This window comes from Crocodylus siamensis, chromosome 1 (assembly GCF_052110815.1).
Source record: "Crocodylus siamensis isolate JL-2025a chromosome 1, ASM5211081v1, whole genome shotgun sequence".
NCBI classification, from domain to species: Eukaryota; Metazoa; Chordata; order Crocodylia; family Crocodylidae; genus Crocodylus; species Crocodylus siamensis.
Genome location: NC_143395.1, coordinates 258,333,999 through 258,478,177, shown reverse-complemented (window position 1 = coordinate 258,478,177; position 144,179 = coordinate 258,333,999). Strand labels below are relative to the sequence as shown.

General features: G+C 44.3%; 1 protein-coding gene across 1 annotated transcript; it reads right to left on the bottom strand.

Annotated features, from left to right (window-relative positions):
- Positions 1-57,281: 57,281 nt before the first annotated feature.
- UMODL1 (uromodulin like 1) lies at positions 57,282-129,764 on the bottom strand. Its single transcript, XM_090061219.1, has 22 exons — positions 129,524-129,764; positions 121,073-121,234; positions 120,497-120,618; positions 114,949-115,141; positions 113,489-113,629; positions 112,722-112,844; positions 110,706-110,960; positions 109,487-109,599; positions 101,113-101,332; positions 96,963-97,100; positions 93,272-94,015; positions 90,789-91,046; positions 89,740-89,852; positions 81,229-81,442; positions 79,322-79,459; positions 75,488-75,945; positions 74,615-74,757; positions 73,451-73,687; positions 72,557-72,716; positions 66,164-66,248; positions 61,686-61,893; positions 57,282-58,538 (listed from the first exon to the last, which is right to left on the bottom strand). Exons 1-21 carry the CDS (start codon positions 129,699-129,701, stop codon positions 61,706-61,708), a joined length of 4,383 nt encoding a protein of 1,460 aa, XP_089917345.1. The 5' UTR covers positions 129,702-129,764; the 3' UTR covers positions 57,282-58,538; positions 61,686-61,705.
- Positions 129,765-144,179: the final 14,415 nt, after the last annotated feature.

Sequence of the window (144,179 nt, the reverse complement as noted above, 5' to 3'; positions counted from 1 at the left end):
TTGTAGTTGCTGAAGCCTCAGATTCGGAGAAGTCTTTCAGGCTGGACGGGGAAGCTGCCATATTCGTGGGGCTGGCAATAGGTGCTGTACTGGGGCTTAGGACTGCACGTGCCGTGTTGGTGCGGGACCCCTCTGTAGTTGCACCAAGAGAGGAAGGGACTGATTCTGTAGCATGCGCTATACTCAGGGTGGTCGGGGCAGTGGGGGAGGTAACATCTGCTGGTGTGCTCCGTCCAGACGCTTCTGTGCTGGTGGACTTCAGGACTCCAGTGGTGTCTCTGAGGGCAGTGGATGTCCCAGAGGATGCGTCCTCCCTTGCTGAAGGGGAGCTGTCCATGGCCATGCTGGTAGTCCCACTTTTCTCAGTCCCCGGGTGAGCGCCGGTGGCGGAGGTGGGGTCCCTCACACTGGAGACCGTAGTTTCAGCACTGGTGAAAGAGGTACCAGGACCTGTAGAAGAGTGGCCCTGCGTCCTGGCAGGTGTCGTGTGGGATTCGTCACCAGCAGTAGCAGTGCTGGGGCTGCGTCCGGTGGCGATGCCAGCGCTTTGGAGGGTTTGTCCCGGGCTCGTAGTTGCTGAAGCCTCATTATTGGAGAAGTCTTTCTGGCTGGACGAGGAGGGTGCCATACTCGAAGCGCTGGCCACCGGGCCTGTACTGGATTTTAGGGCTGCACTTCCCGTGTTGGTGCGGGACCCCTCCGTAACTGCACCGAGAGAGGTAGGAGCTGATTCTGTAGCATGTGCTATACTCAGGGTGGTTGGAGTGGCGGGGGAGGAAACATCTGCTGGTGTGTTCCGTCCAGTGGGACGAGTGGACCCATTCGTGCCAGTGGACTTCAGGACCGCAGTGGTGTCTCTGAGGGCAGCGGATGTCCCAGAGGATGCGGCCTCCCTTGCTGACGGGGAGCTGTCCTGGCCCATGCTGGGAGTCCCACTTTTCCCGGTCCCTGGGTGAGAGCTGGTGGAGGACATGAAGCCGGTCCCGCTGGAGACAGTAGTTTCAGCACTGGTTAAATCAGTGTCAGGACCTGGGGAAGAGTGGCCCTGCATATTGGCAGGTGACAGAAGGGATGCGGCACCAGCAGTTGCAGTGCTGGGGCTGCGTCCGGTGGCAATGCCAGTGCTTTGGAGGGTTTGTCCCGGGCTCGTAGTTGCAGAAGCGTCAGTTTCGGAGAAGTCTCTGAGGCTGGACGGGGAAGCTGCCATACTCGTAGGGCTGGCAACCGGTGCTGTACTGCGGCTTAGGGCTGCGCTTCCTGTGTTGGTGCGGGACCCCTCTGTAGCTGCACCAAGAGAGGAAGGGGCTGATTCTGTAGCATGCGCTATACTCAGGGTGGTCGGGGCCGTGGGGGAGGGAACGTCTGCTGGTGTGCTCTGTCCAGACCATTCTGTACTGGTGGACTTCAGGACCGCAGTGGTGTGTCTGAGGGCAGCGGATGTCTCAGAGGATGCGGCCGCCCTTGCTGACGGGGAGCTGTCCATGGCCATCCTGGTAGTCGCACTTTTTTCAGTCCCCGGGTGAGCACCGGTGGCGGAGGTGGGGCCCCTCACACTGGAGACCGTAGTTTCAGCACTGGTGAAATAGGTACCAGGACGTGTAGAAGAGTGGCCCTGCGTCGGGGCAGGTGGCGTGTGGGATTTGGCACCAGCAGTAGCAGTGCTGGGACTGCTTCCGGTGGCGATGCCAGTGCTTTGGAGGGTCTGTCCCACGCTCGTAGTTGCTGAAGCCTCAGATTCGGAGAAGTCTTTCAGGCTGGACGTGGAAGCTGCCATATTCGTGGGGCTGGCAACCGGTGCTGTACTGGGGCTTAGGGCTGCACTTCCGGTGTTGGTGTGGGACCCCTTTGTAGCTGCAGCAAGAGAGGTAGGGGCTGATTCTGTAGCACGCGCTATACGCAGGGTGGTCGGGGTGGCGGGGGAGGTGACATCTCCTCTTGAGCTTCGTCCAATGGGAAGGGTGGAGCCTTCTGTGCTGGTGGTCTTCAGGACCGGAGTGATGTCTCTGAGGGCAGCGGATGTCCCAGAGGATGCGGCCTCCCTTGCTGACGGGGAGCTGTCCTGGCCCATGCTGGTAGTCCCACTTTTCTCAGTCCCCGGGTGAGCGCCGGTGGTGGAGGTGGGGTCCCTCACACTGGAGACCGTAGTTTCAGCACTGGTGAAAGAGGTACCAGGAGTGGACCTGTAGAAGAGTGGCCCTGCGTCCTGGCAGGTGGCGTGTGGGATTCGGCACCAGCAGTAGCAGTGCTGGGGCTGCGTCCGGTGGCGATGCCAGCGCTTTGGAGGGTTTGTCCCGGGCTCGTAGTTGCTGAAGCCTCATTTTTGGAGAAGTCTTTCTGGCTGGACGAGGAGGGTGCCATACTCGAAGCGCTGGCCACCGGGGCTGTACTGGATTTTAGGGATGCACTTCCCGTGTTGGTGCGGGACCCCTCCGTAGCTGCACCGAGAGAGGTAGGAGCTGATTCTGTAGCATGTGCTATACTCAGGGTGGTTGGAGTGGCGGGGGAGGAAACATCTGCTGGTGTGTTCCGTCCAGTGGGACGAGTGGACCCGTTCGTGCCAGTGGACTTCAGGACCGCAGTGGTGTCTCTGAGGGCAGCGGATGTCCCAGAGGATGCGGCCTCCCTTGCTGACGGGGAGCTGTCCTGGCCCATGCTGGGAGTCCCACTTTTCCCGGTCCCTGGGTGAGAGCTGGTGGAGGACATGAAGCCGGTCCCGCTGGAGACAGTAGTTTCAGCACTGGTTAAATCAGTGTCAGGACCTGGGGAAGAGTGGCCCTGCATCATGGCAGGTGACAGAAGGGATGCGGCACCAGCAGTTGCAGTGCTGGGGCTGCGTCCGGTGGCAATGCCAGTGCTTTGGAGGGTTTGTCCCGGGCTCGTAGTTGCAGAAGCGTCAGTTTCGGAGAAGTCTTTGAGGCTGGACGGGGAAGCTGCCAAACTCGTAGGGCTGGCAACCGGTGCTGTACTGCGGCTTAGGGCTGCACTTCCCGTGTTGGGGTGGGACCCCTCTGTAGCTGCACCAAGAGAGGAAGGGGCTGATTCTGTAGCATGCGCTATACTCAGGGTGGTCGGGGGACCGGGCGAGGTAACATCTGCTGGTGTGTTCTGTCCAGTGGGAAGAGTGGACCCTTTTGTGCCGGTGGACTTCAGGACCGCAGTGGTGTCTCTGAGGGCAGCGGATGTCCCAGAGGATGCGGCCTCCCTTGCTGACGGGGAGCTGTCCTGGCCCATGTTGGTAGTCCCACTTTTCTCAGGGCCCATGGCAGCGCTGGTGGCGGAGGTGGGGCCGGTCACGCTGGAGACCGTAGTTTCAGCACTGGTGAAAGAGGTACCAGGACCTGTAGAAGAGTGGCCCTGCGTCGGGGCAGGTGGCGTGTGGGATTCAGCACCAGCAGTAGCAGTGCTGGGGCTGCGTCCGGTGGCGATGCCAGCGCTTTGGAGGGTCTCTCCCAGGCTCGTAGATGCTGAGGCCTCAGAATCAGAGAAGTCTTTCAGGCTGGACGGGGAAGCTGCCATACTCGTAGGGCTGGCAACCGGTGCTGTACTGCGGCTTAGGGCTGCGCTTCCTGTGTTGGTGTGGGACCCCTCTGTAGCTGCACCAAGAGAGGAAGGGACTGATTCTGTAGCATGCGCTATACTCAGGGTGGTCGGGGGAGTGGGGGAGGTAACATCTGCTGGTGTGCTCCGTCCAGACCCTTCTGTGCTGGTGGACTTCAGGACCGCAGTGGTGTCTCTGAGGGCAGCGGATGTCCCAGAGGATGCGTCCTCCCTTGCTGAAGGGGAGCTGTCCATGGCCATGCTGGTAGTCCCACTTTTCTCAGTCCCCGGGTGAGCGCCTGTGGCGGAGGTGGGGTCCCTCACACTGGAGACCGTAGTTTCAGCACTGGTTCGGCAAAGAGGTACCAGGACCTGTAGAAGAGTGGCCCTGCGTCGGGGCAGGTGGCGTGTGGGATTCGGCACCAGCAGTAGCAGTGCTGGGGCTGTGTCCGGTGGCAATGCCAGTGCTTTGGAGGGTTTGTCCCGGGCTCGTAGTTGCAGAAGCGTCAGATTCGGAGAAGTCTTTGAGGGTGGAAGGGGAAGCTGCCAAACTCGTAGGGCTGGCAACCGGTGCTGTACTGCGGCTTAGGGCTGCACTTCCCGTGTTGGGGTGGGACCCCTTTGTAGCTGCAGCAAGAGAGGTAGGGGCTGATTCTGTAGCACGCGCTATACGCAGGGTGGTCGGGGTGGCGGGGGAGGTGACATCTCCTCTTGAGCTTCGTCCAATGGGAAGGGTGGAGCCTTCTGTGCTGGTGGTCTTCAGGACCGGAGTGATGTCTCTGAGGGCAGCGGATGTCCCAGAGGATGCGGCCTCCCTTGCTGACGGGGAGCTGTCCTGGCCCATGCTGGTAGTCCCACTTTTCTCAGTCCCCGGGTGAGCGCCGGTGGTGGAGGTGGGGTCCCTCACACTGGAGACCGTAGTTTCAGCACTGGTGAAAGAGGTACCAGGACCTGTAGAAGAGTGGCCCTGCGTCCTGGCAGGTGGCGTGTGGGATTCGGCACCAGCAGTAGCAGTGCTGGGGCTGCGTCCGGTGGCGATGCCAGCGCTTTGGAGGGTTTGTCCCGGGCTCGTAGTTGCTGAAGCCTCATTTTTGGAGAAGTCTTTCTGGCTGGACGAGGAGGGTGCCATACTCGAAGCGCTGGCCACCGGGGCTGTACTGGATTTTAGGGATGCACTTCCCGTGTTGGTGCGGGACCCCTCCGTAGCTGCACCGAGAGAGGTAGGAGCTGATTCTGTAGCATGTGCTATACTCAGGGTGGTTGGAGTGGCGGGGGAGGAAACATCTGCTGGTGTGTTCCGTCCAGTGGGACGAGTGGACCCGTTCGTGCCAGTGGACTTCAGGACCGCAGTGGTGTCTCTGAGGGCAGCGGATGTCCCAGAGGATGCGGCCTCCCTTGCTGACGGGGAGCTGTCCTGGCCCATGCTGGGAGTCCCACTTTTCCCGGTCCCTGGGTGAGAGCTGGTGGAGGACATGAAGCCGGTCCCGCTGGAGACAGTAGTTTCAGCACTGGTTAAATCAGTGTCAGGACCTGGGGAAGAGTGGCCCTGCATCATGGCAGGTGACAGAAGGGATGCGGCACCAGCAGTTGCAGTGCTGGGGCTGCGTCCGGTGGCAATGCCAGTGCTTTGGAGGGTTTGTCCCGGGCTCGTAGTTGCAGAAGCGTCAGTTTCGGAGAAGTCTTTGAGGCTGGACGGGGAAGCTGCCAAACTCGTAGGGCTGGCAACCGGTGCTGTACTGCGGCTTAGGGCTGCACTTCCCGTGTTGGGGTGGGACCCCTCTGTAGCTGCACCAAGAGAGGAAGGGGCTGATTCTGTAGCATGCGCTATACTCAGGGTGGTCGGGGGACCGGGCGAGGTAACATCTGCTGGTGTGTTCTGTCCAGTGGGAAGAGTGGACCCTTTTGTGCCGGTGGACTTCAGGACCGCAGTGGTGTCTCTGAGGGCAGCGGATGTGCCAGAGGATGCGTCCTCCCTTGCTGACGGGGAGCTGTCCTGGCCCATGTTGGTAGTCCCACTTTTCTCAGGTCCCAGGGCAGCGCTGGTGGCGGAGGTGGGGCCGGTCACGCTGGAGACCGTAGTTTCAGCACTGGTGAAAGAGGTACCAGGACCTGTAGAAGAGTGGCCCTGCGTCGGGGCAGGTGGCGTGTGGGATTCGGCACCAGCAGTAGCAGTGCTGAGGCTGCGTCCGGTGGCGATGCCAGCGCTTTGGAGGGTCTCTCCCAGGCTCGTAGATGCTGAGGCCTCAGAATCAGAGAAGTCTTTCAGGCTGGACGGGGAAGCTGCCATACTCGTAGGGCTGGCAACCGGTGCTGTACTACGGCTTAGGGCTGCGCTTCCCGTGTTGGGGTGGGACCCCTCTGTAGCTGCACCAAGAGAGGAAGGGGCTGATTCTGTAGCATGCGCTATACTCAGGGTGGTCGGGGGAGTGGGGGAGGTAACATCTGCTGGTGTGCTCCGTCCAGACCCTTCTGTGCTGGTGGACTTCAGGACTCCAGTGGTGTCTCTGAGGGCAGCGGATGTCCCAGAGGATGCGTCCTCCCTTGCTGAATGGGAGCTGTCCATGGCCATGCTGGTAGTCTCATTTTTCTCAGTCCCCGGGTGAGCGCCGGTGGCGGAGGTGGGGTCCCTCACACTGGAGACCGTAGTTTCAGCACTGGTGAAAGAGGTACCAGGACCTGTAGAAGAGTGGCCCTGCGTCCTGGCAGGTGGCTGATGGGATTCGGCACCAGCAGTAGCAGTGCTGGGGCTGTGTCCGGTGGCAATGCCAGTGCTTTGGAGGGTTTGTCCCGGGCTCGTAGTTGCAGAAGCGGCAGATTCGGAGAAGTCTTTGAGGGTGGAAGGGGAAGCTGCCAAACTCGTAGGGCTGGCAACCGGTGCTGTACTGCGGCTTAGGGCTGCACTTCCCGTGTTGTGGTGGGACCCCTCTGTAGCTGCACTAAGAGAGGAAGGGGCTGATTCTGTAGCATGCGCTATACTCAGGGTGGTCGGGGCCGTGGGGGAGGTAACATCTGGTGGTGTGCTCTGTCCAGACCGTTCTGTGACGGTGGACTTCAGGACCGCAGTGGTGTCTCTGAGGGCAGCGGATGTCCCAGAGGATGCGGCCTCCCTTGCTGACGGGGAGCTGTCCTGGCCCATGCTGGGAGTCCCACTTTTCCCGGTCCCTGGGTGAGAGCTGGTGGAGGACATAATACCATATCCGTAATTTCATATTAGCAAGGACTGAGTATCAGCAAAAGCTATCACCAATGTTTCATTGAGTTGTATTATATTTAAAAAGACTCTTTCATGTAATAAAATCACTTTAATAATTCCCCCCAAATTTGTAACTACTGCTTCAAACAACTGTTGCTATACTGCGACAGTGTAGAATAGTCAAAGTAACATCGTGCATTTTTGGTTATTAACCTCATCTCAAAACTCTTTTGAAGAGAAAACAAGATAGCAAGGTTGGTCTGAGATTCAGATGTTTCACTGATGGCAGAATAAAATCTAGAGCTAAAATAACTCTCATAATCCAGAATCAGACACTGTGTGTTTTGCTCTTGAAAGGAGAGCTTTTCAGCTACTATGCTTTGATCTACTGGTATTTATAATTTTCTAAATCTACTCCAGTACCTTTCATGGCATGCTTTTAATGTAGAACGCTGCATAAAAACATATAACAAAAGTGTAAATCAAATATATTTTTAACTTACCCAGGAAAACACAGAGAATGAAATGCTGTAAATATTTCCAAGTCCCCATGATTACTTTAGAACTCCTTTCAGCACTCGCTCCATTTGTGAAACTGACATTTTGGGTTGAAGGCTTTGGTAGTATAAACAGGGTGAGGCTGCACGGTTACGTTTCAGCCAAAGGTAATTCCCCATGCTATCGGGATCACAGACTTGTTTTCCCTTTCAGCCAATCTAATAAAACTTACTCACTTGTACTGAACTATTATAAATTCTTAATCTTCCATTCAATGTCCTCATTTGTTGGCTTCTTTCTTTAATATTAGGAAGTTAAGTCCTGATCAAAAGCCCATTAAACTGAATAGAAAGACTTCCACTGAATTCAGTGGGCTTTGAATCAAGCCCAAAATTTGCTCAAAGTAGCTTGCATTTGTGTCGTCTGCATAACAGTTTGGTCATTGGAGGATCAGCTCCTAAATGGAGCTGCACCACCTGAAGTGACCCTATATATATATAGGGATTCCTAAGTTATATATATATAAAATCATTGGGCAATGTTAATTTTTTTTCTGTTAATTAAAATCTCATTATTCCCAGGAAATGTATTTGTATTCATTCTACTCATTTTACAGATACATGGAAGGATGCACTTTTAGCTGTTAAATTATTTCTCCTGAATCACAGCAAGTCAGCAGCAGAAGACCAAGAACTAGAACTTAGGAAACCAGAGTCCTAGACACTTCCTCTTACCACTAGGCAAATTCTCTGCTCTACACTTTCCATGATTGAAATGTTGAGCTGTTGAAAAATAAGTGATACAGACCTCACACCAGATTCTGTCAGGCACCTTGTACAAAGTGGATGTGCACTGATGCACAATGCTTCCCATTTAGTTTTCTGTTCCATCATGCCCACATGGGTGCTTTCTTTGAACAAGATGTAAGGCAGGAGAGAATCAGGCCCCCTGTTCTTGGCTGAACTTGTCTGTATCTTCCTTGGCCACCAAGCCATCCCTGTCTTCAGAGAAGACTAATGTTTATGGCCACTACCTGTGGCTCACTTTGGGTCAAATCCTCATGCCAGCCCCCAACCCAGGTAGCCAGGCATGAGGACTATTACAGGGAGAGAACATTCCCATCCTACAATGGCTGTGAAGCTTGCTGGTCTGGTGGCCTTTATGAAGCTAGGGCAGTGGCTGTCAGCCGTTTGAGACACTAGCTCACCCTTGGAAAATGCCAGTTTTTAGTTTTCAATCAGTTTTTTACTACAGAGAAATAATACAGCAATTCTTCTGTTGCAAAGAACTCAGAAAGACCACAGCAGGTCCTAATGTTTTTAACACTGTAGATATTCCTGTTTACAATCTCTGGGTTTATCTTATGAATTACGTTTGAACACCTAACAGTGCTAACATTGCATGACACATGGAACCTCTGAAAGTATGTGAAAGCATCCCAGGGTGCTATGGCACCCTGGTTGATAGTCACTGGGCTAGGGACTCTGCACTGCTTGTGAAACATCCAGCCCTACGTCTGAAATGCTTTCCTGCCTCTGGGATTATGTTAAGAGCCTGACAAGACGTTTCAAATGTGACATATTTCAACCAAGTGCATGGACCCAATGATCTGTACGGTCCTTTCCAGCCCCCAACAACTATGAAACTATGAAACCACACAATGCTTACCAGGGTTTCTCTACTGTTCAGGGAGCACTGTTGTCCCCTAACCACTTAGTGGGTGTAGCTTGTGTTCCCCTCCACTTTCCAGCACCGAGAGGGTCAAGAACTGGGTGCTGCCTCCCTCTCTCCCTCCCTAGGAGATACTAGCAGTGCTGACCCAGTGCAGGGGCTGCATTTAGGGTTTAACCTTGTGCAGGAGAGGTAAATGCAATAGGGAGCATACTGTGTACAGGAGCCCAAGTCAGTTACCATCTGACCCTTACTATCCTTTAGGAATACCATTGCACATCATCTTTTCTATTCCCTTTCCTCTCAGTGCACCTCTACCTTATCATTCTAACCCCTCACAAGGGGAGTATATAATGGATACTCTTGTAGCTTTAGTCACAGAGGGCACCTATACGGGTACATTGAGGCTGCTCTGATGAGCTGTAGTACAACGCATCAGAGCAGACTCGATTAATTGAGTCTTGATGGAGTGGGGCAATTACCAGCAGACTCCAGCATCACATGTATCGGCATCCCTGCACTGAAAAATGGCAGCGGGGGCACTTTAACTAAAGCTTGTTCAACAAGCTTTAGTTAAAAGTGCCTTCGCTGCCATTTTTCAGCACAGGGATGCTAATACTTGTGATACTCCAGCTGCTTTAATTAGAGCAGCTCTTGGAGCCGCTCCAATTAAATCACGCCCCCACCTTCCTGGCCTCCCAGAGCACATGTATAAAAGCCCCGAGTTTGTGTCTTAGTCCCAATCATTCCAGTGAGAGTATTTGATATAGAATCTGGTTCAGTGGTATTCAGCACACCAGGTACTTCTCCACTTCTCCTGGGACCCTACAGCTGGATTTTGGTAGGGATGCTGATTACAAGACTAAGTGCCATATCTTATGCTCCACTTAGAACATGCTAACTGCACTTCAAATGTGAACATTCACATGTTCAATCAATCAAACACGTGTTCAGTGTGATCCTACTGCAGCAAAGTTAGACTTTTTCATAAGAGAAGTATCTCCAGATAGTATTAAGTAACACATGTTCTGCTGTTGTCTGACCGTTCCACAAAGATAATATGTGCAATTTACATTCCCGGGGCTGGGACCCTCTTATCAGCTGATTGTGGGTCCCAGCTGCAGGATCACACCAGAATCTCAGCCACCCCTGGTGCATTGCCCGTTGGTCCCAGTCCTGGCACAGCACCAGAGTCTTGAACTGGCTCTGGTGTGGTGCAAATATGTTTTTTAGCAGCTTCAAACATGGGGGTACAGGGTCTTGACCCAGCTCTGGTGCAGTCCCCATGAGGTTCCAGGCTTGCCCCCTGCCTCACCAGAGCTGGTTCAAAATTCCAGTGCAGTGCCAGGTTGGGATGGACAATCAGCAAGCTGTGCCTAAGAGATCATACTAAACATTCCTATGTGACTGCTCAAAACACATTCTAATTTCTGGGACTGGCTAAAGGGGACAATCTAGTCAGCAACTTAAAGACTGAAGGAAAGCTGGGAGACAGTGACCACGAGCTGATCACTTTTACTATCCATCACAAAGCTGGCAAGTCAGTCAGCAATGCAGAAGTCCTCAACTTTAGGAAAGCTGACTTTGTTAAGCTCAGGAGGTTTGTTCTCGAGGCACTAAGGGACCATAATTCAACAGGGAGAGGAGTCCAAGAGGATTGCTCTTTAAGGGAGCAATCCTGAAAGCACAAGGGATGTCCATTCCATCTCAGAGGAAAGGTAGGAAAAGGGCACAGCAACCCCCTTTGCTCAGCAGGGTACTCATGGACCTCCTAGGCTAAAAAAGAGAGGCTTAAAAAGGATGGACGATAGGAATCACCACAAAGAAGGGTTACTCTGCACTGGTCTAGTACCTGTAAGGAGCGAACCAGAAAAGCCAAGGCTACAACCAAACTCCACCTGGCTACGCATATCAAGGACAGTAAAAAGTCCTTTTTTAGATATGTGGGGAGTCAAAAGAAAAGCAAGGGTAACAATGGACCTCTGTATTGGACAACTGACACCCAGGAAAAAGCTAACCTGCTTAATGGGTACTTTGCGTTGGGTTTTCATCAACCTAAAGAGTCTGCCCTGCCCAGCAAGACGCAGGACGGCCAGGGTGAGGGTGAATTTATACCCAGCATTTGTGTGGAACTTGTAAAGGAATACCTTGAGGGGCTGGACACCTTCAAGTCAGCAGGTCCTGACATTGCACCCCAGGATCTGGCAGGAGTCATAGCCCAACCACTGGCAAGTATTTTTGAAAACTCCTGGTGCTCAGGTAAAGTAACTGAAGATTTGAAGAAGGACAATGTGGTGCCCATCTTCAAGAATGGGAAGAAAGTAGATCCAGAAAATGACAGGCCAATCTGCTTGACCTCAATCCCTGGTAAGATTCTAGAAAAAAATCAAAGAGTCTGTTCTTGACAAACTGGCTGATGGCAACATCCTGAAGGATAGCCAGCACGGGCTTGTTGTGGGTAGGTCTTGCCTGACCAATCTCATCTCCTTCTATGACCAGGTGACATATCACCTGGACAAGGGGAAAGAGATTGACATCATATATCTGGACTTTAAAAAAGCCTTTGATTTGGTGTCCCACTATCTCCTCTTGGAAAAATTGGCCAACTGTGGCCTCAGCTACATCACATTGGGAATCGGCTCTGAGGCCGGATTCAGAGAATGGTGGTCAATGGAAGTGACAAATGTAATGTATTCCACCTTGGGGAAAAAAACCGGTAACATGCTTATAAGCTCGGCAATGCTACACTCGCTAGCACGAAGGCTGAAAGAGACTTGGGGGTCCTGATTGACCAGAAGATGAACATGAGCCACCAATAAGATGTTGCAGCTGGTAAAGCAAACCAAACTTTGGCTTGCATCCATAGATGCTTCTCAAGTAAATCTCAGGATGTCATCCTGCTGTACTCAGCCTTGGTGAGACTACAACTGGAGTACTGCATCCAATTCTGGGCTTCACAATTCAAGAAGGATGTGGAGAAGCTTGAGAGAGTCCAGAGGGGAGCCACGCGCATGATCAGATCAGAGGACAGGAGAACAGGCCTTATGAAGAGAGGCTGAGAAGCTTGGGATTCTTCAGCTTGGAAAATTGCAGGCTCAGAGGTGACCTGGCAGCAGCCTGTAAGTACATCAGAGGTGTACATCAGGATCTGGGGGAATGTCTGTTCACCAGAGTGCCCCAAGGGTAACAAGGACCCATGGTCACAAACTTCTCCAAGACTGGTTTAGTCTGGACATAAGGAAAAACTTCTTTACTGTCCGAGTCCCCAAGGCGTGAAATAGACTCCCTCCAGAGGTGGTGCAAGCACGTCCTCTGGACTCCTTTAAGAAGCATTGGAACATTTACCTTGCTAGGATGCTTTGACCCTAGCTGACTTCCTGCCCTTGGGGTAGGGGGCTGGACTCAATGATGTCTCGAGGTCCCTTCCAGCCCAAATGTCTATGAAATCTATGAATACAGCACAGTAATGCTCATTACCATCTAAATCAAACATGTGGTAAATTTCCCATGTGGCAAGGCCCCAAAAACAGTTGTCACTGAATTAAGAATGGTGCAGCCTGAAAATAATGGGCTTCAGCGGTGTTTGATGATGGGACCTTGGCTGCAGGTACTCTTTTGCTGCCACAAAGGGGACAAGAGGTGGCAACAGAAAAGTCCTACCTTTCACCTACCCTTCTGCTTGCCCACCTTTGACCTGAGGTGGGTCATGCCAACCCGCAGCCAGAAAAAGTTCCCTACCTCTGCTCTAGAAACATTCAAAATTTAGAGAAAAAATCAGTTATCTTGACATAGCAATGGAGCAGGGGGTTTTTTTGTAAAATTAGTTACAACTCCTCCCACTCCTGTTAGTTTCATTTTGGCAGGTGACTGTAGGTGAGAACAAGCATATTGAGAACAACTACAATAAACTTGATTGTTATCCCTCCATGGAGTGGAAGCAGATTTCATCTCAGCTTCTCATTTGATGCAGAAAGTGATGACGCAGATGCAGAGTGTTTTCTTAGAGATAAGCTGTTTATATATGAAAGGTACACAGACCTCCTTTCTTTCAACAGAAATGATCACAGGCTGCAGGCAGGTAGCTTCAACATCCAGAAGCCTCAGGGAACCACCACTACCTTTTGCCCAAGAGGCAGATTCCTTAGGTCTTGTCTCTCTTGGTCTCCAGCTGCAGTCTGACACTGGATTTTTCTTCACTGCACAATTAGCCTGGGTTCTCACTAGGTTTTAGTCCAAACCTCTTTACTAACCACAGAGCAAATCCTCTGACCAGTATTTGGAGCTGCTTTAGGATGAGGCTAAATTACTTGATTAAAGTAAGGAATAGGAACTGATCTCCACACTAATCCTTGGTGGAACCCTCCCACTTGGCTATGAGGACCACATTAAATCACTTGAGTGCTAAGATTCCTCCAATATCCTCCCTATAATTCCCCTTGAAGGACAGACTTGTTCTCTTGCAAATTACAATTGACTGGGAAAGAATACTGGCGGGCCTCAGCAAAAGGTGTCTAGATATGTACAGGTGAGTGCTAACGTAGCGAAGCACATAACAGATGGAGGGCTTTGTTGTATGTGGGCTAATCTAACCCAGGAGCCATTTACTCTGCTAAGTGTTCAATGAAGACATACCCTCAAATACAACCGCTAACTACTCAGTTCCCTCCTCCTGCCCCAGCATGTAAGGTTTATATGGGGAAAACACTCTTAACCCAAAGTTTTTCACCTGGGTCAAAACATGGCCTTGAAGGGTGAATCTGGGCATCAGTTGCTTCCCCCCACAAGTTAATGCAGCTTCTCTGCAATATGACACAGAAAGAACTGAACCTACACCACCTGTTTTTTATAGTTACTTCTAATGTGCTCATTACTCACAGCTTTTGCCTTAACACTATTTCTGACACCTTTAATCAGGTGTCACACCTACTTTTATGAACAGTCCCCACTTCACCAGAACTGGTACTATGTGCATTTTACTACTTTGTCTGCTTTACAATTATTTGCATTACAGCTACACTTGCCTAAGAGGCAAACTGTGCATTTCTTAGTACAGTATATTTTTAGAAACAAAAACCCATTAGATTTGGGTGAAAGAATTTACAAGTTATTTAATCCTTGGACAAGATCTTCTTTCAAATGTAAGATTTCCTCGGGAATTGTCCTTGTTTTTTCCTCAGTCTTGAAGTTGCTTTTCAAGCTTTTTAATCTACTCCTTGTTACTTATAATAGATGAAAATGTCCAGGAAATGCACGCTGAATTCTGCCTTCCTTGCCATAGGCAGATCCCAGAACCTAGACTAAAAAGTCAAGCTGTTTTGGGCAGGGAGTGAGGCAAATCCCCATCAGTCTGGGAGGTAGTATCTGCAACATGAAAAGCATGAAGTAGCCCTGGAACATCCCTGGAGGAAGTAGCTACAAAATGTATTGCTACGTAATTTATTTGTAGTCTTGCCAAAAAAAATACATCAAGATTTTCAAGCAGAGTGGAGAATGCTTCTCTGCAGCCTTCCCATCACTAGGGAATCTTAGGCAGAGGAGTAAAATAATGATTAGGCCTTATCCACATGAGCAATTTCACCCTCTCAAGTACTTCTGACAAATATAGCTGAACTGAATTTTGCTTATCCACTCAAGTGAATGCATGTGAACGGTCTTGGCCTAATGCTTATTATTGCAAGTTTGATGACTAAGGACATGTCTATACATGTACATTTAATGCACATTAATGAGCCTTAAGTTGAGCTAAGGACGTGTGTCTACACATGCACACCCTTAATATGCCTTAAAATGGCAATTTAAGGCTATTTGAGCCTAAATTTGATATGAAATTAAACACAATATCAAATTTATGCACAAATAGTTAAATTGCATTGGCAAATGTGTAGACATGCTAATGCGCATTAACACGAGGTGTGTCCATTGACTTGGGACTTATACAGACTTATATAGGCCCAAGTTGGTCCACACACCTACATTAATGTGCATTGGTGCGTGCACATGTGAACACGCACCTAAATTGCCTTAATGTGCATTAGGCTAGTGCATATCAAGTTTAGGCATAATCTTAGGTGTAAAAGCACATGTAGACACACCCTAAATGTCTCTTTATAGTGCCTGCATCCCCCAACCTGTGCAGGTCAGGAACATCTGACTAAAGGGAGATCAGTCTGTCTCTCGTCACTAATCCTTGCTGCAATCTCCCACACCCATGCAACAACAAGACAATAGGAAAGGAGCAGGACATACCCCTGATTGTTTAAACACCCCGTTATGTTTCCCTAAATACTATCTTCCTCTGTAACTGTGAAAGTCATAACAGGCTGGCTGTAAAGTATACCTATAACCTCAGCGCATGACGAGTTTTAATTTGATAGAAAGAGTCTCTCTCTCCCTTTTTTGTTAAGTCTACTGTGAAATGTAAGTTTTATGAGGACAAGCTGTTCAGTTAACAAAGGGGAGTGCCAAGCACAGATCTTTAAATAAGTTTTTTATAGAATGTAAACCAAATGTTCCCCATGCATTTTGTATCAAAGTGAAATCGAAATCTGGCTTTTCTCTTTGGTGAATATTCGCAACTGACTTTTTGTCTCATTACGGAGCATCTTTTAAGCTAAAGTTGAAGATAGCTTCCCACTACTACAAAGCCTTGTGTCCACTTCTCTTTTTCTTTACACAGGTCAATTTATATCACCAACCTCAACTTAATCAACCTGAAATGCAGCATGCCACATTTACCCCGTAAAGCCTGAAAGAAGTCACACAAGATGTTTTTGAGATATACGGGTTTCCATAGTTGACCTGGTGTTGACTTTTCAAAAACATTCTAATGAATTTTGTCCCATCGCACCCACCTATAACTGCCTGCGTTTATCTGTGCCTTTCACAATCTGTGAGAAAAGTCATATTGTAGTTACCAAGATATAAAAGCTAAAAATACAAGGGAAAATGTAATGAGAATGGAATTGCATATCATTAACTCCTTGACAAGGAATCTGCATCATCTTGGGATGCCCGAGAGCTATGGATATTACGTTTCAAGAAAAAATTACTCAGAACTCATAGCCATTTTGAGTGCATGCAGTTAAAGGGTACGTGCTTCCCAAGACCTCAGATTCTCAACAATACTGAGGTAAGAAGTTGAAATTATATATGCTGGGGAGTGATACTAGTGTCTCAATAGTCAAGATATACACTTGGTTTTGATTAGTCCAGTTATCTCTCACACATATACTTCCTTCTGTTTATTCCACTGCTGTCTGTAGCCAACCCACTTGATTTGAGTCTCACCTGCCTATAGTAAGTCAGGGATAGAATTTATTGGCATATGTTGGGAAAAGAGCACATTTGGAGTACGCTGGGCAGACAGGTTTTGAAGATGTAAATTGTCATCGTAGCAGAATTCCAAAAGAAGTGTCAAATATCTGGTGGTGCTTTCAGTGAGGGCTTTGTTGTTGTTCTTCCTGCTTTGTCATGCATTGGGTGGGGATGGGGGTTAGGGTAGAGGAAGGGAAACTGCACTTTCTACTTCCATAAAGGCTGCTTGACCTGTGTATGTGCTTTATTCTGGTGCAACAGATCAAAATTTGGCCCATGCTGCCTACCAATAACCCAAAAGGACTTCAAACGTTCTCATACAAATGCAACTGGCAAATGGAGAGCAGTTCTAGGCAGAATCTGAGACGCCTAAGTTTTTAGTCAATGCAACCTCAACTTGGATTTCTCAGGTTTTCTCACCCCTCCTCTCCAGTCTCTCAAGAGTTTTATTGGCTATTATGATGGATTTTTTTAACGTTAGCTCCAGGGTGACATTTTCTAGGCAGGCTGGTTGCATAATTTCCAACTGCACTTACATGAGAATTGCCCAACTGTTGAACTCTTCTTGTATTTCATTATTTAATGTGCTAACCACATTTTGATGGTACACCCAGATTAACAATGCAAACTGAAATTAAGTCTTAAGGAAGGCATTGGTCTTCCTTAAGTCCATATTATAAAACCATGTTTTTATAAGAATCTGAATCTGGTCCTACAGATTTATTTTAGGCTTAAAATACTGTTAATATTGAGCTACCAAAATTGTTCCTTATCCTATGGTATGTCCTTCTAATTTGTTATCCCTGCCAGGGAAATAATGCACTCGTTCTAACTCAACTCTTTCATGTTTTCCTGTCCCCAATAAATTCCATGCATTTCTAGACATTTTGTATGATGTCCCAACAACTCAGATAACAGATTTACACGTATTCTCTGACTAAAAATCTGGGATTCAGGCCTGCCAAAAGAATGAAATTGGCATAAAAAATAATGATTTTTTAAATATTAAACGGATTTTTTTTCCTTGCCTTATGGATGCTAAGACTAACACGGTTCAAGCTCAGCAGCTTGTTACTGAAAACTTTAGACCGACAAGAAACCTGAGCTACTCACAAAATACCATGATTCCAGGAGCTGGAGATTTGTCAACAAATAACAAGAGTTGCTAATGATTTTTTACCTTCCCTTTCAACTCCTTCCCTGCCTCTGTGTTGGCGACAGGGTTGCTCACACTACCAGGGGAATCCAATTATGTTGTCTGCTTTCCTTCAGAGGTCACTTCTGTGCCCATTACAATATCAGATAAGGAAGGACTGAAGAGAGTCATTCCCAGTACCAGTATATACAGATTGTTTGCAAGGTCACAAAGCCACCAACCTAATTATTTTACAATCCTTAAATTTCATGATTTAGTACAATGACAAGTATAACATTGTTTTCAGGTAAAGCTCGGTGAGTACTGAGTAAATTAGTGTGCTTCTGCAGGCTTATGGAAAAGAAACCCACTCATTGCATTTGAAAATGAAAAACGATGCTAAGTGGCAATTCGCCAAGTTTCACACATTTCTCACAAATCAACTTAACTTTTAACTGCTCTCTTTTTAACTTACCTTTTAACTACTTGAAAGTGGAAATATTTAACTTTTAACTTAACTCAAGTTAATTTTAAAGACTGTTAACTTTTAACTTTAGTTACATTTTTCAGAAACTTTTCCCATGACTGCAATATACACACATACTAATGGTGAAAATGATGTCATGAACCAACAGTCTTACACTGAGGGAAAATGGGCTTCTCAGATCATTCCTCTTTAAGGTTGTCAAAGCAAATTCCCCTTTGTAAAAAGCTACTGAAGCATGGTGCTGGGTGCAGAAGTATGTCAACTGTGAGATTATGCCTTTGACTGGCTAGGATGCAGAGCAGCTAAATATGTACCATATTCCCTTGGAAAATGCAGACTGAGTTAAAAACAATCACAAAGAACCAAGAGATTAGTAACAGCAGAGCTTATAAATATCCTGGAAGATAACTGAACCAAATCCACACAGAGGTCACATACAACTGAGCTCAGAAATCATGCAGGCCCCAGTTTCCAAATAGAAATGGATTTGCAGAAAATCTTTATTCTGAAAATAGGAGTTGATAGAGTTTACCAACAGCATAGCACATACAGAAGCTTGCATGGTGGGAACCAGGAAAGGTCTACATTAGGTCAAACCCTGAGAATGAGAGCAGATTCTCAACATAGTGCCCCTGCAAACAAAGACAGAAGAATGGGGAAGAGGAAGTGTCCCTTTCAATAGAAAAGGGTGCTTCTACACCCAGAGGCATAGCAAGCACATTGAGGCTAAGGGCATGGGAGAGAGGGATGAGCAGAAGTATGCAGACCACTATAGATTGGGGGGAGGGGGAGGACCATGGATGACAGGAAGGGAAGGCTTATTTTCCAAAGCTTTTGCTACTACTGCTGTTCTGGCAGCATCCGCTTGGCTGAGCTCCTTGGGAGCTGACCCTAGTATTCAGTTCACCCCCTGGTGCAGGGCTGTGCCTGCTCTTATAAAGGCTTTGGAAGGGGGTGGGGAGAGGAAGTACCATCCCACTCACCCACTGCCCCCCAGATACAATGCTGGGTGCAGCTCCCCTGGCCAGGCAGAGGTCGGGACAGTGCGTGGCTTTTCTTTCATGGCAAAAACTCCTGGGGGGCAATTCTGGTGCCTCTTCATAGTCAGCACCCAGGTCTGGTGCTACACTCATCTCGCCCTAGTTACACTACTGCGTACACCACACAGCAGTCCCATAGCAGCTACTCCAGAAACATGTCCAATTGTAAGAGCAGAACAATAGAATTAACTGCTTATGGAAACCGTAGAATTTTGTTCAAGGAGAAGATGTTCAAAAAGATCTGGACAGGCATCTATCAGGAATGGTTTAGGAACAGCAAATCCTGTATTGGGGCTGGAAGTTGGATTCTATGACCCTTGAGGTCTCATCTAGCCCTACAATCCTGTGTCCAGATAGCCTAATGACAGAGAGAAATGAGCAAAGTTAATAATGAATTCTATCTAGCCATTAAGAAATTAAAGTATCTAAAGTATGTTGCCAGCAATAAAAATTTAGCTTAATTACATACAGCTCACATGGAAAAAGAAAATATTGACAAGAGAGCAAGAATTCTTTGCCTTGAGGTTTGGTGTGTGAAATCTAAACACCTTTGTGCTAATTGTACTAATGCTCTTAGAAACAGGAGGAGGTGGTCTCCTTTTATTTGACTACTGCCACCAGTCACTTCCATTGTTCTGTTTCTTTCCTTCCTTCTTTCCACTTACATTTCTTCTTAATTACTACAAAACCTTCACATTGTTTCTCAAGTTGGGCTTTGAATTCAGGAAAAGAGACCTGCCTGCCATTGTGGAAAAATATCTTCAAATCACCTGGTCAGTACTAGGTGCAAAGAAACACTCAGGTCTTATAAAGGGAAGAGTGTGGTCTAGTGACCAGGTAACTCAACTGGAACCCTAAAAGCCAGTTCTGGTTGTAGCTCTGCCATGACCTCGGTCAAGCCACTCGATCTTCCTATTTCTGTGTATTTGGTCTACTTAAAGAGCCAGTTCTTCAGGGCAAGGACACTCTTGTAGTACATTTTTGCACAGCTTCTATTGCTGTAGGGACATGGTCTCAGTTGGAGCTTCAAGCTTCTATTAAAATAATTACAGTGGTGACTGCTCTAGGGAAACCTCTAAGGTATTAAACATACATTGTGAAACAAAGTAGATTAGCTGTGCTAATGTTGGACATTTTGTACAGCTGATCCACTTCATTGAGTTAAACAGACGTTACCTGTTGGCCCACAATTGGGCCCCTGCTACTCCCAGGAATGGCCAGGGCCGGATCCTGTAGGACAACTCTTGTGGTGTGCCTCTGCAAATGGGGGAACCCTGATTTTTCCTGCTAGAAAAGGACAATTTGGGGAATCCCAAGGTTTCCCCAGTTGCAGAGACATGCCCCAAGTCAGATTCCCTGAGCACAATCCTCTGCAAATAGGATTGGCTCTCCCAGGGGCCTGATCTGGCACACTTCAGAAATTCCTATTCCTGGAGTTCACCATACCTGGTCCTGGGAGCGCTTGCCTGTAGCAGCTGGAGAACATGGGAAGCTCTGGGCTGCCCATCCTCTCCTGCCTTAAAGCAAGTAGACATTGCAGCAAAATAGCACAAATTCCTAACACCAATGTTGCAGCCAAAACTTTGAGGCATTCACGGTGTGACAAGGGGTATGGACTTCAGTTTTCTTGACCTTTGTGTCACCATAAACATTTTTATTGTGGACCAGAAGTAATGTCTATTTCCACCCTAAGATAAATGGACCAAAGAAACCAACTCCTATTTACACATCAGCTGCAGTCCAGTTTTCCCTTTTCCCCAAACTTAAAGGACATTGGGAGAACATCTGCCTAGGAAATGCAGCAAAACCCAGTTGGGGCTGGGTCACATTTCAAAAGCTGTTAAAGAGAAGAGCCAGGAGGTAACATATTAAAGGGAAAAGCCTTTGGGCAGCTCTCCATTCAGCGGCAGCCCCTGGGAAGTATCCTGACCAGTGAAGAGCCAATTGCTACACAACAGAAAGGGAAGTTTCTTCCAGTCCTATGTTCCTATGTTGACTGAAACACTATTCTCCAACAGGCAACAGTTCTGTCAAAAATATTTTGACAAGCTGTACCCATGAGACAACTAGATATATAATAAAGGGTAGGACTTTCAGTCTAGTAATGGTTCCTTTCACAAAGAATGATAACTCTGTTAAAGGAACTGCTTCTGTGTTGACCATCCTCTCAAGTCCTGCAGAATTCACACGCACGCACACATATTCTGTGGTACGTGCCACAGTCTCATATGCATACAATACAAGGAAATGAAAATTAAGGCTTCAAAGAGGTCATACCCTCTTTTCCCTTACCCAGCAGTGTGTACCCCGGTGCTAACTCCAACATCACCAACCATGACAGATAATGTACCACAACCTCATAGTTTCACAGAAGGCAGAGGGGTGAAGGTATCTGGGACATTAGGGAAGTGTGTAGCAGAAGGATAAGAGAAAGTTAGAGGAAACATATTGTTTCTTTGTTCAGAAGCAGTGTTTGTGAGCATTTCACTTTTTTTTTAAAGGTTTATATAAATTGTTTCCCATTGTGTCACTGATAGGTGCAAATAAACTTAAGAAGACTTCAGCTACGTGACTCAGAAGAGAAAATAATTAAAACCAAACACACCACACCTATAGGTGGAGGGCCCTTTTCTAATTCCACAGAGAAGTTAATTATTGCCAGTCATCAAAGCCTTTCAGGTGGATCTTTATATCATTGATAAAGCCAGCTTTGTGTTGCTAGAGAATTCTGCTAGAGAAAAACCTGATCCAGAACCCACTGGAGTCACTAGACATCTGTCCGCTGACTTTATAGCAACTACTGAATTGGATCCCATTCCCAGAGATGAAGGGCAATAACACTTTTCCCAGTCAGGGTACCCAGGCACCCTCCCTTACATTATGCATAGCTTGTGCAGGGTCTTTGGGGGTATGTTTAGCAAATAAATCTGTAGGATGCTAGTTCAAGACAGTTGTTTTCAGCTCCAAAAAACAGCTTCTGACTCTTCATACTGAGTTGTAACTCATTCCTGATAGCTAGCGAGGAGACAGAGCCATAGACCTCACTCCTTTCCAAAGCTGGCATTTGTCACTGAGAATTCAGGTTTTCCTTAAGCAGAGGCACAAAAAGAGAAAGCTCTTTGCAGCTACCTCCCTGAACACAACCAGTGAACACCTGTGTGCGGGGGCCATAGGAATGAGAATGCAATGAGTACCTGCAAAGTGATTTACTATATGGGAGCATGAGAGAATAAATGGATTCTTACATATGCATTTCTGGAACAGCCACATTGTACAAGAAAAATAAAATGAACAAATGGTTTAAGTTTGTCTTCATAGACTTAACATTTTCAGGCACCAGTGTTAATCTCTGTTATTATGTTATATGCTATTTGGCATATCTGGGATGGCTATGCCACCCCTAAACATATCACAGGACTGCCAAGAAAATTACTGCATTGTACTAGGCAGTAGATGGAATGCAGTGCATTCATGAGGGAATGAGGAGCTAAAGTTATGATTACGTTTGGTATGGTATGGCTGGTAGGTAGGTAGGTATGGTATGGTTAGGTAAAGTTAGGTTTGATAGCACTTAAATTCTTCATCCAGGATGGACCCTTTTAAGGGACATGCTTGTAAGCATTATTTCAATGAGGATTTTTCTTTTTATTTTGGCCTTGGAATATTTTTGTGCCTATCATGAGCCATCAAGCTCCTCCTGATGTTAATACACTACTAAAGCAAGTCCCTCCAGTGACAAATTTCAGGCCAGCATTCTGTGCCCATACCTGTTGAGTCAGGCATTACAGTGCCATGAGTCTTGGTGAAATGCAAATTACCCTTTTGGGGAGACTGCACCATTGAAGTTAACAAGAGTAAGATCAAACCCTTAATCTCCCTTGGCTAAGACTATTATTGAAAATAATAAATATTTTGTCTCCTTGTAATTTGTGTTCTTTCCTACAACCCCATGAGAGATCAAGAACTCATTTCTCTCATGCTTCCAGAATTTGTGTGCATCTCTATTTTCCTTTGGAGAATGCCCTTTTCTTTCATCGCTGTCTCTGATTGGCCTTGATTTGGCCTCCAGCCAGGACATTAATTTGATAAAGCCTTCCCTGTTTAAATTCCTGACCATTGGAGACTGTTCCCTTTAGCACTTCCAACTGTGTTTCCAAAATAAGTATTTATTTGGAATATGCAAGTTTGCAATAATTTTATAGCCATTATTGGTGTACTTATAGACTAGGGACAGAACCAGTTTAAGTGATCAGAAGCAGGTTTAAACCTGTAACAGAACAGAATCTCTGTGCACATAAACCACTTTCAGAATGGCTCAATCTGGTTTAAGATAAACCTGGTTGAATGTAGTATCAGATTTAGGTCAAACCTAAATTATGAAATTTCTGTCCCAGACCCCTTCCTGGTTCATGGTAAATCAGAATCCCCAAGTATTTTGCAGCCCTGGGCTGGGCTGTCTGGTTCAGAAAGCAGGGCTGGCCTTCTTTGCTGCCTAGCTGGAGCAGTGAGGGCTGGCTGACAAGGGGGGCAAGCCCAGCTGGGGATTCAGCCCAGTCTGCAGCAGGAGGGTGGGGGACTGCCCTCCCAGGCAAACCCCAGCTGGGGACTGGGGCCAGGGAGGGGAGTTAAACACTCCTTCCTCCACTCAAACTTACTGCTGGCTGGAACTGTGAACTACAAATCCCAGAGGCACCTGGAAGCAGGAAGAGGAAGTGATGAGCAACCCCGCAGAGTCCTGCTGCTGTCATTTTGGACTGTAAATCCCAGACACCTCAGTGGCAGCAGGAATAGGAAGTGAATACACAGCCCATGCTGGCTACATGCCAGAGCGCTGTGGTCTAGCACCCCCTGTTTTAGGCCTGAAGCATTGCAGGTATGTGGCTACATTTCCTGAAAAAACGGTAAAAAGTCTGTTCACGTTTGTTTCAATTGAATCTTTTCAGTTTAAACTAACCCACAAAGACTGAATCAGTTCAGCCTTGGGCTTTTTGACTGTTTGTACTTAGCCATAGTGATTTGCTTGGGAGCTAAGACTTCTGATAGGCTTTCCATGAAGTGTCACAAAATTTCAAAAGTTACTCTTGTCTTAACTTAGCTCAGGAGAATTTTTCAAACTCAAAGTCGATTCCCACACCATTCTGTCTCTCATTTAGTTGGATGTCAACACTTTTTAATTCTAGTCTCTAAAGGTAATTTTGCTCAACTTATTTCTAAACATTGCAAGTGAATATTGGCAAAGAAGCATGAATATCATCGACATTATAACTGGAAGGGACCTCGGCTATGAAGCAGGGAAAAATACAGGCTAAATACTAGAAACAAAAATCTTTTAGAGATGGTTACATACACTAGATTTTTCCTTTAGTTTTAACCTTCTTAATTTAATTCAGTGATCCCCAACTGTCCTTTCTTAAGCATCCTCATACATATACATTAATTAACAAGTTTTAGGACCTTTAATAATTCACTGAGTAACAATGAAAACCCTGTAGTCAGTGAGTTGAGACTGTATTAACATTCAGAATAGCCTGTGTGGAAATGACAAGGACCAGACAAAGAGCAATGTGGACAGAAGGGTTCCTTTCAGCAAATCACTTAAGCTCTTGCTTAAAATACTTTACTGAGAAGGAATGGATTTAAGCACAATGTAAAAGCAAACACACTGGTGATTCACTAAATTGCGGTATTAGCGGACCAGAGTCAGGTCAGGAAAATATGTTCATTGTTTTTGGCAACCATTGATCCTTCTAGATAATGATGTATATGCAAGAGTTCACCCAGACCTTCAACATATATATGCCTAGTCAGGAGTATGGAAAAGTGAAGGCTGCCCAGACCTTTAATTCCCCCTTTAGGCCACTGAGACAGAATCCAAAGGCCAGAGCAAGTCCAGATGTTTGGTGTCTCCATCGCTGTAGTTGCATCTAGGAATTGATTCAGGTCTCTTGTGTGACAGACAAGGAGTCTACCACTGAACCACAAGGAACTCCATGTTTATTGTAGGGTTCAAATTATAACTTTCTACTATAGTAGTCTCTATAAGATATTATTGATAAAATAATATCGAGACAAAAAAATAACAGTGAAGAGGTCAAATCCTGGAGCCTTCCCTCGGTTGCTATACAGTAGAACTCCTTGGACTTCAGTGGGAGTTTTGCCTCACTACACACTAAAGATAGTAAGATTTGGCCTACACGTAACAATAGGTTGTATTTCTATAGCACCTGCCATTTGAGGATCTCAGAGCATTTTACAAGAATTAATAAAATTAAGCCTGATAATAGCCCTGGAATACTTGTGTAGCATTATCCTTGCTTTACAGAAAGGGAAACATGACTTGTGAATGGTCACACCATGAATCTCTACAGGGTGATAAGATTCCCAGTCTCCTACAGAGGCAGGTATCTATAGGATACCTGGTATCTATAGGATAGGCAGGTATCACTGGCCTCTTTTAGGTGCCAGGGCTTAAAATGGGCAGGTGATACCGGCCAAGTGAATAGGTTTCTGTGAGAGGCTGGTACTGGGCAGAGCAGCATAGCGAAAATAGCATAAAATTTCAAATCTAGTCTCTTGAAAGAATTTCCCTCCTGCAAGTGAACACTTAAGTGCCAAATTAGCTTAGGGGAATGTGATATGTAAAGATATGTATACAGATTAGTTAAATCTGCTGCTGGAAGTCAGGCAGGGTAAAATAGGAGAGGCTGTAGGCAGAAACCCATACAGTACAGAAGGGTGAAAGACACAGAGAGAGACAGAGATAAACTTTATGAATAATACTGTTATCTTAGTTTCATATGCATTCTTGTTCAGCTTTAGAAGGCAGCCCCTGAGATTCCTTACCATTTTCACATACCTATTGTGTTCCTTTGTAACCGCAATACAATTTCTGTTAGAGAAATGCTTGACTGGGATGTTTTAGTCAATTATGACCCTGTCTTGAGCAGAGGGGACCTCACATGTGGTCCCTTCCAGCCCTATTTTCCTATGATCCTATTTACTTTAAATTGTAAACCCTCTGAAACAGGGGAAATTTGTTACTATGCTTGTAAAGCCCCAATACAATGGAGTCATGACCTGGCTGGTCTCTGATCTCTCCTACAATACAAATTATTAATATACATTTTAGAGTATATCTGCCTTCTCTTCAAATTACTGAGCAAAGAGGAACTGTACTGCTAATTCAAAAACAGCTGAAACATTGACTACATAAACCAGATGATTCTGAATTTCTCTCTGCAGTGATCAGTTCATATAAATAGCCCTCTGTTTGGCTCTACCCACCTCTCTTAGTGATATGGCATGTACAAAAAGATCTGAGAAAAGAACTATAAATGAGGGAAATTAAAGAAAATATCCTACAGAGTAAGTAAATTTCCCACATTTAAAGCAATGTGATAGTGTAGCATTGAAACCTGCCCTTCCTTTCAGGCTTTGTTGTTTATTTTAAGCCTGTTGGCTAGGAGAGGGTACTTCTGTAAACCTAACTTCATCTAGCAATACTGCAGTTATCCAAACAAGTGATAATATCTGACTATCCGTATCACATACGTAAAATTGGACATAAAAGGTCAGCGCTACTTATATTTGTCCTCAAGTGTTAGCACTGATTGTGTCATTCCAGTGGGTGTTTGTTTTCTCATTTGGCACATTCCTTTCAGTTTACTCCCGGAGCTTGGAAATGCGTAGATGCACAAAGTATTTTCTTGGTGCATTTTGCCAGCAGTATTGTTGAGGGCTTTTCCCACTCTGTGTTGCCACACTGTTGTCTAGAGACACATAGTGCTTATGAGGCACAGACAACACTGAGGAAGAGAGAGGGCAGGAATTTTGGGACAGCCTGGCTGCATCTACTTGTGTGCTTTGCTGAAGAATTGACTTATTACTGCTGCAGTAAAGTGTCACTGTAAATTAACTCCACCATAGGATACTAGTGTCTGGGACACGTACTATCCTACAGTGGAGTAATTTATGCTGCTGCAACACACATATAAACGGTGACCAGGGCTGGCTGGGGCATAAGGGTGCTACAATGTGGGGGCTGCCTAGCAGCTAGCTGAACACTTGAGCATCCTATTGTCTCAGCCAGCCCCTCCATTACCCAATGCCATGACCCAAAGCAGTGGGCTGGCCCCCTTGTGTCTGCTGCCAGCCCTGCGTGGCTCTGCTCCAACTCAAACAACAGTGGTTCCAGGTGCATGTATATATGCTGTGCCTGGGAGCCACTTACTCCAGCACAAACTGCACCAGTTTATTGCTCCATGCTAATTGCACGTGCAGATGCACCCACTGTACCCCAGTCTAGCTCCTTCAAGTTCAGATGTGGTAGAGCTTGACAGCATACACAGTCTGTCTCTCAAACATGTCCAGACTACTCCATGGTCTGAAAACAGAGACAGAAGGCAGGGCCATATGTTTTCCAACTCCTCACTCCCTCCTTTAACTTTTTGGAGAGACTTATTTCCCTAGGGGAGACCCAAGGCTGTGGTAAAAAGACAGCTGCCTCTTTGTTGTATTGGGAAGTGCCATGGGAGGGAGTGTTGGACCTGCAACTGGTACCACAGGGGTGGCTGCATACCCACTAGGTCCCAATGCCCTGCTCCACCTTGATCCACCCCACAGCTACCCCCAGTTTGAACTGCTCTATCAGGCACTGGCTGGGGTTCAGGCTGGAGCTGGGAAACATGCAGGTGGCTCCAGTTCCCCCTGGCCCCAGATGCCAGGATCTCCTGAAGAGTCTGGAAAGCAGAAAATGAGGTGAGACCATGGGAGGGAATGGAGGCAAGGCACAACCAGATCCCAGGCCCACAAGGGACACCTGGGGAATGGGTGGAAAGAGATATAGCTAGTTATTTCTATACCACAGCCAGAGAGGTTGTGAAGATAGGGTTGTGCTGAGTGCAGAAGAGCAGAGATGGAAGGACAAGGCCTATAGATCCTGACTGTAAAAGCCTTCATTTTACATGGCTGTGAAAGGGTTAAGGCAGCAGCTGTTGCCAGACAACAAAGGGAGGATGACTGGGGCTGCCTAGCTGAAGAAGCCAGCCCTTTGCTGTGGCTCTGGTATCCCCCACTATGTTCAGTACCTGTAGCTCATGCTCCAGTCACCCACCCCACCTAATGCTACTGATGGAAGTGCAGGGAGAAGGAGCAGGGGCAGGGGCAGGGGCAGGGGCAGGGGCAGGGGAGTGGAGGTAGGTGACCTGGGGGCTGTGGGGAGTATCTACATTGGTGGCTGAGCTCTGCTGGGGACAGGTGTAGAGGTGAGTAGGGAGCTCCTTCCTATATGTGTTCTCTACCTTGCCCATCTCCCCACAGGCCCTGGCATGTCCTATGGAGATCTTGCAGCATTACACAGTTAAAGGGGATGTGGCTGCACCACCACACCCCATGAGATCCCCTCTGGTGGAAGCCAAGAAGGACTCTTAAAGCAGAACCATATAAATAGTCATGTGTAGATCACTTGATGCCTAAACTACTTGCCTTGGCATCTAGCCAGTTAACAAACCCCTTGCTCTGTGTTCTGGGGCTTGAAAATTTCAAAAACATCAACAAGAGACCTCTCAGCTCCTAGAGTTTCCTTCTGCTATCCTTAAGTCCCACCTCCCTACCTGTACACAGGCAGAGGACAGCCAGCACTTACTCTTTTGTACCATATTGACTGACTTTCTCTCTCTCTCTTCCAGTCTCCTACCACCCTACTCCCAGCCGTACAAACCTAGTGTGCTTTGGACTGGGCACCAAAGCACTTGAGAAAGAATGCCTGTATGGTATTCAAATGTACGTGGCTAAGTTTTATGAGGACAAAGATATTTACCAGCTTTCACCCTGAATAAAAGTGTGTGCCCAAACATCTATAGAAATCTCCAAAGTGGCAAAGCAGTCCAAAAGGGCATAACCACTGTGGAATGAAACTGCAAGGTAAAATTAGCCAGTGTGTTTGGAAAACACCTTTTCCAAGCTCTAGTCTTAGTTTTGTAAGGTACATAGAAACATAGCAATACTAAACAAATACTGACTCATATAACAAAGGGGCAGAACTGAGCCTCCAGACTCCTTCTCAGTAAAATGTTCAGCCCTGTTGAAACTTTAGTTCTTCATCCAATTTTTACTTGTATTTACATAACAATCATTGGACCTCATTAAGACTGGTATTTCTTCAGGACTGTCCACTATTCAGTGGATGTACAATGCCTAGACAGAAACAGGACAATAATCTGACTTGACCCATAGATTCACAGCACCGTCAACTCAGAAATCCACCAAAATAAGATGGATCTTGATCACACCCAATAGTTCTGTTCATGAAGACTTCAAAAAGGGCTGTCCTAGGACCTTGTAGTGGGCACTGAGGATTTGGTCAGTTCTGTAACAAGGGTGGGGCGAGTGGGGCGACGGCCCCGGGTGCCAAAGCAAATGGGTACCAACAGGCACTGCCCAGCCAGGGTAGGGTGTAGGATGGAGCTGCAAGCAGCTTGTTTGGCTGGGCTGAGGGACAGGGGAAGCATGGCTCCCACTGCTGCGTGCACTCCCAGGAAAGCATGGTGGGGCATGTACCCCTCAGAGTTGTGCATGGGGCAAGGGTAGGCTGCTGCTGTGAGCTTTGCCCCAGGTGCCAAATCTTGTTACTATGGCACTGGATTTGATAATGAACATGGCAACGAGCAGAAGTGGTCCTTCTTGGCTGCTAGGAACCCAGAAGGGGCCACAGAGCTCCAACAGATTCCCTGCTAGCCATCCCATGAAAGACAGGAAAACTTTGCCCCACTATCTCACATGGCCCCATGACTGTAATATCTGAGCACCTTACTAAGACTGTATTTATCCTTGCAATACCTCTGTGATATAGGGCTGCTATACTTGCCCCCATTGTGTAGAAGGAGAACTGAGACCTGCAGACACTATAATGTTTACTCTATGTCATTGGGTTCCAGGGCTGGGGTACTCACTCAGACCTCCATGCCTTTGGTGTTCTGTCCTCAAACCACCATTCAGCAGAGACCAGTGGGGAGGTAAATAGCTTTCTCTTTACTAGGAACAGGCTTCAGAAACTCACATGCTTACAGCTTGCGGGAAGAACTACAACTAACCACCACCACAACCCACACCCACAGGGCATCAGGAGGAGAGACTGGGTCATCCCACTGCTGGCCCCTTAAATGTACATTCCATATACCACAGACACAAAGGAGCAAAGCATCAAATATATTTAGGTGTCTCAATGCCATTGATTTCAAAGGCAATAAGGCCACTAAATGCCTTTGTATATCCTTGCCTAAGTTGTGAGCCACTGTAAGGAATCTGCTGCAGCACAGAAAATCCAACCCCCAAACCCATGATAGTGCTGTCCCTTCCTTCCTTCTACTGAACTGTCTAGGGAATACCTGAACCTCCCCCTTACAGTGTTCTTTTGTTGCATAGACAAAACAAGTTTCTCTAATTCAGTGGTCACCAACTGGTTGATCCCGATCAACTGGTCAATCAGGGAGCCTCTGACAGTCGATCTCAGTCTGGGGGGGCTAGTCTCCCCCAGACTGAGATCGACTGTCAGAGGCTCCACAAGTGGGAGCAGTGAGATGCAGGTGGGGAGAGACCAGGACACAGTCTGGAAGCAGCAGGACAGAGGAGCAGCAGAACGCATATGGCTGGGCTGGGGCTGGGCCAGGTGAGCAGGATGATCCCCCCGTGCCCCCTGGCTAGGGCAGGCTGCGGGAGGGTTGGAGCTCAGATGGCTCATCCAGGTGCATGAGGAGGATCCCACTGCTGCACAAACCCCAGCAGAGGCCTGGAGAGCATGTGCCCATCCAATCTGTGTGTGGGTGAGGCGGCTGCCTCTGGGCACTGCACTTTGTGCCTGAGCCATGCTACAGCTGCAGCACACAAAGTCTAGCATGCAGCAGCAGCTGCTGTGCCCCACGTACAGTTCAGGGGGTATGTGCCTCCCCCAGGCCTCCACCACGGTGTGTGCTGTGGTAGGAGCCCCCTCACATCCCTGGATGAGCTGCCAGGGCTCCAACCCACCCCCAGCCCAGCTTGGCTGGAGTCCCACTCACCCCTGCCCCTATCCCACTCCCTCCCTCACTGTAGCGTCCTCTATCTGCTTCCCTCCACAAACTAACCTGCTGGGCAGGGGAGCAGAGCAGGTGGTGGGAGGAAGCACAGTTGCCCTTTTCTTCAAAAAGTGATTTTCACCTTAAAAAGGTTGAAGACCACTCCTCTAATTCTTCTCAAAATGCCCTGTTAAGTACATTTTCTGAATCCAGAAAATGGATCTGGCACCTCTTCAGATCACTTGATTCCCAAAAACTTGTACAACTGTTCTCCCAGCTATTCAGTTGGTCTAATAAAATATATCAAAAGAAATTCTTGCCGCTCAGAGATTTCCTGGACCATCATGGTGACAAAAACCATTCCAACCCTACTATGATCTGGAATTCACCATCTAGTGCAAGGTGGCAAAGGCCTACAGCAAGGCAGCAGCCCTAGATTTGAGGAGGGTGGACTTCAATGAGCTAAGGAGAACAGTCGGGGAAGCACTGAGGTCCCAGAGGGGAGGGGAGCCAGGTGTCCAAGAAGAGTGGTTGCTCCTTAAGGAGACGATCCTCCAACATGGATCAAAGGGCAAAGGAGAGTGCAAAAGCCCCCACCATGGCTCACCAAAAGCATCCAAAAATGTCTCCTAGCTAAAAGGGAGGCACACAGCCAATGGAAGGGAGGGGCCATCACCAGGGAGGACTATACTGTAGTTGCTCAGGGATGCAGGGGGGCAGTCAGGAAGGCCAAGGTGGAGATGGAACTGGGACTAGCTACCTGGATCAAGGACAACAAGAAGTCCTTTTTTAAATACATAGGGGGCAAAAAGAAGGTACCGGGTAATGTGGGGCCCCTGCAGGACAAGCTAGGAAATTTGGTGGTCACACCAGAGGACGAAGCTAACATATTTAATGATTTCTTTGCCTCCATTTTCCTGAGCAGGGACTGGAACGGCCACCCCCTTCTAGGCCCCACTTGGACCCCAGGGGAGGCGCACCTAGGCCAAGGGTCAGGGAGGAACTAGTCAGGGAACTTCTGGAGGGACTGGATGTATTCAAATCAGCTAGTCCAGATGATCTCCACCCTCGAGTACTGCGGGAATTGACTGAGGTCATTGTGGGACCCCTGGCATGACTTTACGAGCACTCATGGTGCTCTGGTGTGGTGCCAGAGGACTGGAAGAGGGCCAGCATGGTTCCCATATTCAAAAAGGGGAGGAAGGAGGACCTGGGGAACTATAGGCCAGTTAGTCTTACCTCGATCTTGGGCAAGCTTTTTGAGAGAATTATTCTGGCACATGTCCACAAGGGGCCAGCAGGGGAGGTTATGCTTAAGGGTAACCAACACGGGTTCATTAGAGGCAGGTCCTGTCAGACCAACCTGGTGGCCTTCTATGATCAGGTCACCAAATCCTTAGATGCAGGGGTAGCAGTGGACATAGTCTTTCTGGACTTTCGGAAGGCCTTCGACACTGTCTCTCACCCCGTTCTCATTAAGAAACTGAGGGAGAAACTGGGGGACTGTGGTGTTGACACCTACACAGTCAAATGGGTCACCAACTGGCTGGAGGGCCGCACCCAGAGAGTGGTGGTGGATGGGTCATTTTTGACCTGGATGTGGCCCACGCTGTTCAATCTTCATCAGCGACTTGGACAAGGGGATAAAAAGCACCCTGTTCAAATTTGCTGATGACACTAAGATGTGGAGGGATGCAGGCATGCTAGAAGGAAGGAATAGGCTACAATCAGACCTAGACAGGTTACAGGGGTGGGCAGATGAGAACAGGATGGGATTCAACACCGACAAGTGGGAATTCCCCTTCCTGGGGCAACTCACAACTTTCTGGGCCCAATTAAGCTGTGCTGGTTTCCCCGGGCAGGGAAGTCCCCAGCTGCCCATGACTCCCTCTGGCCTGGGGCCTGAGGGAATAAAAAGGCAGCGTGCTAGGCCCTGTGCATTGTCCTGTGCACTGATGGCTCTTCTCTGCCATGTGTCCGGCCTTGTGCCAGGGGTTGGAGATCTGAGCTGCTTTGTGCGGTACTGGGGTCTTGGTCCGCTCACAGGCCCTCTGTGCACCACCTGTGTGCTGTGTTCCCAGCCTTGTGCTGGGGATTAGAGACCTGAGCTGCTTTGAGCAGCTCCTGGATCCCAGTCTGCTCCCAGACCCTCATTTTCGACCTGGAGGGATGTGGGCAGTGGGGTTTCGCAGGGCTTGGTCCTCAGGCCCACACTGTTCAACATCTTCATCAGTGACTTGGACGAGGGGGTAAATAGCATCCTGTTCAAATTCGCAGATGACACTAAGATGTGGGGGGGATGTGGGCATGCTAGAAGGGAGGAACAGGCTGCAATCAGACCTAGACAGGTTACAGGGGTGGGCAGATGAGAATAGGATGGGATTCAACACTGACAAGTGCCAGGTGATGCACCTGGGGAGCAACAACCAGCACCATACCTACAGGTTGGGGAACTCCCTTCTCGTCAGTACAGAGGCAGAAAAGGATCTTGGAGTCATCATGGATGCCAAGGTGAACATAAGCCGGCAGTTTGGGGATGCAGTCAGGAAGGCCAACCGCACCTTGTCATGCATCCACAGATGCATCTCGAGCAGGTCCAAAGAGGTGATCCTCCCCCTCTATGCGGCACTGGTCAGGCCGCAGCTGGAGTACTGCATCCAGTTCTGGGTGCCACACTTCAAGAGGGATGTGGACAACATGGAGAGGGTCCAGAGGAGAGCCGCTCACGTGATCAGAGGGCAGCAAGGCAGGCCCTACAAGGAGAGGCTACGGGACCTGACCCTGTTCAGCTCCACAAGAGAAGGCTGAGGGGGATCTAGTGGCCTGTTACAAACTAGTCAGAGGGGACCAGCAGGTATTGGGGGAGTCTCTGTTCCCCTGAGCACTAACAGGAGTGACCAGGAATAACGGACACAAGCTGGCAGAGGGTAGATTTAGGCTAGACATCAGGAGGCGCTACTTCATGGTCAGGGCAGCTAGGATCTGGAACCAACTTCCAAGCGAAGCGGTGCTGGCTCCTACCCTGGGGGTGTTTAAGAGGAGGTTAGATGCACACCTTGCTGGGGTCGTTTGACCCCAGTACTCTTTCCTGCCATGGCAGGGGGTCGTACTTGATGATCTGCTCAGGTCCCTTCTGACACTAGAAACTATGAAACTATAAAACTATAAGGTATTTTTTGTGGTTGTTCATATACTCATTCTTTTTAAATCACTGTGTTTTGATGGGCAGCTTGCTGGGTTCACCTGAACCCAGCTGTCTTTCCTGCTTGATGCAGGGAGCTGGACCCAATGATCTTCCGAGGTCCCTTTCAGCCTTACAATCTACGTATCTATGGCTGTATTCATGCCCAATTCACATTTATTTTTTATAATATTCTATCTAGTGATTTTATTAAGAGAAGAATTTGTGGAAACAACAAAGTATATCTTAATGCTGAAAAATAGTCAAACAAAGGTAATATAGGAGTCCCACTAATGAAGCCAAGTCACAAAAACATAATAAATGTTCTGTATGCCTAATAAAAACTAACCAAAGTAGTTTGAAATATCATATTTTAAATATCACATTTTCCCAGTTAACCATTTTCAGACCATGAAGAATTATTTGTAAAATGTATTTAAGGAATTATTTAGAACAGGGGTTTTCAACCAGGGGTACATGTACCTCTGGGGGTACTTGGGATGGCCTCAGGAGGTACTTGGCTGTGGGCGCTGCCGCCAGCACACTTGTGCATTGGCCGTTGGGGGACCCTCCCCCCCAGCGATTGTTGACGGGCTACAGGGGGACTTCTGTCTTCAACCAGCAGCCAGAGGTACACTGACCCCAAAAGTTTGAAATCCCCTGATTTAGAACAACTGATACTCCAGAATATATAAGCAGATAGAGAAATAGAAATTTATCAGCTAAATCAGTTCATACACATTTTTCACTCTGCCTTGTTAGACAGTGCTGTCTGAGATTAGCTTGAAAGGTTCATGACCCTGCTATGAAGAAGACTAGATTCACCCACTTCCTGTTAAAGTTAAAAAAAAATAACATAAAGTAACATTCAACTTTTTATTCAGTTTTCAGCAGTATGAATATGATAGCAAGGGGGTTAGATTTTTTAACAGTACCATTATACCATCATAACCCTTGGTGCAGATATAATTATACCAATATAAAGGTTCTTTACACAGATTGAGTTTGTTCTCTTTTCTACATAAATGCAATCCTACCAGTAGAAGCTTATTTATACTAGTATAAGTACATTACTTCAGAAGATTCTGTTTCAAATGTGCCAGTAGTTAAAGCAACAAACCTTGTGTAACAACAAGACATGTGCGTAGGTTTTTTTGGCCATTGTTCAGCAAAATTAAGTAAAAACTCAGATAAATAGGTACATCCCAGAGAAACTGACAAAACTGAGGTATCTCCTATATCCTGGACACCATCTTCCCAAGCTATGCAAGTTGGGGCTAACCCCTGCTTTAATGCACATAGAACAACCTCATTGTAGAAATTCTGCTTGCTTCCACAAAAATACATTAAACAACAGGATAATTAAAAATGCAGATGGCTAATTAAATGCCTTGCTGGCTATAATACAGGGCAATTTTTTCAATACTCCAAGCAATCATTCAGGGTCTGCATGAACTAATTTTGTGAATATGTGGATTTGGCCTGTCTTTCTGCATGATGTCTATTTGATCTGGTGTGTTTAAAACTACAGAGCAACCTGAATGTGAAATATTTAGCCTACGCCTATTTGCATTCCCTATTATTCAGGAAACAATTCATTGTTTACAGGGCCATTAATCATCCAGATGTGTATGCTTTCCTCTTTATAGGTATGAGGATGCAATGGTTCCAAAAACCTTATTTGCATAATGTTGCCTTTGCATAATGTTGTTTGAAACTGGTGCCCTTTTTGACAAGCATTACAGTTTCTGGGAAGTGGAAGGAGTGTCAAAGCACATCAGAAGTGAGAGAGCTTTGGGTTTTTTCCTCCACTCATACCTACTAACATCAGAAGTGAGAGAGCTTTGGGTTTTTTCTTCCACTCATACCTGCTATTACCATTATATATGTGTTTTTTGGGCAAATGGCCCACCAATTCCACATTCCTGGTGGGAGAAAGGAATGGCAGCTTGTCCTGTATTTCAGAGTTTCAGTCTCAGGCAAGTACCAAGACAGTTATTTTGGACTGTTCCCCAACTCTTCTACTTTCCCAAGACTCTTTCCTTCCTCCTCAGCCAAAGTCATTACTTCTCTGAGTCCCACTCCCTTTGGTACAAAATGTGGATATAGTCTTTGAATGGGCCAGGCCTTCAAACACACACAGAACTTTTCCTCTTCAGAGAAAGGGAAAGTAAATCTTTCTGAGAGAGAAAATTCCCAGTCCAAAGTAGCTGTGCTTGATTTAGTTGGAAATGGGGTAGTTCATCCACTATTGCATTTCTGATTTGGGGTTCAACAGGTCCTTGAGTCTATAGATTACACCTGCTACAATGTGAATAAGCAGAGAATATGCAGGCTATAATGTGCTCTCATCATTTCTCTGCTCCATCCTTGCTTACCCTTTATTTTGGAGATAGGAGGAACAAGTGGTTTAGAAGCTGCTAAGTCAGGTTCTCTAAACTATCATGAGCCATGAACCCTTCTTTGAACCAGCAATTCTTCAATAAGAAAACAATCCCTCCAACTGGTTCATCTATAACCAGTGTCCAGCAGAGCCAGGTCCCCTGCAAGTCTTCATCCAGACAAAAAATAAGGCAGCAGTTACACTGTGCAGTGCCACGAATAGCCCTCCTGATAACATTTCTATGCTCAGATGTTCTGTGGTCCCTTGAAGAGAGCCCTCTTTAACACTTGTTACAGAGATCTGCATATCAAGCATGTATGTGTCAACAATACAGAGAGGGAAATTACTTATTTTGTCATTCAGCTTTTCCATACACATCATGTGTGTGGAATTAATCCACCAGATGCTAAGATTGTTTTATTCTCTACGGCAGTTATAGCAAGCTGGATTGTGCACTACACCCTTAACCAATCCTCACCAGTCACTCTAACTAGTGCCCCTGGAACTGTCTGACATTTCATTGCTAGAAAAAAGGAAAAGTTCCCCAAGGAAAAAATGAATCACAAAGCAAGTTCCAGAAAAAATGCCCCAAAAATATATACCCATACAAGTATTAATATGTGAAGTATTAAACTAACCCTCCGAATTCTAGGTCTGCTTAAGTAATGCAAAAAGACCAGAGTTAAGTCAAAATCAGCTAACACCTAACCTTCACCTTAGTTAATTCTGACATACTTTTGGCCTCCATTCTTGATCTAGGCAAACTGTCTGATGGGGGCTATGTGTTCATATATACATACATAACATATATTTATATACACATCCACACCCCTGCAAGGGCAGGGTGGAGCACTGTACAAATATTTCAGGCTGAACTCTTCTGTACTCTGTAGGATGCATCCAAAGCAAAGTTCTGAACTTTGGAAAACCTAAAGAAGAGACATCCCAAAGCAAAAGAAGCTCTAGAGGATAGGAGAAGTGATCCATCCTTCTCTGCTTTCAAAAAATGACTTCTATAGTACCGGGAGACGAAAGCTTTACTAGGCATGAGAGGTGAGAACTCTTACGGCTGCTTTGCATTAACCTTGTCTGAAACAGAAATTTCCCCAGAATAGGTAGTGGAGACCCATACTTTGGAGCAAATGAACCCTTAAACTGTGGGCACATGTAACATTTGAAATGTTTCAAGCAGCTTTGAAATGCCCTTGAAATATTTCTCAAACCTTAACCAACAAATATACAGATGAGACAAAGCACGCCAGAGAGTGACAAAAACATACCTGGAGGGAGCACTCCATGTACTCAGGGTGCTCAGAGCTCTGTACCACCCCTCTTGGCATGTGGGGGACCACCAGACCCAGAAATACCCAGGCCTCCCACCACCAGAACTGGGAGAGCCTAGAACCAGGAGACCAGAGACTCTCTGTCCTCCTGCCAGGACTGGGAGATCCTACATCCCCTCCAAAAATGAGGAGTCTGGCTCTCCAGGCCCCAGTGCCCACAGACCTCTCTGTGCCTGGTTTCCCAAGTTCCTCCAGCCCCTGACTGTCGCACCATCCGACTGGAGAGTGCACACCCCACACGAGCTGCCATGATTTTGAAGTGCTCCAGCCAAGAGGAGTGATTGGGGTCTGTGCATCCATCTGCAACTGAAATGTTCTGTTTTTTTAAATATTTCAGACTGTTCTACTTTGAAACATTTGAAATGTTGCATCTCTCCACATCCTCACCTGGTATTTCAGTTTTAAGTCAGCCAAAACAATCATGGGAAATGTGACCTGCTAGGCCAATCCCCAAGATCCACTGAAGTCCATGAAAAGTCTTATCTATAGAGTTCAATGGTCAGAAAATTGGTCCGTTAGCTCAAATTGGTCCCTTAGCTCAGGGGAACTGTGGAAAATAGTACAAGCTGGGTAGAATTCAAGGTTTTTATTCTACAGTACAAGAAATGTATAGATTATCTAGCTGTTAAAACAGAATACACAACTTTGTCCCACAAATAAATCCGTGACTCCACATTGTATTGCTTTGATAATTATTATTTTTAAAAGATAATGTTACATTATTGAGCATCTCTCAGGTGTCAGGGATAAAGTATCAGCTCTCCTTGCTGTTTTGTCACATCCTGGTTGCATTTTCAGTTATGACAAGTAGCAACACATCCAAGAATGGGAGAGAGACACTGGAACATAAAACTTCCAAACGAGCTGAGCAAAGGTACTTGATACCCAAAAGCTTGTCTATCCAGTTGGTTCAATCAAAGATATCACCCAGAAAAGTTCCTGCCTAAAACAGTCATTTGCAATTATTTGCCAAATTAGACAAACAGATACCAATATTAATATCTCTAGAGAATGTCTTAATTGAAATTGGTTGTCTTCCAGATGCAAGATAACCCTTCCCTGCCTGCTTCCTCTGGTATAGATAATGTGGGCAGCCACAAGTAAGGGGGGGAAGGGGAGGAAGTGGCTACATTTTAATGCAGTGGTTCCCAACCTTTTTTTGCCATGACCCATGGCTGGGAGTGGAGTGCGGCAGCCCGGGGGTGGGGGAACTCCTGGCATGCAGCACGATTCGTCCTTTGTGTGTGGTGCCACTGACATTGCCCCTGTGACCCTCATTTGGGTCGCGACCCAGGGTTAGGAACCACTGTCTTAGTGCAACATGAGCTGAGTAACATGGACCAGAAATAATTCTGCCCTGGAGTAACATAACTTTGAGCCGTATAACGAGTGCTTAAAACCAGTTTCAGGTGCTAATGCGTGGATACATACATGGCACCCTTTTCTCTGTGAGAGACTGTGGATATCGCAGCCTATGACATAGATGGTTTGCAGTGTCTCATGTGATTGAATAGTCCAATCTGAGAATTATATGATCTGTGGCAGTGGTTGTAAATGTATGTGTCATGGCTGGGTGACTTGGGAGCTGTTTCCTTCCTATGGACTCTTCTCTTCAAGCTGTTGGAACCAATTCCTGTCGTGGACTTTGATGCCCTGGTGGAGGCGATAACACCACTTGTTCTGATCACTTGCCAAGGTTTTCCATTGGCCAGGATCAATTCCAAATGCCTTCATATCTTGCTTGCATGGGTCTTTATAGCAAAGCTTGAGGCATCCTGTTTTTCTTGTTCCTTCCAATAATTCCCCATATAGCATGTCCTTGGGTAGATGTCCATCTTCCAGTCTACCCAGATGACCTAGCCAGTGCAGTTGTTTCTATTAAAGTTTACAGTGGCAATCCCTTTTTCTGTAACAAGAGCAGATACAAGAACCAAGTCCCATCTCTAATCATGGCTCTGAACCAGCTTACTGTATAATGTTAGAAAGCCATATAAACCTTCGTCGTTCACAAATTGAGAGTTGCAGAAGGAGGGAAACTGAGACTACCATGACAAGGGCTGCTGCAAGCATTAAGTGAGCAACATTTGCACAAGTCTTTGGACCAGAGATAATCCTGGTCCAAAGGATCAAGTGTGACCAGCTTGGTAAATTGCCTACTCTTGACACACTTGGTAAATACCCCTTTGAAGAACCTCTGTGTTGGTAACTTTATCTTGACATTTGATGTTGAATACGTGGGGTAAACAGCACAGGTGGAAGCTGTTTAGCCTTGTCTCTTGATGTGCATAAGTTGTCCGTGTTTCCCCACCATTCATGAGAGTGCTGAGTGTGCAAGCTTTGTACACTGGCATTTTGGTCTTGATGGTAAGCTTTGAGTTGTTCCATGCTCTTAGTGTACTGAAGCCTTTCTGATGCGAACATTAAGTTCTTCATCCAGTGAGAGGTTGGTGGTCACTGTACAACCTAGGTACCGTGTTTCCCTGAAAATAAGACACTGTCTTATATTTATTTTTCCTCAAGAAGACACACTATGGCTTATTTTCAGGGGATGTCTTATTTTTATTAAGTACACCGTGTTTCCCCGAAAATAAGACACTGAGAGAGACCCACAGTGCTGAGTAAAACAGCAGCCACAGCTTTATTCTTCCCCCTGAGGACACACAATACCTAAAGCAGAACTTCCTGCTCCTCACTTCACTGAGGAGACTTTTACTTTCACTTTCTATTTCTCCCTCTCCGGTCACCTCCGAGATAGCAGCTGTCACGATGGGGCAAATGAGAAGGGCTGCCCGTCTTATTTACTGCTTCGCGCCGGTACGCTTAGCCACGCCTATCACTATGTCTTATTTTCGGGGTATGGCTTATATTGCGCAAATACGTAGAAATCCTGCTACGGCTTATTTTATGGGTATGTCTTATTTTCGGGGAAACACGGTAGCTGAATTTCTGGACTACTTCTAGCCGGTTCTCTTTAAGGGTGATTGCTGGATCTTGTGGAACTCCCCGTCCTAGACAAGGTTTTCTGTTTTCTTTATGCTGATAGTGAGAGCAAGCTCTTGAAAGGTGATCCATGTGTTCTTGTAGTAGGTCTTCATTGAGGGCTGTAAAGGCAGCATCACCCGCAAGTAGAAGCTTCCTGATAAGCACCTTTCTATCTTTAGTCTTTGCCTTGAGTCATGAGTTGAAGAGTTTCCCATCTGTTCTTACATGAAGGTACACTCCGCCGTCCATATCTTTAAATGTGCTGTTAGGAGTACGGGGAAGAAAATCCCAAAGAGTGCGGGGGCAAGAACACATCCTTGCTTCACTGAGCTTTTCATCTCAAAGCTGTCCAAAGTGGACCCATCAAACCAACAAATTGCTTTCATGTTGTCATGGAAGGAATGTATAAGACTTAACAGAATTAGTGGGCATCCTATATGCAGATAACCTAGAGGTTAAGAGCTCCAGGAGCCACCCAAAATTACTGCATAAAAAGGCCCTTATTGTAGCTGGATCAGCCCTGAGAACAGCCACGGCACCCTCTGGTGGCCAAACTACTCCTGCTCCACTTCGGCTTCTCAGGGCAAGCCCCCTGGCCTTTCCTGCCTCCCCGATAGATGTATCATACTACTCAGGGAGACTGCCCCTGGGTCCTAGAGCAAGCCTCAGTTTGCCTCAACTGGCTTCACTTAATCAGATCCACAATCCTACTCATGCTCTGCTGGCACTAGTCCTGCCTAAGGGTACTAACTCATTGTCCCCCTGGCCCTACCCATGCTCTAGGGCACAAATTGCCTTAGGAACATTAATCATAATCTCCAGCTGCCCCATAGTCATGCCCATGCCTCACAGAACTTTCTCTTTTCCTCTCCACATCTTTTGGAGCTCCTACTCCTCTAAGCACTCATTCTTGCCTGTTCCCAAACAGGCTACCTTTCAGGGCTCCAGCCCCTTCAGACACTCATCTCTCACTTGTCCCTGACAGGCCACTTTTCAGGGCTTCAGCCCCTCTAGGCATTTGTCCACTGTGCTCGTCCTCCTGGTCCTGCCTCTCTAAGTCATAAACCCACAATGCAGGGCATCTCATTGGCACACACCTTGACAGCACCCTTCCTAAGGCACCCCTTTTCATTAGACTTCCTCTCTGCCCTCAGAGTATCTTCTAGGTCTGTGGTTTTTTCCTCTGGCTACTTATGCTCACAGGAACCCCTTCCCCTCAGAAGCCAAGGCCAGACTGCCTACTCTGGCTTACAGTCTGGGTTTATATTCGCCAGGAACACCACCCCTTCCAGTCACACCCTGCACCGGGGTTTCTCCTTGCCTGCTCCCCTTGCAACTGCCCTATAGAGCTCTGCCCTATTGCCCTGCAGCTTGCTCTTGAGTCATCATCTGTAGGCTCTTGTCTTTCTGCTGCCTCCACGGCTTACTCTCTAGTAGCTAGCTCTGCTCCAGCTGCACCCTGACTGCAGCCCTGTTGTGCTGACCATTCTCTTCCTTGAAATAGTGGGGGCTGGAAGTCCCCTGTTAGTTTTAAATATACACTTTATTGAATAGAACAATGTGACTGTATTTATACAGACCTACTGGCAGGCGCTGGCCCATTCTTGTGATCTAAGTGAACTTGAACTACATGAGAGCTGTCATCATTTTCCTGTCATTAACTTCCTAGAATATTATAGAGGCATTTAGTGATGATTTCCGTGGCCTTTTTGAGTTCATTTAGCAGCAGTCACATTTATTACCATATTGCAGTGGTTTTCAACCTTTTTCATTTGTGCACCCCTAGAAAATTTCTAATGGAGATGTGGACCCCTTTTGGACATTTAAAATAGAGGTGTGGACCCTTTGTATTGTAAGTGTGAGTGTTCACATACTTTAGATTGATCATTGTCATCTTTCACGGACCCCTTGGACATAGTTTACAGACCCACGGGGTCCATAGACCACAAGTTGACAGCTAATACCTATGGACTGCCAAGAAAAGGGCCCTTTTTGTGCTGCACTATATAAACAGGGAATGTTAAATAGTCCTTGCCCAAGGACTGTTTTGAGTGTGTCTTGCTATTAGAGAACTCTAAGGAAGGGTATAGTTCCCTGTCACAGACCTTCTTTAAGTAAAGTATTTCTTCCATACTCAGTCTAGGTAATTGCAAATATAATCCAAAGGAACAGAATTAGAAAGGGGGGGGGGATTCATTTCCTTTTCTGAGACCCAGCTTATTGACTGTTATATATTGCAAAATTTACATCAGTTTACTTGCCTAATAGATATGTCTTCATTTCAGGAAATATAAGTGGTAGAGGTATTGATTAAATTATGCCTGGGTGTGTTTTCAAATTAATTCTAACAGCCATTTGTCTTCTTTTACTTAGCAAGAAAAATGGGAACATTGTGTCAAGAAATTAGAAACCATACAGTATTGCATCAAGCACTTGCACTTCAACCACTGGACAACAGAAAGAAGCTCAAGAGTTGTGGAAAATCCACCATCCAAGAAATTGTTAAAGAACAGTACACATTGTACAGCTGGACATCATGGCTTTCAAAGACTTGTGCAAACATTGCCACTGTAAACTTTAATGGGAGCAAAAGTGAGCAGTTAGGAATGTGTTTGCAGTCTGTTACGTATCTTCACATTCATTCCCACATTCCTCGCACATATTTTTATTGTTGTTTTAATCAAGTCAGTTATCACTTTTCATCATTTCTGTCATGTGGGCTTTGTATATATAATGCTATCCTTAAGTATGTAAATAAAACACTGTTGAATAGTAAATATTAACTAGAAAGTGAAATAATATGTGCTATAAATGATCAAATGGTCCAAGGAGGTGCTCCTCCCCCTCTGTGCGGCACTAGTCAGGCCGCAGCTGGAGTATTGCATCCAGTTCTGGACGCCACACTTCAAGAGGGATGTGGACAGCATGGAGAGGGTCCAGAGGAGGGCCACTCATATGATCAGGGGAAAACAGGGCAGGCCCTATGAGGAGAGGCTACGGGACCTGAACCTGTTCAGCCTCCAAAAGAGAAGGCTGATGGGGGATCTTGTGGCCTGTTATAAACTAGTCAGGGGGGATCAGCAGGCATTGGGGAAGTCACTGTTCCCCCAAGCACCACCAGGAGTGACCAGGAATAACGGTCACAAGCTGGCAGAGGGCAGGTTTAGGTTAGGCATCAGGAGGCGCTACTTCACTGTCAGGGCGGCTAGGATCTGGAACCAGCTTCCAAGAGAAGTGGCGCTGGCTCCTACCCTGGGGGTGTTTAAGAGGAGGTTAGATGCACATCTTGCTGGGGTCATTTGACCCCAGTACTCTTTCCTGCCATGGCAGGGGGTTGGACTTGATGATCTGCTCAGGTCCCTTCCGACCCTAGAAACTATGAAACTATGGAATGTAATAAATCGAGACCTATGAAGGATATGATAAATTGATTAGCTGTAGGTTTAAGATAGGGTTTAAGTATTGCTATTTTTGGAAAGACACGGGTGATCATCAGGGATCCTGTTTTTCTCTGATAAAAAAAAATTGCAAATTCTCTGATAAAAACCTCCCAAATCCACGATTAAAATGAAACGCCACTATATATATGTATGTATCAATTGAACACATTGTTTTCTTGATATATTTACAATTTTAAAGCAATTTGGAAGCCTACCAGTGCCTCAAGCACTACGATAAAATAAATTCCAAGTACCTATAAATGTTGGCATTTGATTTTTGATCATGGAAAAATCAGAGCTCCCCCTGCCCCCTTTGTTCACAGAATGCAGGTCCAGGCCCCTCACTCTCAAGCCACATCCCCCGGCCCTGCTGGTGCCCCTCGCCTCCCACCCACAACCCAGGACTATGGGGCCAGGAACCTAGGTCCACAGCCTCCTGCCCCCACAGCAGCACCCAAGCCCCAGCTGCCAGCTGCAGGAGGCAGTGGCTACTGCAGAATAACAGAACTTGGAGCCCAGCTCCCCAGCCTCACGGGTGGCACAGCCAGAGCAGAGCCTGTGGGGGGGGTGCAGTTCCTCACCACTGGGCACACTCCCAGGGGGCAGGGGGGACCCAGGCCCCCCAGTCTATGCACAGGGTGGGGGAAGGGATGGGTGTGGGCTGCCCACTGTGGCCTCAGACTCTCTACCCTTCTGCTCCCCTCCAGGGACTCCGCAGTCCAGCAGGTGGGGCCCAGCATGGCAGGGCAGAGTGGGGCTAGGTGGGGAAGCTTCTTCCCTCTGCAAGCTCCATTCTTCCCTGGCAATGTGCCCCCTACCTCCCCTGCTGCAAGGGGCACAACCCAATGCCACTGCCCCCACTGCTGCCAAGTGGGCAATGGACCTCTCCAGAGTGATGGGGGGCTCACAGCAGCAAGGAACTTCCCTGTCTGGCCTCTCCCTGCCCTGCCACACTGGGTCCCACCTGCTGGGCTGCGGAGGCTCCATGGGAGAGCAGCAGGGTGAGGAGCCCGAGCCCACAGCATGCAGCCCATGCCTGCCCCCTCTCCATACACAGATCTCAGGGGCACAGGTCTCCTCTGCTCCCCCAGGAGTGCACGCAGCTGCAGGGAGCCTACTTCACCCTCCTGCCCCTGTCCCACTCCCTATTGAGGCCCTGTGGCTGCTCATTCCAGCCCTGGGTCCCAAGACCCTTGCACCACCCAGCTGGGCAGCAGTCCCAGCCCCAGCCATGGCCACTCCCAGCCTGAGTGCCCTGCTCCCGCTCCCCCCAGCCCCTCGCAGGACGGAATTCTGTCAGCCCACAGAGAGCTCTTTGCAAAATTTCAAAATTCATGTATTCCTCTATTGAAATGAAAAATCTCCATTTTTCCTGGGTAAAGGGGAAATCCGTGTTTTTCTTCATTTTTCCGTAGGGAACTGAAAACCCAGATCCCTGGTGATCATGCTGAGGAGAACATAAAACATATAAATACATTAAATATAATTGCAACAAGGGTTGATTTTTCCATCAAATAGCCTGCCATCTCATGAATGTAATTACATTTAATTACACATGTCCATATTTATTTTAAACCAGGGAAGGAGGAAATATTTCTGTTTTTCTTTCTATCCAAAGTGTGGCCAGACTGTGGAAAGGACACATAGCAAAAGGCAGATATTCACTGCACAGAATTTCATGGTTTGTCTCTGTTGCACAACTCTTGGACCTTTTATTTGTGACCTGGATGAAGAATCGGTCACTCTTTTGAAGATGAATTGTGAATAGAGGAATTTAAGGACGCGCTCGAGCCTGAGATAACTTCAACATTGTCATACTTGTTCTCACTACAGGCAGTCCTCAACTTACAACATTTCAAGTTACAATGTTTCGTACTTACGTTTATTAATTGAACCCTGTTTCAACTTTGTGACGTCAGTTTCAACTTACAACACTTGATCCAATGCAAGATCCAATTCAACGCCACTCCAGTGAACAAGGTCGCTGCGTCACTCATCTTGCTGGAGAACATATGTCCAAACTTTCTTGGACACTTTCCTTAAGAAAGCAGCCAAGACTCCTGAGAAGACTCCAGCCAAGAGCCTTTCAAAAAGTCCAACCAAGAGCCCTTCAGAAAGTCCAGCAAAGTCACCTCAAAGAAGTCCTTCCAAATCAATATGATTGCTATTTACAATATAAATACATTCATGTAGCCATATTACTCATCTATAATTGATCGAGTACAAAATTCTGAGGTATTTTTGGTGAAAATATGGTATCGGGCTTTGGTACAGGAACCAATCCCCCATTTATAACCTTGTTTCTTATGATAAAATTTGTTCTGAGTTACAATGTTTCAACTTAAGATGTGGTTTTCAGGAACCAATAGTGTCATAAGTCCAAGGACTGTCTGTATTCCTTTTCCAACTGTCTACTCTTCAAGGCCGTAACACTTACACCCAAGGTGTTTCTACTGCCAAGTGAAATTTTTAGTTTTAGCATAAGAACAGACGTGTAGGAACTGGCCACAAATAAAGTTTGCCTGGAAATTAGAGGGTTTCTAACCATTAGAGCAGTAAGGTTCTGGATACAATAAGCATAGTGAAGGCATAGAAAGCTGGCTGCTTTTATGATGGAAACTGATACATTTACAAAAGGGATTATACGACATGATTATCCTGTGATGGGAAGGGACTGGACTCAGTGACTCAGGAGGTCCCCTTCAGTCCTACATTCCTAACCTTGATCCCAGCTGGAAACTGTCAGACTCTCTAGCAACATCCAGTCTAGTGCTCCTTTCAAAGGGTAGCAATCATGTCTGTGTTGCTGTTTGATCGCTACCATCTTCATTCTGCAAAAGCCACCATTGTCCTCTCTTTCCCTATCCCTCCTCTGTTTGTCATCTTGATGCAGTAAAAAATGAGCAATCATTCCACATTGGCAGGATGGAGTTAACAGCGGTTTGATGCTCTGCCATTTCCTTGGCTCCAAGGTGGACAGAATCTTCTCCAATCAACAGAGTAAATCATTCTCATTCATTCTCAAGTTAAGCTTCCTATATCCCATTACCAATCCCTGGGCTGGACTGTGCTGTCTGCTCCAGAGAACAGGGCTAGCCCTACCCCTCTGCTCCTTAGTTGAACCAGTGAGAGCTGGCTCACTGGCCGCCCCAGGCTACCCTGGGTGGGGTCTAGGTCAGGGATGGGGGTTAAACTTCCCTTCCCCCAAGTATGGAGCTGCCCTGCCCTGCTTGCTTAGTGCTGGCTGTGACCATGGACTACAAATCCCAGAGGCACCTGGAAGGAGGAAGAGGAAATGATGAGCAACCTTGAAGAGTCCTGCTACTGTGAGCCTGGACTGCAAATCTCAGAGACCTTGGGGGCAGCAGGAAGAGGAAGCGAACACACAGCCCATACTGACTACATGCCAAAGAGCTGTGCTCTAACACTGCTAGGCATCTGGCCTGAGCCACTGCAGGCATGTGGCTGCATTTCCTGAATTAAAAGTGAATGTTTGTTCATTTGCTTATTGGTTCAATCTTGCAGTTTAAGACTAACCCGCAAACCCTAAATCAATACAGCCTTCAGCTTTTTTCCTGTCTGCACTTAGCCCAGGTGTGCTTGTCCAAGTTTATTCTTGCTGTTTGGACTCCAAAATATTGTGTCTTTATTGAGGTCTTTCTGAAGGAAAACCACCATCTCCAGGTAAATAGGAAATTGCATGCTTTGTCTTTACCTGTCATATATTAAACTTTTTCTTCCAAATTTACATATATCCATTCATAGTGTTAACATAAAATTAGGGAAGGATATCCTCCTTCCCTAGTTTACGCTCAGATCACATTATTCTCCTGTCAAGAATTTACCAAGAAGCCCAATAAGCATAAGATATAGACTCACATGAGCCATAAAGAGTTATCAGAAAAGGTGATGAAGATCTCTGTCCCCAGAATGGCCTCAGTTCTTTGTCATTGGGAACTTCCCACTCCCCACCCCCTTGAGCCCAGGACACATTTGTATGAAAGAAGAACAGTGGCATATGCTGTAGCTGTGCTATGAACTGGTGCAGGAACCTTTGCTTCTCTCTTCTCTACAGCAGCCTCCAAGGGAACCCCAAGAGATTAACATAATTTATAGGAAAAGCAAGAGAAACTCTGAGGAGGAGGAGAAGGACCTGGCAGGAGTTCTGGCTCAGGAGTATCTGTAGGGAGAAGAGCCTTGCTGTGTCTTTAGCAAACTGCAGTAGGCACTTAGCTCTACAAGTGAGAGGTTGGATTTGACTAGCAATGAAAATAGGTGGTTCAATAGGAGAATTCCTGCTTCCCACATAGGGGATCTGAGTCTGATTCCCACCCAATGCAGGCACATCGCTTTTTGCCACCAGACAGACTTCCTGCCATTTCAAACTCTAAGGAGAGCTAGAGAGGCAGAGACATAGGAACCATTCAGAGCAAGCTGAGATTTCCACTGGAAAAAGGAAACACTGAGAAAAGAAGGCAACAAAGCCTTTTGAAAAAAAGAACTGAACTTAATCAGCCACAGATATGTCTCTGGTTATTGTGAAGTGCTCCACTGGCCACATGGTGTCATCTTCTGGATCTGAGGCAAGCCTCATGTGGGACTCTGCTGGCGGCTGGCCTTACCACCACAACACCGGTGGAGCCATTCTCAAGTTCACAAAAAAATGCTTCAAGTTTTAGCAATTCAAGTCGTACTTCGGCAAGATGAGCCTGGCCTGAGGATAGGTGGAAGAGGAGAGGAACTGGCTTGCTTGCTTGCTTGACTGTCTGTTCTGATCATCCCTCTCTTCCCTTAACATTTCAAGTTGTGCAGTAACTGCCTCCCCTTTCTGCAGTGGGAGAGGACTGGGCATCGTCAGGCAGGGGGAGCTGCACAAAATTTCTTTCTCCTAATTCTCCGTGCATGTGTTAGTAGGCAGAAGAGGATGGATGGGAATGTGCTGTGAATGCTCCAGTAGCCTGGAACCAGCCTTTGTATTTAAGTACAGGGGGGCCACAGGAACCTGTCAGGGCATCACGCATCTATAGCCTGGTGAAGCTTTCCTAGGTGCTTTGGTTTCTGAAAGGTGCGTCATAGCTGAGCCAAGAAGTACCTGCAGCAGAAGCAACCACTTCTGCCTCTTTTGGGTTTATCTAATGCAGGCAAGAACACCTGCTCTTGCATCAGCTCTTCCTAGTCAGTCCCACACACACCTCCCAGAGACACAGGTTCCCAGAGTACTTTCACCTAGCTGTGAAAGCAGCAGTGCCTGATCGAGAATCACTGCAGTAGCTGAGGCAGCACACCAGTGGTTCTCAACGGGAGTTGGTTCTGCCAAATGCAAAAAACATATGAAGTGTGCCCTGGGTCTAAAAACCTTGAGAACCACTATTCTAAACAACATGGGAAGGACTTGCACAGCACGAGTTATGTGAGCAAAGACTACTCAGGATCAGGCTCCACTGTTGCTACCTCTGTTCTGTTTGGAAGGCTAGATATTCATAAGCTTCCCTGAACTAAACCCACATTCTGTTCCCCGATGCATAAGGTTGAACAGCTGTAGACCTGAAACTGAATCCAGATCCCTTCATCCTGTAAAGGAGAAAGATCCCAGACAAAGAGAAAAAGGCAAAGAATCTGCAGCAGAATTGGAGCCAGATTCCTAGATAATTAACCATCTGGAGACTTCTCCTGGGGGAAGGAGAAAACCCTTGCCTTTCAGAAGAATTTCATCAGACCACCCTGCACAACCCATGTCCCAGCCGCCTGTGGAGGGTTTAGATTGAGAGTGTGGTCAGGGGCAGAAAGGTAAGAAAGATTTATTGACTTAAGAAAAACACATCTATGCATAGTAACAAGACAAACGATGACAGACAAAAGCAATTCACGTCAGCAACTTATCTGCAGTCCCTCTCATGCCTGATACACAGCAAGCTTCTCTTTCCACAAAGTTCAGCGGGGTCAGGCATCCCCGAACAATGCTGTCTGAGGGATGCCGGGAAGGACCATGGAATGCAGTTCTTGGGCTCCTCGAGGTCCATGGGCCCACTGATCCAGGCAACAGCTAACTAATCCTTTTCACAGAGCTGCATCTTCCTTCTGAATGGTTTCCAAATATTTCAGCTAATTCATAGCTTCTGAAGGACAGCAATAATGTACAACCACTTAGATTCCTTTTTCTTCAGCTGTCCCTGACTGACCAATAGCAGTACAAGCCTTGCATTCCTTTGATAAGGTCATTTTAACTGAGCCACAGGGGCTTACTACTTCAAGGCTTTGCTAAATTTACTAAGCCTTACTTTATACAAGGCCTCACTACATTTTAAACTATCATTAGGCTTTTAGCAATAACTTATAGCTTAATATCTAAACAAATACAGAAAAACATTTGGTCTAATCTATATAGAGCCTTCAGCAAGCACTTTTATCACACGGACATAATTTTCAGCTGCCACAACCCAGTATTCAGAATCCTCCCAGCTGTCCTGCAAAATTGCTTCTGTGGGTGCAATTTAGCCTTGTTACTATGGACAGAGGGTCTCTTTTTTATCCAAATGCTATTCTGTAAAATCAAAGCCCCAAATTCCAATTTAAACATGGTTTTCCCTAATATTTGTTAAGTAGGCTTAATAGAAAACATCTGGTTATTGTTTTCTCTCCAAACAAGCACTCTACAGAATAGTTAAATCTGGTAGATTGAGCATAAGAAAGCCATTCACATAAAATGGTTGGTAATAATTATTTTAAGGTTGGCACTGGAACAAGCACAAGATTCTTCTGTCCACATTTAATAATGATCAAATTTGTAGAAAATTCTCAGCTAGAGGGCTATTTCCATCATCCTTTGAAAATGGCCAGGTGTCTAATGTATATAATAAATGACAGCATTGTTTGCAGTTGGCATTTGAGATCAAAGTCCAGTGTGGCAGAAGAGGCAAGGCATTTCCTGAGTGGAGTTGAAGAGTTTAAGCATTGCTGAATATAAGTCATGAGGAACCCACAATGTCAATGACGTTATTTGATGCCAGCACTTTCTGCTGGGTATTGTGTTTGAAAGAGCAGTTTTATCCGCCTTCCCAAGAGAGGAAGGAAGGGGTCCAGGTATAGCCATACCTAGGGCCTGGAAAACGCTCTCCAAAGTCACTTGTTATGGAATCTGAATTCCTGGTACTTTGGGACAGATTTATGCCAATCTCTTGATACATGGCTGCCCAATGTCAACTAAACTAGACACTGGCTGACCTTCCTGCATAATCAACTTCCAGATAAGAATAAGAGTACCCAGAACTACAGTTACCCATGAATTCCCCTGACAATTTTCATGGCTTCATAACCATCTTTTCACTATGTTTCCAGTGCTTCTTCTCCTCTTCTGTTATACAAAAGACCCATACAGCAGGGGAAATTACCATACTGACTATATGCAGAATCAAATGCACAAAGTAATTATAATAAGAATTGGATAATTTTTCACTTCTCATCTCCTTCACTTCTGATGCACCAAGGTGTCACTTGTAGCAACAGCAGACAAAAAGAATTACAGACAGAATAGCAAGCAGATGTTAGTGACGTTTCTTGAAAAATCAAACAGAGAAATCATAATGGGAAAATTGTTTTTTATTTTTATTTTACTTGGGGGGGGGTTGTAAATTAAGTAGCTACACAGGAAGTCAGGGATAGGAAAGAATCTTTATTCCAATTATATTAACTACTTCATTCCTGTCTATAATAACTATGTTTTCAGAAGGAATAAAGTATGTCTATGCCCATGAGCTTTGTAGAGAACATGAACGGTCATACTAATATATTCTTTGGAAGGAAAGGAAGAGAAGGACATTATAGTCAAATCAAGTGTCAACACTGCAACTTTTCTCCAGAATGTATCAGGTTTGCTTTATCATTTAACTGCAGGGTTTTTGCATACATAATATTACATTTCTTTCATTCAACCAAATTATTTTTGAAAAGCCATTTACCACACAGTAACAGCTAATTATTTTACCTTTCTCCCTACTAACCTGGCCCTTATCACTGCAACATCTGACCGTCAGAAAATAGTGTGCCCATCCTCAGTGCGTCAGTAATTTATCACTAGCATTTATATAGAACATTTGTCTTTATCACCTCTGCCTTCTAATGCTCCTTTTCTAATCCAGCTCCAAAAGGTCTAACTAGTTCCCACCTGTTTCCCTACATCACCATGTCTGGCAGCCTGCTAAGCATTTGCGATAAGAAGTGTTATTTTTATTGAACATATAACATTTTCTTTTTTTTATGAGTGACAAATAAAAAAGGCGGGGGAGGTTTGAGAAGGGGGGAGGGGTTGAAGACATTTTGTAGTAAATTTCACATTCATGAAAAGAAGCTGAATGAAAGTTCTGCTACTTTAAATCCTTTGTTTACTCTGTAGAAGTCCAGCTACCTGCCAGGCCAGCATATTTACTTCCAGCATCCCCATGTAACCTTTCCAATGGGCCAAAAGAACAACCACTCTGACCAAGGGCATATTTACACTGCAGCCTGTGGTGTGATGTAGAAATTCCCAACTTTGCTTTAAGTGACCTAGTTGGGAGAGAAGAAGCAGTCTAGCCACACATGCAGCATGGTGCTCCACAAAAGGAAAGTCGGCTTGGCTGAGGAGGAGTGCCTGGGAGCTGGAATGGCACCACTTGCAGATCTGAGTGGAACTTTCTGACCAAATAGCTTGCTGGTCAACATGCAGTTTTGGGTCAACTGAAACTGCTAAGGAACCTGGGTCAAATTTGGAGAATATTCCTAGAATTTAGGAAAAATTCTCCCACTAGGAGGGTAGTGAAACACTGGAACAGGTTACCCAGAGAGGGGTAACATCCTTAGAGGTTTTCAAGACCTGGGTAGACAAAGCCTTGTTTGAGATGATCCAGTTGGGGCTGGTCCTGCTTTGAGCAGGGGTTGGACTAGATGCCCTCCTAAGGTCCCTTCCAACCCTCACTTTCTATGAGTCTATAAGTCTATGAATAGCTTCAGCCAAATATCACAGGCATAGCAGGACAGCTCTGCACTGGGGCAGCTGTTGTACACAGTGGAGTAGTGGGCTGACCATGGTACCAACCAACCACAGTGCCAACCATGGTAGCATAGCTATTTTTGTGCCCCTCCCACCCTGGGCCCCAAAGGACAAGTGCTACCCAGGGCTGCTGTCCCAATCACTCTCCTTTCAATTAATATCAAATGCAAGCTATCCCTTTTATTCAAAACTGTGGGCCAGATATTCATAGGCCACTCCTCTTTAGTCACTCTACTACCAAAAATATTGTTTTTAAATGGGAAAGTGGAAATATTTCAGCATTTCCAAACTGGGACATTTTGATATTTTTTGAGAGAGAGAAGACCAAATTTAATTTTAATTTTTAGTAGGAAAATAACAGCCCTGAAAAACAAAACAATTCATTTCATGTGAGGTTCATTGAGTATTTTTCAGGTTTTCATTTCAGTGAGAAAAAACAAACCTTTCATTTAGGGTCAATTCCATCTGAAGTTTACTTTTCAGGTTTTGGTTCTGGCAATGAATTGGGGGAAAAAAGTTACCAGTACAAACAAAGCTCTAATTTCACAGGAGCCAAATACAAATGGCAATGGTTGGAACTGGTTAAATAAAATAACAATACAGATTTACAAATACAGATGTGAATAAAATGGGCCAACAATTTGCTTTGCTGTTATTGGGGCAGTTGTAGCATTTATTCTGGCATATAATGCTGATTAATGCAGATAAGCATTCTTGGAAATGCTTCAACCCTACCCAGAAGGCTTCCAGGCAGCAGCAGCACTTGGCACTGACTTGGGTGAGAAGGGGAGGGAGGGGAGCAGCAGAAAAACAACATCTGTTGCCACAGCCACACTTTCACACTGGTGGCCCCAGCAGCTGGAAATCATCGCTTCCCTAGTATTGCTACTGCCCCAGGTGCCCAGCTGCTCTGTTATGCCTCTGCTTCCAGGAATTAATTTTTAACACAAATGATTATTCCTCTCTGAATATACACTGAGACTGTTTTAGTGGCTTATTTTGTCATTCATTGTCCTCTTCTCCCGCTTTAGAGATCCAGTGACCCAATCTGGATGCAGAAACTATGCTTATACACCATCACGAGAGTTTTGACTTAATGAAAGTTCAGGGTCATTGTGTTTTTCCTTTCTTGTGCACTACTCCTCTCCATTAGCAACATGGCCACCCACTGGCTGACTAGAGAGCCAAACTGTAAAAGAGACTGCAGAGGACTTTTCTACTTGCACCTACAAAGGTAGTAAGTAAAATGTCTGATGAGATTGCTGTTGCCCTAATTTCAGTCTGCCCATTAGATTATCATCTAATTTGATTTGTGTAGTTACATAATGTAAGTGGTGAATAGACTTTAAAAAAAAATCCAAAAGTGTTTATGTGCACATCTTGTAAACCATTGAAGGGCTTACCCGTAACAAGCATATGTATATAAACAACTGTAATTGCAATATGTATATATATTATAGTACATTAAATATTATATCACATTTTATGACTTGTTATTCATTTAATCAACATTTGAATTGTTCTTCAAAAACCGTCAGGGCAGAGCAACTAAAACTGCCACATTCAGAATGTCGTATGTTGTACGAAAGTCTCAATTTTTGTGACCAAATCATCAAATTAAATGCAAACACTGGCAGAAAGCTTGGACATTGCTTTTATTAAGACAGCAAAACTTGGGCTACATAATAACTGATTCACATCTGTTCACAGTAAGTTTCAATTTAGTAGGCGAAATATTAAATGCAAGCTACCCCATTTCATTAAAAACTGTGGGCTGGGTCTTCATCTGCTCTCTACTAATTTAGATCCATTACATTCAAAAGGTAAAGCTCCAGCCCTCTAATTTTAGAGAAGTAAAGAAGTGCAAATACTACTAACTATAAAAATATTGATATAAAATATTTTCCTCTTTCACTGTGTGCACAAGGCAAATACATTTTGATACTCAGAGTAAATTTACCAAGAATAAAAGAAATTCCCATAAGATGGGAAAGTACTGGTACATTCATCAATCTTAAAAGCATTGCAGCTTTACTGATCTACCATCAACTGCAGCAATGTTTTGCACTAGGCTCAGTCTTGCTGTTGGAACCAATATATTATGGAAAATCCTCTGTGGCAAACAGGATGCAAGAAGATATTATACAAGAGACATCTGCATACTCCATAAAATTTTCTGGGTCAAAAGCTGAGAGAACTCACTCTGCCAACAAGTTATAGATTATAAAACGCCAAAAGAAACCACCGAGATCATATAGTCCAGAGGTGTCAAATACGTGGCCCCCCAGGCTGGATCTAGCCCACAGAGCCATTGCACCTGGCTCACAAGGCTCCCAGAGGGGCCAGGAATTCAGAGGTAGGGTGAGCAGGGACAGGGCCTACTGCCAAATTTCTAGTTACAGAGACCTCTGATGGGCATGCATATCACTGGCAAGAGTGCAGGTGAGTTTGACACCCTGATCTAATCTGGCTTCCTACATAACATAAACCAAAGAACCTCACCTGATAATTTCAGAATCTAGAGATGAGATCCTGCAGATACAAATGGCATTGCAAAGGGTGTAAATCAGTAAATCTGAAATTAATGTCAAGGTTATGATCTCTTAGATTACCTTCATGTTCAGCTTTCTGTCCATTTTCCACTGATCACATTCAGACTTCCAATTATAATAGAAAGCACTTATTTATGATGATGTCCATCAACCTCAAAGTGGTGTGACTGTGCCCTCTGGGCCTGTGACACGGGCCCAGATAAATAACTCCACAAATGGAGTTTCTTGAAAAATCAAAAACAAAGTTACCACCATTGCCAGGTAACAGGATATTATGCTGCTTCTCTCTCCATCTCACTTCCTTACAGTACAGGGCTGAAGCAGCACAGGGAGGAATACCAGGCCATGACAGCTCCCTAAGATGTTACTTGCTGTAGGGAAGAGATTGATCTGAAGAGCTGTAGAGATACTGGACATTTATCAGGTGCCCTGATCTCTACTAGTGATCAGAGATTTAGCTCAATTCCCCACCAACCTTGGGCCATCTGGTCATCTCATCTCTGGATGCTTATCTTTTCTTGGGCTGTGCAGGGAAGATATCCAGATAATGGAGAGTTAGTGGGAAAGTTTGCATGGTGAAACTCAACAAATAAACCCAGTGTTTAGTCTTCCTTGCATATAAAGGATCTCGGCCTTTCCTTTAAAACCAATAAGAAACAAGTTCCATCTTTGCTTAGAAAACAAGGGTTTCTGAGCAGCAAGAAGAAGAGGTGAACTCTGCACAAGAGAGTAAAAGATGCCATAACAGAAAATAATATTGTAGACAATGTTCTTTTGATCATTTTTTCTTCATTGGGTATGAAATTAAGGATGGTAGAGCTGCACCACCTGTGCTGAGAGGAATTTTTTAAGCAAATAAGTCTGGGGCAGTGGTTAGCAAACATAGCCGGTGGACCAGATCTAGCTCATGAACAGACTGGGAATCAGCAGGTTCCAGCCACAGCTCCAGAGGAGGTGCCTCCAGGCTCCTATGACTAGGGACCTATCTAATTCACAAGGGCTGCCCCCTGACTTTGCAGGCCGGACACAGGCCTGGGCAGCCATTTTGCAGGTGGAGCACGGCTGCCCCCGCACATGCTTCTGATTGGCCGAGGGGCCCCAGTGGCCCAGCCCCTCACCACTGATTGGCTGCAGGGCTGCCTGTCATGTGGCCCCGCCCCTCTCCATTGATTGTCTGTGAGGGTTCTCCATCACACAGCCCCACCCCTCACTCCCAATTGAGCAGGCAGCTCCCCCCAGCAGGCTGCTGCAGTGTGGTAAGGACTGCTGGCTCCCTCTGTAAAGCCAGCATTTTACTTTTAGTAAGGTTTTTTTTCCCTGACATTTTCACAGATTCCGCGGATTTCATAGGTATTGCTGAACTTCACAGAAATAGTGAATTCGCTAAGTCCCTACCTATGACCTTCCGTGGTCTGCCACGTTCAGTTTGTTCTCTCCACTGCTGCAGCTGTGGCTTCTACAGGGTCCTAATATTTGCCATGTTCCTAACTGTTCCTTTGACAGCAACTGCTGATCCCCAAGATGGGCACACGGAGGTGGCCTGTGGCAGGGCCTAGATTGCAATGACTGGCCTGTGGTGGCAAAAGGATTGCCAACCCCTGGTCCTGGACATAGCTGAAACTGGTGCCACTGATCTGGGAGAGAAAAGGAGGGGGAAATCTATTTTGAAATATTTTTGGAAAGGGGAAATAATGTTGCCTTTGTGCAGAGGAGAGTTGTTCTGTGCCTTTACAAATAACTGATTTCTGTTGCCAAAGTCAATAGGCAAGTAAATGGGCCTTTGGTCCCAGTCTGGAAACTGGCCTACTGCTGTTTAGTACAGAGCATGCAATCTAATTCCCTACAGTTGTAGAAGCTCTCGGCCAAGTAAAATGCTACTCTGCTGTATCATTAGTCAGCTATAACAGAACTGCTCTGGGGAGGAAAGCAAGAGATAATATTCTACACTCTAGCTGAACTTGAACTTGTAAATGGATCTCTGTTTAGGAGATGGATATGGGAAGGATATTTGACTTCATTCAATAAAATAAAAACAGACAAGCAGGTGCAACTGGATGTCTGGAGAAATGGAAGTTGCCATGCCTGCGTCACTGACAGGAAGAACTCTTTCCTTCTACTGTAGTTTCAGTCTGTTAAAACTCTTAAATCTATATTCTAGAAATTGCTCTGAAAAAAACTTTTGTGGAGCAATTCAGGTATTTTTTGCTGATCAGCCAGGACCCATTCTACAGTCTCTCAATTCATACAATTTCTATACCCACCCCCACATTTCTGCTGCAAGCCTAAATTATGGGTATCCCTTACCTAAATAGCTGAATTGAAAATCAAAAAGAAGAGCCATCCAGGGATTTGTTGATTTGCTTCCTTGTATAGTTAGAGATGTACCAGCTTTCAAGAGTAACAGAACACATGACATGAACAGGGGTACTTTGCAGCTCGGTAGAGAATAAAGGCAACATGCTGGGCACAAAGCTGAATGAGGATGCACAAACCAGATGGCTTGAATCTAGATCTGTACCTATGGGAAGCTCTTAGGGCACTGAAGAAAAAGCCTGGCAGCCAAAAAGACCAGAAAAAGTAGTATTTTATAGCCCATGATAACTTGGGAGGATTCAGTATTGTGACTGATTGTTGGCCTCCGTCATAAGGGCTAATGAGAGCAAACTGCTGAGAGGGGATAAGCCACTGCTGATCAGACCAGTTCCAGCTAGAAAAAGAAAATATCAGAGAATCAGTCTGAGGAGTTGTAATCTACCATCAGTCTTAGAAAACTGGACAGTTTTCTCAGTTTCTAGACAGAAGCTATAGTGTACTGCAGAGGTTATATTCTGTTCAGTATAAACAAATAGACCAGGTACAGACATTACACTTTTACTGATATAAATGATAAAAAACCAGTCTATACCCAGAACAGAACAGAAGTTTGGCATGCACATACTTGTTTTAAAATAGCAGAACCTGATCTAAGATTTGCCCACCCACACCCTCCCCACCACAGGATGCATGTGTTGTTCTGTTCACTACTGATGCCACTTACAGAAACCCATGTAACTTAGATCGATTCCACTTTGGGTTCTTTTACTGTCTCTACCTGTCCACACACACACACATTATAAGCTGGGTTAGTCTCATTTATGCTAAGATCTCTTTATGCAGCTCTGGCTGTGTGAACAAGCCTAATAAAATGGGTGTTAACATGCAATTTACATTCACAGAAGTATAAAGAGGCCTTCTGGTAAGTGAAAATCAGGCCCTATACCTTGAAGGACACAATACAGGATGCAGGACATTCAGACCACATCCCCTTTCCTCCCTCAGAGGTGCAACTCCATACATCAACATGGAGGCAACCGGAGGATCACCCTCAGCTGGGGTGATCTCCTTGTGCCTGGGAGATCTTCAAGCTAGCTGAAGATCAATAACAGCATACCTAATAACGTCTATTAAAATTAGATAACCTTAACACAATATCACCTATAGTTTTCATAGTTTCATAGTTTCTAGGGTCGGAAGGGACCTGAGCAGATCATCTAGTCCGACCCCCTGTCCTGGGCAGGAATGAGTACTGGGGTCAAATGACCCCAGCAAGGTGTTCATCTAACCTCCTCTTAAAGACCTTCAGGGTAGGAGCCAGCACCACTTCGCTTGGAAGCTGGTTCCAGACCCTAGCCACCCTGACTATGAAGTAGCGCCTCCTGATATCTAACCTAAACCTACCTTCTGCCAGCTTGTGACCGTTATTCTTGGTCACTCCTGGCGGTGCTTGGGGGAACAGTGACTCCCCCAATGCCTGCTGATCCCCCCTGACTAGTTTACAACAGGCCACAAGATCCCCCCTCAGCCTTCTCTTTTGGAGGCTGAACAGGTTCAGGTCCTGTAGCCTCTCCTCATAGGGCCTGCCCTGCTGTCCCCTGATCATGCAAGTGGCCTCCTCTGGACCCTCTCCATGCTGTTGACATCCCTCTTGAAGTGCAGCACACAGAACTAGACGCAGTACTCCAGCTGCGGCCTGACCAGTGCCGCATAGCGGGGGAGGATCACCTCTTTGGACCTGCTCGAGATGCATCTGTGGATGCATGCCAAGGTGCGGTTGGCCTTCCTGACTGCCTCTCCACACTGCCGGCCATGTTCATCTTGGAGTCAATGATGACCCCCAGATCCCTTTCCGCCTCCGTGCTGACAAGAGGGGAGTTCCCCAACCTGTAGGTATGGTGCTGGTTGTTCCTCCCCAGGTGCATCACCTTGCACTTGTCTGTGTTGAAACCCATCCTATTCTCGTCCACCCACCCTTGTAACCTGTCTAGGTCTGATTGTGGCCTGTTGCATCCTTCCAGTGTGCCCACGTCCCCCCACATCTTAGTGTCATCAGCAAATTTGAACAGGGTGCTTTTTACCCCCTCATCCAAATCACTGATGAAGCTGTTGAACAGTGCGGGCCCGAGGACCGAGCCCTGGGGAACCCCACTGCCCACATCCCTCCAGGTTGAGAAGGACCCATCCACTACCACCCTCTGGGTGTGGCCCTCCAGCCAGTTGGCGACCCATTTGACTGTGTGGGTGTCTACACCACAGCCCCCCAGTTTCTTAATGAGAACGGGGTGAGAGACGGTGTCAAAAGCCTTCCGGAAGTCCAGGAAGATTATATCCACTGCTACCCCTGCATCTAATGATCTGGTGATCTGATCGTAAAAGGCCACCAGGTTGGTCTGACAGGACCTGCCACTGATGAACCCATGTTGGTTGCCCCTAAGCATGCAGTCCCCTGCTGGCCCCTCCTGGATGTGTGCCAGCATAATTTTCTCGAACAGCTTGCCTAGGATCGAGGTAAAACTAACTGGCCTATAGTTTCCCGGGTCCTCCTTCCTCCCTTTTTTGAAGATGGGGACCACGTTGGCCCTCTTCCAGTCCTCCTTTTGATAGCCAAAACTCCAAAATTACGCAAATGTTCATTTATTATATTGCCATGAACTGTCCTGCCACACCCAAAGCCATGCTTATTCTAAAAGGAACAGCTGAATTCGGAGGTATCTTGGGAAAATGCCAAATTCCCCAATTGCACAGTCACTGAGTGAGATGACTGGGGCTGTTCATTCCTTGCAGAAGCATTTTTTCTCAGGCTCTCTGAAGACTCAGATAGGCAATGGCTCATACTTAGTTAATATTTTACATAGTATGAACTAAAAACTTCTTTTTTCACATTTAAAAAAACCCAAGCCACTAGTGCAGGACACAATTCTGCAGCACATTTCAAATTCCCTGAATCATGGGCTAAGTGGGAATCCATTTATAAATATAGTAGAAATATTTCCCTCAGAAATTGTATTTGATACGTGGCACAGAATCAAATGGTTACAGGCACGTCAGAGGCGTCACGTCATTCACTGTGTGCTCAAATGAAGCCATACAAAGTAAAAGGAAGGAAAATCTCCTTTACTTCTTTCCCTAGTAGTAGGGTTGCCAACCCTCCTGGACTGGCCAGGAGTCTACTGGAATTGGCATCGATCTCTCAGTAACTATTGAAAGCAATCTGGGATTTTAATAGGCTATTTTAAAAAAACGAAATTAATGACATTACATCATACTGGAGAAAAAATCTCCCAGAATACCTCCAGTCAGAGTTGGCAACTCTACCCAGTAGGACCTATCTAGATCATGGGTCCAAGTACAAGGGAGGAAAGCAAGAATGAGATGCTCAGTTCTCCCAAATATTCCCCCATGGGGGTGGGAAGCATTCAATCCACTATATAAATATTCTCTGTAACACTAAACTAGGAAATGCTAGCCTGTGAACTTTTTAGCATTAAAGGAAAAGCTGAAGCATTTAATAATTAATTGATCATGGTTTAGTACTTACATGCAATAACTTTGGAATATTTAATCATAGAACACTTGGTAGCTAAAGTTGTCTGATTTGATTCTGAAGTTGTATCTCCCAGTCTTTCGTTGGTATTGGAAAATTAAAACAGCTGCTACTGCCAGCACAAAAACAAACACAGTGATGACAATAAGGATGATGTACCCAACTCCTAGCCCAGGCTCCTTCCTTGTCTTTGAATCAGATGCTACAAATAGAAAAGATAAAAGTTTTTAAATTCTAAAACTTTGTTCCTGAATTAAGAACTCAGCAGAGCAGTAAGATTTTGCATAAAATTTAGGGTGCATCAAGTAGCTCAGCACAGTGGTGAGAATATAAATACAAAATTAATTAAGTCACTTTGGGAGGGTGATTATCACAAAACATCTGAAAGACCATGAATACTCCAGCTGATGTTCAGAAATTTGGCTATAAACTTTTTTCTGTAAAAATTATGACAAAACAATGGACAAGATGAATACACAGATTTCTGACATGCTGTCCTATTTTCAAGATAACCCCACAGATACAACTTCCATTGATTTTAGTCCTACTGTCATTATTCCATGAGTAAATTCACTCTTTTCTGCAAATATTTAAACACTTCTCTGAAGACAGGTGTTCAGTCTTCAGTATATATGTGCATTTGTGCACGTGCTGTTAATTTACATATGCTTCTTATCTTTTTAAGTACATGCTTGATGTGCATAAGGAAACAAGGTATTCATCCAAGCACATAGCCAGCAAGGCACCCAACTGGTTATGAGCTTGTGCCAATACCTGATGGACATTCATGTTACTGACATCTGTATGCAATCAAATATAAACTCTTTTTTAAGGTGTTGTTCTCAACCACTTATGTGCAGGATACAGAAGCCATGTGATTTTTCCAAGACAGATATAATGCAATAATGCTTAATGTATTTGCTACTTATCTGTGAATCCAAAAGTCAAAGCCATGGAATTGAAGATGCACTATGCACATGGCAATCCCTGGATTCCTTAACACTGCCAATATTAGGAGCAGGTAGAACATACATCTATAGGCACATGCAAATGTTCCCAGGACTCAATCTATATCATGCAACTTAAAGCATCCCACTGTTCACTGGTGCCAGAAGCCAGAGCAGGAACATGATCTAAGTAAGTAGGGTGATGGTGGGATTGGGGATGGGCTAGTGGGTCTGTAAGGGGTGTTGACAGGATGAGGGAGGGGCTGGTAGTCATGGGGGCACTGTTCATCCAGGGCTGGAGGTGGTCAGGGGGGCTAAAAATAGCCCAGTCAGAGTGGGGAGGGTAGGAAAAGTGCAGTCCCAGGGCTAGGGTGAATGGATGGGCTTTCCCAACCCTGGGGCTGTGCCCTGAACATGTATACATGTTCAGTAGATTGAGCTACCATACCCAAGCTAACTTAATGCACTTCCTCAAGTGAACTGAGTTAGATCAGGCTGGCTATATTTTGTCCAATCTAATTTCCCTGGATGTGTCAGCACTTGGATCAACCTAACCCTTGTTAGATTGATCTACACATAATGTCTGCATGTACCCTAGATCTACACTTAGCAGTAACACTTGCTACAGTACATGGCAAGCAGAATGACATCACTACACAACCTAAACAGCAAAGCTTCGTAACATTTAACTATACCTGCTTTCACGCATTTAGGCTTACCTTTCCTTTATGATTTAGAGTTAGACATTAAAATCTTAAAATGAATCTCACACTTAAAATTATAACCATGTCTGGACAGGAATGTGAGGTAGCAGTGGAGTGGAAAGTAGTATCTACTATTTTCAATTTGTATAGTGGCATAGGCACCAATTTCATGGGTGCGCCAATGCTCAAGCACCTGCAAAAAAAAAATTAGTGGGTGCTGACCCTCAAGCCATATTGGGCAAGCCGGGCTGAAGTAACATGCTGCCTCATCTGAGCATGCATGGGGCTCAGCACAGGAATGAAAAAAAAAAGCACCCACTAGCATAAACCAAAGTCAGCACCTATGGATACTAGCACTATCTTTTTTTAATGCAAGTAGTAACACACAGTATGATCAACTATCCATAAATTTGGTGTCCATCATTTATTAGTAGGATGCAACATTGGTTTGGTGATAGTATTTCCAAATACAAATGCAAGAAAGATTTGGTGTATGTACTGGACTTAATTGTCAAATGTAAAAAAAAAATTACAACAAAATAAAATGCAAAAAATAAACTTAAAACAAAACAAAAATGAATTTCAGGCAACAATGGCACTTAAAAAGAATGCTTAGGGCTAAATTCAGATGGGAAGTGCAGATTTCCTGGCACTAACTCTTTCCTAGATTACCCTATTCTTAGGCCACCCTTACTGAAGAGGAGACTATGTTGGTGTTAACTACATGGCAAGGCACCAAGTCAAAAATCAACCCATGCCTAGCAGCCCATTGGGCTAGTGTAGTAAAGGTATGCCAGCTTTGATAGCAAATGGCATGCAAGGAAGGGAGGTAATTTGCCTTACATCCACCCATCTTTGATTTCTAAGCCACATTGACCAGGTACAGTTAGAGTGACTGAAAGCAGCCTGTGGTGTAAGTTTTGAATGGGGCTTAAACTCATACCTCAGAAGCGACAATAAGACACCAAAAGTGTTCTGTCCTACCTGCAATGCATGAAAAGAAGGCATAGACTAGACCCTATTCCAATTCCAACTTATTCCACTCCTCCAACATTTTGGTATTACATTATTATGATGTAAGGGAGAAAAAGTTGGTATATGTTAGGTCAGTGGTTCTCAATCTTTTTTAGACTTTAGGGGCATGTCTACATGAGACACTTCTCTGCACAGTGGACTAATCTAATAACAGTAAAGCATCACTGTCTACACATGCGCACTATTTACCATGCAGTAAATTAGTCTACTGCCCAGTTAGCTACTACCTGTGAATACAGGTAGTAAACTAACTGCCCAGTAGATACAGTGCAGTAGTGCATGTGTCAATGCTAACCGGGAGCTTTCTATTCCCCAAGGGTTGGCTGGGACCTGTCCCACTTCTGGGGCAGCTCCCAGCCAGTCTGCAGCTGGATGGGGAAATCCTCAAGCAGCCAGAGGTTGGCTGTGAGCTACCCCAGAAGCATGATGGCTCCCAGCCAGATCTCAGCTGCTCAAGGATTTCCCTGCCCACCCAGGGGCTGGTTGGGAGCTTCCCCAGAAGCAAGACATCTCCCAGCCAGCCCTGAGCTGCACAAGGAAGCTCTGTTGGGCATGGGGCTTGCTCCTATGTGCATGGAGCCTGGACAGTTCTGCAGCAGCAGCAGCTGTCTCCCAGACCCCTGCATATCAGACCCCTCCCAATGTGTACAGGGCCAGGAGACAGCTATTCCTGAAGGCGGCACAGCTCTCCTGGCCCTGTGCACATTGGGATTGGCCTCCATGCTTCCTGCCAGTGCCTGTGCTAGTGTCCCAGGGGAATCTGGAGCTTCTCCTGGCTCCTGTAGGGAGCCAGAGTGGAGTTGGAGCAGCCCTGTGCCAGGCTGTTCCTGTTGGGAGCAGATTTGCTCCCAACAGGAAGCACAAGTAGACCTCCCAGGGAAAGCTTAATGTGCAGTATTTTACTGCACATTAAGCTTTCATAGCATTAATAGCATGTGTAGACACACCTGAGGCACCCCTCTTTAGGCTTGAGACACTCCTCAGAAAATGCCAGCTCATAGTGGTTATTCACTTTTTTTGACTACAGAAAAATGGTAGAGCAATTCTTCTGTTGTAAAGATCTCGGAAAGCCCATAACAGATCCAAATGCTTTTGGCAATACAGATTCCTATTTGAAATTTCTGAGTTAATCTTGTGAATCATGTTTGTGTACCTAAAGTGTTAAGATTGCATAGCACCCCACAGCACCCTAATTGAAGATCTTTGTGTTAGGGAGCCTAGGGGAGTGTATCAGACTTATATTATATCACCTCATATCATCTTTGATTTTGGTCTTCAGACCTTAATGGGCTGCACTGTAAAAAAAACAGGGCTAATTTGCCAGAAAAAAATACAAAAAAAAAATACTGATTGCGGTACATAACACTAGGCAGGCTTAGGACAGTATAATTCAAACCACCTATTTGTCTGTGTGAATAATTCCAGTTGATCCTCAGCACATATAATTGCAAAGAACATTTTTTCTTTTTTTTTCCTTCCCCTCCAATTGTTGGCAAGGTCCTGCAATGACCTCAGCTAATTCCCTCAGCACTCTGGGGTGGAGATCGTCCAAACCAGCTGATTTGAATACATCCAGTCCCTCCAGAAGTTCCCTGACTAGCTCCTCACTAACCCTTGGCCTAGGTGCACCTCCCCTGGGGCCTGAGGGTGGCTGAGTTGCGGGGGGGGGTTTGATCTGGTCCCTGCTTAGGAAAATGGAGGCTTTGAGGTTCACCCACCAGTAACATAGAATCTTTAAAAAGTTAAATAATTAGGTCTTAACTTTTTGTAACCGTCTACAACTTACCAGCAGCTTTGCACAGGGGTCCCCAGGAAGTTCTGTGCGTGGCAATAATTTCGCCTGTTTTCAGGGATCGAGCACCATTGCAGGTCTGTAAAAATCCCCCAAAGATCTATGTTTAATCACAGATGTTATACCTTATGCCTTTTAATGACCACCTTAAAGAATTAAGAATTTATCTGGCCATCAAAGCCCAGGCCATCAACTGCCTTCAATCTCTCTCAACAATAACTTTTGGCCTTTAAAAAGTAGCTAAAAAGAGAAGATCAGAGAGAATGGCACTAGCAAGATATGCTGTGGTTTGCCAGTCACAACATTGGAACCTCCATGAATGGGACTTTGGAACAAATAAGTAGCCTGGTGGTGCCCTAGAGATGCCTAAAAAAGAAAGCCCAGAGACCATGTTTTTAGTATTTTCTCTGTACAGTGTAATAATATGCTAGTTAGCTTTCTCCTTGTCTCTTAGGACATGGGGAAAAGGAATTATGAGTTGCAGAATGTTTCCTCAACAACATTGATCATTATTATCATTTAGGTTGCAACATACTACACGTAACAGGTACAGTTAGATCAATATCAGTGCTCCTATAAAAGACTGTGCCTCTCCTGATGAGTTTACAGACTAATCTGAGACAAGCTTTAATGTGTAAATGCAATATGCAAAAGGAAGAATACAAAGGTAAGCCCAAAGGGTCTCTTGACTATATCAGAAAGTTTCACTTCTTATACTGATATACCAAAAGGTGAACTTAAACTAATAAATGTATATATAACTCCCTATAAAGATACCTGTTTTAGTCAAAGCGATTTTTTTCCTCTCGTTTTCCCTAAGCACCTTACAAAACAGAACAAACTAAAGTCAGTAATGCCACTGTGATACTGGAATAAGAATATCCACCTGAGGAATTACATGAGTATAAATGTGTCAGCTTAAATTCATATAGTAAATTCATATAGTAACTTATATCAGTATAATTTTCCCATGCGAACAAACTCTAATACATATTTAGGTAGAAAATTATTACACAGTCTGTTGGATATTTAGCTCTAGTTTCTAATCATATAATAATATTATATTATAATGTGGCGGGCTTGCCAACAGCAGACCAATTTGCTGGCTTGGAAGCGCTCTAAGCTATTGGTGGGGCTTTCCCACCAATCAGGTGATGACAGGGGAGGCTTGCCCCGCCCCTACCCAGGGGCAAGGTGAAGAGCCAGACCTGAGAGGGGCCTAACTCCCTTTCTCTCCGATTAGTCCATTTGCAATCTGGGAGTGTAGCCCCTGAGGGAATAAAAAGGCAATGTGCCAGGCACACAAGTGGCTGCAATAAGGGACAGAGAAGAGGATGAAGAAGAGCTGGCAGAGCTGGCCAGTGGGACAGAGCTGTTGCCTGTGAAGAGCCCAGAAGAAGACTGTCGAACGGGGAGTGGCAAGCAGCCACGTCCCCCAGCCCTGCCATGAGGGAGCGCAGAGAGCAGTGAACGGAGAGTCCAAGAGGGACCAAAACCCTGGAAGCTGCACAAGGCAGCTCAGGTCTCCAAGCCCTGGCATGAGGTCAGGCATCTGACACGTAGCTGGTGCACGGAGGGTCCAAGAGGGACTGAGGCCCTGGGAGCTGCATGAGGCAGGTTGGGTCTCCAACCCCTGGCACAAGACCAGGCAGTCAGCGTGCAGCCAGTGCACAGAGGGTCTGGGAGCAGACAGATCCAGGAGCTGCTCGAGGCAGCTCAGGTCTCTAATCCCCAGCACAAGGCTGGGAACACAGCACACAGGTGGTGCACAGAGGGCCTGTGAGTGGACCAAGACCCCAGTACCGCACAAGGCGGCTCAGATCTCCAACCCCTGGCACAAGGCCGGACACATGGCAGAAAAGAGCCATCAGTGCACAGGACAATGCACAGGGCCTAGCACGCTGCCTTTTTATTCCCTCAGGGCCCAGGCCAGAGGGAGTCATGGGCAGCTGGGGACTTCCCTGCCCGGGGAAACCAGCACAGCTTAATTGGGCCCAGAAAGTTGTGAGTTGCCCCAGGAAGGGGAATTCCCACTTGTTGGTGTTGAATCCCATCCTGTTCTCATCCACCCACCCCGTAACCTGTCTAGGTCCGATTGTAGCCTATTCCTTCCTTCTAGCATGCCCACATCCCCCAACATCTTAGTGTCATCAGCAAATTTGAACAGGGTGCTTTTTACCCCCTTGTCCAAGTCGCTGATGAAGATGTTGAACAGTGCGGGCCACATCCCTCCAGGTCGAAAATGACCCATTCACTACCACTCTCTTGGTGCGGCCCTTCAGCCAGTTGGCAACCCATTTGACTGTGTGGGTGTGGATACCACAGTCCCCCAGTTTCTTAATTAGAACGGGGTAAGAGACAGTGTCGAAGTCTTTCTAAACTTCTGGAAGGCCTATGTCCACTGCTACCTCTGCATCTAAGGATTTGGTGACCTGGTCGTACAAGGCCACCAGGTTGATTTGACAGGACCTGCCTCTAATGAACCCGTGTTGGTTGCCCATAAGCATAATCTCCCCTGCTGGCCCCTCGTGGATATGCGCCAGAATAATTCTCTCAAAAAGCTTACCCAGGATTGAGGTAAGACTAACAGGCCTATAGTTCCCCGGGTCCTCCTTCCTCCCTTTTTTGAAGATGGGAACCATGTTGGCCCTCTTCCAGTCCTCTGGCACCACACCAGAGCACCATGAGTGCTCATAAAGCCGTGCCAAGGCTGTGCACCTCCTGGGTTAGATGGAGGTCCTGCGTTTGGGCTAGGAACCTATGTGAGCGGTCAGACCTGGCTGACTGCTCTTCCTAGCAGATGTCCGGGAAGTTCAGGTCACCCATGATGACCACATCCTTTGACCTAACTACCTCTGCGAGCTGATTTAAGAATTCCTGGTCTAGCTCTTGCCCTTGGTTGGGAGGTCTATAGTAGATCCCCACTGTTAAGTCTCTTTCTCCTCAACCGCCTTGTATTCTAACCCAGAGCACTTCAGTGTGCCTCTCCTCTGCCTCAGACTCTGTGCATATAATGTGTGTAACAGCAGGTGGAACCAGGGAGCAGTCTGCAGAGTTGTGCTGACTGTTAATTTGGACTGCATCTCCCAGAAACATTCAGAGGAAGAGGAAGTCTGGGGCTGAAGTAAAGACAAGAAAGAGCAGCCCGCGTGTGGAACCTGGTCAGCCCTACACAGAGGAACGCACAGTGGATCTGAAAATCTCACTGGCTCAGTCAGACTGCGGACTGAAGGAGCTGGACTCAGATTTGGGGACAGCTGCAGGCTGCTGTTTGAGCACTTTAGGAATTAAAGCCTTGTTTGGGGACACCTCCAGAGGTGTGGGGCAGAAATTAAGGTGCTGAGTGTATGCAGGGTTTGAATTAAACTTCAACTCATGGGGGTTTCTGCAGCAGTCGCAGCCAGAAGAAGCTGCCACCACCACCACCTGAGCTACTTAGAAAAGTGCCAGGTGGGATGAGGGCTCTTGTCTCTTATGGGTGGCTCAGTCCCACCCCCCACCCCCCGAACCCTCCCTGCTCCGTATTTTGAACCTTTAGTGTATTTTATAACTGTGTTGATGTTTCTTTATCTTTTACCTCTTCTCTCCCTTTGGCTTGTGACCCTAACCCCTATGATTTTTCTGTATAGAAGTGGGAACTCCCTCTTGCTTCATGTACCAGTTTCTGGGACTGCTGGGTTGGCACAGTTTTCTCCTGGCCCATCTAATGAAAGATGTTAAGATAATAACAGATACAATATTGATCTCTGTAGCTCCTCCTAGTCTTTTGTTCAGATCTGTTTACTGCTCTTTACCCTTTGTGTGTAGTTCTTCAGCCAATTTTCATGTTCACACTACTTTGGACTAAATAGGCAAGTAATACTTTGTAAAATATTATATCAAACACTTCAACACACCATGATGTACATTACATTTACTGCAGATTCTCTCTCAACAAAATCTGTGGATATAGCAAAAAACAAGACAATGAATTTTACCCCCAGAATAAAACCTCCAAAAATTGGAGTGCAGCCTTAAGTGGAGAAGCTGATTTTCTTTGCCTGGAATAGAAGCACATACATATTGTAAAATGACTGCTGCTTTTTTCCTTCTCTCTACCCAGCAGCCACGTGGAGGGAGGGGGAAAGTCCAGGCTTTGGCAGTAGCTGTAGTTTTAACTTTTTCACAAGTGAATTGAAGCAGAGACAGCCTAATGTTCAGCTCATTCACCCATCCTCACAGCCAATTCAACTATGAAAGGGTTAAAACTAGCTTTTGCCTGAGCAGGAAAGGGAAAGTGACTGAGCTAAATGCAGCAAGAATTCTGGAAAAATCTTTTTCTTCATTCTGCTTTCCCCAAACCATGGTGCATGTCTTATTTGGGGCCATGTGGTATGCAAAAAATATGCTAATCTAGTCCATGGTACTAGATTATTACCATGGTACCAAATTAACATGGTAATCTAGTCCACGATGCTACAATTTAGTCCTGTAGGAGATTGAGCTATCACCTGTTACATAAAAACAGGATATCACAGATTCTAGGAAGTAAGATAATTCATTTAAACACTTAGTCCATCACTAGGTTTGTGCATGAGTCTGCCCTGCAATACTCCCTACACTTCCTCCCAACTAGGCTTTGTCCAGGTTGTGTACCTTGTATTACCTTTTCTTTACAAAAGGGGAGAAGTAGCAAAGATGTTGCTGGGCTGAGACTTTGGCAACCTACTCCATGTTTACACATCATCCCTGCCAAGCCCAGAACAGCAATCTAGTCATTCCCTCTCCACCCATAACCAAACCTAGCAATTAGACAGCACATCTGGATTAGATGACCCTGGCCACACACCCCAGCCTCACTCATGGGCTATCACTTGGGCATAAGTTCAGGACCACTAAATCAGATGCACTGGCTCTAAACTGGGCTTGAGTGAGGGCAGCACATGAGCAAGTAGGCAGCGTTCATTTCCTCAGCAGTAGTCCAGAGAAGCAGCATAGACATGATCATAAATTCTGTTCCTTGCTCTGCTACTAGCTAACTGCGTAAGCTTGGGAGAATCCCTGCCCCTCTCTGCACCCCAGTTTTTCCCTCTGTAAAACAGAGCTAATGATACTTACCCACCTTTTAAAACACTATGGCCAAATCCAGATGTGCAGGCACATGTGGAGCAAATGGAGTTCACATAAGGAATACCTCTTACTACTGAAAGGTTGATGTTAGTTTGCCACAGGCTAGTCAAGTTAATTTTGACAAATGAATCTGTGTTTATAGAAGAAGTGAAGTCTAATCCTATTACCTTTTCTTCTTTGTTTAATTTTGTCAAATAGGAACTAAAGTTATAGTCAAGTAAATTGCCAAGCCCTATAAACCATGGTGTTACTTTCAATATTCAATCTTACATAAATATTTAGCTGTCAGACCTAGAGCCCTCCTTTTTTTTCAATTGAATGTCTTGCTCCTTTTTTCTGTTTTGTCTGGGGAGAATTTTGTAACTTGAGACAGCAAAAGATTTTCATCTTATATGCCCTGCTAGGAGGTATCATTTGCTTTGTATTGTGGCAAAATTGAATGATATATGGCTAGAGAAAACTCTTACATAAGGGATCAAAGAGCCAATGAAAATAATTTTGGCAAAAGAAAAGAAAAAGATCCTTATATATTCAGTAAAAAGAGAAAACCAGCAGAGAGTCCCTATTCTTGTTTCCATGAGCAACAAATTGTAAAAGTGGAATAGTATATGGTATATGACTGGAACTACATAGAAACTATGATATTTTTTATTATACTCAGAAGACAAAGGCTGACACAGATTATGTCAACATATTGCTCATTATTATCTTATTTTAAAGTAATTCTTAAAAGGTGCTGGACTGACAGTACTAGAAACTAGATCGTTACCGTGCAAGCTTCCTCACACAGTGCCAAAGCCGTGATATGGAGAAACAGTGCTTAGGGAAGAATATGGACTGTAATTCTGTTCTTGAATTTTCTGCCATTACTATGAGTAAAGGTGCTAGTTGACCATTTTTGTGGTGTAGATGCAGTGAGGAGCAGTATTGAGACTACCTGCTCTTTTTGCAAGTGTCATCAGATGGTAGGTTTCTTTCAGTCACTGAAAACCAGTAACCACCAATCTGAGAGTAAAAGGCTAAGCCACCCAGCTCCCAACCTTTCATACCACTTTTTAAGTTCCATACTTGAACTAGGCAATGGAAAACAGAAAGAGGGGATGATGAGGGCTTACATATGACTGTATTATTTTTCCACCTCTCACTGCTTCCAGTTAAAAAAAGAAGGGCAACGTAGAAGTAAGGATGAGGACACCAACACATTTTTGGAAGCATATTTTCCAGCTGGTATATAGGACATAGTCACATAGAAAAAGTTTAAAGGCGCAAACCCCTTACCGTCCTGCAGGTGCTTTCAGGAGTCTCTACACAAATGCGAATTCTGCAGTGGAGATAAACCACAGAATTGTTGACAAAGGAAAAGATCTTCAGTTTAAACTGAGCTTTGCTTGAGTTCCCATTCTCAATGAGAATTGTGTGAGTATTTGGGACTGGACAGCTGAAACACAGGAACAGAAACACACACAAAATAACTAAGAGCTATTAGAGTTATATACCCTGGCAACAGTACTTTTTAATTCAGCTTTTAAGCTTCTTTTGAATATCAATAGCTAGATATTCTATATAGTATTCTCTATCATGGACAATGATAACAAGATGCTGGTTGTAGACTTCTCCCCTGAACAGTACCACTGGACAATAGCACTGGGCCATCTAAACAGAACAGGAAATTCAAAGACAAGCATTAGTGGGGTACTGCAGTATCAGTATTTGTGGGGGGGCAGGGGAGGGAAGGTGGCAGTGGGGAGTGAAACCAAATTTAATCCTGAGTTTACAAAAGGTAGAAAACAAATAGAGTTTACATATGAAATACCTTTACTGCTGAAAGGTTAATGTTAGTTTGCCACAGGCTAATTAAGTTCATTTTGTCAAATGAATCTGTGGTTCTAATGACCAAAGCTGCCTCCATCACATCAGGGATCAAAACCAACACCTAAACAATGTATCCTTTACAAATACTAAGGGAAGGCCTCAACCTCAATAGGCTCCCTTTTAAACTGTCTGAGGTATTTATTTTGAAAAGAAGAACGATTCTTGGATGGCAGATAAAAAAGAGAACTTAAAAGAAAATGTATTAATAGCCATCTTAACTTACATGGAATGGTCTTCAAGCTAAAAGGTTATACTGCTAGAAAGCTGGCACATCACTTCCAGCCGCAGAATATGCTATACCTGTTGTTAATAAAGGCAAATGACAGAGGATCCACTGAATTATTGGATGGAGTTGCCCAACATTCAGTGAGGACCACCTTGAGCTTGCTTCCCTCTTTATGAATTCCTACTTCAATCAGTATGTCATCACTGGCAGAAACGCTGAAATTTTTGGGTATTGCAGAGTTTCCAACGAACAGCTGCATTTCAGTAATAAAGTGTCCAGATCCATGTAAATCCTCAAAAATTGTGTAAACCCTGCAAAGACAATTTTAAAGAGCATAGATTCAATAGCATGTTTCTATAGGTGAGAAATATAAAGCTTGGTTTTCTAGCATACATGGACCACCAGAGTGAGGAAGAAATCAGCCAGCCAAGTATGGAAAAGAGTAGTGGAGATGAGAGTAGGAAGCTACAGAGGGTGAAGTGTACTGGCAGTGTAAGGGGAGAACACCAAGGGAAGAGGATTGCACCTTACTTCAAGGCTCAGAACCAGGAGAGCTAAAGCTTGATGCAGAAGACAAGAGGAAGACAATGAAGGGATTCAAAGAGGGAGTGACCTGTTCAGAATGACAAGAGAGGGACACAACTGTTTGGACATGCTGCAGGAGAGTGATGGAGAGGAAGGAGGTGGTGGTCCAGTAACCAAGGCCCAGATAGGAGCTCTGTTATAGGGATAAGGATGAAGAGCCAAGGTTCGCAAATGAACTAGAACAGCATTTCCCAAACTTTGATACCTGAGGCGCATGGTCTTCTGGATCAAGATTGGTGGCACACATCATTCATACACCCAAAAAGGGGTCGGTGGGGGGAGGGAGGGGGGGTGTTTTAAATAGATCTAAATTCAGAAAAGATATGGAGGGGTGCTTTGAGTCTAAAAATATTGAGAATCACTGATTCACTTAAGGGCAGAGGGGGCAGGGCCTCACCCTCTTGTGCCCTGCTTCTTCCACTGTCTGCCCTCCCTTCTCCCCTGGTCTGTAACTCAGGGGGCAAACCCTGCTGCTAAAGCTGCTCCTACAGGGTCTCGCATACCAGTGACCACCTCTGTAGCCCTTCTTGCTACCTCGCCTCCATCACTTATTGTAATGCCCCTAGAACACAGCTTAGAACACAGCATTTCTTTCCCACACAGCTACAGGGTTCTACCCATTAGAATTTGAAGTCAAAGAAAGGTTTATTTACCAGTCTGGAGCGTATCCAGATGAAGTCAAGAGGTCATTTTGAAATACACAATGAATAGGGCTCACAATCTTCAAGTGGTGGATAACTCCCTGCAAGGAAATATCATTCCGAAGTATTGTTTTCACTAAGGTGTTAGTCAGATTCTGAAAAATAAGAAGGAACCAGGGACAATTTAGGAACCTTAATGTTTCTGAGAACACGATAGTCCCCCTGGTGAACTATTTTTAGTAACCATAAGCAACATCTCAGGAATTCTGCATGCTCCTGGCCATGAAAGCCAAACATGTCAGCATCTATTACCGCTGTCATTTCAGGACTAGAAAATGCCCTTCTCACCTGAGCTAACTTGCTCTTCTCAATTAAGCCACAATGGCCACTGTTCCAGGAAAATACTCAGCATTTATGACCCATGTTCTGTGAGTGTGGCATATGAGATATATATGATGCCATACCCTTTTGCACAAAAGGGTCCTACTCCTCAGTGTCTACTGGCTAGTCCAGCATTTCTTGGGATATTTATTTAGATACTACAGGACAAAATGTTTTGAAGAAAGGCAGAGGTTATGAAAATCAAGAGAAGACCACCACTAGGGGCTTTTGTAACCCAAGGTGGCATGGGAAGTAGGTCATAATTCTGGATGCTTTGGAGGCAACAATCATCATCTCCCTTCCATTTACTTCCCACCTAGGTTTAAGGGTCACTTTTCACAGTGCAAGAAGAGCTGAGTTCTTGGTTCATCAGTGCAGGAAGCTTTGACAAGAACTAACTGCCCCACTGCACACCTTAGTCCAGTATCTCCTACTACCTCCAGTAGGGACCCAGAAATATGGGACCTGGATGTTTCTTCATATTCACCCATTCAGATGACTCACACTTTGTACTTCAGTTCCACATTCGTTCCACCCCGTCTGCAGTACAACAGAGGTGTCATTGCGGAAGCTCACATTGCAATGAGGTTCCCCAAGGTAGAGCGAAGATTCTGGGATAGATTCTTGCTGCAGAAATTTCTTCTGAATGGCAATGACAATCTTTTCAATTTCACAGAATATCTTCACAGCATCTTTTATGGAAAGCCTCTGGGCAGAGTTAATGGATGGGAGAGAGGTGACTGGTAGAGAATGGTAGACATTTGACATAGAGTCTGGGGAGGCCTGAGGTACTGCAGAGCTAGAGAACATAACGTGCTCCAGAACTTTGGGTTTAGTAGCAAAGGACTCTTCTGCAGCAAGTGAAGATACATGTGCCCAAGGCAGTGAATGTGCCACAGGAAAAACTGTGCTGCCTGCAGGATGGTCATCCGTAGCTGCAGGACTACCACTGGGAGAAAATGCTGTAAAGGAATAAAAAGATTTAATCCAATTTGTAGACCCTAACTCATTTCTTAAAGACTTCCTTTTATTTTGAGTTTTTTAAGAAGGAAACTCAGTTACTGGCTTAAAAGTAGATTTCTTTCTTAACTGATCACATGTAGGTACTGAACAATGGAGCTTTTTCTTGATTAAAAATTACACGAAAAACTCAGTGTCTCTAGAAATGCAATAACTGATTCACTCAAAATGTGTATTCAGCTTCCACAAGTCTTTTGGGATCCAGAATTTAAAAACTGCTCAGCCCTCATTTAGACACAAAAATGAGTAGTCAGATTTTGCTGCACAAACCTTCACAATAAGAGTCGCTGGCTGCTGAGCAATTTGGGAAGTCTGGTCCTCATAAGGGTGCCTAAGTTGCACCAGAGCTCTTTAGAAAATCTGGTTTTACTTGTTAGTGCAGACATTTGGGCTAAGTACAGACAGTCAAAAAGATCAAGGCTGAATCAATTCAATTTTTCCAGGTTAGCCTAAGCTGCATAGATTTAACCGATAAGCAAGTGAACAAACATTCACCTTTGATTTGGAAAATTAAGCCATATACCTGCGGTGTCGCAGGCCAGATGCTGGAGGGTTGCCAGAGCACACCTCTCTGCTCACCTGGAGCAAACAGCTTGGGTCAAAGCCAGGCCACACACCCTACCAGGAAGGGTTTGCAGGAGAGGTGCAAAGCATCCTGGGATAGTGGGGGACTGTGAGTTAACTTGAATCTGGAGGGGATCTGAGACAGAAGTAAACCAATTTAACATAAAGCAGTTAAGTCTGATACTATATCCATCCAGGTTTATCTTAAACCGGTTTTGGCAATTTTGAAATGCACTGAATTTCTGTTGTGTTACAGATTTGAACTGGTTTCCACTCACTGATACCAGTTTATGTGTAATTTTTGTCTCTAGACTTAAATATCTGTCATTGACCACTTTGGAAAAATCTGGAGTACAGCATGGTACAGGTACAGCAGATGTGTATTACAAATACATATCATAAAATAATAGAAATGTAGGGGTGAAAAGGACCTCAGGAGGTCATTTGGTAAACCCCAAGCTCAAAACAGGATTGTCCCTGACTATATCAGCCCAATCAAGTATCCATCTAACCTGATGTCTATAAACTCACTAGGGGGGACCAGAAGGGTTTGGGTTTCCCCTAGTGCCCCCTGGCATAACAAGGAATAATGGACACAAATCATTGGAGAGTAGGTTTAGATTAGACATCCGCAAGAACTACTTCACAGGGCGGCTAGGAGCTGGAACCAACTTCCTAGGGAAGTGGTGCTGGCTCCTACCCTAGGGATCTTTAAGAAGAAGCTTGATGCCTACCTGGCTGGACTCAAATGAGTCCAGTTTTTCTCCTGTCCAGGCAGGGGGTCGGACTTGAAGATCTACAAGGTCCCTTCCGACCCGACTTCTATGATTCTATGATCTTAAAAACACCCCAAAAATAGAGATTCCACAGCCACTCTGGATAGCCTGTTCCAATGCTGAACTACACTGTCATTCATAAAAGGATAAATGTAAAAAGACTTAACTAGGAGAATAACAAATGGGGAGTTTCTCTGGCAGGGGGAGGAAGGGGAGAGAATTGAGGGGAGTGATATGCATATGGGCACTAAACACCAAACTCCTCCTTCTAATCCTTCTTCCTACCTAGTCAGTTAACCTGGAATTTTTTTTAACAACACCTACAATACCTGTCTTCATCCATCATTGAGAGTGGCAATGTAAATGGCCTATACCCACATAACTAATAGTTGGTGCATTTGGGGTCATATAGATTCTATTATGCAACATTTTACTGAATTATACACATAAATAGCATCTATCCTGCGATTTACATTGGGAAAAGAACCTCTTAGGAAACAATTCACATCTTTCAAGAATGTCCCTAATTGAAAAATTCCTGATTTGATGCCAGGAAAAAAAAAAAGAAAAGAAGCAGAAACTATTTCAGAAACATCTTTCCCAAATCTTTACTATTATAGTGTTAAAGTTTCTTGATTTACTGACATCAAACCAAGACCAGTATATATTTACAAGCCTTGTGACTTCAGCCAATACCTGTAATTTATCACTATGGCTACAAAAACAAATACAAACCAAAAAATGTGGTCAAAGGATCTGTGAAACCAAACCACCTATTTTAACTAAACAGTAAATTATTGGAGAAAAGCTGGAGAAAGCTGGATGAAATGAGTATAGACAAACAAATCATTAATAACATTAGTATTTAATGTGACTAAACCGCCTGCACTCTGATTTATATTTTCTTTTCTTTTGCCTCCACTGCTCCCTCTGTTAATGCTTGTGAAAATAACTAGTGCTTTTAATAGTTCTGTTAACTTGTCAGGGCAAAAATAAGAAAAAAAATTATTGTTAAAAAAATAATGAGAATGGCCTGACCCCATCAAATGCCCATACTCTTGCAGTGAAAAAAGCATGTTGAAAATCTACTGAGTATAATAATAGAAATACTAATACAAACACTAAAGATACACCAAAATACACTTTTTTCCTAATCTGATATATTTTCACACACTGAGGGCATATCTACATGTGAATTTATGCACCCTAAATTTAATGCACCTTAGCTTAAGGTGCATTAAGGTGATTTAGGTGCACGTCTACACGTGGACACCCTAAGTTGCCTTAATGCAGCTCACTGGGCAGTCTGCCCTGGTCAGCACCCTAGACAGTGCAGGCTTCTGAGGGCGCCTGAATCCTGGGCAAGCAGTGAGGTGTCCTGGTTCTGTAGGGCTGCACTACCCAGCCAGCAAACCTGCCCAGAAGGAGGGGCACAGGGGAGCCAGCAGTAAAAGCTGTGCCCACACTGCACTGCCCCCTTCTCCTGCAGGGAGTCATGGAGGGGCCTGCCCCTGGTGTGCGTTCTCCCACCGCTGCTCCCTCTGCTGACTTACTGCACACTGACAGGGACTGCTGCTGCCAGACCACTGCAGCACAGGACCCCTCAGTCCGCTCAGTCACATAGTGTTAAAGTGCCTTACAGCATCTACGTGTGGGTTAAGGTGCCTTAACTAATCACGCCTAAATTTAACACTTCATGCTTCATGCAGGGATTAAATTTAGATGTCATTAGACTAAAATCACCATTTTTAAGGTGCATTAAGGGTGCATACGTGTAGACTCATGCCCTTGGTGCCCCTTAAAAGTGACTAATGCACCTTAAATCACCACATGTAGATGCTCCCTGAGTCACATTTATCCTACACATAACTCTATGGCTTGAGGTGGAGGTTCATTGCAGATGGATGTGACCAAATGATTTTACAAAGACCAGATCATTAAAACATCAACCAAGTCAGGAGGGAATAGAAATTATTGCCTTTGCAGTTTCTCCCAGGCCTGTCCGAATTTAGATCAATAAATCCTTCATTACAGCTGCATTGATAGGACCCATATACGTTATGGCATGATGCCTCCACTGAACAGTCATCTTCTTCTCTCTTGCATTCATCGTAATCTGTTTTTTAAAGTGGGGGGGAAAAAAAGAGAGTTTGTGACTAAAGTCCTGATTATTCACAAACTGGAACTTCCATCATGGTGTCACTGTGAAACCAGTTCTTGTTGGTAGCGTCATGTCACTATAATGCTTGTTCTCTACTGTACTGCTATTAACAGGAGTCTAGTACAGCAAAAATACTTATATCACTGCCTAGATGAATGCCATCAATAAGAGCCTCCCTCTGTACTGCTGATGAGAAATCCCCTGGCACTCACCCCAGTGTTTTTTTCATTTTTCCCTGAAAAATGACAGCTGTTACTCCCCCTGTCCCACCCCAGCTCCAAGTATTCCTATAAGGAAGGAGATGGTTAATACGCTGCCTGAAAATTTTCATCTGAATTCTCATATTTGGTCAAAATGTATAATTTCAAAGAAAAAACTGTTGAAGTTTCTGGGATTTTTGCAAGTTCAGATGGAAGCATTGATGCAGGCTGGTTTCCAATTTCCCCCTATTACTTGCTGCTATAACTAATATGACGCACCAACCAATAACACTTGTAGCATCAGCCTCTAGCACTTGCAGCACAAAGAGTCCTTGTTACCTTGCAACAAACCCTTACTATCATTAGTACAGTTTGCAGGGGACAAATACATCCTTGTAGGTGCTGAAAGGCTACCATGATAACCATCATCCTCTTCTTCTTATGTGGCACATGGCTGTGGTGATGATGGTGGTAGTAGAGGAAATACACCACCATGTGGTAAGCCATTGGCACAGCATACATTTCTTATGTAAATCAGGCTCTTTTCCATAAAGGGATCATGTACTTGGTTGCTTTATACACAAGAGATTTAAATTGAGCACTCACAGCTTAAATCAGAAGGCAAAAAACCAAAGTGAACTCTTCTAAACTTCCAGGGTCAAATTTCAGAATCCTCAATGCACTGACAAGTGTTTTGCCCAACAAAAAGTCACTTAAATGTGACAGACTATAGCCCTTAAAATACAATGCCTTGCTGAATAGTGCAGCAGAGGGCACAGTTATAAAGGACACATCAGGACTGACAGTTTTCTAAATCTTTCGGAATATACAGCTGGAGATCTGGCAGACAAGGAAAATGCACTGAATTCAATGCACAAATTTCAATAAAGCTCTCATGTATCCTCCCTGAGATTCTAATTGAGAGGTTAGAACTGTATCTTTTGAATCAACATAGTGAAATGGTGGAATACCAAATATGGTGATGGTTTAACATTTTTTTCCAGAAATACATCAATCTGCAAAGTAGGATTCAGCAGCAGTTAAGAAATTAGTATTATTGATCAGTCTCAAAAGTGATTGGTAAAGGAGAAATTGTATAGTAGCCATTTATGATTATACCAAACAGATGGTCTTCATCTGAGTTTTGCAAGTGAGCAGTAGGCAATATTAATTGACAGTGTAACAGACACAATTATTGCCTAGATAATTAATGTGTTGGAGTTTTTATTGTTTTGCACCTGGGCTGGGGGAAACTAGTATACTGTAGAGGGAAATACTGCATTTCAGGTTGGGTTTAGGATAAGGGGAGCAGTTGTCTTCATTCTTGCATCACATTTCTTGCTTTATCTTTTCATGTTCTCTGAAAAAGTTCATTGGATGAATTGGAAGAAGTACTTAGGGAAAAATAATGGCTTTTCATCTGTCACTTTTTACAGTTTCTCTGTTCCAAAAATCACAAACTAAAGATACTCTTTATCATTTTGCCAGCTTTGAAAAATTACAGTGATATAAATTGCACCTTACCATGTATGGAGAAACTGTTGTTGTCAACTGTGAAATAAGAACTGTGTTGAAAGGCATCACGGAAAGCTGTGGCAATGTACTGGATGTCCAGATCTTCTGCTATCACTAAACTGAAACCTACCACGATGCTCCCATTAGTAATACTGGTAATCGACATTTTAATCGTACCATTATCCATTTGCTTACTAAGGTTAAGGGGCATAGATTTATATACCTGTGATCAAAACATAAATGCAGATGAATATAGACAGAATTAATAAAATTTCATACAACAATATTATGTATTGCAAGAGTGCTTCATGCAGTCTTTAACTACTAAGCTTTCCTGATACAGCTGAGACTCAACATGCATTTAACTGTGGACATAAAACAAGGGAAAGATTTCATTCATTTCATTTATTCAGACAGGGATGGCATAGACATTGGCAAAGGCTCCTTGTAATACCAAAGTCTGCCTAGGAAGCAGGTTATCTTACTGAAAATTACTTTCAACATTCCCGCCCTGAAATGCCTTCAGGAAACAGTGCAGCCCAATGCAGAGGTGCTGACCAGGAGCCAGTCTGACCAGTGGGATGCTCAGGGTTTGGCATCTCCACAGTAATCTCAGTCAGAGTGACCCTATGAAGCCTCAGCCACTTCTTACAGCTGCTCATACAACATAAACCTCCACTCAGTGAAGGTAATTCAAAGTGGGAATTCAAATGTATTCGAAGTGGTAAAGACTAAGATGGACTGCAAGGAACTATAGAAAGATCTGGCACTACTGAGTGAATGGACAACTAAATGACTAAGTGATGCACCTGGGCAAAAATAACCCAAACTATACCTACATTATGATGGGCTCTACATTAGCTGTCACCACACAGGAAAAAGATATGAGAATTATTGCGGACAGTTCACTAAAAGCTTCAGCTCAGTGCTCAGCAGCCATAAAATGGCAAACAAAATGTTAGAAATTATTAGGGGAATTGTAAACAAAACATAAAGTACCATTATGCCCCTTTCTAAATTCACTGTGTGTCCACACCTTGAATACTGTGCCCAGTTTTGGAGCCTCATCTCAAAAAAGATATAGAAGAGCTAGACAAGATACGGAGTGGGGCAACAAAGATGACTAGTGGTACAGAGGGGCTTTTGTATGAGAAAAGACTAAATAGGCCTATTCAGTTTAGAAAAGAGATACTCAAGGGGGCACATGATAAGAGTTTACAAAATACTAAACGGTGAAGAGAAGGCAAATGGGGATTTATTATTTACTGGGTGCATGTACATGGGTGCTTTACTGCACCAGTATTAGGGCACAGTAAATTAACTCCACCACAGGATAGTATTGTCAGGGACATTATTATCTTACAGTGGAGTAATTTACTCCTCTGAAACACACATGTAGATGGTGACAGGGCTGGCTCGATGACAGGGCTGGCCCCAAATGATGGGGCTGACTGTCACATAGCCCTGCACTGTAGCACACTCGTGACCCAGCCAGCCTCAGATGCAACCACCCAAAGCCTGGGGCTGACTCCCCACCCCGCCAATGGCCTCACCCTCCCCTGCATACCTGGACTCAAAAGTGCTGCAATCCCAGGTACATGAACAGTTTTCTCCAGTGTGAGCTGCACTGGAGTTTATCATGTCACATTAATTGTACATATAGATGTACTCACTGCCTCTTATTATACAAGAACTAGGGGTGATAAAATGAAATTAGCAGGCAATAAGTTTCAAACTAACAAAAGGACGTTCTTTTTCACAAAGCATGTAATTACAGTGTAGATCTCCTTGCCACCAGATGCTGTGGAAGCTGGCCATTTGGCCAGATTCAAAAAGGGATTGGACAAATTCTTGGAGGAAAGGGGTATCAGTAGCTATTGAGCATGGGAGTTAGGGGTGGAACTTATGAATTAGACTATCCTAGATCCTAAATGCTAGAGGCTGCAAGTAGGAGAGGAACAGTGGAAAAAACCCTCATCATACCCACTTCATTCTCCCTTTCAGCATCTACTCTCTACCACCGTGTGACACAGGATACTGGGCAAGGTGGACCTATGACCTGACCCAATAAATGATAGTTCTCACATTCTAATAGCAGAACCACAAGGAACAAGGCTGGTGCATGCATCACCAAAAATAAACTGGGCCTTCATTTATACCCAAATGTCAGGCCACAGAGGAAAGAGAAAGGAAGATTTTCATGCTCTCAGCACTGCCACATGATGGCAACCTCCCTAATGTCTGAGTCCTCTACCTCAAGCCTCTCTCAAAAGTGTTTCATACAGGTCTTTTCTAGGGAGTCTTACATTATCACTACAAGTTCTAACAGACCCTTGAACACATGTCACATGTCCCAGACCTCTACAATCCCCTGAGAGCCAACAGCCAGATCCTATTCCACCTATTGGGCACCTAAGTGGAATTAGGTTAAGAATGAACCTGTTCCACCCTGCTTAAATCTCTTGAGTTTATGAAACAATGCATGGGTCATTCTCCTCCTTGCTGCTTTTTGTGACAGCTGTAAGACCAAGAGCATGGTGTGTTACCAAAGGAGACAAACTTCCCCAAGTCCCTCAAACATTTCTTTAGGGACTTCAGCAATCCAGGCTGACCTTGACAGGCTCAAGAAATGGGCAGACAAGAACCTGATGGTGTTTAACACCAAAAAATGCAAGGTTCTCCACCTTGGGAGGAAAAACCCGCAGCATGCTTATAGTTTCAGCAGTGCTACATTGGCTAGCACTTTGGATGAAAGGGACTTGGGGGTCATGATTGCCCACAAGATGAACATAAGCCTTCAATGTGATGCTGTGGCTAGTACAGTGACCAAAATGCTGGCTTGCATCCATAGATGCTTCTCAAGCAAATCCCAGGACATCATTCTCCCATTGTACTTGGCCTTGGTGAGGCCACAGCTGGAGTACTGCGTCCAGTTTTGGGCTCCACAATTCAAAAAAGACGTAGAGAAGCTTAAGAGAATCCAGAGGAGAGCCACACATGTGATCAGAGGTCAAGGGTGCTCACCAGGATCTGGGGGAATGTCTGTTCACCAGAGCGCCCCAAAGGATGACAAGATCGAACAGTCACAAACTCCTCCATGATAGTTTTAGACTGGACATAAAGAAGAACTTCTTTACGGTCCGAGCCCCCAAGGTAAGGAAGAGACTGCCACCGGAGGTGGCTCAAGCACCTACTGTGAACGCCTTCAAGAGACATTTGAATGCTTGTCTTGCTGGGATCCTACGATACCTGCTGACTTTCTGCCCTTTGGGCAGGGGCTGGACTCAATGATCTTCCAAGGTCTCTTCCAGTCCTAATGTCTATGAATCTATGAATAGCATTACAATTAGGCACCTAATAGATGGAATAGAATCTAGCTTCTAGTGGCTAGGCCAGAAAATAACCCTACATTAATTAGAGAAATTAATAGCCTCCAGTTAGCCTCAAAGCACTATACAATTTACAACTTCTGGAATTGGGCAAATAAACAACTCATTAAAAACAGACATTTAAGCCAGGTACAGACATTATACTTTTATTGGTACAAGTGATCAGAAACTAGCCTATACCCATAAGAGAACAGAAGTTCGGTACACATAGACTGGTTTAAAAATAGCAGAACCCAGTCTAAGATTTGCTCCTCACCACCAAAAGGTGAATGTGTGTTCTGTTTGCTATCTATCTATGCCACTTACAGAAACTGCATAACATAAATCAATGCTGCCTCCGGCTTTTTTGAATGTCTTTATCTAGCCTTAGGGCAGAATCCTATTTCATTTCAAGTGCCCAGATGGTGCTTGCTTAATTTCATTATTGCCATTTTGGCACTTTTCAGTTTGTGATTCTATTCCACATACAGTGCAGATGCACAAGTGTCCACATACTTCCTGAGTATGTACAGTATCCTGTGCTCTGGCTGGGCAGGTACATGGCTCTGTACATGCCTACCTGAACAATCATAAGTCCCAAAATTGTAGCAGGGCAAAACCCCATGACTAGATGGTGTTATCCACTCCCCTCTTTGGCCCCTCCTCTTGAGGCTCACACGCTGCACCTTGCATTTAATACTAATTGAATGGAAAGCAGGAAGGAGGTTTCTTCTACATCGGAAGTAAGAATCCAAGCAAAAACTGAGGACCTCTCTTAAGGAAGCTGCCATCTCTCTTCCTCTTAGCCCTACATCTCTCTCTCAGGTGCCAGGTAGCTCAGCTTCAAAAGAAGGGCTGAAGAAGGGACTGGACAATGCCTAATTCGTGGTCTGGTAGGTTAGTAGGCAGGATGTGTATGTTCAAACTCCCTGTGATTGAAAGAAACCTAGAACCTTGGTCTCCTACTTCCTGAGCAAATTCGTCTAAGCACTAACCTATTGGGAAACCATAGGACCTATTGTCATCCTCCTCTAGCATGCACTAGCCATGGGTTTTTGTTAAGAACCACATGCAGCTCCATCATCCAGGCCAGTCACAGTTCTTTTCTTGCTCCCCCCTTGCTTCTGGTCAAGGATGTCATTGTCAGCAATCCCTCACGATTGAAGTTGATCACTCCCAGGGGTCAAGTTAAGGGTTGTAGATGAGTCCATTGACTCCAAGGTCTGAAGAGTGTTCAACCTTCTCTAGCTCCTGTCCATCAATGAAGATCTTTATTGGGGGGGGATAACTGCCTTATTCACTTAACTCAGGGGTGGGCAAAATGCAGCCCAGGGGCCAGATGCGGCCCACCAGGCCATTCTATCCAGCCCGCAAGGCCCCTAAAAAATTTAGAAAATTAATATTTATCTGCCCCTGGCTGCCTATCATGTGGCCCTCAACGGCTTGCCAAAACTCTGTAAGTGGCCTTCTGCCCAAAATAATTGTCCACCCCTGACTTACCTATTCTTGGAAGGTGAATCCAAAGGGTAGGGCTTGCATATTATACTAGACTTAGACACAAGACTCCAACAGATCTTATACGGTCCCACCAGGGATCAAGTCCTCTCCCCCCTTCACTCCAGTTAACTTTCTCAGGTCTGCTTTGAGGACTCAGTTTTATTTTAGCTATTTTTTTCTTTGTATTATTCTGCACAAAGCAGAGGTAAGAACTTGGAAAATGGCATGATGATGTTCTCTACACCCAGATTCAGCCACTAGATGACACTACTAAACTATTTATTGGTATGGTTGCATGATTTAACAATACCCTACCACACCCTAAAGATATAAAACTGAGACTGTTATCTGGAGAGGAAGAAAAGAAACAGTCTATTTTAAAGGAAATTATTTATTAAATTATAAAGGGGAAGGGGAAACAAAGCCTCTAATCACTCAGATTTTTCTACCAACATTTAAAAAAACACCCTCTTTCTCAGGATGTACAGTTTATCTACAATTCCTTTGGTTTACAAAGGAAAAGAGCAGCAATATAAAAACAGATATACAAAAAGGTACATGAGTGCCAGAAGTTCCAAGAAACAGGCTGAAATTGGTGGTAAATACTGAGGCCTACAGACAGAGTAGGGAAACCCTCCCCTGGTAAGCCAGACACCCTAGAGGTAGGTTAGCCCACAGTGAAGTCCCTGGAAGAGCCGGGGAAGCCAGACTGACATGCTAATTGAACTAATGGGGCCACAGTAGCATAGCTGGAAGTTTGGTGCTGTTCAGGGGTCAATGAAACAAAGAGGCTCAGAGCGATGTGTGTCATTATGTAGAGCAGCTGTAATTTCAGAAGGGTAATGGTCAAGTTCACAGCCACCTGGTAACAGATCTTGAGCAATATGTCAGTGTGTGGATATACAGACATGCAAACAATTTCCCCCTTGAGTAAAAGGAGGTAAGGCTTTACCATATACAGGCTATTGCACAGACCAAATACCCACTCTCTTCCTCTGGTAAATGGAAGCCCAGCACATAGTGGTTTGGTCCTCAGTTAAAAAAAGGTAAGCTACCTCAGTTAAGATCCCACTTATTGCATGCAGTTAATGGGGGATAAAAGCCCTGTTCCCAGACCCCGCAATAAACTGCTAGTATAACCATACTCAGAGACACCAGATGCAGAGTGACCATATGTAGCATTTTAACCAGGACAGTACTGGATTCCAGAGGCTGATCCTGACCAGCTGCTGAGAATTATAATGGACATCCTGGAAACACAGGGCCATGGGGTACAATCTGGCTGGGCATTGGAGCAATTCAGAGCACCTTGCAGGTGGGCATGCAGCCCCACCCTCACCCCCGTTCTTGCTGCCTGGTGACAGTGCAAGGGGGGACATAATGTCCCGGATTTCTGGGATTTCCATATGGTAAGCCTAACTACAGGTGTAAATTTAACAGAAGATTAGTTAAATTGCATAAATGCCTGTGTGGACATGCCTGTTCAGTATTAAAGTGGTCTTAATTAGATTTGTTTTACATTACCTTGGAAATGAATTGAGCTCAATTGAATTAAGGCCATTTTAATTCTAAAGAAGCATATCTACACGGGGATTTAATGTGCTTTGACTAATTCACTGTAAATTCACATCTTTAATTTTCTTGAGAGCTCCTGTATAGATGAGTCCTGACTGATATAATCTCTGGCTGTCTCAGCAGAAAGGCAAGAGCAAAGTGCACAGAAATTGGAATATCCTTTCCAGCTCAGTGATGTAAGGCATTAGGTGCTCTGCCATCAAGAGATCATGGGAAAGCTAGCATATATAATGTTCATTTCCATGCTCTTCCATGGACAACATTCCTCCCTCTTTCTCTCCAATATTGACAGTTTAGCAAAAAACATTTCAAGCACTGCAAGACACTAGCCTGAAAAATCCAAAGTTGCTTAAAAAGTACAATGATTTACAAAATAAAAGAAAAGGAAAATTGGGACTGTGAAGATATAATGCAAAAAAAAAAAAATCTCAAACTACCACAGGAACAAAAAATCTTCCAGCAAAGTTGATCTAACGAGGACCTGAGACTTCTCTTTAAAAAGTCAGTAGCGTGGGCTTTACACCATGAAAAGAAAAATATAAATATCTTTTTTTAAATGTGTTTCTTAATTCTCACTTCTAGGGCTGATAGAAACAAAAGCCCTGTCACAAGACACTGTAGAGTATTTTACCTCAGACAGTGGCCCATATCTAATGGTTCAAAATGAGAGAGAAAGCCCTCGTCCTTCATCTAGCCAGTTGTAGGGAATAATTGTTTCAGGAAGAAAATAAGGAAATATAAGTGCTGTGGCTGTGACTAACATTGCTGCCAATCTCCCTTTCATTCTTCTACATAATATTTTTACGCATTTTCTTTAACTATTTTCATCAGTGGCTTAGGGAAACTGACTTTATGTTCTATGAACAAGTATATGTTTAATTTTATCTATGTATTAAAACACAAAAGGTTTTGATCAAGGTTCAGTATTCCAAAGTATTCTGACACAAAAGAGTGATGAATGGAAGGGAGGGCAGTGCTTAATTGCTGCATTTTCCCTTTGCATAAGCATGTCACATTTGTTTTATGACTAGGATGTATCAGTCTGGGGTCAAGAAACCTGGAAGCTAGAGAAGTTGCAGACTAATAATGGGAAAGTTATTTTCTCTCTAAAAATATATGAAACAGGGACCTTATATTAGTTTTTTCTACCAAAAAAGATGATGCATGCTGCTTAGAGCATTCTTCACTTTCTATTTTGAACCTTCACTTTCTGTTCTGAACCTGGACACAAAAAATGGCTCAGTTGCAATGTTGCCATTTTTGTGTGTCCAGGGATGGCTGTGTTTTTCACAGATGATTTAAGAGATAATTGTGTACCAAGTTAGCAGTCAGTTGTAAAGTGTGCGAGTCCTCTGCAGTATTTCAATAAATGGTTCTAGAATAATCAATCATAAATTTATCATCCTTGATGTCCCCTCCCCTCAGACATCTCTCTGTCATGTAGATGCATAAAAGGAAACGGACAAATGGGAATACATTACAGCAAAAATAACAAGCCCCATGCTTTTTAATAGACCTGGTTATTTGTTTAACAAACACCAAAAGGACCAATAAGAACAAACAATTGATGGATTGGCTGAGAAATAAAAGGAGAGTAATTCCTCCCAGTAAAATCCCTATGAATTACAGTATTCCAGTATGGTTTGATGTCCTGTGCCCTACTTAAATGTAGCATAAAAAGTGACTTAGAAGAGGGAAAAAAGTCTTATTCATTATAAATGGATATTAAACAGGATAATAAAAATATGTCCTAGTAATACTCTGCGTTTATATACAGCCATGTAGTTCAATGATTTCTAAGTGCCTCACAGACATCAATTAACACCTTACAACACCCCTTAGATAAGCTCAGTTACATCAATGTCCCTCATGCAGCTGATAGACAAACTGAAACAGAGAGCACCAAGAATGCAACCCCAAGCTCCTGAAGCCAGCTCTCATAGCCTAACAGCTGCGCCCCGTTTGCTCCATGTTGTTGCAATACAGGAAGTGAATTCGCAACCCATGTATATCTAGAGAGATAGTGCAGACCACTCACTGACATTCCTCATCTTATCAAGCCCCATTTCCAGCAACTTACTTCATTGACAAACAGCCGTGTAAAGTTTTGATACTCTTCACTACTTGCATTGCTAAAGCCTTGAACATATTCCATACTTGTTAGTCTTACTGTTCCATTAAGTTTTTGAGCAGCTGCAAAATTAAAAGAAAGTTATTGAGAAGAATTATTTACAGATTGTGGTTCACAGACCACTGGCAGCCTAGAGAGAGTTCTCTGATCACATGGTCTTGGTTCTGCTCATAGGACATGGACAGGCGGTTTATCTGAGCACCAAGAATTTCAAGCAGGAAGCTCTACTGCCCTTTAAAGTGTAGGAGGGAGCCAAAGCACTATTAAAAAGGTCAGGAGAAGGTGGCAGGGCTTAAGCAGTGTAGCACTGTCCAAGTTCCTTGTAGGAAGGTCCCTGCAGGGCACTCTGACAGCTTGTTGCTTGGCAAGCCATTAGCGAGCCAGTGCACTCTTCCTTTCTCCCTTGGTGGGGTGGGAGGGAAAGCAAAGGACTGTAAGCTAAAAGGAGTCCTAGGGACCCTGAGACAACTGTACAAACATTATATGCCATACTAGAAAACTTCTTTCTCTGGAGATGTTGTTGATGGGAAGTGCTAGCACTTTTTCATGGGAGAGCTAGCCTCCTTCCATGAAGAAAAGCCTTTAATGCCTGTATGCTAGCTTTTTGTTCCAGGAAACAGGCATTTTACCTGGCACAAATATAATGCCTGTCCATGGCCATAGTTTCCAGCTGCTGCATCACGTCAAGGCAAACTAAGAACACGTTAAATGAATGACCTACTATTATTTTTTCACATAAGCTATTGGTGTAGTTGCTTGAGGGAAGTCATATGACCATGGCTGGGAAGGGAAGTGCTCCCAATGATATGATTGTATCAACAGAATCATTTCAGTACCAAGCTTCAGTGCTGACTTTATAGTACTGTCGCAACTGGATTCCCTGTCAGTCCACTTTTTTTAAACAAGCCCCTACCCAGACCTCTCTTAAATGTCAGCTTGCATTATAGACTTCAACAGCAGTAAAGTCCAATTACAAACTTGTTTCTAAATAAAATTACCGGTCTTTACTTTCTGATGTGCTGATTTACTTTCCTTCATACAATCTTCTGTCCTGATTTCGACTGTGTATAAGACCCCAAGTTCCAGTCCTGTCACTGTCAAGTGTTTGCTGCGAGTTTTAGTTTCCCATATCAGCTGATCTTCCTGAAGCAGTAGAAATCGGAAAACAAGATTCTCCGTAGATTCTGTGGACCATGCTGCATGAAAGCTGGTGCTATTCACATTGGAGAGAATAATCCTTTGAGCTGGGGCAGGTACTGGGAAGAAAAGAGAACCACCACCCATCAAACCTTTTGGTCGGAAACCTATCATCTCAGTTTAAAATCAGCTTTCAAAGTACACTTGTTCCATCCTGCAGTGGAGAGGAATGCATCTAAATCTAAATGGTAGATCAGTGGAGCTTAAAGACGCTTGCTCTGCATGGTTCTTCCATTTCTCTTGAACCTCCAGAAGAGATTCTCAAGAAATCAGCCTTGTTAAAAGCATTGGTTACGAAAAGAGTAAAGCAGTGACTCCCGAAGGGTATGCCGCAGCACACTAGCATGCCACAGGAATGAAGGCAGTGCGCCACAAGATCCTGTTGAGGGTAAATGCTTTTCCTCCCCTGCCTGGCACCCTATGCCTGTCCCAGCTACTCCAGCAGTATCTGTGACTGCACCTGTGACTGCTGCTGCTGCCTTCCCCGACACTTCCCAACCCCCAAATGGCCCCTGTGCCAGCCTTCCCCATGCTCCCAGCCATTGGTCCTGCTACTGGCAGGCATGTGGATGCCCTTAACCCCTGAGGTACAGACCAGGGTTTGGGAGGTACAGTCAGTGGAAAAAGTAGGGTACACCAGGGTGAGGTCCTGACCCAGCCACCCATAAGTGGTACCAGCTACAGCAGCAACGTTTTTGAGCCTCAAGGCCCCCGTCCAGATCTTTTCTGAATGTAAATCTATTTCAGTGCTTTTTAACTGGGGTGCTGCAAAATTCAGAGAAGTGTGCTACCAACTTTAATCCAGAAAAAAGTGTGGCCCTGGTATCAAAAGTCTGGGAAACACTGGTTTAAGGCAATGATCCTTCCTTAACTAATTTTCAGTATTATACAAAGGCCTACAGGTATGCCATCTTGTCTACTGTTACAGGCTATGCATGGTAAGTAAGAAGAAGGTAAGACTGGCTGAGTTCCAGGGCAAGTTTTCCATCACTGGGCACAGCTACATGAGAGCTTTATCACAGAGCTGACTAATTAGCCCCCATAGCTGATCACAAAGTGGCCACTTCCACACCCTGGCTGGTGCTCACAGGGGGGGCACCGGTGCTCCTGCCTGCCACCCCACCTGTCACCTAAACGGTGAGCGTGGCCTGTCAGGGGGTGCACCGGTGCTCTCAGAAGATGCATATGCACCCCCGTGTACCCCCTACACATTGCCTCTGGGTCCGGTCCACAGAGAAAAGATAGGACCTGGGCAAATGTGAAGGGAGACAATCCAAGAAGTAAGAGACTCTAATGCAGGAGGAAGACAATGGCACAGAAGAAGCTGGTATTAGTGATGGAAAAGATTTAGGAGTAAGAGAAAAAAATAAAAGAGAAGCCAAGCAGAAATGAAGTTAGGATAAGCTGAATAATTTTCACAGAAACTGTGAATTTGGTAATTTTGCAAAAAGCATGGGGACCAGAAAAAAGCAGGGAAATGACCAGCAAAGGGCAGCAGGGGGGAGGAGATGCAAACGGGGGGGGAAGCCCTGGTGTCCTAAAGTATGGGAGAGAGGGGAAGAAGGAAGATTTTCAGGGCAGAGCACAGCAGCCCCCCTCATGCCTCTGATTGGCCAAGGGGCCCTGGAAGTCCTGCCCCTCCATGGAGATTGACAGATGACCATCTCCAGGGAAGAGCAGGACTTCCAGATCTCCTTGGCCGATCAGAGGCGTGCAGGGTGGGGGGTGTTGCAAAAATGGTGCCAGACACTTTGGTTGGCCTCACTGGGATTTTGAAGGAGCTGCAAAGTCAGGTTATCCCCACCACAATTCTCCCCAGTCAAGGGCTGTCCTGGAAATCTCTGCCAGGAAAATGCTTCCCCTAAGTGTCAAAAGAGTTTTCATAGCCCCTATATGCTCCTGCTTCTGTGGCCCACCACAGCAGGAGAGATAATCAAAGATTTGTGTGGAGACACCACCTAGCTTCAGTATTTTCAACAGAGCAGCATTTTAAGTGTCACATGATGTACCTTATGGCTTTGTAAAAACAGACTTCTGAAAAATCAGTCATTGATGGAACTTCTAGAATAGTATTTGAAGGCACAGTTATCTTGATCTGCTTATTTAGAAACATCCACCTAAAACTGACACCAATTCCACAAAGAAGAATATTTACAAAAAAATCTCCATTTGGTCAGTTCCCTCCCATTCCCCATTACAGAACATCTTTCCAGGATCTAGCTGATATCTTTCTTCTCATACAGTCCAGTAACAAAGAGGGGAGGACAGTGCTGAATATACTCACTGCAATCTGTGGTCAGGAAGTTCATTGTGTTGGAAGCAGGTGAGAGGTCAGGCCAAGTGGTTGACACTGAGAAGGATTCTTTCAGGTATTTCTCAGACCAAGTGTTGTTCTCTCTGCCCATCGCTTTATCAGCTGTAGAATTTAGCCTATGAACTCCAACATTTTCTGTAGTGGGAAAAGCTGTTCTGGAATTGTCCTGAGAACTAGCTTCAGGGAGCTGGAGATGAGCATGTCGGTCTCTGAAGGTTTGATTTCTTGCAGTAGTGGACAATATGGACGATGGTGAATTGTGATGTTCTTGCCCAGCTGTACCTGTAGAAGCATCTGTAGTAGTAGCCAGGTGCTGTGGTGAACCAGTAATAGTCTCTCTCATGGGTTTTTCAATTAGCACATTTACAGTCTTCGACTGCTCTGTTACCATGGCTGGTGTTCCCATGGTTGTTTCCCTCACCATACCCATTGTGCTATTGTTGCTGCCAAAACCAATTGAAGAGGCCATGCCCCTTCTCCAAGCTACTGGAGGAGTTTGGGTGGAAAGATGACTATCTGATGCTTGCATGCCACTTGATGGCAGCCCAAGGGGTACATTTAATGTGGTACTTGTATTGGAATGGAGAGGAAAATTTGTTTTCATTTCAGTATTTGCTGGAGAAGTGTACAATGCAGTACTTGTTTCAGGAGGTATATCTGTAATCCTTGATGCACCTGGGGGCATTGTTGCAGTCATAGGGTTTACAATTTCACCTGCAACAACAGTTTCACATGACATGGAAGTTCTAAATCAAGTAAGAAGAACATTATAGCAATTTCTATTTTATTTTATTTATCTGTCAGATCATTTTAATGGCAACAAGACTCATATTTTGCTAATGCCTTTTAGCAAATATGATACTCAAGACAGGTGTTGACATTATGTTTAGTACTGTGTTGAGTTGTAGAAAGATCCAGATTCAGCCTAGTCTCTCTCTTCAGCCCCAGGCAGATATTACACTTTATATATAATTAACATGTTAATCATGTCTTAAGTAGTAGCCCACACACATGGTCATGCAATTAATGATGTGATAAGATAGGGAATAAGCAACAAAGTTATTACACAAAATATGTATAACTGTGACTGGTTCCCATCACACCTTAACTGCATGTGCAGCCAGCACCAACAGGTCACCTGAGGAAATTGTAGTAAAGGAAGTTTACATTAGATATTAGGAAAAATTCTCTCACTAGGAGGGTAGTAAAACACTGAAACAGGTTACCCAGAGAGGTGGTGGAATTTGCATCCTTGGGGATTTTTAAGCCAAAGCAAGACAAAAAGCCTTGGCTGGAATGATCTGGTTGCGGATGGTCCTACTGTGAGCAGGGGGTTGTACTAGATGACATCCTGATGTCCCTTCCAACCCTCATTTTCTATGATTCTAAGTGCATCAGAGCTCTTCAAGACTGGTACACTCCAATGGCTGGAAGTGCCAGTCAGCTGATCAGCCCTCCCAGCTATTTCATAGATTTCATAGACATTAGGGCTCGAAGGGACCTCCGGAGATCATCGAGTCCAGCCCCCTACCCCGACAGCAGGAAGCCAGCTAGGGTCCCAGCAAGATAAGCGTCCAAACACTTCTTAAAGGAGTCCAGAGGAGGTGCTTGCACCACCTCTGGAGGGAGCTTATTCCAGGCCTTGGGGGCTCGGCCAGTAAAGAAGTTTTTCTTATGTCCAGCGTAAAACAGTCTTGGAAGAGTTTGTGACCATTGGACCTTGTCATACCTTGGGGCGCTCTGGTGAACAGACATTTCTCCAGATCCTGATGTACACCCCTGATGTACTTATAGGCTGCCACCAGGTCACCCCTGAGCCTGCACTTTTCCAGGATGAAGAGTCCCATGGCTCTTGGCCTCTTTTCATAGGACCTATTCTCTTGCACTCTGATCATGCATGTGGAACTCCAGCTGTGGCCACACCAAGGCTGTGGAAGGTGACAAACTGAGATTTGCTTGAGAAGCATCAATGGATGCAAGCCAGAGTTTTGTTCACTTTACCAGCTGTGGCATCACATTGGTGGCTCATGTTCATCTTGTGGTCAGTCATGACCCCCAAGTCTCTTTCGGCAATGGTGCTAGCGAGCGTAGCACTGCTGAGCCTATAAAAGTGCTGCGTGGTTTTTTTCCTCAAGGTGAAGTACCTTGCATTTGTCAATATTCAGTGTCATCAAGTTTGTGTTTTCCCACTTTTTCAGCCTATCCAAGTCAGCCTGGATCACCAGCCTATCCTCAGGTGTGGATGCTCTACCCCAAAGCTTGGTGTCACCAGCAAACTTGGCCAGTCCACTACTGACAGCAGTATCCACGTCAATGATAAAGACGTTAATGAGAACAGGACCAAGGATGTAGCCCTGGGGGACACCACTGGTCATGCAGTGCTATGACAATTCACTTCTGTTGACTACCACTGTCTGGGTCTGGCCTCGGAGCCAATTCCCGGCCATCAGACTATGATGTAGCTGAGGCCGCAGTTGGCAAATTTTTCCAAGAGGAGATCATGGGATACCAGATCAAAGGCTTTTTTAAAGTCCAGCTACATGACATCAATCTCTTCTCCCTTGTCCAGGTGATATGCCACCTGGTCACAGAAGAAGATGAGACTGGTCAGGCAAGACCTACCCGCAACAACCCATGCTGGCTGTCTCTCAGGATGTTGCCATCAGCTTGTGAAGAATGGTCTGTTTGATGATTTTTTCTAAAATCTTACCAGGGATTGAGGTCAACCTGATTGGCCTGTAGTTCCCTGAATCTACTTTCCTTCCTTTCTTGAAGATGGACACCACATTGGCCTTCTTTCAGTCTTCAGGTACTTCACCTGAGCACCAGGAGTTTTTGAAAATCTTTGCCAGTGGCTGAGCTATGACTTCTGTCAGCTCCTTAAGTACTCTGGGGTGCAATCTGTCAGGACCTGCTGACTTGAAGGTGTCCAACCTCTCAAGGTGTTCCTTTACAAGGTCTACACCAATGCTGGGTATAAATTCACCCTCACCCTAGCTGTTATGGAGCCAAAGGATCTGATGTGCTCCCACGTCTGGGAGTGCCAATCAACTGAACTGAGATCCCACACATGGGAGCACCAGGCACCTGGCTTGCTACCTGAGAGTGCAAAGGGAGCAGTAATTATGATCCCAGACTCCCCTGCACCAGCAATAAGGCAAAACTGGGTTCTGATTCTTGATCCCACAGTTATGCCTCCTGCCATGCATGTGTGTTATGGCAAGAGATGTGATTGTTGGGATCACAGCCTAGATCCCATTAAACCTTTAACTGAATATCTGCCAGTGGCCTTCCAGTCAGCAGGACTTACATTTTCTTAGGAAAGGCACTTAGCTCTAGGATTATCAGAAATGGAGAAAATGCTTCAAATTGGTCCAGGCCAGGTCACTCTTTTGGCTGATTAAGAAGTGGAATTAGGAGGTTCCACAGGGAGACTTATCTCATGCTCTGTTCCTGGAAAGAGGGTGGTTGGTATCAGAGCCTTGAGTATTTGGTGATATTAGGCCATGCGCGCTTTGGCTTAGGGATCTCATCTTGCATACAACTGGAAGGCATTGTGCACACTAGCCACACTGAGTGAATGTTGAATACTACTAGAAAATAAAGTGGAGGAGAAAGCCCTTGCCAAATAAATGAAACTGAATACAACTCTCTTGTTCACCTTCACAGTTTCTTCCAGGGCGAGACGGATTGGTGTCCATGGTTGTCTTGCATCGGCACCTATAGGAGCCCACTGAGTTGATACACTCAGCATACATGGAGCAGTCATTCTCTGAAGGAAATGCACATTCATCCCAATCTGTAATGCCAAAACAAAAATGTCAGTAAAGAAGCCCTTCCTCTGATTGGATTACAGACAATCATAAAATGATCCTTCCTGAATATTTTGACTGACTTAAATGGTCTTTACCATCTACCTGACAACCAAATGTTAAGCAGCATAAAACACCACTTGATTTTGATATCCTTACAGATAAAAATCACATCACCTCCATTTATCTCAATGGGCATCCTAGCCAGGAAAGGAATTTTGATCAAGGTTCTCAGATTTATGCACAGATTTAGACGTTTGCTTGGCATTAGAAAATAGGATATGTATTTATACAAAGGAAACAGAGAAGCAAATTCATCTAGAGTATACATTCCATTGCATTCAGCTTAACACTGTCTCATGAATTCGTGTATCAGTGGAGCTACATGCCAGCAGACTCCAACAGGTCAGCTAGATATTTTGGTTACTTTAAGAAAGAAATTTAATCCAATTAATTTCTTATGTCAATAAAGAGGTCAAATGTAACTGCTGTATATAAGAAGCATTCCCTAACAGCAAGAGGAGGCAGAGTATTTCTACCTTTTGAACTTTTTAAGGGCAGGGGGGAAGTGTTTTTTTTAAACTGTATCATAAAGACTGGGGTCACAGCTGCCACCCCTTAAGGCAGTCTCCACAGAAAAACAATGCTGGAAAATGCTCTTATAAGTCTAAAGATTATTCTTCCAGACTTGATTCCAGGCATCCCACTAGGGTAGAATGGAAGAAAACTTCCATCACCACTGCCAGTCCTAGAAATCCATTTTGTAGCTAGACACTAAACTTAATTTTCAAGGTTCTCAATTAGGCCTCTTTCGTTAGCACTTGAATCCCGACCCAGCAAACACCTAGCCATGAGGTTACCATTATAGATAGGGATCTCCCTAAATCACAGCAGAAGTGCCCCCTGGAGTTACTTTTTTTTAATGTTTTTCATGTCCCTGCTTGCCCCACCCTCTCCACCACAACCAGCAGCCAATCAGATGCTGGAGGGGCAACGGGTGAAAAGAAAAACAGTAAAGGAACTGCAGCAGGGGGCACTTCCAGTGTGATTTATGGAGATCCCTAAGTACAGGTTAAGTTTAATGCAACTTCTTGCTTGTGTACAGTTCATAGGACCAGCACCTTAATTCATTTGGGATTGAGGGAAGGAAAAAGACTAAAAATGCAGTCAAGATGCAAAACATTCTGATCACAGAGCTGGAAAATTATCTTGAGCAAAGCAACACTACAAGCCCTTGTTCTGAATGTGTACAGACAACAGTTACTGCAATTAGTTTTCACTAACAAAGCAAAGTTCTTTTCTAAAAATAGAAAAAGGAAGAGCATGTGCAGCCACATATGTATGTGTGTGCATTGTCTTTGCGTCTGCACTTATGCTTCATCTGGTATTTCCTTCTAAGTGATGTTTTAATTCTCTATCTTTCATGCTCATTAGCTAATTGCCATATTTTATTTATCCATAGTTGGTGCCTCTTTAGAAGTTGAGATCTAACCCCTTGGATAGGGTATAGAGGTACTACAATTTGCTGTACCAGGAGGCACGAAAACAGTTCACTGCTGCTTTACCAAGACATGGGGCAACTCTGATTTTTTTTTGTTTTTAAATGCTGGGACATATATATTCTCCTAAGTAAGAAGGAATTTATGTTCACTATTTGAGAATTTTCTCTCCATGTGGTTAATATGGCCCTGCACCCACCTGGCTTCGAATGCCTGCTTGCGGGCCACCTTGGCTCAAACAGCAGAGGGTGTACACTCCCTAGCTTTGTGGGTTCCCCAAGATGGGCTTCAGTTGTCCCGCTGGCCTTCCTTGAACTTTCCTGCCATGTCTTTGAATGTTACGTCAGTGTGGGGTTCAGCCTCGAAACTCCCCTGGAGGATGACCACTCTGCTTGTGGGATGTTCGTGGAGCTCCACCTCCCCTACACCCCAGTCTTACACCAACCTCTGGCAGGGTGCCAGATTTTGACCCAGCTGCCACTCCAGTATGGTTGTTCCTTGTGCCCTATGGTATCCCCTTTTCTCCTTGAGGAAGAGATCTCTGGGCCTGAGATCTCTTTTGAGCTGGTCAGCTCTCTTCTTGGGGCTTAAGGGTGCCTCTGTCAAGCAGGGGTAAAGAAATAAAATGAAGAAAAGGAAATAAAGGAAATAAAGAAAAAAGGACCCCAAATCCACATTTTCTGTAATTAAAATGAAACAATGGTGTTTCATTTTAAGCATGGAAAAATGTGGATTTGGGGTTACTTTTTAAATCTGAAAATGGGGGATTTTTTTAAATCAGAGAAAACCAGGATCCCTGCTAATGAGTGACTTGAGAGATACTTAGTCACCGTGAGGTATTGTTGTTGACTTCGTAAAAGTTTTACTTTGTGCCGGATAGCCTCAGTTGTGTTGGAAAAACCCAGATGAGTTTCCATTGCTGGGACTGATATTTGCAATGCTTATCTGCATTCCTAAAGACTGTTTTTTCCAAAAAGCAACGCCATATATACACGTTATTTAATACAGTTTAAATTGCCTAATTTGGACTGCCCTAGTCTGCATTAACTTTAATCCTCATTCAATGAGGATTAGTTCATTCAGACTGGAGCCAATTTTACTTTGGACTATAGATGTCCTTGTGTATATAATGATGGCTGTAGTCTGAATAAAACCTAGAAAAATGTAATGTCTATACATGGCTTTTGAGGCCAGAACTTCATTTGTTATGAAACTGCATAGCTCTACCAATATAAAAGGGGGATATGCTGATTTATACCAGCTCAGGATAGACCCCATGATGTTCAGAAATCTGTAAAGGGCTCAGTATTCCTGAAGCAGGAAAACCTTGTATATAATTGTATATAATTGTATATAATATGCAACCTTCCCTATGTTCCATATTTCAGTTATATTTTCTGCACTGATAAAGCAGATGCTTGCCTCAAGTTAAAAATACATATATGAACCTTTCTCTTGTCTATAAAAAGTGTATGATGGGTGTAGTGCTTATGGATAAGAGTGTTACTTGAGATCTCTTGAATTTTTGAAATTCAGATATTTTTGAAATGTTTGCCTCGCTCATGCCATTTCTTCATGATCACAAGTCCCCTAATCCTTGCAACAAGAGAACACGGTAATGTTTCTAATGCACTTTGGCACATCACTTCGCAAGACTGTATCTGATGGCAGTCTAGTCAGTAATGCTTCATCTACAGTTTGCTTCTTAATTCCCCTCCCAACAAAATGCTCCACAAGTCTGAAGTGCATTTTTCCTAACAGCATTAAATGAGCTTTTATAGGGTGCATTACATGGTAAAAGAATAATCTAGTTATAATCTAGTTTGCAGTCTTTGGCAGATGTTTGAACTCTGGTTCTATCAGCCATGAAACTTGATATCAAAACATATCCATCTGGTGAGAAAAATGGCAAAACCCATAGCTAGGAGAGGTCCAATACAATTTAAATTCCATGCATATTTCCTGAGTCTTTTTCACTGGAAAGACATTATGGAATTTCTCTGGCTGGATTTCTCAAGAAGATGTAGAATTACATGTCTTAAAACCTGGGTCAAATGCAAAAAAAAAAAAAAAAAAGGACTAGAAACACAAAGTCTCCCAGATAACACACACATTATAGGGTTTCAAGTATTCCAAAGTAATCCATCCATGTGCACCAAATTCCTGGCATCCCATGAAAAGGAAGGGCAGAGAGGAAGTAACTGGCCTAACCAGAGTCCTTCTTAGCCCCACTTCAAGACAAAAATGCCATATAAAAAGCAAACAATGCCCATGACCCCACATGTCACCTAGAATCTGAGTGGGCTCAGGGACAACATACTCCCAGAGGTCCACTCTATAACTAACCTTGTGAAGGGAGGTGCAATTCATCATTTTCCTTACAATACTATTGCTGTAAGCCTAAAACTGCTTTTTTCCTCTGTAAAATACTTTTTATAAAGCATGCAAGGGATACTATGGATCATCAAAATATTAAGAATATTTTTAAAAGATGACCTACCTCCTACTGAGGAGCTTTGCTGATCAACCAAAAACACTGAACCTTTGTACAGATAAGAAAGCACAGGAGCAAAGCTGGATGTATCTGTTGAAAATTCAGAATCCTGTATGATAACTCTAAGCCTTACTAAGATACTTCCAGCTTTCAGGGATTCAATTTGCACTTTCAGCTTCCCAGTTGTGTACAGTGTGGAAATATTTGGTGGAAATGAGTTTCCAATCTGAGGAAAGGTAAAAGCAATACTTTAATCAGGAACACAAAGAACATGTTTAAAACAACTAATCATTATACTGTTACTGTTGTCAATATTTTACACATTCTATACACATATACCAACACCCCATTGGCAGAAAATCATCAAGTTCATAAACAGCAAAAAACAAGACATCACTTGAGTTTAAAACACTCACACCAGATGGGAAAGACATACAAGTGTAAGAGAAGACTATAGCATGGATACCTTTGGTATATCATGATGTTTCAGAATCATAACTGCCTCTCAATATAAGTGTCATTGCTGTCAAACACTAATGGAGTTTCTGAAGTCTAATTTTCCTGTGCAGTAAGTCATTTCTCTGGCACTTTATGCCCAATTTAAGGCCTATTTACTCTGCCACAACGATATAGAATGACTGAAGTGTTAAAAAGACTCAGGACCTAAAAGAATGCTAAGTCAATATAGATGCTCATTATAGCTGAAACAGATCATTGAGTATTTCAGATTCTGAGCTAGCTCCTTATCCCCAATAAGAAAATTAGCCTCAGACTTGGTTTATGTAACTTAGTTGGGGATTCCCCTAGCATATGGAAATGCCTAGTGCTAACGAGTCAGTATTTCCAGTTAATCCACATAGCCACCCAGTCCTTATACTGTTATACTTTACAGCGGGGGTGTCAAACTCATCTGGCCCCTGAGATTAGACCCACAGACTGGTCCCATGCACCACAGCCAGTGTGGAGAGCCAGTTTGGCACAAGTACCTCACGCAGCATGTGCCCATGACCAGCCCTGCATGTTGCATGCAGTGTGCGCTAGCCCTGATCTGACCACCCCTGTGCCCTGGCTCTGGTGCATGGAGCCAGCCTGTGAGCCCCAGACCAGCCCCAGCCCCAGGGCCAGTTCAGCAAGGCACCACATGCAGCACACACCTCGGATTGGCTCCCATTGCTGTATGCAGTGTGCATGGCAAGTCCAGCCTTGCATGCAGCATGTGCCAGCCCTGGTCCTGCTATATAGGACACATGCTGCATGCTAAATTTTTCAACGAACCAGCCTGCAGGGCTGATCCAGTGCAGGTGCCACATGCAGCCCACACCAGACTAGCTCTGTGCACCACCTGCAGCACGTGTGGCCTCAGCCAGTGCATGCTGCATGCAACACACAAGGTTGGTTCAAAACCTATGGGCCAGAACCTCAGGGTCCATGGACCAGATCCAAACTACAAGCTTATTTGACACACCTGATTTCAAGCCCTGACTCCCATTTTCAAATGTCACTCTGGCACTTCAGAGTTTAAGGAGTTTCAGTGACACTTAGACATAGAAATAACGGGTGTAAATAGGACTAAGACAAACTGTTGAAAACTAAGATTTTGAAAACTGTACCTGAAAGGAACTGAAGCTGCAGACTAAATTTAGCCATGACTGAACTGATCAGAATTCCATTTTAATTAAAATTCCAATTCTAATTTCATTACAGTTGCATTTGCTTGCACCTAGGCTGAATTTGGCCCAAAAGCATCACGTACATTAAAAGGGTAATGCTAATGAGGTACAATTCTCTCTCTCTCATCTGCTGATTTTGTCCCAAGTTCATCTCTTCAGCTCTAAGTGAACACTCACAGGCTACCATTGTTTGAAACATATTGTTCCAACTTACTTGTAGTTGAATCCATTTACAAAAAAATCTCAAGACAGAGACACAAGAAAAATGGATCAAAGAAATGGAGACTTATATACTTATATATTCCCCTCCACTGGGCAACTCAGAGACGGCCACCCAGACAGAGCCCATGGTTCCGGGTTCCACGCAGACGGAGCCCCTGGCTCTTGGCTGCGGGGGCTGCCTGTCCCTTTTTCAGGCTCTGGGGCCCGGGAGCATGGCCACCTCCCCGTGTGGGGTCTGCTTCCTACTGGGGTCTCTGGCGCGCCAGCTGGAGGAGCTCCAGGCCACAGTCCAGAGACTGCGTGCCATCAGGGACTGCGAGCAGGAGATAGACTCCTACTGCCAGGCCCTTCTCCCCCAGGAGCCGCAGGGTAGAGCACCGTCTCCCTCCAGGACTAAGGAGGACTCTGGGACCTCCCGCTCTGCCCAGTCAGGGGCATGGACCAAGGTGGTCAAGGGCCCCAAGGCCCGCTGCATCAAGGCCCCTCGCCGGAGCTTAGCAACAGGTTCGCACCTCTTGCAGCCCCGGCAGAGCCTGCTCAGTTGCCGGCTCCCGCAGGCAACCCAGGCTCGACCGCAGCTACTGGCCCCGCTCTCCCCAAGTCAAAGCGAAAGGTGTTTGTTGTGGGAGACTCCATCCTGCGGGGCACTGAGGGGGCACTCTGTTGCCCCAACCCCGTAGCCCGGGAAGTCTGCTGCTTCCCGGGGGCCCGCATCCGAGACATTGCAGAGAGGATCCCGCAGCTCCTCCGGCCCACAGACCACTACCCCATGCTCCTTATTCACGTGGGCACCAATGACACGGCTCGGAGCACCCCCAGCCAGGTCATGAGGTGCTACAGGGATTTGGGAGCAGGGCTTAGGGGTCTGGGAGCTCAGGTGGTGTTTTCGTCAATCCTCCCAGTCTCGGGCTATCGGCTGAGGAGGGAGAGGAGGATCCACACAGTGAACCAAAGACTGCGGAGCTGGTGTCATCGGGAAGGCTTTGGCTTCCATGACCGCAGCCCGCTCTTTGGCGAGAGAGACAGCGAGCTGCTGGGAAGAGATGGCCTCCACCTCTCTCCCCTGGGGAGGAGGCTCTTCTCAGCCAGGCTGGCTGACCTGCTCCACCAGGCTTTAAACTAAGTCTGCTGGGGGATGGGGGGACTACTGCCACTGCTGGCCCACGGAGCAACCCTTGCAAAGCCAGCAGACCAAGGCACTTAAGGGAGCCCACCCCTGCCCCAGCCCTGGCACAATCTGTGGGCAAGGCAAGAGCCCCCAAGGGCACACTTGCCTGCTTGTACACTAATGCCAGGAGCCTGGGTAACAAGCAGGAGGAGCTTGTCCTCCTGCTCAGTGCAAAGAATTATGACGTCATTGGGATAACGGAGACCTGGTGGGACTCCACCCATGACTGGACCACGGGTATAGAGGGCTATACCCTGTACAGGAGGGATCGTGTTGACAAAAGGGGCGGGGGTGTAGCTCTCTATGTTAAGGAAAGCTACATGTCCCTGCAAGCTGATGTTGGCGACCGGCATGGACAGCTAGAAACCCTCTGGGTAAAAATTCGTGGGAAAAACAGCACAGGGGACACAACGGTGGGAGTCTACTGCAGACCTCCCACTCAAAGTCCTGAGCTTGACCAGGAGTTCGCCCGGAAACTGAATGAGACCGATTGCTCCAGGACCTTGGTTGTCATGGGTGATTTCAATTACCCGAACATCTCCTGGGAAGATCACTCAGCAAAATCCGAGCGGTCACAAAGCTTTCTCTCGTGCGTGGATGACCTCTACCTGACTCAAGAAGTCTATGGGCCAACAAGAAGCAAAGCACTGCTCGACCTGGTACTGGCTACGGGGGACGACCTAATCGGCGACCTAGTGATCGATGGGAAGCTGGGTGACAGCGACCACGAGCTGATCACCTTCACCATCCTCCGTAAAGCTGGCAAGTCAGTCAGCAACACAGAAGTCCTTGACTTCAGAAAAGCCGACTTTGACAAGCTCAAGAGGCTTGTCGGTCAGGCCCTCAGGGACCATAACCCCAGGGAGATGGGAGTTCAAGAAGAGTGGTTGCTTCTCAAGGAAGCGATCCTCAGTGCACAAGCTAAATCTATTCCAACACGGAGGAAAGGCAGCAAGAAGGCACAGCAGCCCCCCTGGCTCTCCAGAGACCTAGCGGACCTACTGTGGCTAAAAAGGAAAGCCTACAAAGGATGGAGGATGGGATTCACCTCCAAGGAGGATTACTCCATGCTGGTCCGGTCCTGCAGGGAGCAAACCAGGAAAGCCAAGGCTGCAACTGAACTCCAACTAGCTTCAGGCATCAAGAACAACAAAAAGTCCTTTTTCAGATATGTGGGGAGCCGGAGGAAAAGCAAGGGCAATGTTGGACCCCTGCTAAACCAGATGGGGCAACCGACAACTGACGCCCAGGAAAAAGCCAACCTATTAAATAAGTACTTTGCGTCAGTCTTTCATCAGTCCCACGGGATGCCCATGCCTGCTATGGGACAGGGAAATCTGGGTGAGGGGGATCCCCTACCCTCCATCAATGCTGACCTCGTAAAGGAACACCTTGAGAAGCTGGATATCTTCAAGTCAGCTGGCCCTGACAATCTGCACCCCAGGGTACTCAAGGAGCTGGAGAGCGTCATAGCCCAGCCCCTGGCACGGATCTTTGAAAACTCCTGGTGCTCTGGAGTAGTGCCCAAAGACTGGAAGAAGGCCAATGTGGTGCCGATCTTCAAGAAAGGGAGGAGAGTGGATCCGGCTAACTACAGGCCCATTAGCCTGACTTCTATCCTGGGGAAGATCTTAGAAAAGTTTATTAAGGAGGCCATCCTTGATGGACTGGCCCAGGCTAACATTCTAAGGGATAGCCAGCACGGGTTTGTTGCGGGTAGCTCTTGTTTGACCAATCTCATTTCCTTCTATGACCAGGTGACCTATCACCTGGACAAGGGAGAAGAGATTGATGTCATATATCTTGACTTCAAAAAAGCTTTTGATCTGGTATCCCACGATCACCTCTTGGCCAAACTGCCCAGTTGTGGCCTTGGCTCCACCACGATCCGCTGGCTGGGAAACTGGCTTCGTGGTCGGACCCAGAGGGTTGTGATTGATGGCAGTCACTCATCGTGGTGCCCTGTGACCAGTGGGGTCCCTCAAGGCCCTGTCCTGGCACCCATCCTGTTCAACATCTTCATTAATGATGTGGACATTGGAGTCAGGAGTGGACTGGCCAAGTTCGCCGATGACACCAAACTTTGGGGCAAAGCATCCACGCCACAAGATAGGCGAGTGATCCAGGCTGACCTGGACAAGCTCAGCAAATGGGCAGACGAGAACCTCATGGTGTTTAACACCGAAGAATGCAAGGTTCTCCACCTTGGGAAGAAAAACCTGCAGCACCCTTATAGGCTCGGCAGTGCTACGTTGGTTAGCACTAGAGAAGAAAAAGACTTGGGGGTCATTATTGACCACAAGATGAACATGAGCCTGCAATGCGATGCTGCGGCTAGTAAAGCAACCAAAATGCTGGCGTGCATCCATAGATGCTTCTCGAGCAAATCCCGGGACGTCATTCTCCCCTTGTACTCGGCCTTGGTGAGGCCGCAGCTGGAGTACTGCGTCCAGTTTTGGGCTCCACAATTCAAAAAGGATGTGGAGAAGCTTGAGAGAGTCCAGAGGAGAGCCACGTGCATGATCAGAGGTCAGAAAAACAGATCTTACGATGACAGGCTGAGAGCCATGGGACTCTTTAGCCTGGAAAAGCACAGGCTCAGGGGTGATCTGATGGCCACCTATAAGTTTATCAGGGGTGACCACCAGGATCTGGGGGAACGTCTGTTCACCAGAGCGCCCCAAGGGATGATGAGGTTGAACAGTCACAAACTCCTGCAAGACCGTTTCAGGCTGGACATAAGGAAGAATTTCTTTACTGTCCGAGCCCGCAAGGTCTGGAACAGTCTGCCAGCGGAAGTGGTTCAAGCACCTACATTGAACACCTTCAAGAGTAAATTGGATGCTTATCTTGCTGGGATCCTATGACCCCAGATGACTTCCTGCCCTTTGGGCAGGGGGCTGGACTCGATGATCTCCCAAGGTCCCTTCCAGCCCTAATGTCTATGAAATCTATGAAATACATTTATTTTCTTTGTGTTACTTGAAATAACGCTGACACCACCAATAAATTATACTTTACTAGCAATCAGCTAAATAGATCTATGTATTGTGCTGGTGGAATTACAGCCGTCAGCAAGCCAGAGCATGATGATGAGGTGCACACTAGGGGTCACACCAAGCTATTGACTCCATAAATTTGTAAGCTTGGAGTGAACAGGCAAAGTGGAATGAACAGGCAAAGCTTATTTTTCAGTGGTATGACAGGTCTCATTCAGGAGGCAATGAAGACAAAGGCTGTGTACACATACTCAAATGACCGGGGAGAAGTCTCTGGAGTTGTTCTCCATGTAGAAAAGCTTATCCGGTGATGCCTGATCAGACATTAGAATACCAAGCCGATGAAGAGCAGAGAGAGCTGCACTGCTGATGCTGTGAAGTCAGGTGGCCTGTGCACACACCTCAATGTGCTCTGCTGTCTACCTGGCAACAGATGGCAGCAATGCACAATGTAGCCCTGAATGGCTGACCTAGACTGCTTAGAATCAGTCTGTGTCTCTGTACAGCACAAGGTGGAATTGCATGTTTTTCTCCCTTCTCAGCTGGAGTAGCAAAGTCCAACCTGAGTGACACACCGTCTACCTGGGGGAGGGAAGGGGGAAGGGCAGGAGGAAAGTACCTTGGGATGTTGTGCTGTGGCTGTTCTCAGAAGGGTAAGTGGTACAGACACTCACTCTCCCAGGAGAAACCACAAGTTGTGGTTTCTCCTGGGAGAGCAGCAGCTCTCTCTGGAGAAACTGAATGTTTGTATGTGACCTAATAGCCTGTGGCTTGGTGTTACACTGAAAATATGTTTTTACTTGAGTAAATAGATACACCCATGGAAAATGGCCTCTACCACTTACATGGTCTATTGGGGCATTTATACACATACCTTTGCTTGTTCCAATGTGCCAAGAGTCCAATGTCTCAGAGCAGACTTGATTCATCAAGTCTGCAGAGCACACAAGCTGATGTGCCCAGCGCTGCATCACATGCATTTGTATAAATGACAAAATGCACATCAGTGCACAGAAAATAGCACTGGTGCACTTTTTAACCTAAAACACCTTCAGTGTGTTCAAAAGTGCACTGCTGCCATTTTCTCAGTGCTGATGCACATTTTGCTTTTCTACAAATGCCATTGATGGCTACAGAAAACTTTATATTATTTTTCAGTAGAAAGTTACCCATTTTTCATGAGCAAGTGTCCAACTGGATGGAGACACAGCTGTTGTGCCTTCTTTTAAAAATGTGACCCACAATATACTGTCTTTTTTATCCTTATAATCATAAATGGATCTACATCACCTTGACTGTGGGGAAATTCTGGGCTTGGATTATGATCTTAACTTCATAATCTGGGCCTGATTCAATAAAATGGATTAGAAGCAGAAGGCCATATTTGAAACTCCCCATGCTTTAGAGAACTTCTCATTGGATTCCAAATTTCATGATACAAGTTGATTTATTTAATCAATCATGATTGCTGAATCAGTACAAACTGGACATGTCTACATGTGCCCCTGACTATGCATTTGGTACTACATGGTCATATAGTACTGGCAGGTACCGCACAGTCATTTAATACTTGCTTCAGTACTCACTGCTATGGCGATGTAGTATCTAAGAATGACCAGGCACCCCAGGGACAGTGGAGTACTGGGGAGGGTATGGCACAATCATTTAGTACTTGCTTTAGCTACAGGTTTAACCAAAGCAAGTACTAAATGATTGTGCACTGCAGTATCCCCTGGTACTGTGCAGTATCTGCTGGTATTTGGTACTGTGCATTTAGTACTTGCTTTAGCAAATACTAAATGACTGTGCAGTGATTTAGCTGTGATGTAGCTCATCACTACAGTGACATAGCATCTCATGTATATACACTCACAGGGTATAGTATGTCCATACCTAATGCATGAAGTTCTAGAAAAATCCAGACCAGTCACTTTTTGAAGGATAAAGAGCTCCGAGAAAAAGTAAAACTTGGTTAAAAAAGGAATCACACAGTGAATATGATGCCACTTGAACATGTCAAAGATTCATTAAAAATCCTCACATCAGCTTACTGGAAAATTAATAATCACAATAAAAATCTTTCAGGAAGAAGTCCATCCACCTCCCTGTTTTTAATTCACTCCTCTGAAAGGTAAAACTCTCACTGGCTTCAGTGATAAGAAGGTCAGTGCCTAAGTTGCCAATAACTTTTGTTTCAGTCAAATGAAAGTCAAAGAAAATGGTGCAAGAATTTCTAATGGTTACTGTGCATGTATAAATCTTCCCCATTACACTAAATTAATCCTACATAGAAAGATTACGCACACAGAGTTTAGTGTTACCTCAGTAAGCAGTAATCTTGAGAATTCTTGATATTCCAAGCTACTAGTGTTGTGGAGCTGTTCAGTGAGATTATAGTTCAGGATCCTTATTATAATCCCAAATATCTGGGCATCTATAAGACACATTAAAATAGTGATAGTGCAAAAGAGAAAATGGTTTGATCAAACCTGAAGGATCCATATTAACGTCTCAGATCTGGGCTTATGTCCAAAGCCAAATTGAGAGAAAAGCCTTAGTGGCATAAATCAGTGTAGCTTCATTAAAATTAAAAGAGCTACTTTGACCAACACCAGCTAATTCTTCAATATTCCACCAGGGGTGAATTTTCTCCCTTGCCCTTGCTAGTGATTAACTTTTACCTTGACACATTGGGTTGGTTAGCTAACAGAATGTAGGTTCTGATCTGATTCAGACATGGAAATCATATCTTGCTTAAATGGGAACCAAACAGCCTTATAAATTTAAAACAAGGGGCTTGTAACATTAGTCAAGTGTATGAAACTCTGTAATACACATAGGCACAGGAGGGCAGCTCCGTGCCTGGGGCAACCACAATGTACAGAGCAGCATCAGCTGATAGCCACAGTTACTTTTGCGCCCTGCCCTGCAACAAAAATGGTACCTGGAAATACTGCCCCAATCACATCCCGCCTCAGTTAGTCTACTGATAATACAACACAGCCTCTGCAAGTGTCCTTACACAGCTCTTGTCCATTGGCCCCAACTTGTCAAACACAAGCTCATCAAAATCTGGCCTTCACCTACACAGTCTCTTTCTTTGTGGTATTCTGAGAAAAGCCTTTAATTGATAACCTTGAGTATATCACCAGATTTCCTTGTTCATCCCTCAGTCTAGCTATATAAACAGGAAAAAGCAGGGCGACCCTCAAAATTCATGGGAAATATGCTGTGCATCAATGGCAGCTGAATGTGCTGCCAAGCTGTAACTCAACACAATCTACATTAGATTTATGTCTCTAGTTGTCTGAGTCAGCATCAAGCAAATGCACTGCTTAATCAACTGCATAATAAACGACCTACACCACTCAGAATATGCCCTGCTCATCTGATTGTCTGTACTGAACTGGCATTGGCTTAACAGAAGAAGAGTGTTTTGAAAAAAAAGATGGAAATGAGTGTTGAGGGGATAATGGAGTATCATTAAAGCATAGAAAATGGGAACAGAAAGAAATGAAATATCTCAAATTGGATACTTACTAGTTTTAGCACTTTGCTGGGAGATGATGGTTTTTCCACAAGTTTCATAGCTTATCTTCACCAAATACATTATACCTGCTTCCAAGTCAGACACATCCACTCTCATTTCTGTAGTTGCTATGCTTTTGAAGATATCTTTGCCCTTGAAAACTTCAACTTGGAAAGTGTGATTCAGAGTGGAATTCACACTCCAGGATACTTCAAAACTGTTACTAGTAACACTGAAGATTCTGTGGTTTCTAATTGCAGAAGAATCTATAGTAATATTGGGGAAACTCATCAAAAGAGAAAGGAACATTTTGTCCAAGGAAACAAATCCAAAATGCTTCTTTTATGATCAATAAGGTAAAACTGCTCTTTGCAATATACAAAGCCAGATTCTGCCACCCCTGCACTGAGTCAACCTTTGTGCCCTAAGTGGCCCAATTAAAGCAATTAGTTATATACATTTATAACTAATGTAACAGTTATTATTTGTTTTCCATTTGCCACTAGCACTTGTGATTGATTTACAGTAATACAAATACCTATTCTGATAGTGATGGGATTACTCATCATAAGTAAGGATGCAGAATTATGAATCCATCAAGACAAGCCTTCATTGCCCATGGAATAATGATTATATATAAAATATGTATAAATGTTTTGTATTTGTATTCGTTTATTTATCAGACAAATGCTGTCCTGACTTATACCTGAAGTCACACCGCTAATTTCAGTGATATAAGTGAGAGAAGAATATGGATTCATTCTATTTAGCAAACACTCAGGACTGAATTGGAGAATGTGGCATCGAGAAACCATAATTTCTGTTCTTCTTTTTAAAGCTGATTGAGCTTTTTCAGAAAAAGACGGAATAAAAATTTCTTAAAAACAGGTCTGTTTCAACAAAACAGATATAGTTCCAGTCTCCCAAGATAGTTGCCTACTAGGTAAGTCCTAAGGACTGGAGATATAGGGCCTTTGTACACACCACAAAATTTGCCTTTAAAGTGGTTTAAATGCCCTTTTGCAGCACTTTAATGATGCGGCTGTTTACACTGTCAGCAGCATAATGTGCCTTAATGGTGTGGCTGTTTATACTGTCAGCATACTGCACAATAAATGGGATAAACACAGCAAAATAAAACACTTCCAAGGTGTTTTAGTTTGCTAGGCTACAGCCGCAGAGGGAAGCACTGGGCCCTGTGCAGCTCAGGGGCTGTACAGGAAGCCTATGCAGGCAGCCCGGCAGCAGCTCATGCAGGCAGGCTCAACTGAAGGAAAATAAATAAATAAAAAATCAGTGAGCCTGATCTTTTTTTTTTCCCTCCCCGGAGCCTGCCTGCCTACCTGAGCTGCATGAGGTCCTGGTGTTCCCCTCCATGGCTGCAGCAGCCGGTGCTTCCCACCACAGCTGCAGTGCCCCCGGGAACACCTGGGCTGGGTGCCTGCGGGTGGGTACCGCCTGGGGGGTGCTGCCACCTCAGAGGGAAGCACCGGCCCCCTTGTAGCTCAGGGACCACTCGGCCTGCTGGCAGCTCACCCTCCCCTCCCCACCACCAGAGAGGCAGGTAAGGATCAGGCCCAACCCTTTTGTACATGCCACAGGGATTTACTTCAGTTTAATTCTCCCTAAATTGAAGCAGTAGGTTTTTGAAAACATCGCTTCAATTTAGGGAGAATTAAATCCCTGTGGCATGTACAAACAGCCATGTCTACTTTTCTAAAATAACTTTAATTTAAACCCTCTGTCGAGGGTTTAAAGGTGAGGATGAAGACAGGAGTCAAAAGCAGTGAACATCTCAGTGATTTAGACAAAAGCTGACTTTACAACCTTTCGATCTCATAAGAAAAATGGAAAGAGTTTGTCCATGGGATATTTCTTAAGTAAGGGAATTAAACTAGGGTATACAATGGTTAATCTCTTGGGGCTCTTTGTTACTGTTCTCCATCAGATGTCACTGTAGATATCATAACTCAATCATTTTCAGGACAGAAGGGAAGGAACAAGTGATGAAACTCAATGTTACTTACAGCATTCTGAATCAGTAGAGTTCTCAGATTTTGGCAGAACAATTGTTGAATTATCTAGAGAGACAGAACTATTGCTAGTACTAACTGGATCCAAAGCTGATCTTGGAGTAGACTCTATCATGTCTAGGAAAAAAGGAAATTAATAAGCAAAACAAATTATCTAGTAATACATAGCCAAAATAAAAATCTTCTACATATTCAAAAGCTTATAAGCCTTCAGACTAAACTAGTTCAATATGCATAATATAATAATATTTTCCCTCTTCCAATTGATACCTTAAAACTATCTTATATCTCCAAGGATAACAAACCTGTTTGCTATGGCCCTGCTAACTAATTCACCTGCTTAATGCACACAGTTCAACTGAAATCTGTAGGCTCTATGCAGATGCCTAAACGTTTTGTTGCGTTGGTTCCAGGAAGAAACGTTGGCAGTGGATGATTTGACCTTAGAAGTTCCCAGGAGTTGAAGCTAAGGTTTTGGCAGATGGACTGGGGGCAGCTAAGTTTTTAGGCAATAGGAAAGTACAAGAGATAGCTTGGGAATGTGAGATGAGGACAGGGATGTAAAATGATTAGCAGCAAAGCAGCAAACTTCCAGCTCCTCTGTAATCCACCAATGACAACTCAAGAGAGAATAGAGAAAAACTGTGCTGCAAAAAATCATGGCTTGCAAATGGCTTCTGATGGTGTGTTAGAACATCCCCCACATGGGTGCTCACTACTTCCAGGAGGAAAAAAGGGAAAATTAAACCCATGTTTCCTACCTTTACATCCTCCACTCAGATGGCTAGAGTTTGTGTCCACGTGTTCATGCTCACATGTACAACTGTAAAAACCTTCCATGTTCCTGCAAAGCTCTTTTCTGGGACATGCATTGAGTTCAGCATACGAACATTCATTTACATCTAAGGAGAGGAATTCAATTTAGGATGGAATTTACAGGTATCCTAAGAGCAGTATTTAGATTCATCACATGTAAATCCAGACTATGAACCAAACTATGCAAATGTGAACCTGAAGTAACCCTACCTCTGTGTAGGAGTAACTGAAATAAAAAACTGGGCTACGAGCAATTGAAAAACCCCTACTTTGAAAGAGTTGTTTTTCATTCTCAAGGCTAATTCCACAATGAAGCAATTTTCTGTATAAATTATGCAAGGATGTTTGACTTTGGAGAGTGTTCATGGCTTGTGTCTAATTCAGTGCCCATTATAGAGGAAGCAAAAGAACGGAGGAATAGAGGAATGCTAGTTTCAATTGAATCTCTTTCCTGCCTCTCTTGCCTCTGCACCCAGAGATCCCACTGCACAGCTATGTTCTCCATGAAGTTCTTGGCACTCACAAGAACTTCATGGAGGAAAGGAAAATGCACTTTGTCATCACTCCCATGCCCCATGGTTTGGCCATGAAGGAGAGTGTGCACCTGCAACATAGACCTTCATTATTAGTACTTTCCTAGCACCAGCTCTGATCCAATTCTACCACTTCCAGATCTATTCTATTTATATGACCTCAAGATTGTTTGACAAACTTGACAATTAGTGTAGCCCTTTCTTACAATTCTAGGGCACAGTTTTACACTTACTAAAACTGCTGAAGATCCTTGCATTGAGCTCTGTAGTAGTTAGACTGAGTCTTCACAGATAAGCAAGCATTATTCTTTTAGGGGGCAGTTTATGAAAGCAGTGTCTAGCCATAAATATTTTGGAGCTTAAATATTCCAATACTTAAATAGCCATATTTGTTAGCTCAATCATATGAAAAAATGACAGGATCCAAAAACGTGCTCTAAATATTAAGCAGCTATTTCAATATAGCAATTAGTGGACTAGAAATACTCATCCGACTTGCAACAAGTCTGTAAAATAGAAAGCATGTCTGTTTTCCAAGTGTACCTTGACATTTTTATTAAAGAATAATAAACTATAATATATTTACTATTTTGTCCCTAATTCAGGACAATGTCTTTATATTTAAAATAAACATAAAGACGTGCTACATTATTATGAAATTGTATTGTTTCTTGAGCAACCAAGAACATTCCCCACCAAAATACTGATATCCAAAATACTACTAATTATAAACTTATTTTGCTCTCAAGTGGGTGTTTTAGACGCACCTATTTAAAAATTTCCACCATATAGTTCTCATGAAAATCAATGGGACACAAGAATAACATCACTGAAAAAGGTCCCCAAAGGACATTGTCATACTAAACAATCACCTTGTACATCTATATCGATAACTTCATACACACGCTTCATAATGCCTTTCAGCAAAGAAGAAATTTTCATTAGTGAAGCTGGTTCATATAATCCAATGAGAATATGAGATATTACTGTTCCAGAGTATGTATCTGTGTGAGCAGTCTGGATGTGGTATACTGAGGAATGAAAGGGCTGTAGTGCGCCAGTCATCTGTTAAAAAAAAGATGAACACGTTTTTGGTTTCTTTAGCAGTATAACTGAATAACATCCTAATAATTAATACTAAACTAAGAAAAGCAAGAACTGTTTCAGACTTAAAAATTTAGGCAATATGCAACATTCCAGCTTATCTTATTTCAGAAAAAAAGAAACAGGATGTGAAGAAAATTCTTGAGACCTTTTTAGGATGATGCTTTAAAACAGGGACCTGGAATTTGGCAAGGAGGTGGCCTGTGTCAGGAATGTGTTAGCTGTTGTTCCTGCAAAAATCTACCCAAGTTTGACTAAGTAAAAGCCTTTTAATAATTTGGATTTGCACTAATATGGTAGAAACCACTTACACTCAATTTAAGCTAAATCTCTGAAAATTCCATATTTAGCTCCAGCTTCTAACAGCTTCCCATTCTGTGCCCACACTGTCCCCACAAAGTAAGTGATCTTTTGTATGGGCTCACTAGGACTTTTCCTGTAACTGCAAGTCTCAGTTGTGTCATTCTGGGGCCGAGCATCAGAAACTTTAACTAGATATTGACAACACAAGTCTATGACTAATTGTGCAAGTCAGAAGAAGACACTGGGACTGGCTGGGCAAAGGAACTGGAGTTGAGAGTCAAGGAGTAGACAGAGATGGCTGACTTTGGCTGGGCAAGAAGAGGGGGATTAGATTCTGTAAGAGAGATAAGAACAGGGAAAACACATCTCATGAAAAACAGTTACACAGGAATCTATGTCTTGCCATTTCTTAACTTTTGAGCACTTGACTTTGCAATATTAATTTTCCTTTATCCTGTTCTTAGGGTGTAATTGTTATCTATAATGCATGTACTATAGGTGCTCTGCAAGCTAGGTTGGTGTCCATAAGACATTACAACTTGGCTGATCATCACAGAGATGAGGTACTGGTATGCAGTGTAGTGAAAAAAACAGTTTCTGTTTGACGTGGCTTCTTGTAGCTAAGCTATTTAATATATACTCCCCTATTACTGTTCTCTACTGGTTAACCTACTCTTAAGAAGAAGATAAGGACTGGCAGTCTTTAATTTTATTAGGATATAATGCATGAGAGTCTAGGTTCATAGGAAAACCTTGTGATATGTGTGTGTGTGTGTGTGTACACACACACACACACGTATACATTATATATACATATACACACACACACACACACACACACACACACGTTGCTCAGCTACAATGTGCAGGAGACATTAGTGATGAGGGGAAATAAAAGCACGCACAAACTGGTAGTTAAAATAAATTGTGTTGGGTATTTTGGGCAAAGTGGGAAAGCTCATTTTATTTGGATTTTGCCCTTAAACTTTCACTAATAATTACAAATTGGTAAATCTTGGGGCAGGGTATAAAAAAAAAACTTTGATTTTATTCAAATACACTTCTCAAAACCTTGATGCCTATCTAGACACCCTGGGCACATCCAGATGAGTGCGTATGTGCCTCTTGCCCTGTCTCAAACCCCTTTGAGACAGGTCAACAGGCACACGTGGGAACGAAAAAACGTTCCCCATGCTGCAAGTTTGCAGCGTGTGGGTGAAATTAGACCCCTGGATATCCAGAGGTCTAAAAAAAACAAACCAGAGTTAAAAAAGTGGGGCAGGAGACCATTCCCTGAGGCAACTGGAGGCTGGGTCCTCCACAAAACCACTCTGGCTGCCAGAGCATTTCTGTGGTTGGCCCTTGCCCTGATGCTGAAGCATACTGCCTGCCAGGTAGCGTGCTTCAGCAGTAGGGCTCCAATGCCGATAAGTAAGGGCTTGGGGGAGGAGACTATGGGTGGGACACCCACTGGCCTTGCCCACTCCCCCAGACCCCCCCCAGCCCTGCCCTGCCTGGCCCTCCCCACCTGCCCCCTCCCCTGAGGCCCCCTATCCCTTCCCTGCCCAGCCCCACCCCCCCAAAGCCCCCAATCCCTGCCCCTTCACCCCAGCATCCCCACAGTAAACAAAAAACCCCTGCACTTTCTCTTTTTTTCTTTTTTCCCTTTTTTTTTTTTTTTTTAAGTGACAGTGCCTGGGGTTGAAGGGGCAGCCATGGGGGTCTGGGGGTGCAAGTGGGGGGTGGGTCTGGGTAAGGCAACCATCGGGGGGCTGCAGCAGCTGGCAAGGGATGGGGCCAGGTGGGGCAGCAACCAGGGAGATGGGTCGGGGCATGTAGGCCTTGCGGGAGGGAGTGGTAGCCCTTGCAGGGGCTGTTTCGCCTCTGTTGGGGGGCTGTAACCCCTGTGTGGGGGCTGTGGTCCCTGTGGGAGGGCAGCAAAATATATATTCATGTATTCACGAAACATGTATTTAAAGTACTTTATTATTATGATAGAGACACTGATAGGCTTCCACATTACTTTAACACTGTAGTTATATCAATAAAACTGATCACTGTCTCTGTTTCACTCTCTCTCTTTATAGTGGTGTTTTGTTTTAATTGTGGAGGAACTTGGATTTTGGGGTATTTTACAGAGTGACTTGGGGATTTTGTTTATCAGGGATTTTTGTTTTCTAATAGGGAAAACCAGAATTCCTGCTAGGGAGGCCAGTGGCAGGGCCTTGCCTGCTCAGAGCTGGCACCTTGGACCCAGCTGGCTGTGGCTGATCTCCTGGACAAATGGGGCCAGGAGAACATGATCTGACAGTTCAAAGCAGGCCACCACACTAAGAACATCTTCCAGGTGATAGCTGCCCAGATGGCTGGGCAGGGGGCACACATGGCAGTAGTGCTGCACAGAGGCCAACTCTGCTGCCACAGCCCACTGGCAGCTGGCCCAGAAAGGCAGATGTCTCTACTAGCCACGCAGTCCCCATCCGGATCTGGCAGGTGCACAGCAGGTCATAGCCAGGCAGCAGCCCCCACTGCCAGACCCCTGCAGTGGGTAAAGGGTGCAGGGAACTCTCAGGACTGCATCAGTAGTCCAACTGGCATAAAGGATAGTGTCCCCAGGTACCAGTTGGCTGGGCTCCAGAAGCTCCTGAGAGTGAGTAGCCCTGAGCTACTTGCCAGGGCAGCTTTCTGTACTGCAGGGGACAGCACAGATCCTGGCCCCGGGCTCTACGTCCCCCTGGCTACAGACCCGGAAGGAGCCAGGCAGGGTTATTTTGCCCCAAGTGGCAAAATTTGCTCCACAACAAAGTGCATGTCTGAGCACGTGCACTGAGGCAAAAAGCCTCGGCTCAAATTTGTACCACTTCTACTTGAGCTGCTGCAAGAGCACATGCTTGCATGTGCGGACATGTCCCTTGAGTCTAGAAACTGGGCTGAAAATCTTAGTAGAACAGGTTTTCCTCTGAGATTTCTACTATTCAGTGCCTCTGCCTGCACCCAGAAGACAACATCAAGAGAAGAGGTTGTCTTGTATTTCATTACTTATCCTTTAGGTCTCAGATGGAACCTGGCAGAGGGCAGTATAGAAATTAAAATTAATGGAGAGAAATAACTAATTTTACTTTTTGGGAATCTCCTAAAAAGTCTGATCTGAGTTTGGGATGATTGTTTCTTCAATAGGGTGAGAATATTTATTGTAGAAATACTTTAAAGTTTGAAAATGTCACACTCTAGAGAGGCCAGCTTTTTTTGAACGCTAGCTCACTTGGATGTTTGTTAGTAGTTGATTCTTTCTATGTGCAGTCATTCTAATTTAATCAGAAAAGGAGCAACAATGATAGCATTTCATATACATATTTGTCCCAGCTTTGTTTTACTTGGTTGATTAGAGCACTTCCTGCCACTTGTAGTCAAAACACTCGTAGCTAGCTTCATACTACACAGTTCTAATGACCCGATAACGCTACACACAGAGTTACCATTGTCATTCCTCATCCACGCATGTGACAGAGCTCATTGTTTTGCAGAGCACTACTAGCTGTTGTAGTAATGAAAATTAATTATCTATGACCTAAAGACAGTCATGGATTGAAGCAGTCAAACTTTTAGAGATTCAGAATCCATCTTCTATCTAGGTCCCAGTTTCACAGTTGGAACTTGTCTCTAGAATGGGTTTTGACTCAGGGCACTTGTACACTTGATGGGGATTTCATCCTCAGGGCTTTATTCTATGCCTCCTAAATTGAAATAATGGGTTTTTAATTGAAACCCACTTCAATTTTTCTGTCACATTATGGCAAGAAGCTGGATCCTTTTTTTTTTTGGTCAGAGCTGGAACCTGACTGCAGCCCAGGGGTGATCTGTCAGCAGGCCTATCAGCCCCTGAGCTATAGGTGGGCCCCAGTCCTTCCTCCCCAGGACCACCCAAGCAGGCTGCTAGCAGGCTGCTAGCAGGCTGGGTGCTGTCTTAGGTAGGAGACAGCACCTGGCATGATCTAACTCTGCCCCTAGCCCACCCGGGAAGCAGTGCCAGTGGGCTTCAAGCAGGCAGGCTTGGGGAACAGTTGGATCAGGTCGGGTGCTGCCTCCAAGCTGGGGCAGCACTTGGCCTACTAGAAGCCTACCCGGGTGGCCCCGGGGGATGCTGCCACCGTGGAGGGAAGGACTGGGGCCCCCTGCAGTTCAGGGGCTGCTCGTCCTGCTGGCAGCTCGCCCCCTGGCTCTGGGAGAGGTGGGCAGGCTCCACCAAAAAAAAAAAGTATCAGGCCCCTTGTCAGCAGGGACGGTGACCTGCAGATCACCCCTGGGCTGCAGTCAGGTTCCAGCTCTGACCAAAAAAAAAAGGTATCAGGCCCCTTGTCAGCAGGGACGGTGAAGGGCCAAATCCCTTTTTTCTATGGAACCTGTCTGCCTCTCCCACAGCCAGGAAGCAAGCTGACAGCTGCATTGTTGCAATTTGTAACATTGCAACAATGTTACAAACTCACCTAAACCCCTCAAAACTGGCACGCTTGTAATGTGATGCCATTAAGTCACACAAACGACATTTTTGTCATGTGTACGTTGGGACAAACATCACATGCACAAGCACCCCAAGACTCCAAATTTAAAAATATCCATACTCTGGAACTCTACAAATCTCAACTAAATTGTGTGTTTTGAAGACAAGACTTAGCCAGGGCTTAGATGCAGGCAAAGCATAACTGGAATAGAAAAAAGATGGTAACTTCAAGTATATGATTTCTTTAGCCAAAGTCTTGACAAATGTCAAATTGAGATAAATGTCAAATTGAAATAATCAAGAATGAATCTTGCATTCACCTGCTTGGAATATATTGCACAATTCCCCTACTTTCTGTATCTTAGAAGGGCACAGTGGAACAGCTGCATAATAAGGTCCTGATCAGCACAAAGGACCACAAGCTCTCTTTCATTTTGGCATGTCTAGTTTATCCTGGTATTTGAGCATCAATGATATCATATGAGAAACATAAGAACTTTTGTATTAGTACATACCAGGGCATGCAGAAGGCGTGAATGATTCAAAAGTCTTGGATCTATTCTGTGTAATTCGTTAAAATCCATTTTCACAAGGACTGATGCATTAAACCAATATTTTCTTAGGTTCCTCTCTGTAACTGAACACATTTAAAACAACAAATAATTTGGGTCTTATTCAGGGCAAATAGCAAAGTTCTTAGAAACTGCAGTGGTCTGTGCCTCAAACAAGGAGAAGGATTTTAGGGTAAAGGTGTACTAAAAAGGTATACTATAGCCTAAAAGCTTGTTGCAAGGGACTCACAAGGCCAACTACTAAAACTGATCATCCTTGAATTGATTAATCTTTTATTTTATAAAGATGGGGGTAGTTACTCATGTTTGTCTGAAATAAAGCAGAAGGCAGGGTAGATATGCATCTTGTCAATTAACTAAATAAGATATATAGCGAGCACAAGGTTTTGTGAACTTAAGTTCACTTCATCAGATGCTGTGACAGGACGTATTAACAGTTGCTCTATTCATCTTCAGCAGAAAAAATTATGGCTTATTTCTTTGGGTGAAGGTAGGAGTTAGAATGTGTAGGTAACATACCGCCTGGTAAAGGAGTAACACAGCCTGCTCCTATGGATGAGTTGCAGCATTTTTTAAGTCCTGGACAGTCGGTGTCAAATGTGCATGAATAATTTGATGTTTCCATATCTTCCTTTGGACAAATACCAGGCCTTGAGGCAAATTCACTGGATCTATTTAGGGCTATTTTAAAAAGAGAGAGGAAGAAAGAGAGATTAAAATGTCTGTGATTTTTGTTTCCCCTAACACTGTGATATTCAGTTTATGGCAGACACCTGCTCCTAAATGAGGTGTTGTGATGTTATGGGATGAAAATACTAACTTACAATCAGTTCTTCCTTAGAAAATTGCTGACATGATGCATTTTTTATGATGTTTATGATATTCTTATTGAAAATTTAACTTGATAAGTGTGGTCTCCATAAGTACATTTTTATTTCAAGATATAAAAGAGGGACACATTTTCAAGCTCTGCAAAACAGCAATACATTTTAAATTGTCCAGAAGTAATTTTCCTATATTTTGACCAGCTCCATTTGAAAGAGAAAAAAAAAGAGAATGTTGAGGTTTGCCCCATAGCACTTTCAGAAATCTTAAATTATCATATTACACAAGGATATAAATGTGTTGGGTTTTTTAAAAGGGTAAACAGCACTCTCAGTCACACTCACTCTACACAGATGAAGAAAGGGAGAGCAGGTTTAAACTCATGATTTTTAATCTGACAGCCTCCATTTGATTTCAAGGAGTTCTGTGAGGATGTTATCCTGAAAGAGACTACCCAACACAGACAGTAGCTAAGGAAAAGCATTACCACTTCCTAAATAAAATTTAAACAACTTTCCTGGCAGCATACCAATAAGAGATTTTCCATTATTGGACATTTCACTAGTTTTTCTCAATCTGTGAAAGACCAAAAGTTTATTGTGCAATACAGATCATGTTCCTATGAACTTTCCTTAAATATATCCATCAAATATAGCACAAATATAACCCTTTCACACAGTGTGTTCAGACAGACCTCCCTTGGCTTTTCTATAAATTTTATCCCCAATATATTTTAATATCACAAAGTTCCAGTCTACTAACTGCACAATTAACATCAGCAAGGAGGAAAATTAAAGCGATTCCTGTGACTGGAACCAAAGATGTTCAATGTATGAAAAAATGCACTTATCACAACCCAGTCTCCACAGAATTCAAGAGGCACTGCTAATTTCAATTTCCCAGAGCGCTGATTAAAAGTAAATCTGATGTTTCTGCAAAGTGGATGGCAATATTAAAGTTGAGACTTTGTGCCCCAGCTAAACATACTTACACAGTCAAATGATCTTTATCCATCAAGATTTAAAGTAAGCATATGTAATCTGCTAGCAACTGTGTATTCCTAGCACACAGACATGCTAATCCCTGGAGGACACAAGTCTATTACAGCTTTGTTTTTTTGCCTCAAGCTATAGCAGGATCTTGCTTTTAGCTCTGGAACTGCCTGTGCAATCCCCGCTGTGTCCACCACACAAGAAAGTTATACATGCATAGTTTGCAGTACAGTTTCTGCAACTGGACACACAACAGTCATGGTAATTCCATAGAGAAATCATCTGTTTAGACTCCTAAAGAAACATTTGTATGTTCAATTGCACCTGCAGTCTAAATAATGGGCATGCAAACTGAAGTTTGTGGTCCAAAATATCTCAGAAAAGTTTTTCTTAACTCAATTTTGCTCTTTGTAGGCATAAAATGTGTGTTCAAGCAGAGCTATTCGCAGCCTCTAAGGTTTATTGTGCAAAGGATTTGGGGGCTTCATTTCTGCAATTTGTTCCATTGAGGCCAGAAGGAAAACAAACCCTGAAAATTCAGTTGGAAGTTAACCTTCAACAAAGGTGAATCTCAATGGTGAACCCCAGCTTCCTGCTCCCTGACAGATATTATGTTTAAGGCACTGTACTGGGACTCAGCTCCAGCTTCCAGCTCTTCCACAGGCTGACCTTGGGCAAGTCACTTAATCACTCTTGTCAGCCCCCTTGTGTAAAACTGTGGCTTTTCTCTCAACTTTTCCAATCTTATCTGTCTGAATTGCAAGTTCTTTGATGTAGGGACTGTCTCTTACTAGGTGTTTGACCACAGACCAGCACAATAGGCCCCCCAGTATCAGCTGGGGCTTGTATGTGCTGCTGTGATACAAACATTGCCAATTGTACAGACAATTTCAAATTTACTTTCACTAATTAACTTTCTGTGAACAAGAGTCGAATTTATAAGTGCATCAAAACCTGGATCCCAAACTCTGTTTAACTGGGTTTGATGTTCAATACAGCTTTTTTACCCAGCTCTTTTTATAGCATGTGTAACTGTGGCACAAACAATTAATGTCTCACATGCAATCTCAGAAAACAGCGGGCGCGCTGGGAACTCAATTGAGTCCTGGCTGAGAGCCATACTAGCCATTAATCTAGAATCTAAAGAACATCGTGTTTACATCAGCACAGCAACAAAGACAGATTCACATCACATTTCTACCTGATCATATCAGAGGCACTTCTAAAGTCAATTTATTCCCTCTGCTTCAATTATCATGACAACAGTCATCCAGAACTAAGCCATCTGCCAGGCAGCCATAGCACTGAGGAGCAAACCAACAAACACCTTCTGTCAGAAGAATAAAGCATAATCCTTTTTCCTTCATTCTGTGTATGAAGTTAGAGAACAAGAAATGAGGAACCCATTGCCTGGCAACCAAGAACTCAGCTACAAGGTTATTGGGTATGGCAGCCACAATTTCCAGTTAGGCAGTAGGCTCAGGAAGAATCTCCTGGGAGGTAGATGCTAAGGGACACAATTAACTCAACAATAACCTCTAGTAGAGGTGCCCAGCTCTCACCGAGATTTCCCTTTGCACCTCTTCCCTGAGACTGTTTAGGGCATGGCCTGGCAGAGGACCGAGGTACTGCAATTGCCAAAGTGACAGACAAGTGAACTAATAGAGTGGTATATAGGAGAGGCTGGGGGCACTGACTATTATCAAGATTATCTGACATTTCCTCAATATAAAACTCTGTCTTCAGTTGCTTATAATTTTACAAAAACTAATTTGCTTGGACTGAAATTTTCCAGACCAGGCTTTTGCCTTGGGCCACATTTTCCTAGAAGGAAAGTGTTAGCTACAATGTTTCAGCTCACAATCAAATAGTCTGGACCTTCTCTTTGTAAAGCTCTGGTGCCCCTGTGCTTCAAAACAGGGAGCTGAAATGTGGCAGTGGGATGGCTTTTATGCCAGGTATGCACCTTTTGTCATTCCTCTGAAAAATCTACTGAATGTAGCCAGTTATAAGCCCTTAAAATATCTCTGTTCAAACGTGCTTAGTAGAAACTGTATAGATTTTAGCAGCTAAAATCTCTGAAGTGTCCATCCTCACAGAGCATGCTGCAGTATAGGACTTTCTCTGAAACTGTCTATTCCAGGCATGGGTGGATACAGGATTTCAGAAAGGGGGTCATGGGAGCAGCGACCCATGCTGCCGGGGTGGATGTACCCCCTGCTCCCACCCCACTCCCCATACCAGGGTGGCAAACTGTGCCATAGAAGAAGTAGCAAAGGATTTTAAGGCCCTCAAACAGGTAAAAAAATCTTCTCTCCCTCTTCCTCCTCCTATACATTCCCTCCCCTCCCTTCCCCTCTCCCACTGCCTGCCCCCCACCTCCCTGCCCTTCCCAGTGCTGCTGCCTTTGTCCCTAGTTGGTCTGGGGTGGGGGTGGGCTCCGGAGCTACTCCTGCCCTCCTCCAGATGGACTGTATATGGAGCCAGGTTTGGCTAGAGACACTGATGGGCTTGCTCCTGAGCTGGCAGGGAACACTAGAGGGGGCCAGGCAGAGAGAAGAAACCTGCCTACTGCTGCTGCTATCCCTGCCTGAGCCTGGCTAAAGTGGGGAGGAGCAGATCTGGAACTTCCCCCGCCTGCTTCCTTGACACCATGGCTGAAGTGGAGGGGAGGGAAGGCAAGAGGAGGGGGTGTGCCACTGATCATGGAGGAGAAGGGAGAGGAGGTTCTTACTTGCTTTGGGGAGTTAAAAAAAAGTCCCCAGCTGCTGCTTCTGCAGTACGGCCAACTAAAAGCGGGGTACATTCGTACCACTGCCCCTCCCCCCCAGATCTGCCCCTGGTTCGGAGCTACGCCATGTCCAGGAACTAGGACTGGAAGCTGGGAGCCTGGAATGCTGTGCTCTTTGCGACCTCCCTGCCAGCACCCAGATAGCATAGAGGAAGAAGGTGCCCAAAGTCAATGCAGAAGAAACATGACCCAAAACTGGTATAACTAGAGGGAGAAGACAGTAACAAACTACCAGGGGGCAGAAGTGTAGAAAGAGGGGAAAACTGTGATTGGGAGTTAGGGGACACAGGTTGTGGAGCCACTGTGTGGATAAGAGGTAGAGAGACAAACTAGATTAGTGTATTCAGACTGGCTGGGCTGTGATGCAGGCTTCAATTGCATATGAACATATTTTTCCCCATTCTGGGCATAAACTATAGTTATCTAGTGAAGGAGACTATTGTCAGCAGGTCTCCTGCTTGCTTTGTTGAGGAAGTTGGAAGGTATGTAACAAATGAAGCAAGGAACTGCAGGAAGAGAAAGCATGATGTCTCATGGTCAAAGCAGCTAAATACCACCCTAGAGAATTGGATCCCATCTTTTCCTGCTAGAAAGATTTGCTGTACAATGCTGGAAAAGTGACTTCAACCACACTTTTCAAAGGTAATTGCCATTTGCACACTCAGTTTCTTGGTGCCTGACTTGCAACGGTACTGACTACTACAGTGAAACTGAGCCGGGTACCTGCAGGCAGGAGCTGCCAGTGGGGGTCACTGCCGCGGAGTGAAGCACCAGCCCCCACCCCCGCAGCCCAGGGACTGCTGCGCCCTCAAAGCAGCTGTCCCTGGAAAGCTCACCCTCCCCTTCCCACCTCCAGAGAGGCAGGTAAGTCATGGGTGTACATGACACAGGGGTTTATTTTGCCCCAAACTGAAGTGGTGTTTTTAAAAACCTACCCACTTCAATTTAGGGTGAAGTAAATCCCAGCTTCGTCTACATGCACCTATTGAAAGCTGTGCTTTGGAACATACAATGCCATAAAAAAATTAATTACTCAGAAAAAAAACCAGGTCTCAGCTGTTTCAAACTGAGCTCCTACAATCTGTGAATTCTTGTGACTGTAATCTCTCTGTACTTCAGTTTCCTCATCTGTTAAATTGGGATAGTACCACCTTTTGCCATACACAATTTTCGTAAATATATTAATTAATGTTTATGAAACTCTCATATACTTTAATGACAGGAGTATAGAAAAGTTCATTGAGAAATAATCATACTGTCTGCAGAAACATGGACTCACACACTGAACAACGTGGGTAGAACAAAATATAGAATACCTAACTCATGTTAGCACTGTCCATTCTGTGCACTGAACTAGGAAAGCCTTGTGAGAAAGATTGTACATGACTGTGTAACAAAATATAGAATACCTAACTCATGTTAGCACTGTCCATTCTGTGCACTGAACTAGGAAAGCCTTGTGAGAAAGATTGTACATGACTGTGTAAATAAAGACTGCATCTAAACTCATATGTACACAATACCTTAATTCTGGCCCTTCCTAACTTTAAAATGCTTGACTTTACAACATTAATATTGTTCTTTTAAGGTATGCGTGGGTGGTTAGGCATGCTATTATCATAATACTAGGATTAATACTAGAAGGAGCTACTGTAGAAATTATAGCAGTAACATGCTTATGCTGGCTCCCCAAATGATAAACAAAGAAACAGAAAAAGCACAGATGCAAAGGTAAATTATTGTTTCTGAAAAGGTAAGGTGGAAAAATTAGCAGGAAGGCGTGCACAAAGACTATACAGATCATTCTGCTCTTATTCCAACACAGAAAAGGTCACTATGGATAACACCAGAAAGAAAACACAAATACTTTAATGGCATGTAGTGCAGTAATTCCAATAGTTCCAATTTCCTCCTTTCATCATTTATTTAAGATTGTGTCTAGACAGTGCATTACCATTCATAGAAGTTATGACTAATACTTTGAGAAGCAAAATAAGGTGCCTGAATAATCCAAAACCAGAAATCACCTGCAAACTATACAAATCCATTTATGACTGAAAGGTAATTTTCTTCAAAGGAAAATCATCTAAAATAATTATGACATACCATTGACAAACACATCCAGAAAGGTGAATACATTAGTGGTGTGACGATGCTAGACTAAGGCCTGAGCACCTACGCTTTGAAAATTACGATCATAACTGTAGTTAAAGTCAGGAACACCAAAACCGAGGTATCCAAAAAAATCACTAGTTACTCTGTAAAAATAATGAATGTTCTTAATTTGTGTAAGATAAATAAACAGCTCCCTTCCCACTCCCCAGCTCCAGTTATTTGAACAGGCATCTCCCTAGAAGCAAATCTTGAGAAGGATTTGATCCATAGTAGTTTTCCATCTGCCTTCCTCCCAGAAATGTTGTATAATTGATAGCAATTTTCTGACAGCTTGAAGATACTTCGTGGAAATATTGGCTTATGTGGGCCCAATTCTGCATTGATTTACACTGTGTGTCAGCCAACATGAGTTGAATGGATCAATAAAACCAGGGCAGGAATTATTTCTAACTATGTTTTGTTTTTTCCTAGCAGATGGTTTTAAGGAAGACATAAGATAAAGATAGAGACCTTTCTTATGTTCCAGTCAATCCAATGGAAATCTTCCATTTCTAAAGAGTTATTTAATAAGTAATAGATGACAAAGAGTGCTTGGATTTTTAAATGTGTGTAAGTGCCTTTGGAGTATAAGGGCTTATCTACAAAAGAAAGTTGCACCAGAATAACCTGAATCATCCTTTATGAAAATGTTAAGCATGGTGGACATCTAAGTGGCTTATTTCAGTGTACTTAAGGCCATTCTTAATTAAAGATTAACCAAAATACTCAGAGTAAGGGCCAGATTGTATTCCACTTACTGGGAACCTAAGTGGGCATGGGGACTAAGTGTGATTCTATTTCACTCTGTTCAAGTTCCTGAAAATCTATTAATGCACCTACTTTCATATATACATTGTCATCTTACCCTCAGAATTAAATCACAGAAAAGCAACAAGAAGGAGGAGGAAGGGAGCCCATCCATTTTTTGTACTAACAGGGCACATTTATATTTCAATATTAATGCAATGCAATAACATCCAGCGCAGTTCTCACTGCAGTTTATTGCTCCCAGACAGTGTTTACACATGTACACAGGACCACAGCTGCTCTGCCCCCGCTGGCAGGGGGATGTGGGAGTCAGCTTGCCAGTCCAGGACTGTTCCACCCTTGCTCAACATGCAGCAGAGGGGCTGGCTGGTGCACAAGGGTGCTCCAGTGTGGGGCTAGCACTCATACCACATCCAGCCCTGGTCACCATCAACACATGCATTGTAGCAGATTAAATAACTCCTCTATTATAGTTACTAGTATCAGGCAGTGCTAATCTATGGCAGAGTTAATTAGTTTACTCTTGCCTAATAGTGCCGCACGTGTAGGTGTAGACACTTTACTAAGGAGCTAATTAGGCAACTCCACAGTAAGCATCTTGTGTACATGCCCCCACAGTTTTTCAAGTAGGGCAAAATAGATGTAGGCACCTCAATCCACTTATGTGCCTACCAGGTGGAATGGAATCTGACCCTAAGTGTCCATTCCACCTTTTGTACCAAAAGCAGCCCTAAACAAAATGTTTACCACAACAGCAGTGGCAGCAAGGTCTTTCCCATTTTGGAGTTTTACTACAAACTCAGAAGTTAGACCTACATTTCCCAACCTTTCAAGCAAACCTGGGAGTAATGGAGTAAATATGCAAAGTAAAAAGAGTCATGAGAAAATTAGAGCAGATGTAGTTGCAATATGAAATTGGGAAGTAATGATTAAATCGCAAAAGTCCAAAGTAAAATTTGTGTGGCTGGCTGTCATTAGCATGGTGCCAAACTGAAGATTATGTTAATAGTAAACCTTATTAAATGAAGCTGTTGCATTCTTGGCAGCACTTAACAATAAGCTTGGAAAACGAAGTCATCTCCAGACTACATACAGTGACTATACAGTAGACTCTATGCTATCTTCCAAAAGTGCCTTAATCCTGCCATGCAAAGATCAGCTGTAAGAATGACAAGGTAATGCATTATTCAAACTCATTTAGAATGTTGCTTGTCCACTGAATCTGTTACATAAATTGAAGTATAAGAATGCATTATAAAACTTGCCTTTTCAATCCACAAGAGACATTTTGGGCTAGATGTACCACTGACTTCTGCAAACTCACTGCCTTCAACAGACAGACATAAACTTACAAAAACTTAGCTTCTTGAGCCACCATCTACAGTGAATCACCCATCAAAAGGACTATTGATTTAAGCAGCTGATCTGACTAATACTTACATAAAGTGCAGTAGAGTCCAACTTGCTCGTAACCTTCACAGCAATCTGTAAAATTCACAGTCTCAGGGACTTCAATAGTACGATACTTAGTTTTGTGGTAAGTTTTGGGACAAACCATCCATGGAATCCATCCTCCACATAAGGTGTTTTTCTCATATGACTTTTGATAGGCAACCATTTTAAAGACATTTTTGGTCACACTATAGTTGCATAGATGATAGCCTAGCAGGGAAAGACCTTTATCTAGAAACAATGGGGGGAAAAAAGCATTAGTGTTAGCTTCTAGTATCGCAAAATGAGTTTCCTCAGTGTCTAGATACAAAACTTGATTAAGATATAGGATAAAAGAACCAGAAAAGATGAATGGTTATCAGAAAGGCTAATAGGAGAAGGACTATTACTGGAACAGGCAGGAGGAAGTTGATAATATTTGTTAACGTCACTTAATAGCATCAGTCAGTTTGGTCAGTAAAAGAAATGCAGATTGTGATCAATTCCAGATAGACCAGATAGTTTTGGGCTCTGGGGCAAAAAATGGCAACTTGCCTGGAACAGACTCATAATAAAAACTAACAAAAATAGTCTTAAATGTACACATGAGTTAATGGACTTGCAACTTCCAGGATTCTCTGAAGGAAAAGACAGAGTATTTGCAATGATTACAGACAAGGAAATCGAGGATGAGATAAGCATAATGTTTTTTAGTCACCTGCTGTCAATGCAGTATTCTCCTGTGAACTTCATCCAGTCTTATTTTAAATGCCTTCACAGTAGCTTTTGACAGACTACACAAGATCTAAGTATAGTAATTACACAACATTTAGAAAGTACATTCAGGTATCCAACAAGGATTCCTCGAGGAATGTGTTATCGGAGCTTCTGCTTCACCATTCTACATTTTTAATAGATAATCAGGGTAAATACTACAGATCAAGCCCTCAGCTGCTCTAAATTGGCAGAGCTCCACTCACCTCAATGAAACTATGTAAGCTTACACAAAGGCCAGAAATCTGACTTGGTATCTTTCTAGACTTTAAATCAGCTGGAGGAACTGAGCTTCATGAAGGCACATGCTAAATTAAGCTTCAGTTCACTGCTGCTGAGGCCCTGGCAAAATCATCATTGCCATGAATGGAAAGCTTCAGTGGTGAGCTAGGATACACGCAAGTTGGGAGCTGCAAATGTAGTGCAGGGGGAGAGGGACCCAAATGAAGGAAGATTAAAGGTTGTCATAAGCTTTCCGTAACAATACAGTCCAAAATATTGCTGGCAATTGGAGGAATAGGTAACTTGAGAGAGAAGAGTTTTGGCTTAGAGGTGATGTTTGGATATAGTCTGTTATGAGATGAGATATGAAGAAAATATCAGGTATTACAGGTCAGTTTATACAAAATGATACATTTTAGATCCCAGTCCTGAAAAGTCTCATGTAGATGCTTAATGTACATGAACTCTTTTGAGCTAGTAATGTGCAAAATTATGACACGTAAGAATGCTGGAAGGATTACAGCCTTGGTAAGGACAGAAATTATTATCCAGAGTATTTTCAGCAGACTTGTTTCAGTTACAAGGAAATACGTTAATATATTTCCTTTGATTTTAAACTGAAATGATTTACATGTCTAAAAATCTCAATTATCAAAACAAAAAGTATCAACGGAGGAAGCATTAAAAAAATAAATAGCCCAGAATGTCACTGAATTGTACATAACATAATATAATTTCTTCTAGATATTTTATAAAATTGGGATAGGGCAGCTGTCACTGCTCCCATATGGAAATACTATGGGAAAAGATAAACATGTCTATGCTAGCTGAAATTCAGACACAGCAAAAGATATAACAGACTCTAAAATTAATAGAGGGGAAGTAAGACTTTCATCTTTTAGAGTTCTTGGGAGGTGTGGTCAGTCAAAGAGAGAAAACAGAGCTAATATGATGAACAATAAAAGCATACAGTCAAAACATTTTCAATATAAATGAACCAAAGGAGAGAAGAAAAGTGTAACTTGATTCAATGTAAAAAAAAAATAAAAACCAACTGTTAGTAGGTAACCTGCAGTAAAAGCACCACAGCAGCCTGGGCAGGCTCCATGTGTGGCATGCAGCAGATTAGGGAGGGGATAGGGAGGCAGAACAGCAGCAGATAGGAACAGGGAGCAGAAAGCAGGGCATCAGATCAGATTGGGGAAAGGGATTAGAGTGGCCCTCAGGAAGAGTGCAATGCTAATTTGTAGGCAAGGTTCTTTGAGTAGATGTAATATTTTTTATTAGACCAAGAAGCCAGAAAAAAAGTTCCTAGCAAGCTTTCAGGCCCAGTCACCCTTCTTGAGGCATAGGAAGTCTCCGCTGGTCTGAGACTCCAAGGAATGAGAGAAGCTAAAAGCGTGGCAGGATGTCAGTGAGAATGTAAATACAGTAAAATCTCTCACTGTCCAGTACTTAACCAACCAGAATACTCCATTAACTGGAGTTTCCAGCCAGCTGGCTGGCTGGACATGGGGGGTGGAGGGTGGGACACTCGCACATGGCGGTTTTCACTGCCATCCACCACCCTGCGCTGCTGCTGCTCTGCATGCAGCCGCCACCCCACCCCACCCCATTCCACCTGCTGGACGCAGAGGTGGAGTGGGGGAAAGCTTGCATGCAGCCACTGCCACACCTCCCCCCACCAGCTCCATGTTATCTGCAAACCCTGCCGAGGGGTCAGACTAGATGATCTGTCTAGGTCCCTTCCCACTCAGTGATTCTATCATTCTAACCTTATAGATATGTCACTGAAATTTGGGTGGTCACCTTTTTAAAGAATGACTTGATCGTAGTCAGTATAACCCCTGAAAATTCAGTGCGGAGACCCAGACTGCCTCTAGCAGAAGATCTGCCCACAGATATATGATTCCCCTTTGAACGTGACAACAGAGAAGTTAAAATTTGAATTGTCGAGGTGAAAAAATCATTGAGAACATTCAAGAAACATTTTCTCTTCATTTAAACAAACTTAGCAGCCATAATTTAAACATAACTGACAAAATTATTCAAACAGGAAAATACATTCATCATACAGAGAGTCTAAGACAAAGTGCTGACAGTATGCTGCAGTACACTGCAGTTAATAATACTGCCTTCAGATGGAAGAATTAAATGAGGTCCATCTTGACAGTCGAAGTCTCTGAGCAGTACAAAGGACCTTCTTTATTCCTGGTAACTTGCTTAGAAAACTGATGAGAAAACCATATTTGAATTAGATTTCTAACTGGCCTTCAGTCAACCTTTCTGAGATGTAGGTGTCAGTACCTTGGGTGTACCTTAAGCTGCCATGCTTAAGCCTTCCCCAGCTGCCTTTTCAGTCCCTGAGGGCCACTGTATCTGCTGTAACTTAGAACAATTCTGAGGTTACTCTAGGTTGCTTAGCTGACTAAGGCTGAGCTGTTACATGAGCCCAGTGTGAATCTACCATGAAGTCATTTTTGTACCCACCTCCAGGTTCTGCCTTGAGCACTCTGTTGTCTAGACGAGATAAGGCACTGAACTGGGAGTTAAGACACCTGAGTTCTTTTCCTGTTATTGGCATTAATCTCCCATTTTGCTTTTGGTAAGTCCCCATACGTTTTCCCTCCATCTACAAACTGGGGACAATTATGTCCATCAATTGAGGAAAAGCATTGTGATAAGACAAGAGAAAGGATGGATGCTCTTGTGAATAAAGGACTGGGCTGGGCCTCAAGACGGTTCCTCCTGTGTGTCTGTGAGCAATTCACTTAAGCATCGCCAAGCTAGACAACACAGTGCCTAACTTCAAGGCACCTGGTCCGCACAGTCAAATCCAGAATCTTGTATTAGGTCCCCAGGCTCCTTCTACTGTGCTGGGGAATTTATGCAGAACAATTTGCATGCTGATCAGACAGCCATCAAAAGACTCATCATACACGGGGCCAGTGAGAAGGATCATAGTTTAGGGCACTCATTTGCTGGTGGGAAAGAATCCTGGGACTGTTTCCATCTTTTGTCTGCTTTATTTCAAATACAGACATTAATCTGGGGAGCAGGGACCAGAGCACAGGATTCTTCCTCCTTCCCAGCCCACCTCTCAGTATGTGCCATAAATGTGAGGCTACAAAGTCACACTCCTTGCAGATGCTATTGCACTCTCTTACATAGTAAGTGTTGAATTATTTTTAGTCCAGTGGAAGGTTCATCAAGAGAGCTAAAGCCCTGTGGTTCAGGGACTTCTGCGGGAGACGTGGGCTCAGATCTTTTGAAGGTAAGTGTCTAGAACTAGGTATCCCTTTTTTCAGACACGGGCTCTATCCTCTAAGCATTAGGCTGTTATACATGATGGGTGCCAGCTGTTTTTCTAGCTATGTTTTAAAGGAAAGTGGTAACTACTACTGTACTGTGTAGAGAGCCTGGTCTTGTTTGTGTGCAGGAGACACACCATGCAAGCAGGTACCCAACCAAAACTCTGAGGATTTGGGCAGAGAAAGTCATTTTTTCAGGATCCCATTCAGGCTTAAGGAGGAGGAGCTGGGTACCAAACTCGTCAGCCCTGTTCAGTCCAGGGCTGTCCTGGGAATGCATGAATGCACAGCTCTAAGCATCGCAGGAATTTTAAAGTTAGGAAGTGAAATGCTTGTGGAGTGTAGCTGCCTCCAAGGTTAGGCAAGAGCTGTGCACAGCGTCTCAAGATCACAATTCTGGACTTACGTGACTACGTCCCTTATTTGACCTCTCTGATAATCTTACTCTCTAACTCAGTTCACCTATAAAGAAGGTACAATGATATTACACAGGTGTGTTGTGAGGCCTCCACAGTGATGCATTGGTCACATAAATAGATACATTTTGACCTACCAGAACAAAAGAGCATAATCTTTGATAGATGCAGTCAGGAAGGAATTTTACTCCCTGATCAGATTGGTATGGATGGTGGGGGTTTCTGTAGTGGAGGATGTGGCCCTTCTCCTGGGATCTCCTGAGGCATATGTTAACAACCTTTTACAAAAGCAAGACATTAGCTGCTGTGATCCCCCTACTTGTAGCAGGTTAGGGCATTGTCTTATGTTGTGTTAGTATTGACTGTGTAGTTTTACTAACAGTTTAAATTATGGATTTGTATGGAATGGTTTGGATAGGGATGATCCTGCCTTGGGTAGGGGGTTGAGCTAGATCAGGTGTGCTCAGCCTCAACACAAGCCAAATGTGGCCCATGGAGCCATGGTATCTGCCCTATGGGGCCTCCAATGGGTTAGGAAATTTGGCAGTGGGGGAACGATGGCAGTTAATATGTCCATCTCCCCTGCTGCCAAATTCTCAAATGCCAAGCCCCACACAGTGGGTCAACACTGGACCAGGCCCCCCACCACTGCCCCCAGGGTCAAGAGGTGGGGGAAGGAGGCTTGAAGAAGCTATCAAGGGGCTAGGCTGGGGCCTTGTCAACCTCCCCCATCCCCCCCTGCTACCCTCTGCCCCACTCTGTGTAACCAGATGGGCCCCTACCATACCCACCCCAGGGTGTTAGATCAGGACCACTAGCCAGATCCAGCCTACAGGTGGACCAGGCACTGCTGATCTGTCCCACTGGGCAAAAAAGGTTGAATACCGTTGAACCAGATGACCTACAGAGGTTCTGAGCAGACGTACTCCTCTACAATTCAATGATATTAGATCATTGCAATATTCCAATGTAAAATTAAATTGGGCTTGTGCACAACTCTAAGGAAGGGTTGCTCTTCATGCCCCCAAATTCCACCACAATAGTGCTCTATATGAACAAAATGGCAAGTGTGGTAAAAACCTGAATAAAACAGTACAATGAAACCAGGGAAGTATATAAATACGTATTCAATAAAGAGCTAAAGCAATAATTTAAAAATAGCATAACAATCTAAACACTTCAAAGCAAGCTAAACCAACTCGGAATTTCTAGCAATGTTCAATATAAAGACTTTCATAAAATCTAGGAATTGAATTTAGTACAGAAATATGACAGCCATGAAGTTTACGTAAAAAGAACAGAATTTTGATCCCAAACTGTGTAAACATCACAAGATCAACTGGTCGCACAGCAGAATCACTATCTTAGACTGAAATGTGCAAGAACAATTATCACCTCAGTCCAAATGGGTTTAAACCAGACAAGGACCCTTCTTTCTTGGATGTTATCTAGGATGAATCTCCTAGATGATGTGGATGAAAGGTTTATTTTTCCAGGATCACCTATCTAAAGTACCTTAAACAGCTCAAGACAACCTCTTGTCATTTTGCCATTCCCATATTCTGTAGGGCCTTTTTTAAAAATGCAGTTTTTGACAGGGTTATTGCAAAAAGTGTACAGGAACTAAAGTCCAACCAGTATTTATAAGCTGTTCAAGTCTAAATAAATTAGTCCAGAAAATTAAGAATGTAGATTAGAATGTAAATTAGCACTGAATGCCCAGGTATTTGGTCGAATTATTTTCACCCCCAACTAATATCAAAGATCCAAATTTAAAATGTGCCACCTACAATCTTACCCTTCCCATCTTATAAATCTCTAGGGGTTACTAGCTTTAATTTGTACATATTCAATGACATTTATATAAATTCGAATTTATATAAATTCTTCCAAAATGATATATGAAAGGGGTTTTTCCCCCTATCAAAGTGTGTACCTTGCTGAGTACAGCTACAGCCTCTCTCACTTCTGAGAGAGCAGGTATTTTTGTTTTGTTTTAAATATCAATAGTGGATTCCTAAATCCACTGAGAGTTGCTGAGACAGAAGCATACTTCTAGAAAGCAGTAACTATTACTTTGTCATTCAGAATAGAGACCTCTCATTTATATACTAAATTATCCCACATGGAAACAACAGTTCTCTGATCCGTGCATCTTACTCACCTGTAAAGCCATTGCCTTTCCCCTGCCCCGTGGCTGTCCAGAGAATGAAAACAGAAATAATAACAATCCTGATCATTGTCCCAGCAAACCTCTGTATCCCCCTTCTTACTGCTTTGTTTTCAGGCTACTAAAATTCAACTGTTATCACATCCAGACTTTTGGAATAAAGGAAAATTTCCTCTGCTTTTCTCCTTTGCAAATGGGTGATAACAACTGGCTACAAAACAAATAAAATCCAGTGGGTATTTCAGCTGTGCAGTCTCGTTAACACTTTCCCCAAGGAACACCTGCATCTCCATGGCTGAGCCTCCCAGTATACAGCAGGAGTCATCCAACATAGTCATCACAGAATAAAGAAAGTACAATAACTACTGCTTCAGTCTTTGTCTATTCTTTGGAGCACAAATCCCACCTTGCACCTTAATGTCAAACATGGACAGGAACCATCTCTCACACAGTTCATTGTAGCTCCACATTCATTTTAGATCCAGTTGTGTTATTATCCTGCAAAGCTAAAGTGGCATTACCATTCACACCTGTAAATTACTGCCATAGTAAATTCTGTAGCTTGAAACTGAAATGATTAAAGATAACTACACAGGTAAAAAACCCTTTTCATAGGAATCTAAGCTGCCTTAATTGGCTTCTTGTATTGTGTCACTTATTTTGTGATGACCCAGCATCACACAAATGGTTGGTGGCAAGATTAGAGCTAAAATAGGACTAGGAAAACATAGCACCAGGATGGGCATGAAGGGGTAAATCTAAGAATCAGAACCCCCTTCTTTTGAAGGTATCAATCTGGAATGTAAATTCTAGAGAAAAACAGACCCACGGCCTTACAATGCAGAGATGACACCAACAGGCAATCACAGAATACTTTTCATTTTTATACATCAAACAAATGACACAAAAACCCTCACTAATGAAGTGTTATAATTGAGATGTTAGATGAGCACCTGAAAAGTCAAAGTCATGGTTCCCAAGCATAGGTAACATGCTAATGCATAAGCAACGATACACTGCAGTTATGCCAACTACTACTACACAGGCACAAAAGAGCCAGACATAGTTTCTATGGATACCATAACTGCGAATTTGCTCATTTGTGCACATTTACAATCTCAGCCAAAAACCTGCAGCAATATGTCCCTGGACAATCCCCTTGTCAAGTCTCTGAAGCAAAGCAAGTTTAGGGTTCTGGCAGCGAGTGAGATGGCTCACTTGTGAGTCAGCACAATGCAAAAGCTTTGGCACAGTGCCAAGGGCACTTAACTGCTGTTCTTTCAGGTGGTAAGAAAAAAAAAATCCCTGGAAAATTTGGATTTACATTTTTTTTTAAGTATTCAAATTTTCTCTGGAACATTCAATTTTCTGTGGAAATTTGAATACCAAAAGATGTCACCAAAAAAACAAAATATTTTGATTAGGAAATGGTGCCATACATCTTTGAGCACCTCAAAAAGCCATTCTCCTCAACACACCAAACCTGCTAGGATGCATCCCAGTGTCTTGTTTAGGAGAAGGGAGGCAGTTCAGCATGAAATGTTGTCTGGGTTGGAAGCCCCAACAATAGAACAGAATAAAGACAAGGACCAGCTGAGCTCCAACGCTCATGACACATGGAAGCATAGTTTCCAGGTATAAAATATTACACTTATGCTTCATTTTTAAAAATGAAAGACCAAAATTCCCCAGAGAGGGAAGACAATTTTTATGAATGGTTTAATTGTTTAAAAAACTCAGTTTTTGATCAAAAACCGGATTTGATGAGAATTTTTCAACTAGGCCTTTATATGATAGGTGCTAACTTAATGAACATTTACGTTCTGCAGCACTCTGAATAAATAAAAAGTGTTTCATGAAGTATGTTGGGAAAAAATTCAATCGTAGGTAATTGCAACCTGCAAATGTAAATACAGTATGTAGTGTAGCTTCAGTTGCATTTAGTGTTCTTCTAACTGTCCTAAATAGTTGTGTAGTGTTGCTGCACCCTTCTAAGCAGTCTAAGCAGCTGCAGTATTCCAGAGCTGGCTATGAAACAACTGTCACTTTATTCATCACTACAGACTTCTGTAGCTAAACCTGATCTTCTGTACCTTATGTTAAAGGACTAATGCTCCCATTTTGAAAAGACTTCTGTATATCCTCAACTTTATGCCCATGGGTGGATCTAAAATTTTGAAAAGGGAGGTGCAGATGGTGTGGTATATCATTACATATAAAACAACACCAATTTTTCTCTGGGTAAAAAGAAACTAGAAGCTCTATTAATATGCTAGGGGCCTATGGCTATATTATTCAGTTAAAGATTAAAGCAAAAACAAATACAAGTTCATTGGCTGTATTAATTTGTTATATCATATGTTATATTTAAAAACAAAACAAACTAGGCAAAAATAATCAAAATATGTTGTTTCTTTATTTCTGTTGTCATTAGAATTAAATCTACATCTCTTTCAGATTTATAACACAAAAATTAGCTTTTCTGAGCATATGGACAGTGCAGTGCTTCAAAGAACATTATTTCCACACCTGAGTTGATGTTCTCTTGAGTTTATGTTTCCACACTGGTGTTAATATCTTTAGCTAGAGTTAAAGGCAGACTGTAGGGCTGTGAAACAGGAGCTAAATAATCAGGAGCAGCTAACAGACACCAGAATTACAGAACAAGGGATATTTTGATTAGTGAGACATCAAGACCATGAAAAAAAAACAGAGGATCATAAACATCAGTGGAATTAAGAGTTTAGAAGAAATCAGGTAGATTGTAATGAGCCATGAATTCAACTGAATCCCTTGCTGCTGCTTGAATTGAAATACTGGTACCACTACCAGGCAGTTGGTTTTGAAGTTTGGGTGGAGTAGGGATCAAAAGCCAGGTGCAACTGTACCACCGCACCCACTTTCGACCTACTCCGTTTGTGCCTAAAGTTAACCACATGGATAAATCTTTGCATGATCATATCTCGAGCCCCTTACTAACAGCTGTAACAGGTTCATATCCTCTAACAATGGGTTACAACTGCATTTCAGTGGTGAATTAAATTATTCCTGAATACATAAACAAAAGCAAATCCATTCTGAAACCTTTACTTAAAGAAAACTCCAATTAAACTCAACTGGGGTTTTCCTGAATAAGAAATGAATACAAAATGAGCATGGGCATCAGGATTTCTCCTACAATTTGTGAGTTATTTGAGGTCATGGTTCATGTATGTAATGCTTCTTACATTTTATTAGTTTAGACACATGAAACTTTTTTCTCAGCAATTCCTAAATATACATGTGGAGACAAAAAAGGCCTCAGTTCACCCTAATACATAAGCACATGTCTAGCAATGTGACCCGAGAATGTGCATTCATTTTTCATATGTATTCTTGCACAGATTCATACTGGTGACTGGGTTACCTTTAAGATAGTTGTATCCTAGGTGGCAGCATGTGTGCTTTATATTGATGCTGTTGCTATAGTGAGTTGTGTATACTTTTGTGGCAACCAGTAAATGGAAAGTCTCCTACAAGGAACTTAAATAAATTCATCAGCCATGTTGAAAGACTATCAATCTTTTAATATTTATTTAACAACCTAGAGCATTATATCCCCTCTTTGTTTCCCTTTTGGTCATCAGTTATCTCCCAGGTGCCTTCTGAAAAGATCAGAAATTGCCCCTTTGGCAATGGGGATGCACAAAGGACAGGAGAAGGATTCAGTGGAACAAAAACTGTCACCGTAATCTGCCAGAACTGCATTATAACAAACTCTGGGATAAGCTCACCACAGTCCTACAGGCTCTGTCTATTATACATGGAATCGATCAGCTATCTGGCTGCTTCACTTATATCCCCTGCCAATACAGTTCTACAGAAATAATTGGGAGAAATAGATGCAATTTGCCCAAGAACGGGCTAACCATGGCAAAAATAAATAAAGCAATAGATTCAATTTGCCCAAGAACGGGCTAACCATGGCAAAAATAAATAAAACAATGACATCACATATTGTTTGAGACAGGAAGCACAAAATGTGAAGCTCCTAAGTTGGGATGTTATAAAAACTGAAGAGTGGAATTTCCTAGCTGAGATGTCACAAAGGCTGAAAGATGGCTTTGGCTTTATTCTTTACATGAAGTTATTTCTCATGGCATGTTTAATAGGCATTGGTTAGTGATAATATAAGAATAGCCTGTCCTGCATTTGTGCAGGGGGTTGGACTAGATGATCAATGAGGTCCCTTTCCAACCCTTTAATGTAATTAGTGATTTAAAGAGACGGTGGAAAATTATTCCCTTTTTTAAACTAGGAATTTGATTGGGGAAGGTCAACTGATCTAATATGCACTTTATTGCATATTTACTTATTAGTATTGCTATTGATAGTTGCTGTTTCAAATAGCCTACAGAGTCTTCCCTTTATATGTATCAAAAGAGTGAGTGATTTGCATACTAAGACCCAAGCAGTAGGGTTGCGCATGTGGGTTCCTCAGGAACCTAACAAAGGACCTCACTGTATTGCAGATCCAGATGTGCCTGTCATAGCTTTAAAATGTGCAAGGACCAAAAGGACCACTGGATATTTAATCTGACTACATGTATACCAAAGGCCACTATGATTTAAGTAGTTAAACTATATCAAAGCCTAAAGACTTTAGTTAGACTAATTATGCCACCACATGCAGAGAGCAGAGCGTAACTGTGAGTCTGAGGCCCTGCACTGACAGAGAATGGATTCAATGTCCAGGTCATCCTGGAGAGGACACCTTAGCCCTCAGCATAAGAAGGTGTGACACCTTCAAGGTGCCCTGTCAGTCTAACCTGTGAAAAAAGTTCCCTCCTGACCCTAAATCTGGTGAGCAGTCTGATCCTGAGCATGTGAGGAAGGCATGTCAGCCAGGCCTCTAAAGAAAGAAAATTGTCAGAGCCATGGTCCACTCCATTTAGTCACCTGTCTCTGAAGATTCAGGTGAAGGGGGAAAAGATGCATCTAACCAATTGTCAGGGGAAAAAAAGAATCTGGACTCCAAGTGACTGACTAAAGCCCTGCATATAAGATCTTGTCATAACACAGAACAACAAGTGTTATGAGCATCTTGAGGACAATGCAGGCAATCCTGTTTTTCCAAAAGTCTGTGAAAGGGAAAGTGATGACCAGGAGATGCCAGTAGTATAACTAAGGTGGAGACAGGCATAAAAGAGATGTTGCCACTGCAACCATAGCATCATGCCAGCAGCACAGCAGCAACTGGAAGTTGCTGCTGCCCTGGCACCCAGCTGTACTGTTATGCATCTGGGAGATGCAGAATCACAGATTCTGTGGTCAGAGAGAACCACCACAGACATCCAGCCTAACCTCCCTCACATGCAACCTGCACAATTTCTCCCAGAAATGGTATTGCAACATATATATTTTTCAAAGATCAGATCTAATTTTAAAGACTTCAACCAACACTGACCCCATTACATCTGCCTCAAACCATTCCATTCCAGCATACAGTTATCCTCACAGCAAGGAGCATGTTGTACCTTCTTTCAATGCATTTTAGTACCCTCACATCAAATTTTATCTTGTTTCAAGGTAGAATTTATCTAACTTTAACTTCCAGCCACTGGACCTTGTTAAGCCTTGTTAAGTACTAACCTACAGCGATCAAGTCACATCGCAATCTCATTTTCAATGAACACATTAAGTTGAGATCTACTACATTTGTTTTTCCAGTCCCTAGAAGATTGTTTTTTGGGTCACATCCCTCTTGAAATATTATAATCAGTTCAACATGCTCATCTGACCCATATACAATTAACTGGGTTGGTGTGACAGGGAGCCAGAGGCTCTTGTCATTTTAAGCAGAGAGTGCAGCAGGGCTGCAGCAGAGGAATATAGGCTTGCCATCAGGCAAAGGGGAGAAACCCCTGTGTGAGGCTGGAAAGCCACATGACTAGAAGGGATGGGGTTTAGAGGTATATAAGCCCAGGGCCTAAGGGAAAGCAGGTGGGCTGACCCTACATGCTGCAGGAAACAGGCTCTACCAGAGAGAGCTAGATGGAGACAGCTAAGGGGGAAGTACAGCTTGTCATGTGAAATTGACCCAGAGTGGGGGAGATTTTTAGTTGAACTGGGGGACCAGAGTGGCTGTAGGGGTGGTATAGAGGCCACAGGGGTGCCTGAAAGGCACCCAGCATCTAGCCCTGCAAGGGTCAGGGATCCCAGGGGGCTGAGAAGCAAGACAGCAGCCTTGCTTGGATCAGTGACTACAGGGAGCTGAGCATCCCGAGAAGGGCAGGTCCAGGGCCACAGGTCTGGAGTCATAGAAGGGCAAGAAGAGGGCAAAGGCCCAGAGCCTGAAAAGGACAAGGCAAGGCTGGGGTCTAGAAGCTGAGGTCCAAGGCAGTGGACCTGGGCTAAGGGGGCACAACCAGAGAAACAGGACCAAAGCCAGAAAAGCTGAAGCCTCAACAAAGGTTTGAGGCCTGAGGGGGCCGAGAGTTGTGTTGAAGGGACACCCAAAGTGATACCAAATCATATCTGCAAGGTGGTTCTCTCTGACTATAGGGAAGGATGGAGGCCACAATTATCATCCCTAAGGCAGCTGTGCCCTAAGGCACAGACAGAGCCAGGAAGGCCGCAACCTAGGGCCAGAGGAGTGAGACTGGTGCCAGCCGAGCACGTGAAATAATAGACAGAGGAGGAACTGAGGTTTACTCTGGGATGCTGGGGCAGTTTCCCTATATATTGTAAGATACCTCAAGGTGTGGCAGGTGAGGTAGAAAAGGGAGGGCACCCCAAGGAGCTGGAGTGGGGCAGGAGTCACATGGCCACCAAGGAGCATTGTGGCTGCCCTCAATCCCAAACCACATACAGTTGGATTGTGTCCATACAGCCTAACCATGCTCACATCAGTACTTTCAGGGCAACCGCAAGCAACTATCCTATAATGCTTCTGCAAGGCACACACTGCCATACAAGAGAGCCATACAAGCAACCTGAGAGAAAAACCAAACTGGTTATACATATTTGGTGAAAAAGTGAAATAATGGTGTTACAAACTGGCCATGGGGAGATACGCACATACCAGCTAAAGCCTCAGACAACAATGATGCATGTTTAGTTGCCGTGGTTAACTCGTATTCAGAGTCACCAGCTCTTTACAAGCTTGATCAAAAGTCCTGTTGCAGGGTGCAGGCAAGGGCTAAAGCTAAAGACCTCATTTTCTAGTATACCTGTTTTCTGCAAGCCTCACAAGAATAAGCCAAGAATAGCAATATTCCAGCCCTCCTCCTGCACTAACCGATCCCGTTGCCTTCTCCTCCTCCTAAGCCCAGCCCTTCCCCACTGTTTACTTGGTAAGATATCGCCTTTCACCAGTCCTCTCTTGTTCTTCTCTCTCCATGCATTGTTGAACCCACAACTTGGTGAATGCCCCAGCTTTACTACATTTGCTCCCTAACTTGGCATTGCCAACTCTTGCAATGTTACCACCAGCCTTTCGCAATAATGTTATGTGGGTATTTTTCTTATATTCCAGCTCGTGTGTGTGATTATAGCAGAATTTCTGGCTTCATTTTTAAAAACTAAACTTCTAGCTCACAGTGGTAGGGACAGGAGGGAGCTTGAAAATGTGACCCCTAAAGAATCTCATATCAGCTGGTAAATAAAGCAAAGCCAAAAATTATTCTTCTTAAAAATCTCATGATTGTTAAACATTTGCAGCTGATAATACTGTCTCTGAGTCTCTGGGTGTGCTTCACCCACCTCTGAAGCAATCCCAATGATAACACCAA

Coding starts and splice junctions, on each gene's coding strand:
- UMODL1 (XM_090061219.1), bottom strand. CDS start 129,701: ATGGTTGCCTATCAAAAGTCATATGAGAAAAACACCTTATGTGGAGGA. Junction 72,717..73,450: donor TTTGCCTTTATTAACAACAG/GTATAGCATATT, acceptor CCTGTGTTTCAG/CTGTCCAGTCCCAAATACTC. Junction 66,249..72,556: donor CTGAAAGCACCTGCAGGACG/GTAAGGGGTTTG, acceptor GGATTTTTACAG/ACCTGCAATGGTGCTCGATC.